We start from the raw sequence: 135,133 nt of genomic DNA on the forward strand, positions 1-135,133 counted from the left end.
TCAGTAACACCAACAAATCTCGCGACTTTGCGGAATTAAAGACCAATTTTTGAGCTTTAATTTTTGAGCAGCTGTATATCATTAAAAACTTTATCGCCCAGAAATGAGCTGCGCACTTTAAAAGATTGGTCATCAAAGATCCACATCACAGTTCCTATTTCCCGCAAATATAAACTCGGGGTCACATGTCCTCTACTCATGAAGCCAATGAAAGATGCGTTTAATTTTTAGAGCACGCTGGAACAATGAAAAAAGCAACACACATAAAAATGATCAATTAACCAGAATCATTAGATATTGTTTGCCAGTCTCACTTCTTGCGGTACAGGGAAGTCTCTTACAGAGCTTCATTAAACATTACTATCACTTGTTGGAGCAGCCGTATAAAGAATTTGCCGCGGAGGCTCTATTTATAGCAGTTGCCTTTAACCTTTTGAGCAGGGAGAAATCTTACAGCGCTTCATTAAATATTCCTGTCACTTGTTTAAACAGCTGTATAAAGAATATGCTGCAGAAACTATTTATACCAGTTACATTTAGCCTTTTGAACAGGGACTCTTAAACCGCGCCCCCTTCACAGAAAGTTGAAGTTTGCTGCGGTTCCAGGAATCTGGAATACATTGCGAACAAAGGCTGTTTAACACTTGAACAAGTAATTTACTGCAAATACCTTAATTAAAAGAAACACTTTAAATTTAACACGTGCATAAATCGTAGACTGGGAACGCCATGCTTCGAGCGAATTTGAACTCAGCGCTATGTTGTTCGCTTAAAAGACACGTCGAAAGTTTCTTTGTTGTTTGTAAACATTCGACGCTCTCGAGCGCTTTATAAATAAAGTTAACTTCCTGGACAACCTGCAGATAAACAGCACATTATAAAATTTTTGTGCAGTCAACCAATTTCAGCAAAAGTAATGCGCCACAGTCATGTAACTAAGGAGAAACGTGCACGTTTCGGTGCACCCATTAAAGAGGGGAGAATGCGTGTTTTCATTAATTTCTATCAATGCGCGTGAATCAATCAAAAACTACAATTTATCAATAGAGATCGCCTCCCATTTCACACCAACTCTCACTGAACCCGTTTCATCCGATGTGAATTTGGGACAGAATTCAGTTTTGCCAGGACACTACGCACCATTGCGTGTAAATCCTACAGAATGCTCTGAAGCCTTTAAATGAGTTTTGGCAAAGGCCGTAATTAACTGATAATCCTCATGATTTTCCTGCGCATTAACTAAACGATGCCACTTCTTCACTGCAAACATAAACTCTCGTCACATTTAGTTCTTTCATGGCACCGGGAAATATTTGAGCCCAGTCGTTGAAGCACGCTTTAAGGCCATCAAACGCTCATAAAAGTTTTTTCTACGAAGACTGTCATTAACATGCGTAGCAGTATAAACTTTGATTCGAGTGTAATAATGGCATCACGATTAGTCCTGACAAAACACCGAGCAAGAAAACTGAGTGTCGTATAGCGCCTCAAAAGAGGGACGAAATGAGTATATAATTTTTTTTTCAAGATCCCCAATAATGCTAGGCGCGCTTGGTTCGCATCGTCCATAACATGTCCACATGCTACCTAAACACAACATAGTACGTACAGCATTTTGATCACCAATGACGCTGACAAAGCGTTCTGTGTATTTAAAATGAACGCGCGAAAACTGCGCCTCAACAGGGCAATAGTGAGAGTTCAAAGTTATTCATTTATCAACTCGTCATCCCACCATACATTTCAATATTTGCAGGTCTCCGGTAATGCGTCCTAATACGACGTAAATTTTAACTTTATATGCAGATTCCTTATCCAAGGATTCCGGTTAACACGGATACAACGCTTAGTGGCTGTTTATTCATTTCAATTCAATTGCACAGCACCTCCATTTTAGTTGTTTTAGTCGGTCTGTCAAAGTCGATCGGTAAGAAGCCGCTCGCGAGTGAGGCTGCAGTTTCGTTTTCGATTTCGACACAAAAAAATGGGAAAGAACCGCGCTGAGCATAGCAGAATCGGAATTTTGGCCCGGTAACACTGAAAACGCCAGCAGCGCCGCCCGATAGGAAGCTCCGGTTTGCCGCTCTATGCGTAGATGGCAGCACGCATTCCATGTCGAACAAGAACGACTTTGGGCGGCGTGTTGATGTTCTTTCGCGCGTTTGAATGAAACCAACTGAACGAAAATGTTACGAAGATAACGAACGATATCGCTAGAACGTGTTTCATAACTTGGTATGGCGCTTGCTGACATTGTCCTCACTTACGAGAGACATACGTATGTTTTTAAAGGTGGACGGGCCCTATATGCATAATTTTCGAATTTGTCGACGGTTTTGAAAACCTCGTTAGTGACTTATTCAGGGAATTGTCTTCTTAGCTACGCTGGCAGCCATCTCATGCGTATATACTATTTTCATACTTTGTTTAATACCACAACGATAGCGCTCGCACGCAGCAACAACGTGGTTGCGTGGGTGAGTTTCGCTGAAAATAGCTGAGCGATATTATGACTAGCTGTTTCTGATCCTTTTAGGTGCGGTTATTGTAGGCAGAAGCGTGAACAGATACTTCCAAACCTCATCGATTAGTCATCAGAGGAATATGTATAAATGCTCATATTGTGGCGCGATAATATTTTTGCTTGTCCGAACTTACCGTGTATACGATTAATGACAACAGCAAGGCGGAACATCACCACGCTCGTTAGCACTCCAATTCAACTCTTCTTTATGTTTCTTCGCCTAACGGTCGCGCTTCGCAGAAAGCCTGCACGCACGAACACCTGCGATGCACTGAAGCCTTCATTATTCGCTATCCCCACGTTTCTTAAGTCAAAAGTGTTTTTAAAAAAGGTGTTGGGAGGTAACAACGAGTGTTTTTCATAAGGCATGAAGAGTGCACTCTGAAATACTCGTAGGTGTCATTGTTTGGTATTGGTTTTCAGCATTGTCAAGGACCTGTGGACAGTCAGTTATGTACGTCTTGTGGCTCCTGTGATGCACTTGAACACCTAATTTTAGAGTGTCGCGCATTCGTTATGCCGCGGGCACTGCTCACCAAGGAATATGGACTTATTAAACTTTAAGTGTACGAACCTTGGTGATTGCTTGCTCCCGGGAGGATGTGCTTGTCGGTGTGATCACGCCCATCGAGCCCTACTGACTTTCTTAAACAAAACCGATTTGGCCTCGCGCTTATAGACATTTTTCCATGTGACTACTTATTTGTGTCCCCGTCTGTGTTATTTGTTTTTCTTTCCTCTTTCCACCTATCTTCGTTTCTTTCATGTTTTCCCATTTCCGAAGCAGCAGGCAGGCGTTGTGCCCCTTTAGGTGGCAGTTGTGAGCCTGTTCCCTCCCTATTTCGTCTGTCTTTGTCGTTTTTGTATATCCAAACCTTCAGCTGTAGTGGCAACGACTGTTTTTTTTATGTGTTCATTTGTGTCCAATCAACGCGCACGCGTGGAGATGCCCATATTCTATGGATGTACATTTTTTTTTAAAGAAAAAAGAAGGACAAGTTGCTTGTGATGCGCATAATAATGTGCGTATTTAACCAGTATTCTTGTCATGGTGTTAACTGAAATAGCGCACCGGAAGCTATATCTCGACCATGCGTGTAAATCGCTCAATAATTATTCTCCAAGACTGTGCTCTTTCATATCATTTACCAGTCAAGTAACATTTACTAGCCATTTACCAACTTACATAATTCTGATTCAATTTAAGAAGATATTCAGCAGCAGATAATAAAACGTTAATAAGGACAACTCAGACTTGGATGAAGCATTTGAAAAAAAAAAAAACACAGTTGCAGTGAAAAGCACGGCTTTCTGCCAGAAACTGCTTTACAGGCGAAAGAGTGTTGTATTATGAATAGTGTTAATAGCGATGAATAGGTGGACAGCCTGGCCGGCAATTGCTCACCTGAGCGTCTCTTTCGACGTAGCACATTTCACCATGTGTCACTCAAATTAATCTCTCACCGAAAACTCAGAAGAATTCGAGACACTTCCCTGAGCACTATATCCTTGTTCCTAAAGAGTTCCTTTATCCTTGCTCCTATATCCTTGTTCCTTTCGAACAGCTCGTGGGGAAACCTACTTTTTCACACGCTGGCGCTGTCCAGAAGCATTTCCGAGACTCATTCTTACCATTAGAAAACTTCATCCGGTATGATTGTAACATTGATGTGGGTCAGCAGTCTCACATTAGCACAAGTAATTGTTTTACAGCAATATAATTGAGAAAATACTACGAGAAAATGTTTTATTTCTACCTCAAGTGTCAAACTTATATCTCGTGTAATTTTATACGGTACAAATTAATGCGAGATCCTGCATATATGCAAAAATATATTAGCGGCTATAAGCAGTGCTTGTCATTCAGAAATGGAATATGAGCCATAGTAAATATTACCACAGCGTATTCTCTGGCCTAAATGGCGCATTAATACTCCAACGCTAAGATATCACTTTATGCACACACAACACACATACGGCGTGAGTGCAGTATATTAGCACAGTTTCAGTCAGGATAAAGAGCGTGCAATCTCGCACACTTAGCATTGTACACACGTGTACAAAATGTTTCATATATTTAATGCTGTCTTAACAGAAATAGATAAACAGAAATAGATTGTCCTAGCTATGCTGAACGACAAGCAGAATATTAGGACTTGTTCAAGTGTTTTACTGTAGACTAATTACATTCAGTGGCAATGCCAGCATAAAGGAAATTGTGCTCAAAGGGAGATGTATGGTCTAAATTTCTTCATCGGGCAACGTGATCTGCAAATTGTGTATTAGTCTTAACGAGCAATGACTTTCGGAGCTTTCTTCGAGTCATCCCCTCAGAATGTCATTTGCCTGCACTTGCCCATAAGAATTCGCCCAAGCGAATATGAGGGTAATAATGACTTTACGCGATGGCACCAGATGCAAAATGAAAATATTACGATAGAAAATCTTTCTGAGCTTGAGCCCAGATGATGAACACGATAGTTAAGCGTGCTTCGTAAGCCTTGAAGGAGTCAAACACAGCCACAAGATTTACTTTCTCATGCGATAGAGCTTCGTGCATTCTTGTACATACTAAAATCGCTGTTACAGTAATATCCTTAACACATTAATGTGAAATGAAGCACAGTTCTGATTTGCAGTGTTCAGTAAAATAAAGTATCAAGTTAGCGTGACAACCGTTTCACATAAAAGGGACGTATTCTGTGTGACCAAAGATCAATATATGTTAGCAGGGTCCTGGAGTAGCCGTTTGTATATATTTATCGTATTCTATATAATAACAGCATTTAAATATGTTACTGTTGAATTGTTTTGTGGCCACAATGATAATCCAATCTTTGCAGAGGATATTCCAACATACCACGTTCAAATATTTTGTGAACAACAAGTGCCAGTGGCTTCTGAGTAGTATTGCGGCCTAGTTTTCTTTTTCAAGTTGAAAATAATAAAAAATATAAAGATATGGCGACTTCATCAAAAGTAGAAAATGACATTTCTGGGGCTTTCTAAAGCGACAAATGCGTTCGAATTATGGCCAAAATGTTTCAGCTTTTATAAAATTATGTTATTTAATTTTACTGCCTAAACTGTTAATAAAAGAGAAAAATACACGAGCTTCTGCAGATAGTGTCAACATACACTCGGTTTTTATATCGTCCCAATAGGAGGCGCCGCCTGCTTTACAAATTATTACGTGTTATGTTGAACATCTGCTGCATATTTAAAGGATTCAAAAAAGCTTTTCGATTTGCTCATGGTCCATACAAGCAGCTAAAACTAAGAATATGCTGAAAGTATTTTCTTTGTCCTTTTCCCCTAGTGCAAGCTATATGTGTATAGCGTAGCTAAATAAAGCATACTGGACAACGAGGTGATTACTGAGTTTTGCTTCTGTACCTAACTCATAAAGGGTGCCGTTTGTCGCAGTAAGCCTCGCAAGACACGAGTTGAAAAATAAGTTGGTTTCCAGAATCTTACACAGCTGCATTTCAAGCTTCTGCAAAAATTGAGATATGCGCATCTACCAAGAAATGCAACGTCACACGAATACCACTACATGTCAAGCTGCACCAGACAAATGTAACGCGAGCGGCTTCGTTATCACACTTTCGGGCAACCACCAAAGTCACCACAGTACGTTAGTACAAACTAGTGCATGTTATTTGTTAATGGGCTACAAAGAGAGACAAAGGCGAACCGGTGTCACCTTCAGCCCTTCCCCCAACCCCAGAAAAAAAAAACAGTGTGGACAGTATTGGGAGCACATTTACTGCACAAATTCGCCTACGCAAAAGTGGAGTTGGCATTAGTTTCTCAGCAGGTGGTAGGCAAAGCGGAAATATAAACAATGTTATGCCATATTTTTAGACACGAGAGTGCCTTGTTGAACTCAAAGGTTCTGATCAATGTATGAAGTATTTGCGTATAGTCACGGTCGCATTGTGGCTAATTCCAGGTGTGTGATAGGTGATAGCCCATTAAGACCTTTAAGGGATAGCTTGCAGTTCTCCTATAATAGAGCACCGAGTACCCTAAATAATAACAATATTTGGGGTTTTACGTCTGAAAATTACGATATGACTATGAGAAACGCCTTAGTGGAGGGCTCCGGAAGTTTCGACCACCTGGGGTTCCTTGACATGCACCTAAATCTAAGTATACGGGACTCTAGCATTTCTCCTCTATCGAAATGCGGCCGCCGTGACCGAGATTCGATCCTGCGACCTTCGGGTAAGAAGTGAAACAACATATATTACTCTAAATCGTCAAAAAAACATATTTCTTCTACGCACAGCATTTTGCAGATTAATGTGTCATTTATTTTCTAATTATTATATCAATCAAATGTAAACCTGGTGTAACGAATCTTTGATGTCCTTAAACGTGAACAAAGCATCGCTGCTGCCATTTCATTGCTGGCAGTGCTACTCTAGGCCGAAATATCTAGCTTCCAACTCCGACATTTTATCTATAAGTGCAAACAAATACCTAAGTGTTAATTTGCTGTGGAGAGAAAGAGAGATCGCTGTTTCTGAAGTACAGAGAGTTATGTCATCGTATGGAAGCGCTTACATGCTACTCGGCATAAGGTATATTGAATGGGAAGAGAAGGCGCTAGGAGCAAGAGAGTGGGAAAGGCAAAAAATAAAGATATAAGGTCGTGGCATTTACAAGTTAGACAAATGCAATATTTGTGATGTAATTCGGCTTAGAGTTTATCAAATATGTTAATGACTTCGAACGGCATCAAAAAAATTTTAGAGGGAGAGATAATACAACGAGAGAAAGGCAGGGAGGTCAACCAGGATTGTAGCATCCGGTTTGCTACCCTACACTAAGGGGAGGGGGAAAGAAAGATGGAAAGGAAAGCGGACACGTTGCTTTTGTTTATATTTAAAAAAGAATTTTAACTTCACGTTGCTGTCATGGAGAACACATATAGGACCAAGTATTTTCCCAAAATCTAGTGGCACTTGGAAGTCAGCTAATTCTACTGTTGAAGAAAGTTCTTCTTTGTAGCCTGGAAATTCCAACAAAATATTTTGCGCTGTTTCCAACTCACCACAGTTATCATAACATGGTTTAGTGGTCAAACCGAGGCGCAGCAGGATTTGTGAATACGGCGTTCAGACGAAGAAGGTAGTAGAGGTTTTGAAGGCGACGAGGAAGTTGATGGGGAAGCCATGATTTTAAGTTGCGGTTAATTGAAGTGTCAGCGTAGTGCCTTCACACAGCGCACGTTTCAAATGAAACTAACCGCGTTCTTGGTTGCCGACGTCGCAACCCCTATCAAACATCGGTGGTAGTCAGGAGACAATAACACATCTACGACTGTCTTCGCTACAATGTGTAGAGACGATCACTAGCACTCGCTCTGGCTCGCCTGGACCACAGACCGATGTCAGCAGCAACCATCTTAGAGTGTCGTCCTGAGAAGTCATTACGGATGAAGGCGACAGAGGCACTCTTCAAATTCTGCGTAGTCTTGCGGTGCCCGGACTAAGGACACTGACCATCAGGGGTCACCAACATCGGCCCCCGAAACCTCTCTCCTTATTAAATAAAGTTTGTTCTAGAAGACAACATACTTAGACAGGAAGAGAAAAGGCAAAACAGAAAGGCGAGCTAGTTGGTGCTGATTCAGTCTTGTATAACAGAAACGCAAAAAAGGACAAGGACAAGAAAGTGCACAACACGAGCGCTCGTGTTGTGCACTTTCTTGTCCTTGTCCTTTTTGCGCTTCTGTTATACAAGAATTACACAGAAGGTTATAGACGAGGATTGCGACTGTGTTTGTGCCTGTACTCCCCCTCTTTCTTTTCCTATATCTATTTCTGTATACCTCTTTCAATCTCCCCCATTCCTTTATATAGTGCAGGGTATAGCATACCAGTTATTCTTTACTGGTTATTATCCCCGCCCTTTCCCTCCCTCCTGTTCCTTCCTTCATTTTCCGCCAGACTACACACATACCAGACATTCATCAGATTTAAGCTTAAATACGCACTCTCTCCTTGGGACCTTCACCAATCAAACTTTAATAAAAACGAATAATTCGGGCAAGAGCATGCAACACAATTAATTTTACAGAATACTCATACGAGTAAAATATAAGTAAACTAACGCCCTTCACGAGCCAACGCACAACGTCTATAGTTGTGCCTGTTCTTCAGATTGTGTGAAGCCAACGCCTCCTCTAGAAACATGCCTGCGGCGTCGCTGGCTATCCCAGTGTAGCCGTCCTGCCTTGAGTTGTGGTCGCTTGTCGAGAGATGGCGCCACGTTCTCCCCTATTGTTTTCAATGGGGCTGACGTAGTGTGACGTCGAGGGGGGTAATGTGCGCATGCGCAAATGTGTGTTGCAAGCGGCCACCGCAAGGATCGCCAGCTACTGCCCTCATTAGAAACGGTGAAGGAGGGAAAGGGTAGGGGAGGAGGTTTTCGGCTCACGCGGCAGGCATCTCTCTAGAGGAGGCGTTGGTGAAGCATATATATCCCCTTGTTCTCCGTGGCTATCAGGCCAACCCGTTGTGATTCCGATCGCACCAATCATAAAAAAGCTGTATACACTTCCTTTCCTCGAATTACGGTGCGTCTTTCCTTATTTTTTCTCAGGACATCACAAATCTGAAGTGGCCTTCACTTGACGTTACCATTCTCTCCACAATCGGTGTCTTCAGTGAAACGATCGAGAAATTGTGCAACATTTAACTGTGCTCTGCTAGACGTCCCATGAAGAAAAACCCAGGCGTTGCATGAATAATAATAAATAAATAAATGAATAAATAAATTTGAACCCTTTGGCGATCGCTGCAGCATTCCCAAATTACCTACTAATCTTCCATACCATGTTTCACCAACCCACGATTGTGAAAGGTTGCGAATGAAATGCTACTTTTATATGGAGACAGCTAAAAGCGTTGTACTGTACGCGCCTTTCTTGTTCGTATATGTGCGCGCGCAAAGGCAGTCGTGTAAAACGCTAGAATATCGAAGGAAATAAAAGTAAACATTATACTCGTTGCTTATATACCTACGCGCTACAATCTGCACGTGTTCCCTGCAAGCACCTCGGCCTCGTTCATGGTGTCTAGGTGTAATTTATAAATAACTATCTAAATAAAACATATTTGGCACAGAAAAGACGTATATTTTCTCGTAATGTTGATTTTGCTCTTGTTACCCCTAGTCCTAACAACAAGAACAACAGGCAACCACAACAAAACAACAACCCCAGGTAACACCGCACGAGACTAAAAAGCCACCAAAACATCGCACAATGTTAGCGGTGTAAGCACATTTCATGGTGGCTACCCTGTGTCACCGAGCAAACCTAGCGTCTTCGTGTACCCAGAAATTCCCTAGGGAAGTCGTCAAGTGAGGTGAAATTTGAGGCATTCGAGAGCGTGCGTTGCGTTAAAATGTTTGTGTATGTCCTGCTTTATGTTACCTCGCGAGTGTTCGCTTGAATTGATACAGATTGTTAAGACTACAGCAGCGCTAAGAAATCCATCATCTGCGCATTTATTATTTGACCTGAAATGTAGCAGCTGGCGTTTGAAGTAGACATACGTAGCGGCTCGTCGCAATTGTGCAGCAAGTTCCCTGTGCGATTGCGCTCCAGGCCACCTGATTCATTGGTATCTTGTAATAATCTCTGTTGGCATAATTAAGTTTCTCCATGACACTATTCCAAGAAGTGGCTTGGTCTGTTCTCTAATGAATAGGGTTGCTGCTAATTCGTTTGCGGGGCAGGTAGAAGAATTGAAGAAACCTTTGCTATGCACTTGCGCATTTATTAGACGTTTGGGTGCTCGTACGGTGACTGGAAACTGCGTGGGCGCCTATTTTGTAATTAAAGAAGACAAAGCATCAGGTAACGTATGTGGCAGTCACGATTTGCCCTGCTGGTGGGCTTCGCTGCACAACGAATCGTTGATACCATAGTGCACAGTGCATGCTTTGTGGCATAACACAACTGCAATGCCATAAAGCTAACTATAGTGAATCTGTCATCTTGTAGCACGTATATATAATGTCAATATATAGTGCATTGAATCCAAGGGGCAGTGCAAGCATGGCGCAAACAAGCAGGGTACGAGTCGAAATATGGGCGGCGTGTGCAGCACAGATTTCTTTGCGCTCCTCAATGAAGGAATTGCTTTGTAAGTTTTGCCGCTAAACAGGGGTGTAATGCGACGAAAACTAAACGCCACGCTGTGAAGCTTGCTACCTGTGGTTGCAATTAGTTGCCGGAAAGAGTATCGCCAGGTTGCTTCAGTGGCGCAAAAGTGTTGTCTGCTCCGATACTTGCACGTTTCACACGAGCAGGTTGATGAAAAATAAGCAATGGGAAAACTTTAACGGCTTCAAAGCAGCTTTAGAACGAACAATTGTCTCGATGGACAGTCCGAGACGCATGAATATTTATTGATACGTACTGAGTATGTGCAGCACAATGAAACGAAGACAAGAGAAGACACATAAACGACATAGACTGCCTATGTCGTTTATGTGTCTTCTCTTGTCTTCGTTTCATTGCGCTGCACATGCTCAGTATTGATATAGACATGTACCAACTAGCCCATCAACGGATCCTTCCAGAATGAATAAGCTTCAGACAGCCACTTTATGCGTTTTTAATTACGGGTATATCGAACTATATTTAGCGATGCCCTTTGATTCCGATGTATGTGAGTTTTACTGTATATATATTTAGCCGACAGTGTGCATTCGTAACATATTGGTTGGTTCAACGAAGCATTATGTGGTGAGGAGCATTGATTTTCCTGGCGTAAACAAATACTTTTTTATTATATGATATTTAGGAGATGTTGGTGCTTCTGTATAGCACCGGCTACTCCTTTTCACTTATGATAGGATATGTGAAAAGCAGAGCAATGAAAAAAAATATTTCATAAAGAACAGCTAGGCAGAGTTCATATAAGTCCGTATACAACAGAAAAAGTTATTCACAATGGTGTTTCATATATCTGCTTGATACCGCACGCATATGCGATGGGAGCCATGCGTGCATATGCAACATATATCGGTTGAGGATGGCCTAATCCATCACCACGATGTGTCCGGTAGGCACCGGGAACTCCACTGATCTGATGAGAAAATAAGCAATCTGCATCACTGCCCTCCTAGTACACACATTCTGTGCTCCAAACAGGGAGGCCGGCTTCGGCGTGACGCTCGTTCGCGTGGTGGCTCGATCGCTACAAGCATTTGTTTAAAACAAGCAATAATATTGATTATTCGGTGACTATCACGGAATATTGGAGGTAAACGTTTTTCCAAGGCACCTTTTGGGAAAAGCTGGCTTTTCTGGAACCACAAAACAAAGCCCAACAGCAGCTCATATGAATATATAGAGTGCTAGCTGTTCCGATCATGTCTCAAACTTCGTCGTCCAAAAAGAACCAGCTTCGTAAGCTAATGCGCTTGATACGCCAGCAAGGTTAACACAAAAATGAAACCTAATGCACTGTGCGGCTATGCCTGCACTCGCAGAGTGATCTCGTTGAGCTGAAACAAAACTGATCCCCCCCACCCCTTGCGAACTGCGTGCCCCTTATTCAAAAAGGGGCCCTTCCCAATGAAATCAGCAAGTATGCACCTTTATTCGTGCGTCCATTAAATCAAGCCACCTGCATTTCTATGGTTAAATCGCATGATCAACGTCTCGCTCGCACCTAGAGCCACGGGACTAGGCTAGGTACATCTCACTTGGAATTTCCTAGGGACAGCACCAAAAAGTGGTCTGGCAACGCGAGCATGTTTTTGTGGCTTTTTAGTCGCTCCCGGTAACACCCTTGTGGTCATAACCACAAGGGTGTTAACTTTGTTCAAACGTAATATTATAGCTATTTCCTTTAAGTACGAAAAGTCCACTTCCTTTAACATTACCACGTTCAAGGTAAGTATACAGGGTGTTTCAGCTAGCCTGCAGCAAGTATTTTTTTTAAGGCAAGAAAAAATATAAACAGTGTAGTTAGCATAGATGAAATAGTCTGACGTTTGTGAACAACCGCTACAAATATTGTACTGAAGATTTTTTGCTTGTATTACTATTTTAAAAGTTAAATAGGCAATCTTTGTTAATTGCCCAGTTTGACGGATAGGACAAAAAAAATATCACGACGTGCTTCATACGGATCAGAAAAACACTGGGCCAATTCGACACCCTTAGCGCATATGTTTTATTTTTAAATACTTGGCGCAAGATAGCTGCAACACATTGATTTAAGAATTTGTTGAATGTACGTGAATAGAGTGCTTGAAAGTACAAAGCCACCGAAAAACGACAGGGTCCATGATTCCGAGTTACGGAGGTAGAAATTCTCACCGGTCGTATGAACCGGCACCGTCCCTGCGCGCATCGAAATTATGGGTAGCGATCACAATTAGGAATTCCGGGCGAGTACTATTCGGCAGACATGCAGCGGAACGAAAGGGCAGTGAATTCGGCCTTTCTTCTCACCTCATGATACTTCGGTGCAGAGAGGGGAACAACCATTCAGGACACCATTCTCTTAGTAAAACATAATATACCACAACCTTCTTGCCTAGTGGGGCAGTATTTCATGCCACATGAGTGTACTGTTGACACGCTTGTGCCTTCTAGGAAGCGATTAAGAAATCATGCAAGCTCTCTATAGAGGCTGGAGTGAGCATTCAAATGAAGCGACTTGAAACGAGTGGGTACGCACGACATTTTTTGGTATCGATAATGTCGTCAGTTTTGCTAAGGCAAACAAAGGAACAACTGCCAAAAGATGAAAGAAGGCCACCTTTCATCACAATGCCCATACGATGGCACAGCGGATGAAGAAGGTTGCAGCAAGGTACGGTGTGAGGACGGTCTTCACTGCGCCGAAAAAGCTAATAGTAGGATTGTGCGCAAAAGTTAACGGTGACCGCGACAGGAACGACGGCGGAATGTGCTCGACCAGACATGCAAAAAGATATGTTGTATGCATGAAGAACATCGTGCACAGGATCCAACTTTCCCGCGGAGCTCATTACATTGTACAGACGGGAAGGCGCGTCATCGAGAGGCTGCGGGAGCACAGATACAACATGTGGCCTCCTGTAAGCTCTTGGGCATCTGGCGACACACTGCAGCAGGTACTGGGGTGGTCCTGTGCTTGAAGAAACCGAAATTCTGCACAGGTCGAGCAAGCAGACGAAAAGGGAGGTCGTCGAAGCCTACACTATAAAAACGGCAGCAGGGGGCGCGTGTATAAGCGCTCCCTCGGATAGCACTCAGCCAAAAGGAAATTGAGCTGATCAACGAGGCTAGATGGCGTCGGTAGCTAGGGCAGCTCTGCGCATGCGTGTGGTCACTGTATATATATATCATGTTCACCTACGTATTAAACAGTTAATAGTTTGCGCTGATGTGTTTTGTACGTCTTTCTTTGCTGTGTTCAGTTCCTTTGTAAGTTTGCGCAAGAAAAGTTATCAAGAACGAAGCGCTCGGAACAACGAATTGTCTCCACTAAACTCATTACATATGCTTAAATTTTCATGTAGTTTTTGAAAAGGCAAGCCCAAGATATGTGACAACTATTTTTAATGGGAGTGCATTCTCACGGTAAAATGATAACCGTGTAATGCTGTAGCACGTTATCGAGTGTATACTGTAATGTATCTAGTCGAACTCGAGCTAACAAAAGCAAAACGAAGTCGTCGCACGCGAAATTATCGGATTGAAATCAGTGATAATTTGCTTTTGTTAGCTCGAGTTCGACTAGATCTGAGGACGCATGCGCGAACATTTCTAATGACTATGTCAAGTTCGCACTGCCCTGTCGTATGAACGTTCAGCCGTATATACGACCTAAGGCCCGTGTATGCGGTCGTTTACCCCTTCCTAATCATGGAAATGTATATTCTGGCAAAGTCGCAAAGGTTAATTCTCAGCAAAGGACACATCACAACACTGATCTGACACATCTTCCATTACTATAACACATGCCAACTGCTAAACGGCTTCACAGATGACGCACAGGTCGAGTACAGAACATCAAAAATAAATTAAGGGCAGGACCAAAAGTACTTGTCGGAGGCGGAATTAACACACAAAGTGAACGATGGCAGAGTTTTTTACTGCGCATGTTAGGCATGTCACGATATTATTTCTGTCCGTTGTAAATTAAAATCCACCTTCAAAATTACAAAGAATGTTTGAGCTTATTTAGAACCAAGAACATGTTGGCTGCTACTCATGAAGTTTGGGACGCGCAACATTTCATGCATTTAAGTGCAGTGATTCAAAGTATTTCAATGAACACAACGTTAGATATTACACACGCTTGACAGTAAGTGTCGTTGTTCATTCAGACACAGCGAAGAGAAATATTTTAAAATACCGCACTCCGACACACCGCGGAGATAATAAACTTGGGAAATTTCTGTTCTATCAAGTACATATGGTAGTTCTGCGCGTATGAAGTTTCCTCAACTTAAATCAACGAATGCAGATGGACTTGCTGTTTGTTAACGTCGAGGGATTGCGACGAGACACAGACAACACTTTAGAATGAGAAGGCGAGGCGATGCATGCAACTTACATTCGTGGTTGGAACCCTTTGCCGGCTTGGGACGCGGTTTCCTTCAGAATGGAGTTATACCACTTAACACTCTGTGCTTCGATCGAGATGTGCCGTATCATTGCGCTTGCTAGGCCTTGGTCTTCGAGTACAGCGGTGCTGTCAGTCAACGTTGGATTCTCTCACGTTGTACTGGTAGCTTAAATGCTCAACCTCATTGATTGATCACTGAACACAAAAAGGGACCGTGCAGTCGAAGACGCCTGCATGTTGATTTCTTCGAGCCAATACTTCAAAAAAAGTCGCGTGTTTTGCGTGAGGCATAGCACGGCTGCGAGCGGCCGTGGGCGGACACAGCAGGGTATTGTTTTTAGCACAGCACACAACGCGACATCTACGTCGCGTATTCAAATCCTAGACCAATGGTCACTAATATATCTGAAAACCTGAGCGAAAGTGGAATGGCACTGTAGAGGTAAGAAAAAGAAAATGCTTTCATTTACGAAACGGGCGTTTCCTGTACTATGCGCGTCGCAGATAAAGCACACTCGTACCTGCTCATGGTTTTGTTCATGAGATATATTACGTCAGCGCCACTTAACTTATCTCATGTTCTGTTAGGGGTGCGTGTCCATGCAGCTAAAGAAACGACAAATCGGTTACAGGTCATCGGTGCGGTGCTGCCTCATGTCTTTACCCAATGCCATTATTTGCATGCCATTACGGTGAATCGATAACTTCTTGCGTTTATTAACCGACCGTACTACAGCGTTTTGTCTATATGCTTAACTTCTGCGCAGCCTGCGCAACAAAATGGAAGCAAGCGCTCACACTAAGCGCTGGTTTAAATACGTTACTACTTGCTAATAAGACACATATCTGCTGCAGTGCATTGTACTTCTGAACCTAATACAAAAATATTAGGGTTTGACGTCCGAAAACCACGATAATATTATGAGAGACGCGGTAGCGGAGGTCCCCGGAAATTTCGACCACCTGGCGTTCTTCAACGTGCAGCTAAATGTAAGCACACGGGCATCTAGCATGTCGCCTCCACCATTCTTCTGGACTGTCACTCGCAAGACAGTAGAAGTAGCTAATAGAGTCCCAAGGCGTCAGGAGATGTTTCCTATTAATTGGAGGGGATGTGTTCAATTACGAAACGTCAGGTGTGTCATAAAATTGCTTAACTGATTAAAATAAAAGAAAGCGCGAAAGTGGTGTTGGAGAGGTAATTCTTTTTGCGATACGTGAACTCGCGCTAGCATATATAAATTTTTTTGCAATAATCCTTGATCACTAATAAACTCTGCAACTGTTACAGTAATCGCTTTGGGGCAGTCGTTGCGATGCATCATTAAAAATGGTCTGTGTTCAAATCAGGGCTACTTATAGTTGGAAAGTGCACCCCAATATCTGTAGTTACCAAATATTCGTAACCACAAATATCTTGGATGTAGTGTTCATTTTTTTTTTCATTTGTTGTTCAGGCGAACACAACAGCCGCTATTTACGTTTCTGTGCTGAAATATAAACCGTGTTCCCGAGACAGTTTCGTTCTGAATTGCACTGCGGTGTAGCTTCCTGCAGAGCCATATAGACTCTCTTAACTTCAGCATATAAATGCGTTGATTTTCAGTGTCTCTCGTATACTATTTTAGCCGCAGTTCACAATTCTTCTCAAAGAATATGATAGGTGTAAAATGCCTCCATAAATATTGCTTCATGCCTCTGTCAGGTCCCCACCTCCCACCTCACCCACACCCCATTTTCTGCAAAAGGTGGGCAGACTATACCGAAAACGCTCTAGCTCAAGTGAATTTCCCAGTTGTATATGACAAGGTAACCCAATGCGCGCCTCGTCACATGTGGTGAATGTCCTTTCAAGGAACTTAATGTCACCATTCCATTTAATAGGTCGAGGTCTGATCCAGAACGCCGAATACAGTTGGTTATTTGTCTTCTGCATGGATAAAACTGTAGATGAGTCCGGACACCTCTTATACAGAAAATTAATGACGAATGCTATTAAGCATACAGGCCATAAATTATTTCGTTACATCACGAGCTTCCGTTGTGATACACACCCTCAAGTTTCAAATCGCGGCATGGCTTTCCTAAACGCCTGTGGGCATGGGTGTATAAAATATGCAGATGTACACGATGAAAAGCTTACTGAATAGCTATTGTTAATTCTGTTAGAAGTGGTATAACACCTGCTACAGAAAACTTCGGTTTTCAAAACTAGACCTCAACAAATATTCAACTCGTTTGTCCTCAGACAAAATTATGACCTCAATCACAAAGTTGTATAAGCTGTCGCCAACTTGAACACGCTCCATGAGGCTCAGGCTAAGTAAGATAAGGAGCACGCTTTGTTATGAATATAAGAATCATGTAAGGTTTCCCACATGGTTATTTGGCTGCTATTAAGTGCCTAATCTTGGAACTCCTTTGTCCCATAATTTACAGCACCCTCATGATTCATAGTCTATGGTTAATCTCATGATTCGTGACACCCGAGCAAGCTTTAGTTAGGCAGTGATAGAACGTAAAGAGAAGCAACACATAAATATAATGGACGAATATTTCGTGCACATAAGGTCACTGAGGGATTACCGAATAACTTCTGTGGTTAGTAATTGCGGGTTGATACAAAAAACTACTGTAACTTTTTTACAGCCGCTATGCAGGTTGTGTTTATTTTGTTCCTTATGGTAATCCATAGTATTTTTAAAATAAAATTTCACTGAAGCACCTGCCGTCTTCGCACACAAACTCTACGTTGCGGCGAAAGTATACTTCGCCGCTGCTAAAGTTAGTTTGAAAAGAAACCTTAATGTAGGCTGGTTAATTAACTTTTTTATGTCAACTTGAGCGCAGTTGTCTATATAGGAAAGTTGTGGGGCGTCACGACCCGCCACGGTGGTCTAATGGTTATGGTGCTCGACTACTGACCCGAATGCCGTGAGATCGAATCCCAGCCGCCGCGGCCGCATTTTCGATGGAGGCGAAAATACTTTATGCCCGTGTACTTAGATTTAGGTACACACTAAAAAAACCCAGGTGTCGATATTTCCGTAACCCTCCACAACGGCGTCCCTCATAATCATATCGCGGTTTTGGGACGTTAAACCCCAACAATTACTATTAATTGCAATATACGAGTAGGCCGCTTGTACTCCGCGTGTGGTATGTGGTGCTGATCTGTTTCTTTCATAAAAACTATAAAATGGCGCTGAACATTCTTTCATCTGTCGTACTCTCTGCAAGAAGAAGTGCCGCAGTGGCTGCCCCTGAGTTTTGCGCTATACAACAAAAGAAAAGGTGAAAATCGCGGTCTTCTTGCGTGCAGCGCTAAAGAAACGGATAAGCACTAAACATCACATGCAAAGCTAAGGCGATCCGCTGGTGTAAGGGAGATGACATGCCGCTTTCCACAACACGATGCTGCCTCGAGGCGCCTGCATTCAACTTCACCACACGTAAACTTCGCCACTCGTGAAGTTGCGCCTGGGGCGCTTGGTTTGCATATATCGTATATATATTTCGATGTCCCTTAATTTTGATGACGAATATGTCAAATTACGTGCGGTCCTTTGGACAGTGAAACACACAGCGCGCAACTACGACGGGGACCAGGCACGTAGCCAGGATTTTTTTTCGGGGGGGGGGGGGGGGGGGGGGCCCAAGGCCTAATTATTCGAAAGAAAGTCTTTTCATGGTAAAAAGAAAAAAAATTTCCCGGGAATATAAAAGGCTGGACGAATTTTAGCGCCCCCCCCCCCTTGCTTACGTGCCTGACGGGGACACAATTTATCTTCTCCATGGATAAAACTGTACATCAGTCCGGAGACCTCTTATACAAAAAATTGATGACGAAAGCTATTAGGCATACAGCCCATACAGCCCATAGTACCACAAAAATTCCACTTTTTGTCGTCATTCTTGGTAAGCATAGTTGCGCACTGTGTGTTTCACTATGCTACACCAGATGCCCAAGTCCGCTCTAATGGATCCTTTGGATTTGTAAAAAAAAAAATAAAAAAAAGGTGTGACGCCTTGCGAATTTTCCATATAATCAACCGCCTTCAAGTTGGTAATTAAAGCTTAGTAAACAAGTTTTTGTGAATAACTCATTCCTATTTCACTCCAGCAGCGGCCAAGCATATCTGCCCCGACGTAGCGTTTTTCTGTGAAGACGACAGCTGCTTATTATAGCATTTTTATTATTTTTTTAATTTTCAGTAAAAAATACCACAGAATTGAATAGCGTGTTCGGTAAAAGACCTAGCTGTCTATATCACACTCTTCGACACCGGCCAAATAAATATTTGATTGGTGTCAAACTAGGCTGTCTCCTTTCTAGTCCCCAACCAGACAGTCACAGAATGTTCACCTTTGAGTGCCGCACAATGTTTTTGAACGTAGGAACCTTGTGCTTCCGGTTCCTCGGTACCGGTTAAGTTGCCTTCATGCCAGCGTAGGCAGATCTTTAGCCATATTGGGTGGATTCATTCATACGTTGCTAACTAACTTTCTTCCTTGCCTTTCTTCCTTGCTCCCGACATCGTTATCAGAAGTAAATTATACGCATGCACGTTGCATATTACTACAACGCGATAACACGGTGTTAGTAAACGGGGAGATGGTTCCTACGTGAGTGTCACATTTATTAAGGCGGAAGCCTTAGATGCCTCATCAAACGCGAGAATTGACCGGCGTCCCCCGTCGGCGGCGTCAACACGAGGGATGCAACAAATAATCACGTGATGAGTCATCATATGCCGTCATTGTGACGTCACAGATCACCAAAGTTTGGGACGCCATCTTGACCTCGCAGGGACGTCACAATGACGTAACGTGACATGATTACGTCCTCACGTGACACCGTAGCTTGGTGAAAGGTGGGCCGATCCTGGACACTTTCGGCACCACGTTATTGTGTCGAAAGCTTTCGGAGGGTGGCGGGGGAGGATCAGTACATCGACTGAGAAGTCAAAGAAGATGATGGCTTTCGCCTTCCGGTCGTCTTAGGCGAGTGCATAAGAGACCCTGTGATTTTTGTTATCATTATTTTACGGAGCATATCTTGAGTTTTTGTTTCTTGGTGTTAGACCAGAGATTGCATCATGTATAGAAACCTACGATAGCTTTCTCTATGAAAATGGCTGATTTTATAATAATTATAACTGTTGGGCTTTAACGTCCCAAAACCACGATATGATTATCTTAATTTTTTTTAGATATCTGGGGTTTAACGTCCCAAAACCACGATATGATTATGAGAGATGCCAAAGTGTAGGGCTCCGTAAATTTCGACTACCTGGGGTTCATAACATGCACCTAAATGTGAGCACACGGGCCTGCAGCATTTTCGCCTCTATCGAAAATGGGCTGATTTTGGAAGCGCACAATGGTTGGCAGGCTAAACGGGATGCTAAACCACTGACTTCGGAACCCGATCATTCACTTGCGAGAAAATGTAGCTTTTTGTCGTAATTCTTCGCAAACGTTTGTAGTCGGGTGCATGACACGCACAGGCACGCAATGCATAGGTGTCCACGTACATATAGACTTGAATTATTCAGCGCTTCTCGTACAAGAGATGCCTCAGGCTTTAATAAAAGTTTCACCAGGGGGACTTGTATTCGTGAGTGCATTAACGGTATAGGTATCCTTGACGGAACGTTAACTGCGGCGTGATACTACCGTTTGTCCACCATTGACCTGCTGTCAAAGTTTGAGTCAATCAATCAATCAATCAATCAATCAATCAATCAATCAATCAATCAATGAAATGTGCACTGTAAAAGGACAAAACGGAAAGAGAGTACTAGATGTCTGTTTATTTCTTTTTTCTTGTAACGGAAAGATATAAGGTCGGGAAACCAGTCGCACATTTAATCGACATTTAAAAAAAACTCTACCAATACGTTTCTTCTGTCCTCTAAGCACCGGAATGTGACGCAATATGATGCAATAGCTTCATCTTCGTTGTTCAGAAGCATAGTAAGACTGCACTCTGGCGACAAAAGCGATTGGTCAACCGAGGTCCGAGTGCTAATACACTTCGTGTCATCTTGTTGCAATATTGCCTGTATGCTGCGTTGGCGAAGCTCCTCCGCAGTGCAACAGTAGCTATACTTCGCGAAGGATGAAACTGGGCCATAGTACAATAAAAAAAAAACGTGGACGTGTCTTCGCTCTAAGTCAATCCCTGACGTATACCCCTTTCTTTGGGGTGGCCACACAAAACGCGCAACCGGATCGCGACCGAGGGGAGAACCTCGCGCAGGGGGAAAGAGAAATGAGAACGACCTCTTCAGCGGCCGATACAAGTCCTTTCACCAGCTTTATCAAATTATTGACTTCGCCAAGCTCCTTTTCGGTACAACTCCGCGAATAAAACGCGCGCGCGCGCGCCGAGCAAGGAAAAAAGGGGGATACGAGAGTATAAATGAAAGCTAAGAAAAAGATGACGCGCCTAATCGAAGAGACCCCGTGCTCGCGTTCCGACTACAGGAGCTGTCGCTTTCGGTTTTTTTTTTTTTTACTCTTTACGTATACGCACCGAAACTAAAGAACGGAGCAGCAAAACCAAAAAAAAAAGAGGTTCGCCATCTCCCGCAGGGCACGGCGAGTTGGAATATCGAAAAGCAAAAATTGCCAAATATGAAGGGGAAAAGGGGAAAATAAAACAAGTGGGAAGGATGGGAGGGAGGAGGTAAGAAAGGGAGCGCCCGAGGCAGCGAAGCGCGTTCTCGTATAAGAAATTCAGAGCGACAGGGCCGCGACGGAGCATCGATCAAGCACCACTGCCGCGCTCGGTTGGGGAGCGATTCAAAAACAATAAACGGCGCAATCTCTTGCGCTCGTGAGCTCCGGGCGACGTTGAGGCGGGACTCTGTCGCCGGGACCGCGAGCTGGATGGTCCGGGGGGGGGGGGAGGCGATCGAAGCCGATCATCATCCGCCGCCGATCGGCCGCGGCAGCAACGACAACGCCGCTCCGTTGTTGCTTCTTCCTCGTCGATGGCCGCCTGCTGCTGCCAACGCAACTCGATCATCTGGCTGGAGCTATAGTTTCGGCTCAGCACGAACGACGAGAAAGAACAGAATGCGTATAACCTGCGTCGGTGATGGGCGCAAAAAGAAGAGAAAGGTAGATCGAGGAGCGACAGGTCGAGACAAGCAAACACCGGCGGCGCACCGACCATGGGTTCAACTTGTCGTGGCACCTTATACAAATCGCGCTACAAATTGAGCCAAATCAAACCGAAGTTTATAGCCCCAGGTGAGCAGGGGAAAGTGATTCTTTGGGGATGTTGGTAGCAGATGTTAAATTAACCTGTACCGACATACGGTGATACAGAGATATTGCCCCCTTCACAAAACAGCTGGCTGAGCTAACAAATAAAGAAGAGAATAGATAGGACAGGTTAAACAAAAAGAAATGAACGAATACTGATGGACGGCGGAAAATAGAGAATAATATGCGTGCTCGAACAAGCAGTGGCTGCGATACGTAATGAGCGTGTATGACAATGCAATTCTGAGAAGCGCAGCACGACTTACACTAGGGAAAAATGCCCGACTGGGGCCAACATGATTTCAATGTCTAAATATTTTATGTAGTAAAATGGGTGATACAACGCATTGACCCAGACAAGAAGTATGACAGGTAGTCTACAGGCATTCCTGCCATGCCTGGAATTGCAGTAAAACTGATAGCTGGTCGAGTTGGTAGGTATTCATTTTGAAATATGTAGCGTGCGCAGTTGTCAGGGACAGAAAGAAGAGAGACAAACGAGCGCTCGCTTGACTCTATTCTTTGAGTCCCTGTCACTTATACGCACGCTGCAAATTTCACCATGAATAACTGCCATGCCTCCTCTGTAACCTGTGGCAAAATGCTTATTGCGATTGCCATATAAAAAAGAAGAAGGTGGACTGTCCCTACTTCAGACTCACTTAAATAAACAAAACATGTTACCACCGGCCAGCACAAATTGCCCAGAAGCAGCAATACCTTTTGTCACCAACCTTCTGAACGTACAGAGAATGAATGACAAAATTTTTAAGGGCGGAAAATTTTCATATGTCAATATTCACGTATCTTTAGTAAGCTGTATACGGTTAGGCCAGCACATTCTGCTTTGCAGGCGTCGTTGAACTCACTACGCTAAAGGGGCACAAAGTGCGTCTGGGTTTGAAGCAAGACCTCCGAGAGACCACGTCGTGCGATCTGTTGTTCTCAATGCATCAGCGGTGTACCACGCAACCAACTCGACCGATAGAGAATTGAAAGAGCAACACTTGGACCCGTCAATAAAAGACAAGGAGACAATAAAAGAAAGCGCGAATGGCGAAGGCATAGCCAGGTCGCGGACAAAAAGGAAGCTTCGGTTCCCGCCAACAGGAGGCCGCGGCCAGCCCACAGGAAGAGTATGGCGTGCGCCCGTCTAGGCCCGAACAATGGTAGGGCCGAGAGAGAGGAAAGACCGCATTGCAAACGATCGAAGGCGATCGAAACGGGGATCTATATATACAGGGGTAAGAGGTGGGTGGAGGGGGGGGGGGGTCGTTGGGCGACTCGCCCCTACCGAGCCTTTGTGTGTCACCTCCTTGCGTTGGGGCATTATTAAAAGTTGGCATCGATCTTTTGAGGACATCATTAGCCAAGTTCTCGGGAAGAGCGCGCCAGCCAACCAACCCCAGCGGATGCACCGCGCTGCCGCACGTACGTGTGTATGTCTGTGTTGTACCAAACCGTGCGTCGAAGTTCGCGTGCACGCCTTTACAGGAGCTCGGCCCCGCTCTGTGCGTTGACAGCCGGTAACGAAGATGCAGATTCATCGACGCAGACTGGTGACGACTGCTGTGGACCAAGGTGTCTCCTCGTCTGCGACGTCGCGGGACTGCGTACACCAATCGGCTGCTTTGCGGGGAACTCTTACTGACGCAATATGTACGCGGTCGCGCCGTCGCCGACTCCGTTTTGCATGCCGCGGCATGCGCGTGCCGAAATTCGCGGAGGCAACAGTGCGTCTCAACACAGGTCACAACCCGCCACAGTGGTCTAGAGGTTATGGTGCTCGACTGCTGACCTGAAGGTCGGGGGATAGCATCTCGGTCGCGGCGGCTGCATTTCGACGGAGTGGAAATCCTAGAAGCCCGTGTAGTACTTAAATTTAGATGCACGTGTAAGAACACCAGAATGTCAAAATTTGCGGAGCACTCGGCTACGGCACCCGTCATAATCATATCATGGTTTTGGGATGTGAAACCCCAACAATTATCATATTATGTAACCCCGACCAAGAGAAAAAAACTTGGGGGTGGGGGGGAGATCAAAGGCCCTGTTAGAGATTTTCATAGTTTCTTTTTTCCTTTCTTATTTTATTTTTCTTAGTCTGGTCATTCATGCAGCTGTCACAGCTATGGACCAATAGACTATTTTACGGATGGGTCTTGCATCTTTTGCATCTTTAACAAATGAACGAACAGCGCTACGGATGACGTATACACATGATAACGGTTGGATTGGTGCATTCGATGTTTTTTTTTTTTTTCTTAACTTATCGATTCACGTCGAGAAATACAAAAATAAGAACATATTCGTTTGACAGCCCAAGGCAGCGGCGCCCACATGTCTTACGTAAGATAGTCTATACTAACTCACCCAATTTCTTATTTGTGTGAGGTAATTTCATCGCGATTGCTGCTTTTGCGGGCTCAGTATAAGGAGGAATACACAATGGCAATTGTACCTTTCAGCGTGGTTTCAACATAAACGCTACGTCACGTGTCTAAACGAACGTGTGTGACTTTTTTCAGTGAGTGGAACACCGCGACGTGCAGCCATTTTCAAATATATTATGCCAATGAGTGTTTGTGCCTTTAATTGGCCCCAGCCGCGGTTTATTTTTATATAGAAATGCAAGATAGTGAAGGCCATAGACATAAAAATTTACATAGTACCACACTCAACCTAAAGAGCCCACTGAAGTTATTTGTCAGACACGCGCAAAAAACACAAAGAAGCATGCAGTTTAGGCACGCACATTACCTAAAGTCAGTTCAAATTCCAGTAAGATAACTAAAGCCAGGACATATACAAGAAACACAAACAGGACATATAAGAAACAGCGGTGCATCTAGCCAGGGACGAACTGGGACAAAATCGGTTTAAAGGGACACTAAAGGGCAAAACGATTTTTCTCGCATTAGTAAAGTAGGCTTCCACGATACCAAAAACACCACGCTTGCGGCGAGAAGACGCTTAACAAGCGAGAAAACGCGCAAAAAGAAAATACAGGTGGCGACGCCACCTTGGAATTCCCGCACCATTTGCCATGACGTCACATATTTTTGACGGCGCCTGCTTGGGCCTACGTAGTTCCTAATCGGTTAAATCGAAGTACATTGTCCTCTGAGGGGGGCAGAGACTTGACATAACGAGTTTGTGGAAATTTCGTCGAGCCATTGGCGCCAAAATACGTTAAATGCTCTTTGAAATCTTTTACGTCACGAATGACAAAGCTCGGCGCGAAATTTAAAAATGAAACTTTGAGCTTGGTTTTCTCCTCTAATAATAAACCTATGGTGGTGAAATAAACTACACAAGAGTTCTCGGAGCACACTTTATGAATGTAAACCAATTCATTGTTTCTCTTTAGTGTCCCTTTAAATTAAGCACACAGATTAAGCTTGCAAGAGATTGTGAAGGTTTAAAAGGACACCATCAAGCAGGGGTGAATCTCTTCAGGTTGATACAGTTGTCTTTCTGAACGCAATTTCCTTTATTTTGTTCGAAAAACGCAGTAATGTAAATACAACAATAGCGTTCTCCTTCTACTTTGGCTGAACATATCCTCGCTGCTAGGACGAGGGGCTCGTCCAGGTAGACTTGATGCCTTCAGGTAGCATACAAGGGCTTATTGTTTAGCTGCCAGTTCGTAAGATCACGTTCTACGTGACGCCAGATGGCAAAAAGGGTGTTCCACACTCACCGCCATAGCTATACGAGTGGCGCTGGTTCCCAGGATTACACGAACATAAATGCCAAGCAAAAGTAGATGGTAAATCGACTGCCACTGTAGCTCAACAAGGTAGAGCATCAGGCGCGTTATTCGAAAGTTGTAGGTTCGATCCCTACCAGCGGAAAGTTGGTTCTTTCAGCCACTTGAATTCATTTCCATGTAGTACGTCGTATTTACTATACTACCGCCAAAAACCGCAAATCATGTTCCCTATGCCTCCCTTCACTTCATTGTATGTTGGTTTGATTAGGTTGTGTTGCGCTGCTATCGTGGGATATTTGACAGAATCAGCCTTTCTTTCGTATTCTGGCGATTTCATATAGGCAATACAGGTATAGGGAAAATACAGGACCTTCATGTTTTTTCTGCCTGTACTCGTCATTCAGCGCTGTACAGTTGATGAACGATGTCGTACAAACTTGCCCATGCTTCCGTGCTTTTGCTTTCTATACATAACAGTTACAGCTCATGACAAACATGAGAAAGAAAAATGAACTAAGAAGAAATGAGGACTCAATGCAAATTACTGCAATGAGGCTTCCTGCCAATGTTAGGCGTTTATAGAAACAACTACGGAGCCGCAGAGCAATCAAAGCAATAAAATACCAATACTAGAGTGAAAATAAAGGTGAAAGAAAAGAAAAAAAAACTCAGTCCGAATATACACAAAAATTAAATAAATTCCGTAAACAGCACACTGAGGAAAAACAAAAAAACAAACTAGAGATATACGAGTATACTTAGCGACACATTAAGCGCGAGCTCCACATACAGAATAATGTATGCATACTGCAGCACAATGTTATTTCAAATGCTAAATAACTGAACAATATATGTGAAAAAAATGCGAGGTTACTGCACTATCTTTCCAAGCGAGGAAACGCTATTGTAAACTAAAGTACAATGACAGCATAGACAAAGTCTTTAAAGCACGCCAGTACGCTGTAAGCAATTATAGAAACAAGAAAACTAAAAGCTGCAGCAAATGTAAAGAATAAGTAAGAACATTTAAGGAATATTGCAGCATCTATATGTTGTCCCCCCCCCCTTTTTTTTGTAAATAATGGCAAGTATCCACAAGTAAACGAAAGAGAAATAAATACTATGACGATTCCTTCATTAGACGTAGGTATAATACATCTCGTCATGTTAGTGTTCACTCATTGTGCTTCCGAACTTGGATTAACTGCGAGCTGATTATGAATTACCTATAGGCGCAAGATCACAAAATAAAGCTAAATACATCTAAGATATGATAAACCTGCCATTGGATCTGAGTGGTACATTTTGCATTTGCGTTTCCTGAGTATTTTTGGTAGTCTTAATATTTACGAAGTTGAGTTGCTGTCCCTAGGTGATGTGTGCATTGCTTGTGTCTCCCAACACAAACCCCAGAGGAATCTCTGGTGGAAGAAAACATGGACATGAGGCGGCGCTGTCAATTGGTAACCAACTACTGGAATGGGTTTGTGAAGATGAAATGTTGTATAAAGGTTGCTTAATTTTTCTTTAGCTCATTGGACGTTTCGCGTGCTTCTAAGGACCGATCCAGGCAGGAACAAACTGCATTATTAGACCAAAAAGCCCATTTCTATGGAGGGCTGTTAAGACTACATAGAAAACGAAAGCGTACAGCAGGTGGAGTCCGTCCCAAATTCACAACTGCGTGTCTGAGTTTTTATTTGCCACGTCCTTTCGACGGCCGTGATCGCTTTAGCTTTTCAAACAATGTACAAGTTTGCAGCGAAATTTAGAATTTTACCATTAGTGGTCGGCTGCACTTGAAAACATTCTGCAACATCGACATGGCTGGTGTGTTTCCGATTCTTCATCCGTGGCATTTTCCAAACCGCCTTTGCCTGGGAAACCGTAATTATTTAGTCGTGTGTTGATCCTGTGCACCACCCCGAAGTTTGTGCGCAGTATATACTCCTAGGGCCTCTCGATTCATGATATATTAAGATTTAGGCGACATAACGAACTTTCGTCCTGCAGTGGATTAAAGAAAAACAGAGAAAGTTAACCGGAATAGCGCAGGTCTAGCGAACACGTATTCGCGCACGGAACTCCCACGGGCTCTGCTCTCGTCGCCGACCAAACACCGTGCAGTACAAAACACCGGAGCGAGTCAACCAGTGTCCGAGCACGCAGCACACAAACAGCACGGCCCAATCGGACCAAGCACGTATAGGCACAGCTCTCCACAGCGTATGGGCAGGCGGCGCCGCCTTCCAGTTCCGCACGACGTGATCAAACCTTCCCGCGGTCACTCATAACGAGATGCGAGTTGAGTTGGCGAGTACTCCAGTGTTGAACTTCTACTGTTTTTGAGCCACAGGCACAGTGTACCGTGCCACCAGACTGAGCGTGCGCTGTCGCCTTTGGTCGCGAAGCTCGCTTCGTCAAGGCTTGGGCCACAAAAAAAAAAAAAAAAAAAAAAAACTAAGAGCCACAGGCAGACACGCTGGCAGCAAAAGAGACAGTGGGGCTGGTACAAGACGTGACGACGACAGGCCAGGCTGAGCACGTGGGACGTGATTCCTGGCCAGATGGATGTGCTACCAATCCGGGCTGACAGCGGCGTTCTTCGTTGACCGGCGTGCTTTCTGTTGGCCCGATTTCGGCAACGCTGACTCATTAGCCAAAGTGCGTGGCTTCCAGCAGCTGAAAACCCCGAACTGAACTGCTGCGCGCTTTACACTTTGTTGCTGACCTCGACAACATGGCTCCCTGTCTGGCTTCGCCTGGCGCAAAGTTTTGGCTGGCACAAGGAGGGCATGGGAGAGGCATGATAGCTGATTAGTGTGCATGGATCGGAAAGATAGCGGCAAGGTTGGAGAACGTTTTGCCTAATTAAAGTACTAGTAGAGTGGAGTGGTTCGCGAGTGACGGGATACTGAGCTGCGAACCCGTGTCCGCTTGTACGCGCTACACGCCACGTCTGGAATGAGCAAGTGTAATTATGTTGTTCGTTTATTCTGGAGGAGTTAAACATATCTTCTATCAGTCGCAGCCGCAAGTGTTGTGTGAGGCTTGGCCTTTTTGTAGCTTATTGTAGCACCGAGACAAGGTGAAGACAGCTAAGCCAACTTTGTTGCAGCAGACGACTGGCATCGCGAAGTATGAGACCAGTGGTCACCTGTCTCGCTCCTTAGTCAGGTATGAATGATTGTGAGTTGTGCAGCGAGAACACGTGATTAAAACTCAATTGTCATACGTAAATGTAGTTTACGGTAACATTTTATTTTCATCAAATCTTTACAGTTGACCGACAGCTTTGACAGAGTGTTAGCTGTTTCAACTTATGAGCACAACGCAGCATTTACAGTTAACGCATTAAAGCTTTCCCTGGTTGACTCATGTTTAAACACGTTGTTGTCTAATGCGGTATGTGCTTTTTGCGATAGCTCCGCTGTCATGGATTCTCTCTGGAGCACCGTCCTTGGTTGCAGAAGGCGCTGCTGTACGTTCATCAAATGAATATGGGTGTAAGTATTCCCCGACCGTAATTTCTGAGTGCTGTATGGCTTCTGTACGAACCCCGCCGCACATGCTCGTGCAGTATACATCCTCAAAGCTCGCGCCATGACTTTCTGAGCACGAATAATGTACGAAAAACTTACGTAAAAGGGACATCGACAGCCTACGTTCACATCCATGTAGGTTTCCCATTTCTTGAATTCATTTCAACGTTGCAGATTTACATTAAAGTCGAAGGGGTATATTTTAGCGCATGCTACGAAAGAAAGACACGAGAAAGAAGTAAAAGGAAGCATATAGGTCGCGCACTAAACCTATGTGCTTCCTTCTATCTATATATCTACACCCGACCTACCTGCTTCCTTCTACTTCGTTCTCGTGTCTTTCTTTCACAGTTTGCGCTCAAGTGTACCCCTTCGATGTCACCCAACTCGCCAAGCAACAAGTCTTACATTAAACTCGCACGGAATGTATGTATTGATTATGCAGTCAGACGGAGCGCCAAAAGTTTATAAAAGGAGCTGTTTAAGCTTGCCGTAATCTATCCAACTCGAACAAAAAATTTCGCGCCGTAATGACATCACCGCGCTTTGCCTAGCAACCGGTTGCACAGCTATGCGCCTGCTTCCCTAGCCCATACAGTGAGTGCTCCGCCACCGGCCCGCCTGCCTGGACACTGCGCGCAACCGCTGGGTCACGCCAGACGTGACGTATCGGCCAACTGCGCATGCGCTCGGCGGTGAGCGCGCCAGACGCAGACATGGGGACACCGAAGAAGGTTCGCACAGCCGACTGGAAAGCCGCCGACCGGGAATCACGGCGTGCTGCCAAGCGAAACTGCTGGACTCCATTTGTTTAAAGGAGTCCACGACGTAGTATGGAAACGGCGAGCGGCGACTGTGCTGGACTCGACTGGAATTTGGCATCACTTGGCATTACATCAGATGATATACGAATGCCGTGGTGATGCATGGTAGGAACGCAAAAATGTTTCTATTGCACTAGCAGACATTTTGTATAATTAAGCATGACGCATGGCGTAAAAGAGGACAAAGTGTTCCCGAAAAACATCTTTAATCCGCTTTAACTCTCCTGCTACGTACGTACAGATGTATATGTGCAGCCTGCCGTCTGTACTGCTTGTGATGATTTATGGACGCCAAATGAAAAATAATTTTCTGTTTACGCGATGTTGCTTGTTTCTTATAATGGGTGCATGTTCCAGTCTTGTCAGGCCCGAGGGGATAAACACAGAAGCAACGAAATCTAATATATAAATGTGATTGTAGTAATTTTAAAATAAGGGTAACCGTTGAGCAGTATTCGGTAATCGTGATATTTAATTACTAATAGATTCAAGTAAGCTAAAATATTTTTATTTGAGAACAGCATGCACACTCATAAAAGAAAATATAACAATGTAGAATATAAACTGACATTGATTTACGAGCTCAACAGAAAAATAATCTGATATTTTAAGTTATTTCGTAATGAATCGTATGTAGGGAGGATAGTTTGATATAAATTCTATATCATTTATCTGGTAACGGTCAATGAACAAAAGAAGCTATCTTTCTATAATTGAAAGATATCCTTGAAAAAATTCAAATGAAAGAACGTTACTTACAGATGTTCAGTGTCTCGTTCAATAGCCGCAATTAAACCAAGTCTGCTTAATTTTCTTAATTTCGCTGCATCGTTACGCCATGTGGCACCCCATGCGAGATGATTTGCAAGCGCGACTGATAATCTTCCTGGGAGCGCTCAGGAGGATTATCAACAGACTAGAGCAGCAGGAACGTCTGTGTCTTTGCGCAGTCGCAATACGCCAACATTTGTGAATTTCGCGTATTGCGTTTGGCTTGATTTTGCTCTCATATGTCGTATTGTACTCCACCATGCGTGCAGAACTACACCAAGTATAAGTGAACAGTTAACGAGTACTTTATAACCCTACACGAGGCATCAATTATAGCCTGAAAATGCAGTTGCAGTGATATGTCAGTTGATAGCCTGCGCTGTGTATGTTACCACTTCACTTTGTCCGTGTTATTTTGCGCTAAGTTTAATAATGCAGTAATATTACTCTCGATTTACGACTGCGGAGGGCCTATACACTGTTCCGACTTTCTCTTAAAAAGAAAGAAAGAAAGAAAGAAAGAAAGAAAGAAAGAAAGAAAGAAAGAAAGAAAGAAAGAAAGAAAGAAAGAAAGAAAGAAAGAAAGAAAGAAAGAAAGAAAGAAAGAAAGAAAACATCGTGCCGAGGGGCAATGATTTGGTTGTACCCGGATTGACTGTGTGTATCTGTATGTTTATGCCGATATAATTATAGTAGCTACAGACTAATGACCTCTGCTTTTAAGTCACAGACACTCACTGTTTTGTGGGCATACCTGCCGTGGGAGCCGTCTTCAGCGCATTCGTACGTAAATGCGCACATTTGCAAATGCAGAGATGGTGTGCACTGTGAACACCGTTTGTGAATTCAAAAAAAAAAATTTTTTTTTTTTGCGTATTAACTTACCACATTGGCACTAGCTGTAATATCGCAGTAAAATAACAATGTAGTCGTTTCTTAAAGGTCACAAACGTTGGCAAACTATACGCAAATGAAAAATGACGCGGTCAGACGCGTTCTCGACCAAGTCGCAGCTAAAAGGAAAGAGCACCCACGGATGGCTCAAAAGTTTGAAACGAACGGTGGCCTCGCATGTCACCCGTATTGATCAATGGCCCCGTAACCATGGCGACGTCGCGGGCACGCTGCACGTCTAACTTATGGCTCTTAACGATAGATGGCGACATCGGCACGCTGAGTGCAGGAGCCATAAATCTGCTCCCTAAAGCGCTTTTAATCCCTACTTAATATACCTGTCCACTCGTCCACCACGGTCGATTGCGCGCGCGTGCTTACGACCGCTGCATGGGCGATTAAGCTTTAAGATCCAGAGTTGAAGTGAAAAACTCCTTTGGATTATTGCTGACACCAGATCAAATGGTTGTTTAAGTAATCGTTCCTTAAAGCCCTAACAGAATACAGAGTTTGCTTTCCTTCGGGGAAGGTTAATTGTATATGCTCAATGTGTTAACCTCTCTGCCTTTCCCCTTCGCCTTTTTCTCTCTCTGAGTATGCTCGAATGGTGGCCGATAAACATCACCACAAGGCACACCTACTGTAGCAAGCACGTTATCTTTAAATAAAACACAAAACTTCGTGGGAATATCCCTGCATGTTGATCAAATAGACCTGCAGTGATAGTCTTAAATCTGGGCTTGTGGTTGGGATATCTCCAACTTCACTAACGTGAATGAGTGCTGCAAAGAAAAATAACAGGGAACTCACAGTGTATGTACATGAAACGTATAAGGGATTTGCTTAAGGCTGAGGCACAATACAAAACATTCTCGCACAAATGAGCGCAGTAAACAATAGGTTGAGACAAGGAAACATACAGGAACGCTGAAAACTGCTTTATATAACCTGACTATTACTTTTGTTTTGTAACTGTTTTTATTCTTTCTCGTTTTACATTATTTGTGATTGCACAAAACGACTCAAGCTCTCTACTATAACTAATTCCGATGACAGTCGGTATATAAATAAACTAGAGAATTGAAGAATGAAAACAGCATGTTTGCAGAAATTGAGTTATATGTATTGAAAATCGATACTGGTCCTTTGTCCTGCTTTAACATTTTTCTGAATCGGTGTGTGCACGAAAGTCAGCTGCACACAGCCCATGGTTTAATTTCGCTATCGTTATAAAGCTTGGTCAATGAATAAATATAATTATGAGTCCTACAGTGAATGTTGCAATTGGGTCGTTTGGCCAATGAGTAGCATAAAATGTGGCAAGTTAAAAGTGTAGAATAACTTTTAAATCTGATACCGGAAATAAGTAATCTGTTTATTTTAACGTCGCATTGCAACAATTAGGCTAAGCGACATACCACTGCTGTAGATCTCTGATTAATTCAGACCAACCGATTATCTTTAAAACGTTGGGCAAATCTTGAGGGCCGGAGGGGGCGTAAGGGTTATATGGACAAAAGGTTTTAAGAGCGCCGCGTTACGGGCTTCGCAAGAAATACGCAAAGCTCGCAAGCGTGATACCGCTGTTTACTGCGTAGATGAATGCTCATAGCGTTATGCAGACTGTTTCCCGGCGGCCTGGGTACACTAAAGAAGGCACTTACAATATCCATTAGGGATAAATGATGGAGGAGGTGTTGGAGTCATGTTGTGGGTTTTTTTTCAGCCAAAGTTCTGATGTTTACACATTATCCACGGACTATGAAAATGTTTACTGAACACTCAATTCTCTCTCTGGTTTCATGCGTAATATTAAATGTGAGGAAAGCTTTTCCCAGCGTTTTGGTTGAACTGAACGTAGTGCTCTATAAGAACGCAGCTTATCTTCCACAGAAATAGCGCTATTGTTGTGAGCGATATGGCTACCGGAAAATAATATATGCATGGGTTAGTGATCCCCTTCGTTTCTAATTGGTGATGTGTGTATTCGAGAACAGTCTATGAAAGGGCGTTTACGAAAGGTGTTTACGCAGGCATGTTCACGAAACAGTTCAGTGTGTTTTACAAATCGCGGACAATATCGGCCATCAGTCTCTAAAGTCATGGGGCTCTCGATGTAGGGGTCTCAGTCCATTCCCCAATATTGACAAGGTACGGTTGTGTGTTTGCAAAATGTAAATTCTAAATGCAACACCCATGTTCACAATGGGCCGATGTTACATAAGCCTGTACATGCAAATAAGCGCGCACTTTGTTCACCTCCACTAGATGTGGGGGGCTTCCTGGCCCATGTGTCTCGCGCTTCTGAGAATGGCACTGGGATTACCTGCGAGGCAATCCTGAATGTGCGTCCTCGCACCTGAATCATCGAGTGCAAGTCTCCGTTATATCAGGCCGTCTAGACTCTTCAGAAACGCTACAGTTGTCCTTGATGTCACGATTGATATATATAGAGTAGTCGTTTCGTGAATAATATTACATACGTTAGAAGTGCCGACGCTTCGTTTCAGTGTGAGCTATTTTATGTCAGATATCGCCGAGTAACATCGCAGAGCATGGTGATCAACCAGTGAGGCACGTTTCTTTTTTTACATATAAACAATTTTATGTCGTCTAAAATTTGTACCAAACTGTACAAGCCTAATCATGTTCAATGACTTTGTATATTCTGTTTAAGAGCAACCCGAGGCATGGGGCATTAGTCTGAACGCTACCAAAATTATAGCATTTTATTAATTGGAGAAAAACGCCCATGTTAGTTTACGAACGAATTACGCAATAATCTAGTAACCAGAACTCCGCATATGAATTTTGTCTGGGTAACTATCTCAGATAACTTAACAAAATGTGCTGATGGGCTAGTTGATTCATTCTAGAGTCGGTTGCAACATAAGAATAAACTCCACCGTCAACCGCCGTGCACCTGTCCTTAGAGTCGTACCAGCTGATCCTCGCTCGAAGCGCAAGTACATTTTTTTTTTTTTTTTGCTCCTCCAAATAGTAAGGCTATTAGAAAGCAAAACATAATCATTTCTGAATGTTGTAGAAAACTGAAAGACCGTCACTTCTTAATAAAATATTGCTTTTGACTGAGTACTTATGCCAGAATCTCTGGTAAAATTTGTCGGGACTTTTAAGTTGCCTGCCGCAAACCGGAGACACAAGGGTATATCTGCCTGATCAAATTCTACTATCTAAGCGCACGTGAGTAGTGGCCGTCACGAAAGTGTGCGAAACTTTGCTGATGACTGTCAACGTCGGATAATGTATAATTGGGGACGGCTTAGCGTCCTCTCAGTCGAGTAATTGCACAGCCCTTTAAATCGTTTACCATTTGTTCTAAACACACATGCACTATATAGATGTCGGCGCAGTGGGACGGCTTACCGATCTCCCATAGTAGTATAGCCCATGGTGCCCCAAGTGGTCTTCACTTTTTTTTAAAACAAGCAGCAGTGGCAGGCTAAGCACCTCCACCAGTTGCGTCGCTGATTGTTCAGAAAGAAAGCGTGAACACGATAACGGTGTTGCACAGGGAGCCCTTTGGACGTTTCAGCACGGAAATGACACGACGACGAAGAGGCGAATGGATGCGATTGTGTAGGTGGTGGAACATCTTTACTTAGTGGCTGCTCAAGTGGGGTCTGGCAGAAGCCCGGACCTTACAATGGCTCCACTCTGGAAGCCGCACTCTTAGCCCAGGTGGCGATGGCTAACTGCTTGTTCTTGTTGGGAGTGTTCAGCTGCTTATCGGCTGATTGCGAGGTAGCTGGCAGGAGCGACTTGGGGGGGAGGCAGGGGCGCAGCCAGGGGGCGGGTGTTGGGGGGTTCAAACCCCCAGAAAATTTTCAATTTTGCTTGCGTATACACACGCGCACACATACAAACGCACACACGAACATACATGAAGTATGGTTGAAACCACTCCTTCCCTACCCGAAAAAAAGTTCTGGCTACGCTCCTGGGGGGAGGTAGTCCGTCGCAACACCATAAGATGCGGTTTTGCGTGGCCAATTCCTCTGTATCACAAGTTAGACACGTTGGATTTATCAGCAAATGCGCGGCCTGGGACGGGGTCATCGAGCGGCATCGGCACTGCGTCTTTCCTCTTTTTTTATAGCGTTCGTGAGCATCTCGCTGTGGTTCCCCGTTCTGCAGCCTCCTTGAACTCTTGCCGACACAATGAGAAACTGGAGGCTGACACAGTTTACATTTTACTTGGCGAATAAAAGCCTCAACTAAAGGCACATCCCGCGAACACCGAAGCGCATCGGCTCTGTGTCGTGTTGGGCATTAAATTTTCGCGAAGTCAGAATTTTTGTCTTGCGTAGAACGCTTTATGTCGGTTTCACATGTTGTCTATAGAGAGGCCTTTTGGTCCATTATCACGAAAGCCTTCAACAAAGCCTTCGTAAAAGTCTTCTTTTACATTTCTATTGTAGCGCCGGTGCGACGCATTAACGTGGTTCAAATGTATTCCCTCTCTGCAAATGTTGGTATTAAGGCGTAAAGCCTTAGATGCCTCATGAAAACGAAAAGTGACCATCTGTGCCAACACGAACGGTACAAAAGGTATCACCTGATCACAAATGACGTCATCTGTGACGTAACCATGACGTTACGGATTCATTCGTTGTATTGGTTGTATCAGTGCTAATATAAAACGAACTTTTTGTGTGACACACAAAAAGTTCGCGATGCTTGCAATAAGCCGCGCAAGGCTTGAAACAGTTAAACTAGACAATTCTGAACACTCATTTGGTTGTTTCTAGGTGGTTTCTAGACCTTAGCTAGGTGATGCAGGTTATTTCTAGGTTGCTTCTAGGTCGTTGCTAGGCTTTAGCTAGGTGATGCTAGGTTGTGTCTACCTTGGTTCTCAGCGCAGAGAGGTTCGAGTTAAACCGAGTTAAATAACACACAGCCACAGACCATACACGGGTGTCCAAACTAGACAGAAACTCGCGCTTAAGCCAAGCGTACGCACCTCTCATAGATTCACGGGCACGTCGTCGTTGTCGTAGGCCTTAATTCCATCGCTTAGGGTCTCCTCGCAGCCGCCATTGCCTTTCTCGTTCCCTAGTATTCTCTCCTTGTACGTACTCGGGGTCTTCGGCTCGCCGCCGTCGCTTCGCAGCCATTTGTTGCTGGGATAACTGTTGCCTTATACGAATTATATATTTTACTGCTGATTCCGTGCAATCACTGTCACATGATAGCGTTGTATTACTATGTAACAAAAAAAGTGGTATTTCTCCCGTTTTGTTCTTTTGCACATTATGTACGCATTTTGCTGTTTAATAGACATATCTTGCCTAATAAAGGTTTGATAAATGTTGATACTCCTTATTTTCTTGTACATGTCACTGTACCTTTTCAACTTATCTGTACGTAGCCTCTGCCTTGTTCTTTGGGACTCCAATACATGTTAGTTATAGGTTCTTTTAATTACTTACTATTGATTAGACAAATCAACAATGACACTTTCTGTGCATTGCAAATCTTACAACTGCTGTTTCTTTTCTTTCTATTCCATGCTGCGTTACACTCTAAGCCGCAAAGGACGAAAAAGGGTCTGTGGTTCGTCCTTTTGGGGGGTAACTGCACTGCCACAACCATTACTCCCTAAAGGATGAACGATTCGTCCTTTAGGGAGTAACTGCCAGGGGACGAACTGTTAGTCCTCAGTTGTTTTGAGGGACGAAATGTCGGGGTGTAAAAGTTACCCCTTTAGGGAGTAACTGATTTATTGCATAGTAGCTGCGTAGGGACGAACTGTTACCCCTGATGGGACTAACAGTTGCTCCTTCTGGATAAAAAAAAATCAATTTATTACAGTTTCTGGTTGAATTACCGAGAATTTGGAGGTTGATACACGCATTTGACGACATACACAATTAATATACAGAAATAAATTCAGAAGTAAACTACAGAAAATTCACAACAAACACACAGGATTCGAACTCGTGACCATTGAATCAGCAGTCGCGTACGCTAACCACTATACCACATGCCAGTACGCAGCAGAGTGAATATTACCGGGGCTATATATGTACAGGCACCGTCTGGAAGCTGCGCGTTCTGCCATGTTAGTCAAAGTAGCAAGATTCCTTATATTAGACTTCAGCCTTCAGTGTTTCGCAAGCAACCATTCGGTGATCACGTTCATGAAATTGTAAAATGCGTTGGATTGGTTTTTCTGCGCGCGTGTTTCGAGCGAATTTGGGCGCTTGATGAATGTATGTATATATAAACGGTCTCATGTATGCTCCCGACGACGTGCCAAGTTTGCTCGCTTCTCACTGTACAGAACACGGTTGGTTATATCGTTCAGTGAAAATGTCTGTTTAATGACAAAAAAACGAGAACGTCTAAAGAAACAGCCAAGTTTATTCAACGACTCGTGTCAATTGTGCAGGATCGTGTGTACACATAAATTGAACAACTTTGTTGAATGCAGAAGATAGGATGGCTTCTCTGCATTATAGAAGAGACAATGAAAAGTGCAATGTTTTATCCGAATGGATGCTGTCCAGCCGACGTCAGGAAGTGCAACAGCACCATCGACAGCTGCTGAGAGCGTGTTCATAGCAGCAAGATGTTGAAGACGTTTCTCAGGAGGCGCAACGCTCTCATTCATCGATTTCCTGAAAAAGTAATTGCAGAAGCATTAATATTTCCGGCAGAACTGTTCGTGCACTTGCACTTATGTCACAAGGCGTCTGTTAGAAATGCTGCATGCGTAAAAATTAGACGAAAACTGCTCTTTCACAAAACCTGTCATATAGTGCAATGGAACAGTTCAGAATGTGTTATGAAGTTCGAAAAACCCGTCCTCGAGCTTAACGTTTCACGCTTTCACAGCGACACGCTAGGGGGCCCACTTATTTATCAATGAAGCTTGCTCTTCATTTGAGAGATATAAAAATAAATGATTCCTAGCATCGCTACAAACGAGCGAAATCGCCGATGCCGTCGCCGACTGCCCGTGTTAGCGGTGCTAAGCCTTTAGCTAGACATACTACTTTAACAGCCTATCTTCCCAAATGACTTGTTTACATTGCTATAGAAGATATTGTGCGGAGTTTACGTGAATTTTCTTTTAAAAAGTCGCGAATATTTCTGATAAACAACGCTTATTTGGGCAGCACTGAAAACAAAGCTATTTTTGAACAGCTGTACTTGCTACAGCTAATGTTGAGCCTTCACCGAGGTTACCATGTTTCGATGGCCCAACCATCATGCTTGTAATTCTATAGCAGTCGGGGCGCACTCGCGACGCTGTATCGCGTGAGCTGATCAATCATGCGTGTTTTGTTCGCGCAGAACGTGAATGTTAAACAAGCGGTGATCGTTACATCTGCACACAGGCATCATGCGGAGTGATGGCAGTCTTGTTTACACTCACCTCTCAGGCAATGTCCCAGTCGGCGCGTAGCATTTCGATAGGGTAGCACTTCATTCCAGTAGCAGATCACGTTTACCACAACGCGAAGATGATTCAGTGCACCACAAGCGACAGCAATCGCAACCACGAAACGAGAACACATCCACAACACACCGCAAAACCGCCGAGTCCTAGCTTGCCGTGCATACGACGAGAACACCACGCCGCGCATTGATACAGCTTGGGCGCGAGCACATTTTGTGTGTGTGTGTGTGTGTGTGTGTGTGTGTGTGTGTGTGTGTGTGTGTGTGTGTGTGTGTGTGTGTGTGTGTGTGTGTGTGTGTGTGTGTGTGTGTGTGTGTGTGTGTGTGTGTGTGTGTGTGTGTGTGTGTGTGTGTGTGTGTGTGTGTGTGTGTGTGTGTGTGTGTGTGTGTGTGTGTGTGTGTGTGTGTGTGTGTGTGTGTGTGTGTGTGTGTGTGTGTGTGTGTGTGTGTGTGTGTGTGTGTGTGTGTGTGTGTGTGTGTGTGTGTGTGTGTGTGTGTGTGTGAAAGCTTTTTCACATTTGTTTATTATTATGCCATATGAACGATATTACTTTACTTCTGCCGCAGTTGCCGTAGTTGACAAGACATTTTACACTTAAATAAACTGTTAACAGTTCATTTCTTTAGCGGACTCTTTGAATACGCGCATGCTGACCATTCGTTCGAGGTCGCCACTGCGCCGGAAAGTTCCATGGGAGTAAACGTTGCTCCCTGTGGTCTAACAGTTCCTCCCTCACTTTGCACACGGCACCCTCGTCTTGCAGTTAATCCTTGCGGGGACGAACTACCGGTTGCGGGGACGAAATGCAGCACTTACTCCCATTTCGCACCTTTGCGGCTTAGAGTGTAGGATTTCCTATCTATTCTTTTTTATCGGATCTACAACTAGCCTTTGGCTACAGGTCCGATAAGTGTTTGTTATCAGTATGTACAATATGAAATAAACAAAATTATGAAATTGTCAAAATTCTCTTCTTCATTTTTAGCGGACCAGAAGTGAGTAATGAGACTTGCCCAATTTGTATGGCACATGCCAGTTTGTGAATCGAGATACGCCATACAACTTACAGTTAAGCAGCTTTGCTGTTAAAAAACAGGCTCAGCTACGTAGGAGAGTTTGTGGATATTCTACGAAAGTCATATTAGCAAAAACAGGATAATACGCAGCTTTGTCCGCTTTAAGTCAACAGTTGTACTTCTTTTAACGACATGTCATTTTATTGTTGCATTGTATAATTGTTTTATTTAATTTTTGTATAAATATTTTTATTTATTTCCCGGTTGTTTCCTTAAAAAATAAAACACACCACTTACAAAATACACTACCCCCTTTCCATCTAGAAAATAATATCTTCAGTGCAATATATATTTTTTGTTTAGTGCATTGTGCGATTGCCTAAGGACAACACATAAGTAATTATGGTGTATTTTAAAGATCAGGTTAAGGTGCTTGGCCATTACTATTGTTATTAAAATGAGTGACGGCGCTGTCTCATGAAACTTACATCGCGTGCATCAAAATCGCCTACCATTTTTATGGCTTGTCAATGCGTACCGCACTCAGGGTCGCTCTTAACCAGGCCACTTCGTTTGAATATTAGCATCAGAAGGCAGTAAGGCTGCTATAGTGCTACTCAAAAATCAGAGGGCCGAAATAACTTCGTCAAAGCCATTTAGGTGGTATATCTGGTAGAAAAATATCTGCAGGGCAACATATATAATTTGGCACGTTAAAACGGCGAATGGCCAATCAGGAACAGCCCTTGCGCAAGGTAATTAATTAAATTACAAAATCGCCCACTCTTCTCAAGACTGCTAAATGCATTCAGAGAGATGTTATGATTTGTCGCTAGCATGTCCGGCATCCCTGTTGACTTGCACTTACTCCTAATATTCCAAGGTATTTAAGGTATCTAAATGTATCTATTGTAAGAACTTTTGGTTTACACGAGCTTACACTCGTAAAGACTGCTTAGCTCAACCGCTGTTAGCTTTTGCAAGTTACCTTCGCAGCTCATATCTTGCCCCGACGGAAGCCTAAATGTCTACAGACAGCCCACGACAAATATAAGAGCGAGAAGAAAATAGAGCCACATAAACTCCCTAAGCGGTGTGTCCGGGAGCGAGACACGCAACTGAAAGCCGGTTTGTGTAGCACCTCGGGCACGGCCATCCGGCCGTTGATACCTAAACATATGTTTACGGCTAAGCTGTCCAAAGGGATTGGCTGCGACTGTGCGTCGTGCCGGGGACAGGTATGACGGAGTAGGTATTAACCGCTGGGCGCGGCGCCGTGCTGTCCAGTCACGTTGTTGCCGACGATGATGGAAGGCTGCCGGTGCGGTCGAATGACGGCCTGCTCCACGCACACCTCTGCTCCTCCTCCTCCTCTTCCGAGAACGTCGCACTTCCTTTCACACGCGAACCTGGTGTGTCGACTGCAAGAGCCACGCGACGCAACATCACGGCTTCCTCTGAAGCGAACTTTTGTCGATTACTGAGCTGGTTCCATGGTTATGGAGTAATACTGCAAAACAGAATAAAAAAGGAAAGGAAAATAGCATGAATGCACGTATTCTTTTTTTAACGACGCGAAGACAATCACCGCGCAGGGAACACGCGAGTAAAAGCTGCACTAACCAAGTGTTAAATTAAAAGGAGGCGTCAAAACAGTTCAGTGTTCTAGTATCTCATGTTCAATAAGCAGATGGAGTTACTTGGAGCTGGTGTGTGTGTGACGTGTTCTCTGCACGATGGTTTGTTGGCATGCACCAACGTGTGCCCCGATCCCGAAGGTTTTGTGGTGTTATCTGTGCAATGTCTGTTGTCTAGTTGTACCAAGATGAATGCACGGCAAACAGCACTAAATGACGAGGCATACTTATAACTGATTGGAAAAAACAATATTCTAATTTGCGTGCGGAGGATTGAAGGCACACTACACTGCTCTGCACGCAAGTGTACTGACAAATGGAAATTGACAATTGGGAGTTAAGCTATCTTGTCTAAAACAGATATATTACATGTGATGTGCTGACTGTTTCATTCATGACTATTTGGTCATTTTCGGGCTGGTTAATTAGTACCATTCATATATTTATTCCTTTGTTTTGAATACTATTGTGTACCTCAGAGTTTTATTTTACTCTGATGTGGTGTACATGGGTGTTTCCTTTGGTGTTGCCGCTTTCCACTGCCTGTAATTTCATTGTTTTGTTATTTTCCAGGCGAAGGAACCAGTCAAGCTGCGAAATACAGCTTTTTCCCCTTCATACCTAAACACGTCTACATGCCCTCTTATGTACCTGCCATGTGGCTGAATACGCTCCAGTCAACTCAGCTGTACACAGGGCGTTTTATTTTATCGCTAAAAGAAATTTAGAAAGTACCCTGTATCATGTATATACTACAGTTCTACTTTCTGAGCAAGAATACTCTCAGAAACGCAAGATAATACACAATAAGTTAAGTTAATATTTGAATACCGAACGAAGTGTCGCTTCCTTTCTACCACTGACTTTACGGCACATTCTACAATATATGGAATACAGCAGGCGACTTCGAAAGTGTCATCCACTTGAAACAAATCTTGAGGATGAGATTACTTTTCTAGTGGTCCCAACGAAACGCAATGTTGTACCAGTTACTTCTGAGTTCAAGCGCAGAAAAAGACGTTTTGTTATTAAAGACGTAATTTTAACAACACAGATTTTTTTTGCCGTCACAACCCATTTTTCAAGACTGGTAATTGTATCAAAGGTAATTTTAAGCGGGTGTGCCTAAATTTGTTCATTTAGGGATGCCCCAGGCAATATGGTCCACGCAAGAGGGATCACACAAGTAGACTGCCAGAAAAGAAACGATTAATCAACGAATAAACAAAATTACCAGAACACTTCAAAACGGTCTAATTAGGCGTCTCCCGAAATAACACTGCAATTCACAAGCAAAACTGTTCCCTTGAAATACACTGCCACGTTGTCTGTTCAGCTCAGATACAATTCTGGTGGAAAGCTGTGCATAAATACGGCTGAGATAAAAAATCTTTGTGAGTGATCTGTCAATAATGTGCCCAGTTTTATTGTTCTGGTGAGTATTTGCACATTCCATCCAGTACCGCACCTCACTCTTACCGTTCGCGCCAACAAAGTGGAGCGTGTAGCGATGGCTGCTACAATGTTCTTCTCTTCCCTGACCTGCTGAGGGAGCAGATTACATTCAGGTGCTAATTATGCACGGTGATATAAGATGTACTGTCACATCTTTTCAATTTTATAAACCTATAGAAGCGTATCTATGGAGAAATATTTTCGATTTTTCATTAATGTTGGTCACATTTACAAGAGCATGCGGCAATTCAGGAACATACTATGTAACATCGACTCATTCATGAATAGATGTTAACTTTCATTTAACTGCTTCATTAAAGAAGTCCGAATATACTTGGTGTCACATATTGCAATAAAGAATGGAATAATCAAACCAACTGCAAAATGACAGTCTGACACCTAAACATCCAGAAGTACACATGCAAATACCTTTTGTTAAAACATTTTCAACATAACATTGAACGTAGGCGAGAGATGATATTGAAGATAACAGGTAACACTGAAGTTTACAGTAAATGTCTAGCTAGAAGTCTTTCAACTTACATGTACCGGACGTGTCTTAAGCAGGATATTTTGATCAGTGCGTTTAATTTTTTATGCTTTTTTAGTGCGTAAATTTCACGGCACATGGCCTGATGGGCATGGGCGTCCGGAGGGGGGTGCAAGGGGGGGGGGCGGCTTCCCCCCCTTGGAATTTCGGATAATATTTTTCTCAGTAGCAATAAGCTACACAGCTTGATTAGCACACTCAGACCCTGGCCTTCAGGACTGCCATTCAATTTCGCAAGTTACAAACCATCGACTAATTTGCCTATCATGTCATGGCAGTGAAAGGTGAAAAAAAGGCTACCAGTGCTGGATGCCCCCCACCCCACCCCCCTCCTTGCGGATGCATTCCCCTGCAAAAAGTTCTGCGGACGCCCTTGCTGATGGGCATATATGCGCATCTGCGTTTGTCGCTTTCGCGCCAACAAACCAAACATAACTGACGGACATATACACATTTATGTAATAATAATTTTCAGGGTATTACATGACAATACAACGACATGATTATGAGGTCTTGTATGCGTATTTATGTATGGGAAGGCCATTTAACCTGCTATAGAAAGTCACTGCCGGTCAAAAGGCAGCTGATTGCAAATGTTCCTGAGATTGCTGCGAGAGGGATAGGAGGTGGTGTCCTGTTCTCTTGTTTTCCCCATAGAGCTCTCATCCAACTCCATTAGATAATACGCCTTTTTTTTTTTTTTCGTTGGAAGGCAACGTCGTCGTCGGGCCGTCAGCTTGGCAATCTAGAAAGAGGAGATAGAATGAAGATGGCAGGTCACTGATTTTCTGCAATAAGCAACTTGTATAGAGTAGAAAACACTGCACTCGGCATGAACTGTATTGAGGCGATATTTGCTGCTAAAGGCATGCTAATATAAAACGCGCCAATTACAGAATGCTCTGTTTGGCAGGCAGACTATTCTGCCTGTTGTAGAATAAAACCTAAATGATGAGCATGCAAGTTTTAAGCGAACTGATAGGCTGACTAACGAGAGTTGAAATTGAAATAACAAAAAATGCAAATGCAAGAAACATTATTGAAAGTTCATAAATTTATCACGAGTTCCCAAACGCTGACATATTTTTTTTTTTCGGTCCCGGCCAGTCGCTTCTAAGTTAGGATCGTGACGGATTCCCATCATCACAATGCTGGCGTGGTTATGGCTGCCGGCTTTACTCTGGACAGCCATGGTCGATTGCTTTGATAATTAAACTAGGAACAAGCCTTGGCGTGCCATAAGTAAGCTTGATTGCATCTATTAATGCACAGATTCAACGCGCATTCCTACAGAGTCTTTTTCTGTAAACCCTGAGGCACACCATCAGCACACGTGCATTGTTGGCAGACCTCGTGCGGGGTGCACGCGTATCCTGGAAATATGTTTGGTGGCGACAGCACGCCAAATATTATTCATCATATTACCAGTTTCTTGGTCCCGATTCCACCTCACTCACTTGAGACTTATTTGGGATGTATATATGTATTTTAATGCGAATGGCACTGAAATCGCCTACAAGCCTCCTTGAATGATATTTTAGCATGAGCTAGGAGTATTCATTGGGCTTCTAGGAATTCTGTATTTCGTACTCTTCAAAATGCAAAGTCAAATATACTACGGCTTGCCACACAGCATGTTGAATAAGAAGAACTCTTTCCCCGGCAAAACGCTTGCCGGGAAGACAAAATCCTGAACTCAGAACGACTTTAATACAAGTGTATTAGAATAAATCTCCGTATATCGGCGTTTTGAAACGTTATAAACGCGAAGGGCAGCCCATAGCCCCGCCTTCGGCTGTATCCTCAGGTCATATGCAACCATAGCATAGCACGCCTGCAACATATAATTCGTGCAAGACCGATGAGTAAGTTCAACGACCTTTATGTTGCGCATCTAATGTTGCACGTAGAATGAAATACAACTTCAGGAAAGTCGACATCAGATAGCTCTCGCAGTGCAACGGAAAGCGAGCGGCCGAACGGGGACTACGCCTCTTTGCGACACCGAAGGATTTGGGCATGCATGACGAGCAGGCACGAGTGACACGCCGTCGGGCGAGTTTCCGCTCCGTTCGAGACGTTTGATCGAAAGAGAACATCCACCCACATCCTGTGTCGGCGGGCACTGAATTAATGCGACATCTTCCGGAGACGTAGCGGTCCAGGCCGCGGCGGGGTCATTACTCAAGCGCCATATTTGGTGAGGATATACGAGACGAAACACGAAGCTGCGATGCACACTGTGTAAAATAATCAGAATTGTTGCGCAGGGGCGACATTCTCGTGTGATTGCTTTCGAGTATAAATGAACAGTTTTTTCCGTATTTCGCGTGGCTCACGTGAACAGAAGCATCGGCGTTACTAGGCCGACAACATTTCTGGCGTCTATACCAAAGCTCGCTTATTTCGCCCAGTGCCGCCGACGCCTACTGACCATGTTATTAAGGCGAAAGCCTTATAAGTCTCATGAGTCATAGTATTTGCGAGATTTGGCCAGACGACACTTCGCGACACTTCAGGAATGGTGAAAAGAAAAGCTAATTAATAGTAGTAGTTCAAAAGTCACGCGATAGTGAAGTGAACGTAATGTCCCATGACCTCAGTGTCTCATGACGTCATCAATTACGTCACAAATCGACCACATTAGACGTCATCACGTGACATCGTTGCTTGGAGAATGGTGAGCCGACCTCGGAGGCAGTTCAAAACCACCTGAGTGAAGAGAGTTTCGGAAGAAGAAGGAGCTACAATCGACTGTGAAGAAAAAGAAGCAAAAAAACAAGAAAGAAAACAAGAAGATGGCTTTCGCCTTCTAGTCGTCTTAGCCGAATGCATGCAAAAGTGACCCTGTGAATTTTCCGACGCGTCCGTTACTGGTCCCGCGATATGTCGCGAAACTGAATGCATCACCGAATACAATCACTTAAGCAAATTGCCCGTTGTCTTAAAACCAGCCTTGTCTGTACAACTGCAAGGAATTCAAACATCGTAACAATTACAGACAACTTAGAACCATTGCATGAGCGTTCAGTGCTGTTCTTGAATACGTGTACCTAGTATTTCGCAAAGTTACCATCTCAAAATTCAAATTCTTCGGTTAAACGTGGTCGGTGTATATACCATAATCGCGATAAAAATGTTGTGTGCTTTATACGTGCGGTCAAAATCAGGCATAAAATGCCAGTATTCCTCTCTCTCTCTCTCTCTCTCTCTATATATATATATATATATATATATATATATATATATATATATTATATATATATATATATATATATATATATATATATGGCATGGTCCCTTCTTATGCCCTTGCCTAAAGCGACTCGAAGGCGAAAGCCATTTTCGTTTGCCTCTTCTCCTTCTCAGTCAGTCAGACTCGTCATGAAGAATATCATCGGAAAAATTTTGCGCTTGTAGAGATCACAAAACGGAAGCCCGCACTGTTGTGCCATGGCCGCTCAATGAAGATTTGTTTACGCGTGCTCATTAGTAACGTTTATCGAAGAACCTGAGCTATGTTAAGGTTGCTCAACCTTGCTATCGCACCCTTCATGTCCGTAAAACGATTTTTTTTTCCGTAAAAATCCCGCTTATTTCATGTGTTTGTTGTCGTGTGCATTGTAGTGTTCATTGTACTTAGAACATAACACTGATGGGAGACCTAATTGCAATCTCCTCAGGAACATTCATACTTAATAAACTGTCCAAGAACATACGCGTATGGATATTTGTCTCTACGTGTGCGCGATTTCCAAAGCTGATGTCACTGTGATTATGTGATTATGATGCGATCACCATTCATATGGAACTTTTACGTACTTTTCGGTATGACGTCCACTCTAACATGTTCCATTCCAGATTGGTCAAGTGGGTGTATTGAACTGGATACCTGCCACAGGATCACTGGGTATGTGCCTGTGTTGAGTGAAGGAAGAGCGGAAGAGGATATCGGCCACTCCACGAGCCTCTTCAGACAAGGCGCTTGCACAATCCAACAACCTCCCTGTCCTGTTACATCTGTTATTGTAAGGATCACGATAATCATCCTAACACATAAGGCATATAATCGACCAGAAAAACTTGGAGGACGCGTGAGCTTCGCCTTCAAGAGTAGAACGTGATAGCTTAATCAGGCCCCGTGTGCGTCGCCTTCTCAATTGCTAGCCTATAGCTTCGGTTCTTGGTGCAAGCCTCAACCGTTCCGTGAGGAAACGAACAGCCGTGCGCGTAACATTGGCCGTTTCAAAGTATCCTGGAATGCCTACAACAAGTACAGTTTTTAAGTACCCACTATGCTATAATTATTCCGTTTGCGAATCAGCGAAGAGCCCACTACGCGTCCGTAAGGAAACACGCGATCCTACACAGCTGTTAATTTTGTTGATGCTTTTGCTGATGGTGATTAAATATATCTGAGCGCCTTGTAATGGGTGGACCTTTGAAACACCCACTTGTTGCGCAATTTACATGTTTTGACGCCTGGCGCGATTCTACGCTTCTGCTATGATATATTATATGCGTTAATGAGACTTATTCCACTACATGACATGTTCATATAGATTTTTTTTTTGTTTTCTTTCTAAGCAGTTAGAAGAAATAGCGTGGATCTGTGTTTGAACACCTGCTTGCCACGCAGAAGGCCTGGGTTCGATTCTCTCTCGAACCCGAAAGTTCTTATTATTTATTTGAATCTCTCTCGATTTTTCGCTCACGGACAAGATGATTTTTCGCTCCCAACCAACGACACCGTCACCGACGCCGACGCCGGAATTTCTGCGAAACGAGCTCTTTAACGCTCTCGCATTAAATTCGCAGGAAATATTGTCAGTTGTATTACGCCCCCTATCATTTTCAGGGGCTCAGCGCGCTGCCATTTTTTGTGTCTGTTTGCTGCCAAGATTTGCACCATATTCAGCATCGTGTCGCCAAGCTTCCGAGTTGAACTTACGCAGTTGTAACGGTTACCGCATGAGCATGTGAGGTGCCAGTTTATTAAAGTGAAAGCCTTATATGTGTCAGGCCAACGTGATCTCGAGCTAAAAGCCGGCGTCGACTAGTCATACAAAAGGTCACGCACCTTGTGGATTGAGGTGCGCGAGCTGATCGCTCACTTCGTCTTTGCGGCGTTCGTGGGATTTTAAAAAAAATGATAAAAGCGGCGTTCTCGTGATAAAAAGTGCATGGTAAAATGGCCACACCGGTTGACTTTCGCCTTCGAGTCGTCTTAAACGAATGCTTAAGGGACCCTGTGAGATTTTACTGATAACAGTCTATCACCAACTAACCCCTAGCAGTGTCACGACACGGCAACACTTTGGTCATTCAAAGCTTCACGCGCCACTGGCCTCAGTCTGCCACCATGGTAAATCTTCACTCAAAAACAACGAAGAAGTCATCAAGATTGTATTTCGGGATTGGTCATTAGCCTAATCCTACACACACAGATACATACAAACAATCTAAATCTCACAAAGTACCGCCTACAGTTATTTGGCGTCATTCATCAAAACTCACATACGACCTATGCAGTCGTGAACGCGCAGAAAAAAAAAAAGAAATGCCAAGAAGTGTGCCTCTAAGGCTGCTGCGGCAGCCGTGGGGATCACTGTCATCGGCCGGGGCCGCCTATTTATCACTGGGAGGCAGGCCCGATGAGCAGAGACCCAGGCACATCCTACGGCGGACATCTTCCGGGCGACACGCGACGACACCGGCAGCTCCGGAAAGCGTACGGAGCGCGGGAAGCTCGCGAACGAAAGATAGGGCTTATCCTGTATGCGGATCATCCCCTCCTGTGCAAATCAGACAAGCCCGGGTCCAAGCGGGCTGCGCTGCCACTCACGCTCACGCACTCGCCTTCCCCCCTGTGTTATCCTTTTCGCAAGCACCTCCTATCTCCAGTCTGCATCGAGACCCCCGTGCCGTCAGTTGGCCTGCGTTTCCCGATGCGTGGAAGGCTCCACATACAACCTGCGAACAGGGAGCTTCTCGTCCCTTGCGGTCTAACGAGTGATAGAAAACTTGAAGTCCTGTGAATGTTCTGTGCAAGTATTATATGTCCGTATGACTAATCAATCAGTAGTTTTCTTCATGCTCATCGAAAAACTAACTAAAAAAAAAGTCAGAGATATGTCAGGATATAAACCGCGGGGTCCTAACACTGTTTTGTGTAGCGCTATTTCGTTGACGTTCGGATGCACCATCCAAACTAAGTCATCATACTGAAGGTTATATTTGCAGGAAGCAAGGACGTGCTTATAAATGCCCCGAATGATAGGGAGGCACACTATTTCAAGTCGATATAAATATTTCTCTATAGTATATTCGAATTTACATGTTAATCCCGTTAATAGTAGTAACAATAAATAACATGGCAGAAAGAAGGAGGCCAACGCAAATGTCTAAGTTCACCTTGGCACGTTTCTGCATGCAGGCTGGAAGGTATACTCGCATACACTGCAGTTGCTCAAAGACAGCTGCAAATCAAATTGTCCGTATGGTACTTCAAATCACACAGAATTCACTGCAGAACTGCGGCGTCACAAGACGTTATTTTTTGGCCTTCAGATCATTCAAGGGTCTGGTAATTTGTGGCATATAACGGAGACGATCAATTTTTATATCGACAAACATCAGTTATCTACTTGATACGGACACCCTGCTCCTCGCGTTTGGAAACTGCAGCAAAAATTACGCGACCACGTATTGCAGCACAGTCCTGAAATATGGTAGGGCTAAGAGAATTTTAGGCCCAGAAAACACCTAAAAGTCACCCTTTAGGAACGTAGCAATGCCTTTGCATTCGCTGTCTACGCAATTCCAGCTGTATAGTTCATGAGTGATCCTTATGCGAAACCACGATGTGCATAACACCCCCTCCAGGCCACCCGACCCAGGCAAAAACTCCTCCGCTGATCAGCGGAGCCGTGTCGACTCCGCTGATCTCATAGGCAACACGGCTGTCACGTCACCCCTAATCATGGCTCAGTACATTCATCGACGTTTCTCTGCGGCGGAATAGCGCTTAATAATCAGTGGTAGACAGCATAATTAAAATTTTTGTAACTGCTGCAAATTAATTAGCAGTGGATGTGAATACGCGCGTAACAATAAAGACATTCTGTCGACAAAAATTCGTGCACATAGCACTTCAACATAACTTTTGAATCTCTTCGACACCTGCATTGCAAAGGAATATGTCGACGCGAACATGTTTTTAAAGTGATTTAGCAAATTCTTTCCTTCCTGTAACGAGATCTCCGCACCCTATAGCAGTATTTAGGATATTGCAAAAAAAAGAAACATGATGGTATACAAAATATTTTTTTTGTCAGACTGTGCATATCTTGGATCATTAGCGTTATAGTAACCGACAAGCACCCACGCGCACCATGCATTCGTGCATTGAGTGTGCTATAACATAACCCATGTTAAATTGCGCACATAACTTCGTGAGATGTATTGTTTCATCCTTTACATTCTGATTTCTGTAGCTCCTAAAAACACTCACATGCAACATATGTCAGTAAATATATTTTTTAGCCTATTTGTGTAGCCGCAAGGGTTGCGTTAGGTTGTGCTATTCGGACTGGTATACTATAGTCTTAAAGGGGCCATGACACCCAACATTCAATCATGATCTGTGTTATGAAGGTGAATGCTTGTGCGTTCACAAACAAGGTGGCGAAAGTTTAGCGCATTTGGTCGAGCACTTAATTTAATATTGAATATTTTTTTAAAGACGCGAGCGGCCTGAGAGTCCGGCAACACTGGCGCACTTGCGAGTCGTGACGCAACAAGCTGTTTGCTGTGCAAGCGTCTGCATCCTGGCGAACGATTTTGTTCCTTGGTCAGCTTGCGTGCAATCGAGGCATTTTAGCTCTCTTCAGCTTGGTATTAAAATTGAACGATTTGCAGCGGCTGAAACCATAGTAGAAGACGACGGCTATGCTCATGCAGCACATGACGTCATATACATCATGGCAAAATGGCGCCCGCCGTTGGTGGGCGGGGTCTCTCGCCGGTGATTTCTACATCTTATATTGTAGAGAAATATTCTTGTACAGTGCATTTTTCATGCATATATAGGTACAATAGATCCTCTACTTCCATTTTTCGCTGAAAACCGCAAATTGCTGGGTGACAGTGCCATGGCCCCTTTAATAAAGCACTATATTCTCAAACACTATAGCGTCCACGATAATAGTATTCATAAGTATATTAATTCCCTCTAGTATGCACTTTGCTGCATCACTCATGGTCAAAATTATGGGTGTGCGAATATCAAACTTTTCACTTCCAATCAGATTATTAGAAGGAAATGGGAATTGAATAGAATAGCTTTCGAATACTTTCGAATGCAAATAGCGCAACTACCCACTTGTGCAAAAAAAAAAATTGTTTCACCAACCAGGCAAGAGAAAAATAAGTTTGTTGTACAGCAAATAATATACAGGAAATTTATGCATTGTACAACACTATTGCTTGAAAGTGCCACATATCCAGTTATTTAAAGTTGTCATGAAGGATTCATAGCTGCTTGGTATGTTCGGCAAGCAGCGACACCGTTGTGCATGTCACTACTCCTACAGACAACGAAAACAGCCGCTGATGTGTTAATCCTGTCGTCATAGTTTAATCCTCTAAGCACGCTTTCTCAATTTGTAGGAGCAATGACAACAGATTGAGACGATGCTGACAGCAGGTGCTTTATTTTAGAATGACTCAGAATTATGCTGGATTTGCTTATCTTTGACATTTGTTCTTAACTTTGCAATAGCTTCCCATTTGTTTCGGGGGTTTGTTCGGCATAACTTTGGCACTCCACTGCAACAACGCACTCGGCCTCATGCGTAATGCCATCCTCTGGCTACTTCACTTTAATAGTGACAACATTTCGGAGGTGGAGGGGGAGGCGGGGGGAGGAGTGATGTGGCAACTTAGACTAATTTGTCTATATGTGCATCAAATTTTGCGAAATTTAGAACACGTATGTAATTATTTAGGCTGATTTCAATACTTGCTATGAAGTTTCTTGGTGTTCGAATATTTCGAATAGTAAGAGTGTCTTGCGAATGAAGTCGAATCAAATGGAATACCGAACTATTCTGCCGAGTATTCGCACACACCGAGTCCCTTACTACGGAGTGACCCCATTATATCGAGGTTTGGGCACATAAACCCCGAGAAGTGATATATAGTTTTTGTGCAGTTCCCGAATTTGAAACAGAATGTGTTTGTCGATTTCGAAAAAGTAGAAGGAATGGGCGCACTTGATTAAGGACACAACATTTGGGGTAGAGGGCGGGGGGCGGGTGGCAAATGACACTGATTTGTCTAAATGTGCATCAAATTTGGCGAAATTTAGCACAGGTGTGTAATTTTTTGTGCTGATTTCAATGCTTGTTAAGACATCTTGTGTTGTTTGAATATTTCGAACAGTACGAGCGTCTTGCGAATCCAATCAAATCGAATACCGAACTATCTGTATCGAATATTCGCACACACCTATCAAAATAAATCCGGAGTCCCTTACTATACGGCGTGCCTCCGGTAGATCGTAGTCTGGACACATAAAACTCAAGAAGTAATATGTAGCTTTCGTGCAGTCCCACGAATTTGAGACCGAGTGCACATGTGTTTGTTTCCTTCGATAGAGCAGAAGGAATGGATAATTAGGCAAGCATTTTTTTCTCTCCCAAATGGATTATCATTTATGTGTGGCAGCGTAGAACGAGCAATCACGCATGTAATACGAAATAGAAATTACCGTTTCCTCGACATCGTTAACGCTACTCATTACGTCTCATGCACGTTTCCCAACCCGTCAGCTCCGGTCTTATGAAAACAGAAAAGAAATAAAATAATAAAACGCACTTTTTAGTTTTCGCAACGTATACTGTAGAAGATATATAATGAATGAACACACGTGTAACAATCGCAATTTCTAAATATGCATGGTATAATGATAACAGTCACAATAACTCGCAAGGAGAATCTGGTGAAACGTTTCAATCAAAAATATGTACTAATGCAATAGGTAACCAGGAGATATCGTCACACAGTGATTCTGCACTTCGCCTAGCTTGCACTGACAAGCCACGAGGTTGTCACGCATCCTTCGGCGAAATCAATCAACGGCGTTGCTCATCTCCTCGGCTGATCGTTAACCCACATCCCATTTCGTGTGGTCGTCATCCTCAAGCCCTTTATTTGTGTGCGTGTGTCTTTCACCATACCGTAATGAGAACAGACGGTAGATTTATGGTCATCCGTTCGGCAGAGACAGGACTATATGACAGGCTCTATATTTAGGGTGGCCGTCGTTATTGCTGCGCACGGAGACCCGTCGCCGAGGAAAGGACAATTTGGGCGAGCTGAGACGGGGAACAAAAAAAGCAAACAAAAAGCTAGTTCCGTGGAACTAATTTGTCGAAATTAGTTCCTCGAAATTAGACCTGCAGCCCTTTTCTGCTAACTGTTTGCCCATGGAATAATACCGTACTGGTATCTAGTGGAGACATAGTTTGTTTTCATCGATCACGCTAGAGCTCCAGCCCGAGTGATATAACTACGTGGATTAAACAAAGCGAGTGTACCTCGCCTGTCGGCTCTTCTTCACATATCTGCAGCAGCCGCGCACTCTGTTTTGCATGTCTTTCGTGTTGTGTACCTGTTTTATCTGAACTTGAGCTTCTGTGAGTTGTTTGCAGAAGAGTTATTGTTATTATTATTATTATTGACTTTTTTCATAGTCCACAATCACTGTTTTTATCCGAGCTTTGCACTGTTTTGACATAGTATGGCACAATGTACAAAGTCTTCCCTTCTCCGTCCTTCCGCATAGTTGTATATATGCAATCTAATTTTTTATTCCCCTTCAATATTTCTCATGTTGTCTTATTTTACTCCTCCCCTTTTGTGTTCATTTCTATTTGTCTACGTGTTTTTGCTCTTTTTATTTCTGAAGACTGTCTGTATTATATTGTTTATTTTTATTGTATTTTTTGCGTGCGCCTGCACAAAGACCTCACGGTTGTTCCTGGGCACGTTAAATAAATGATTGATTGATTGATTGATTGATTGCTTGATTATTATTATTATTATTATTATTATTATTATTATTATTATTATTATTATTATTATTATTATTATTATTATTATTATTATTATTTTACAGCTGTATTGAGCCCTCCTTGTGTCATGTGACACACACTTCCTGTGTACCAATTTTGTGGAGCTCGTGGCATCACCAAACAATTTTCATGAAAAAAAATTATAATGGCTGTGGTTTTACTTGCCAAAAACAACGATATAATTAGGATTCACGCTGAAGTGGGTACTCCGCATTATTTTCGACCACCTGGGCTTCTTTAACATGCAGCGAAATTTGAGCACAGAAGAGTTCTTTCCCTTTCACGCCCCATCGCAATGAGGCCGCCGTGGCTGAAAACAAGAGCGATGTCCCTACGTTGCAGTTCCTGTCCTTAGCCGAAAACAGGCCAAGTCTTGCTGTGTTTACTTTTTTTATTTACTTATAATGTCCTTCAAAAAATTTCTGAGTTACTGTGTAGTAACTAACACGTTGCTCTCAATGTGGGGCATGTTTTATTCACACACGTTGAACTAAACACACGATAGCGTAGAAGTCATTAAGAAAAGGATAATACATAACAGCAAGCGCTAAGCCATGCGTAATAAAACGGCCACTCGATCATCGTCGCTACCATCATCATCCCCGCGGGTAACAAACAGCAGTAGCCAGTTTCGTATGTCCGCCGCCAAAAAAAAATATCCCACACCCCTCTCTACAGAAGAATGCTGAATTCGGCTGGTGGTATAGGCAGAAGTTAGACACAGGACATTGGAGCATCTAAAAAGTGTGTGGGGAGGAGCGGGGGGGGGGGGGGGTCAAACTCATACAAACACATCTTTGAACATGCATAAAGGGTAGTTGAACCTCCCCGTACTGTGAGCCAGGACTTGATATGAAGTGAAGGACAAGATGAAATGGGAAATGATGAAGAGAAATAAAAAGCATTATTTATATGTTCGTCTTGCCCCACGCGATGTTGGATTGGTTACCTTTTTCATTCCCCCAATAATTTTCCATTGTTTTCCTATTAACCTTCTTTTGTGCTAGTTTACCTATATTTCCCTGCCGTCCTCACCTGCGCTTGCTCTTTCTCGGCACCCATTATATACCTCGTACAGATGTTACGTTATGTCGCAGTCGTGTTACGTTACGTCAACGTATACATTTATTCCTGCTAATCTCCTCTAGAATAACATCTGCATAATCGTAAGATAGAAAACTTGTCCGTATGCAAAGAGCGTTTGGAGCTTGTCCCCTAAGAAACAGATTATTGCTCAAAGCTCTGCGAGAGTGTCTCCTCGACAGTAACAGTACGTTCTTTGCGCTCGGAATTGTTGTTACTTGCTTCGTTGCAAGGTTTCTTCTCGCCTACGTCTCTTATCTCATTCGAAATAATGCGTGGCTATCCTGGGATAAGATCTCACACAGCAAGAAAACTGCATCAGTGTATTAAGGTACGCGTATAAGTTACGCACTCGCTATTAAGCAAAAGTAACCAGGAAGCGCAGAAGGTGGAGACGACGTCTCTTTCCCGAGACATTGTTGCCGAAATAAAAACTACCTTGATCCTTGCGCTTGTCCTTGTGTTTAGTTTTGTCGTAGCCGTTGTCGGGGCTGTGCGATAAAGACGCAGCAACTAGAAGAGAAGAATAAAACACAATTTCAGGTTTGAAATACGGATTACAGAGAACTAACTAAGGGAAGAAGAACACTCCCTCAATAAGCAAGGACCTGGAATCTACAATCAAATTTTGAATCACTCGACAGATGTTCCTGCAACTGATCAAAATGGGTCATTCGTGGTGTTGAACCAATGGCACAACAATCAAGATACAAGTCGTAGCTGAAACATCCCAACCAACTTCGAATTTTCTGCCACCTGACTCAATCACTCCGTGTAGATGGCTAACCAGCGATGGTGAAACGTGTGGCTTCGGCGTTTATCGCTGGATTAACACCGACGATTCATTAATATCTTCCCCAATTTTTTGGTTAGCCTGTCCAGAAATCTTAATTGGTATTTGCCGCCCGTGCTCTCCCTTCTTCATTTTTAGTGGATAACTGGTGGACAGTGGAAATTGCCCAATTTATATGGCGCATACGTTATTGCCCGCGGACGACGTCATCTCTAGAGGAGCAGTGGTGACTAGTGGGGCTTGCCCAATTTCGGTGTCATATACGCGCTATGAGTTTTTGCGTACTTATGACGGACGAATTTTGCTTTAAGTTCTTAAAGAATGGGAAAACACATGATGACACAGACTCGCACAAGAGGCGAGCAACCATAGATCGTTGTCAGGTGCTTTTAGACACATTCGATGACGTAAAATACATCACTTGGCGAGGACACCGTAAATGCGGAAAGTTCTTCGCGAGGAATGTCCGCAAGTAGTACGATTACAACATTTGGAAACGCCGGACAGCCTTAAGCAACGTCGTTTTGTCTTTTCCTAAAGCCTCAACACGCGGTGTTCAGAAATGAGGGAATTGGCGAAACTGCAGGCAACTGAAATTATATCTTAAAAAAGAAATAGGAAGAAAATACAATGAAGATGGATACATAAATAAAGGTACGAACAACAAAGAATAAACGGAAAAAACTGCCATGAGAAAGAATACATTGCACAACTTAAGCACACTGCAACTTTTATAGGAAATGCTTCTAAAAAAAAACTCGGGAAAACAAAAGCAAGATTAAGTAAGTACTCTGTAGTTGGTACCCCCAGGAGCCTAAGGTATCCGGACGTTTCAGTGAAATGATTGCGAGCAACTTTCCTCATCAGCTAAACTCACGTGTAGTCGCCAGAGTCTTTGCTTTCTTCTCAGTATTTATTTCTTTGTGCTGGTAATTGCCACGGTTGTGTAATAATAAACGGTTGGAAGCGCAGCTCGACACTAAACTTTATACAACAGAAGAAGGCGTATTGTTCGCAAGGCGTAATGCGCACAAAAATAGGAAAACTACGTTCCGTGCCGTTAACTTAGACTTATTACTTGCGTTGGGGCATTAGCCAGAAACACTACCATGTAGTTTAAAACAGTCTCCCTGCCAGGCTTGCTTCATTTGTTTATTCCTGGCAGCTCCCGAGGCATGTAGAATATGTGCCAGCCTGGAAGCATACTTGGGTAGGACAGGAACTTAACTGACAACGTCTGCATGTAGTGGCTATAGCAATGAAAAAAATTCTGTCAGCGTGTTCCCTCTGCAAAGGTAATCGGTTTACGGACTTCCAGATTTATGTTAGGAAAGCCACGCAAGTACAGTGTCCTTACGCTTTCTCTGAAGCATCTTAAATGTAACATAGCGTTCAAAATGTCGAACGGTCGCTTATCCATTCGCCTAAGACGACTCGAAGGCGAAAACCATATTTTTCTTCTCATTTTATTGTACTGGCCCTCCTCCCCTCCTCTCCCCATGAAGTGTTCTGCACATCACGTTGTGTTTTATTGCCTCTGAGATCGGCCCCCCTCTGACCATGCGCACATGTCATGTGACGTTCTGTTATTTGACGCCATAATAACGTCATTATGGCGTCACAAAATTTGGGGATCGGTGACGACATGCTAACGTCTCTATGATCACGTGACTTATGATCACGTGGGCATATCGCGTTGATATGCCCACGGTCACTTCTCGCGTTCTTGCATTTAATGAGGCATATATATAAGGCCTCTTGATAATGTTGTCCCCACAAGGTTGTCCTGTTAATATATTCATTCAAACTGGAACGGTAACAAACCACCAGCACCACAGAACTCTTACCGCTTATTCTCTTATTCTCTTCCTTGAAATACATTACTCCTAGATTATGGCCCTCCTGGATGGCATCGGTAACATAATAATATTCTTGCTTTCGTAGTAACAAGCCGAAGTTGAAACTGCTTACTCTCGTAAATTATGTCGCCGAACATAGCAGCATACTCGGAATGTCTACGCTTCTCAACGCCTGCAAGCTGCCGGATGATTTAGACTGCATTACAAAGAGCTGCCAAACCTGCGAGAAGCTGTGCATACTCGTACATTGTAAATATTTGAAACGCTGGACTACTGAATGCAAGCTGCAAAAGTAGTTGTCGAAGTGTCATCATAGAAAAAAAAGAACAGACGTTGCGAAGACTGAACAAGAAAAACAAAACGACACCGCTGCGTACAACAACAACAACAACAACAACAACAACAACAACAACAACAACAACAACAACAATAATAATGATAATGATAATAATAATAATAAATAATAATAATAATAATAATAATAATAATAATTGTTGGGGTTTGACTTCCCGAAACTACGATATGATTATGAGAGACAACGGAGTGGCGGGCACCGGAAATTTCGACCACCTGGGCTTCTTTAACGTGCACCTAAATTTAGGTACACGTTGCCGTTGCTCAAGCATTTTCGCCTCCATCGAAAATGCGCCCGCGATTCGATCCCGCGATCTGCGGGTCAGCAGTCGAGCACCTTAAAACTAGACCACCGTGGCGGGTACCGCTGCGTCCACGTCTATCTTTCTTGTTTCATTATGACCCTGTTTCTTTATAATCTTTCCAAGTATTGCTACGGCTTTTCTCAAAACCAGGCGTGGACAGCAGCTTTAAAAAAGCAAAAAAACAGAAGTGAACGTGCCGTCAAAGTGCATATATTCGCGGTGAGCTAACGTTTCCTCTGACCGCGCGTGTGCAGCTCCCACTTTATACGCTTCGGCACTCGTGTGCATGGCCGTTGGCGGCTAATGGCGGTGAAGACGTTGGATTCGGCCGCAAAAATGCGCAAGAAGCCAAACAAAGCGTGGCCATCGCGGCGCACAGCGGTTTCTTTCGTAGCGTGGCTAGTTTGTCCAGTCGCCTAGAAAAAAAAAATAACGAAGAAAAGGACGAGAAAAAGGAAAGAAAGGCCGAAAAGAAAAGGGGACAGTTTTTCCAACGCTTCTCGGCCAGAACGGCGCGCAGCGCCGTTTCTTTACGTTTCTTCTCTATCTAGCTTGTATATATATTTTTTTCTTTTCTCCAACTTCTCTCGGATCCAGACGGCGCGTAGGCGCAATCAGGGAAGCGCATCGGGGAGAGCCTCTCGCCAGGTCTGAATACATGCATACCAATATTTCCGGCGACACCATCCTGCCTGAGCGGCCCGCGCTGAGATAAATTACGCATAAGCGCACGTATAGTCTGTGCATGCCTTTCGCTCAGAGAGCGCGGTGCTCGCCCTCTGCCTGTTTCCGAGCCCGTCGTGGCTCTTGGCGAACAGAGAGCGCAGCCGATGCCGTCACACCACCGTGCAAACGAAATGCCGCAGTTCCACCAAATTTCTTGATAACCTGATGCAGCCGCAGCATTTCTTGGTTGTTTTATTTCGTGTATTTCTTTTTTTTTCCCGCTTCCCCTTGTACATATTCGCTCACGCTGCGCGTTCTAGTTCCATTCTGCGTTCCTAGATTTAATACATGGCAGGCAGCCCTTCATACTACCCCCTGCACGTCCCCTCGCCTACACACTCACTCAGCCATCCACCTTTCGCTTCTCGGTCCAGTGGAGACGAGCGCGCCGGCGACGACGGCAAATGCGGGACAACACAAACAAAACAAAAAGAACAACACCTAAACTACACACGCGGTTACACGCGCGCACACACGTACTGCGGGAAGAGATAAGAAAACTCAACAGCTTATAACTTTCGTTATATCGTCGCCATTTTTTTTATTGTTTTCTCCTTAATTTTTCTTTTATTGTTTCTTCAGCAGGGGGCGCGCTCGCGCTCTCTTCGGTTCCTTCGTGCATGCTGTCTCCACGGTTTCTGCAAGTAATTCACGTCCGGTGTGGCCACGTTTTCGCTTATACTTTTCTTCTTGTCATAATGTCGCATCTCGTTTGTATCTTTATCCATCTCTTCTTTTTCCGTTTTCTTCCTGCAGCTTCTCCTCCGTCTCCTCTTCCTCCCCCCCCCCCCCTCCTTCCACTCCCCTCCACCCCCTTCTTCACGTTCCAGCGCATCACTAAATACCCAGCCCTCTTTCTAACAGAACAAATATTTATTTCCTTCCCGTCAGCGAGCGCCCGCACGCTCTCCTTCGCCGTCGCCCGCCGAAAGGCACCGCGGCACTCCTTCGGTATTTCACCCTCGGAGACACTGCGCGCACGGAGTTGGCGAGCGACGTACGTTCCTCGAGACGAGACGAGCCGCTCATTCGTCGTCGCAGCACCGCGATTGGAGCCGGCCGGACGCGACCCGACCTCAACGTCTTCGAGGTCATTGTTATGCAGTCAACGCCGAGTCGAAGCCTACGCTGCTGTACCCAAGACGCCGCGAGCCCCTGTACAACGTCCCCCCGAGAACACTGTCCAGCCGTGAGGTCAGTTGCTTTGTCTCGTTTTTTTTACATACTAAGCAAGCAAAAAACAAAAGCATATGTACTATTTTCGGTTAGCCCTGACGTGCCACGTATGTGACTCCCATAACAGAGACAACCGAATGAATCGAACAGACAGTTAGACCGGGGGAAGCAAAGCGGACGTTAATTGTTATCTTTAACTGCTGTGTACTAATCGAAGGTCGTGGGTTCAGATACCACCGACGGAAAGGGTGATTTTTCGTGAACTTCAATTCATCTCTATTTACGTCACAATTAGTACACTACAGTTAAAGACAACAGTTAACGACCTCTCTGCTTTCCCTGGTCTAATTGTTTTTCTGTTCGATTCATTCGGTAGTACCTAACATATAAATGAGCCCCCGAAAAAATTTCCCTTCTGTCATTAAAGAGATGCGTTAACATTGTTTTGGGCCCCACGACTCCACGCGTCTCTTTAAAGAGAGTCATACACGGGGCGAGTTAGGACTCCCCCAAAAAAGAGTCAAAGGACTTTTTTTTATTCTTTGGTGTACAAATACCATTCTTTTAGTTTGCTTCCCCCCCCCCCCCCCTCTTTCAGGCGTCAGGTGTTGAAGTTGGCACGTGCTTCTACGCGGAAGGTCGCGTAGTCTCTTTGCATTCTTGCTTATTCGATGGAACGTTCCGGCATCTCTATTTGTACTTTAATAGTGACGCCTTCGCCAGTGGCGCGAACGAGCTGATCGTTTGATCGGAATGCTTCCGGCAAGGTCGCGGCAATCGAGGCAGTCCCAACCCAATCGAACTTGTGTCTCTCCCCGGGGCAGTGTGCCAACATCACTAGTACACCCCATATACGTGTTTTCTCGGTATTCGCCTTCTTATATAGCACTCGAGGGCGCATCGATAAAAACGAAACGGCGATTTATAGCTTCGCAACCACTTATAACGTGCAATAAACGTGACGATCGGTGGTCATAACGTGAACGAAACAATTCGCTGAGCCCAATGCACTCGTGCCGTTCAATGCCCGTTAATAAAGCCCTAAGAAGACTATTAACGTGCGACTGATATCTAGGCGAAGGAAGAGAAAGCGTTTGATTTGGTATAGAATAAATGAGTTAACGGAATCTTGTTGCTTTATTAATTTTTCTTATGCTACATGAATGTATATTACTTTCCTTTTCTCAAAGTGGGACAGGAGGGAATGGCAAGGAGATTATAGCTTGTATAAACACCGGGCCGCTATCGATAAAGAAAATTGCAGGGGATGGAACGACAGCATATAAAGAAAGAGGTAGAGAGAGCTACGAAATTGCACGTAACGTAATGCAAAGTGCTACAGATATGTGAGTAGGTTACACAGTCCGCATGTCCTCCAGTCAACTGGTCCGGCGCGAAGCAGGCAGGATCGATATAGAAGCACACGCACACACGCACGCACAGTGTTGTGCGCCCGTCTGCACCTATCTGGCCTGTCAGCTTAGCGTCGTACCAGTTGTCACGAATCGCCATCAAGCGCGAATCACAAACAACCTTTTATAGGAACTTCATTGCAGGGGCAACGCGCCCAAAGTAGTCACAGTTGTACTCGGTCAGGGCCAATGTCCTATAGTACTCTGATCTTCAGAGGCGTTGTCAGTGTCAGCACACCCTCCGAAATTTTCTGAATGCTGCATACCCCACTCTCAACCTCCTTTCGGCCTTTCTTTTTTTTTTTCGTCCATGCTTTTGAAACACCGCATCGATATATTGAAATGACCATGGTGTTACACACACACACACAAATGACCAGGCACGTAGGCAAGGGGGGGGGGCGCCCCCCCCCCGAAATTCGTCCAGCCTTTTATGTTCCCGGACAATTTTTTTTTCTTTTTGCCATGAAAAGACTTTCTTTCGAATAATTAGGCATTGCCCCCCCCCCCCCCCCCGAAAAAAAATCCTGGCTACGTGCCTGCAAATGACTAAGATATTGCTTGTGCGCAGGCTCTTTCTTCTTATTTTTGTTTTACCGGGCGCGCATAACATCCCGAGAAAAGTATGTCTGGCTACTCCACTGGTCCGTTTCAGGAGACGATTACTGAGTTCAAATGAAATCAGGATTCTTCTCGATTATCAATTTACAGAAAGTCAAAGAGGTTCGGTTTAAGCTAGCTTTTAATTATTATTTATTCGCTCCTGCTGCTCTGCCACATATGTATTGGTCCAACCGCGATGGATCACTTCTAATTTAGTGTAGCCTGTCCAGTTAAGAAAAGACATGAGGGACGGTTCGCTAAGCATAGATTGTTTGATTGGCTACAGTGTAATTGAGCAGAGGAGAATCGGTATGAAAGATTAGATAGATAGATAGATAGATAGATAGATAGATAGATAGATAGATAGATAGATAGATAGATAGATAGATAGATAGATAGATAGATAGATAGATAGATAGATAGATAGATAGATAGATAGATAGATAGATAGATAGATAGATAGATAGATAGATAGATAGATAGATAGATAGATAGATAGATAGATAGATAGATAGATAGATAGATAGATAGATAGATAGATAGAGAGTTGAAACCCGCAATAACGAAATCGGCGGTGAAAGCACAAAATTTCGCTGTTGCGGGAATTTCGTTGGCGCGAGAATGCGGCAGAAAAGACATGGAATTTGCAAAAAATACATTTTAGTTTCAAAAGTCAGTAAATTTGCTTTGGCGGGCCTTACCATGCAGCAATTTCATGCCTCTCGGTCGGGAATCTCGTTTGCCACGGCACAAAGTTCGCCTCATGCACTGGTCAGTGACGGCGGCACTGCGCTGTCACCAGTACCGTCATCAAGTGCGCCTGCAGGCAAACCTTCTTCCGGCTCCGCTGGATCAGCGCGAATCGGCGCAGAATCGTACACAGCGAGCTGCACGCAACGCCGAATTCTTCGCCGATGTCCATTTTTTTTCCTGCCATTTTCCACCTAACTGATGATTGCAGGCTTATTTTCCACCGTGATGAACTTCCGCTTTTTCGTTGGAGGCGGCATCTTCGCAGGCAGCGAAGTCGGACGAAGCAATCGCAACACACAGTTCACGTCGCACCACTGAGCCAAGCCAACGAAAGAAACTCTATGAGGAGTGTGGATTTGGCTACGTAGGGCGCGATAACGAACAGGTGTTTCGGCAAGCCATCGTCATCATCATTGTCGCCAGCTTTGTTTTTTTTTTTTTTGTAAACAATGATGACGGCTGCTTCTAAAGTGCGCTGTAGCGATAGTTTTGCACAATTTAAGTGTAGCATGAATGCGTTTCAGCAGTTTTCGAATGTGGTTAATGTTGCGAGAGCAGATTATTTGCGCACTCGTGTTTCAAAAATTTCGTTAATGAGGGACTGCGGTATGAATATCTTTCGTAGTCGCGAGTTACGAAATGCATTGTCTCCTATGGGCGTTCGCCGATGCTCCGAAAATATTTCGTTGCGGTGAGAATTTCGTTCCCTCGGGATTTTGTTATCGCGGGTTTCGACTGTAGATAGATAGATAGATAGATAGATAGATAGATAGATAGATAGATAGATAGATAGATAGATAGATAGATAGATAGATAGATAGATAGATAGATAGATAGATAGATAGATAGATAGATAGATAGATAGATAGATAGATAGATAGATAGATAGATAGAAAGAAAGAAAGAAAGAAAGAAAGAAAGAAAGAAAGAAAGAAAGAAAGAAAGAAAGAAAGAAAGAAAGAAAGAAAGAAAGAAAGAAAGAAAGAAAGAAAGAAAGAAAACCATGAAGGGTATGAAGGCAACTGCGCATTATGGGCTAGAGCTGTCCTTGTAATTACTCAGCATGCTTTGTGTAAGGTGAAGGACCTCCAAACGAAGTATGCTAACAGTTATCCGCAAACCTGGTGTCCAATCAAAAAGACCAACCCCTGACGAGAATTGCCGTTCTCGATATAGTCCCGTATGTTTGCGGTGGTTGCAATGTGGGCTTCTCGGCCACTTACCTTTTTGAATTTTTGAAGGTGTATTTTATTTAGACAGGCATTGCCCGAGATGAAGGGGCTAAAGGCAGATGCAACTGCCTGACAAAGACTCCCCTTGTTTCCTGGGCTCGTCCCAAAGGGAAAGCACAATCTGCATCCAAATGACGGAGCCATTCAATTCACGAACAAATAAACATGGCATGAGCTCACGCTAGCCCCGACAGTGCACGCTTAGTGTTCATAAATGGCTTAAATTGACGTCAGGGAAAAATGCGAAGAAAATGCGATGACACTTCACCAAGCCGATGATGAAGTTCGCTTACGTTTCTTCACCAGTGGATGAACCTCGCATTTCTGGGACATCCTGCAAACACTTCTTCCCTCGCTCTCTGCATGGAGGCAACAAAGGTCGTTTGGGAAGAGTGATCGGATATTCGATCATCCTATGTGAGAAAACTGTCGATAAAAAAGCATAAATGAGGCGCTAGAAAGACAGGACGAGGGATTGACATTCAAGCGTTCTACCCAATACTGCAGAACAACAACCACAAAAAAAAAAAAAAAACAGTTAGAAAATGTTAGGAGGGAAGACGTGCACTTGTGAGTGAAAACTGGGCTGCGTGGAGGTAACAGATTATCAGGAAACGAAATGTGCCTAGTAAAGGTTAAGGCGCAACTAAACTGCTACACAAGGGGAAAGATCAAGAGCAAGGCAATGATAAACTGTTGAAGACAAAAAAAAGAAAGAAAGAAGGTAAAATGGCAGGCCGGCATCCCAGCGTCTCACGAAGGAGGCGCGCATCGTGAGATGCTGGAGGCTCGTCCGAGATGGCGATGCCGCATACGACGGGGCCCAGGAACGTGCCACGGGGGCCCCCACCGGCATTCACGAGAGGAGCGTCTCCCGTTCGAGCCGTGTACTACGACAGCGGCAGATGGACGGGCCCTCCGTCTAAGAAGGCCTCGGGCAGCAAGTTGGAAGGGAGGGAAGCCGTGCCTTCTCGGACACGGTGTACTGCTGGAGTGGCCCCTCTCCTCCTCCTCGATGTTGTTCGGTGGCCGCCCTGCCTTCTTTCACCCTCCTCACCACCATCAGAATGCAACGCACGTCCAGTGGCCGGCCGTGCTCCGTGGTCAAGGTAGAGAGGGGTGGAAAGCGGCAGGAATCCTTCCGTAGCCGCAGGTGACCCTCGGTGCATTGCTGCTGGGGCTCGTGTTGGCTGGGCGGGTGGTGGCTGCATCGTTCGGTGCATCTTTGCTCTGCCGCGCGCCTCGTTCATGTTTTTGCCCCGCGTCCTGCCGCTTCGCTCCGTCTTCCTTGCTGGCAGCGAAAACCTGCACAACAACGACGACAAGCATCAGTGGCGACGCGTAATGTGCAAAAGCAAGATGGATCGGATGGGCAGCACGCGACTGCTAATGTTTTTGCCGGAGCCGGCCGTGATGCATACAGCGATGGTTCCGTTGCCTTTTCGCTTTGCATGGCTTGTGCTGTAGTGTAGGTCGTGAAATAGAAGACGTTGCGAATGGTTTCGCGGTGCACAGTTGCTTGGCTGTCTACTATAGCCGGGACTAGAACTGTTTGTAGATATTCATGATAGCAACGGACGGGATAACGTAAACAGCGAAAAGAAAAGAAACAAGGCAGTGCGCGCGCCGTCCATTTTATTTTCTGTGTGTGCGCTTTTCTGTGCGCTGTTAGAAAAATTCCAACTCTCCAGATTCGTCATATTTGTTTACAAAGTGAGGCAGATATGTTGCACCAGGGAGTAAACAACTCGCCGCAAAAAGGGACCGTTGTTTCTACAGACTCCCATTGATGTGACAGTCACAAATGTGACCTGCATCAGCGAAGCCAATGACGTCGCAAAATGTGAGTGCAAGAATAGACAAATAATGGGCTGGATTTTCTTTGCAAATCTTCGGTCATAAATTCTATGTTTGCAAAGAGGAATTTAAAGGTGTTGCGCAAGGTCATTAGTTAGCGGAATTAAAACATGCACAGCTTCACCTCCTGGGAGCAGAGTCTATACCCACAGAGGTTTGGCGCACACTAAGTGCACTAACAAACCATGATTTTTTTTTTCCCTGCTATAGCGATACGCGTGGATGCACATGCGTTGGCGGCAGTGGTCGTATGGGAAAATTGGCCCAGGCGCAACTAATATAACAACAATGAAACGCCTATTGTCCTTTATTTTAAACAGTATTTTTTTATTTTGTCACCTCTTTCTTCCCATTGCCTCTGGGCTTTGGCTATTTACTCCGAAGATATACGTCTTTTCGGGATGTAACGATACTTTTCGCTATATAACAGAGCGTTTGTGCCACCAACAAACGTTCAGCGTACTGTACGTGGCTTGCAGAAGCGACATATGTCCTGTTGCAGAGGCCTCGGTTCGCGGGGCACGTGCCAGGATGTATAGTGTTCGTTCAAAACTAAACTGCAGGTGGGAGTGGTAGACAAAGATATAGTCATGCAATAATGCGTTCCCCTGACACGTATGTATTTCTAACAAACCAGGCAATTATCTAATGACTCTTATTCTACAGCTAATTATATACACACCTTTTAAGAGCATTCCATATGTAACATTTACAATGGCAAACAATTTTAGCAGCATCTGTTCTTTCGCCGTGGTGCGGCAATTAATAACATGTGTACTGCGTCAGGATCGTTGAGTATTACTTGTATTTACATAATAGGGCACATTTGATAACCATTCCGGAAGAATTGTGTGACCATCCATCAAACTTTTTTGTTGCATGGTTAGCAGCAAATGCATCTGCTGAAGATCCAATCAAATGATGAAGATGTACTCGTACATTGGCAGTCTGGTGGCAATTTCTCGATACGCAATACTAGCGGAATCAAACCTATTACTTAGTACTTATTAAGAACATATTAAAACATCGCAGACCGGCTACGAGTGCTACATCGGCATTCATCCTGGCTGCTGCGCTCTGTGAGCGCCCAGGCAGTATCAGAGTCGTTGTGCTGCATGTCATGGTGGCAGTGATTGCCAAGCGTTGTGGAAGTATCACTTTGTGATAACTGTCATATAACCATGTATCGATATCACTATATCAACGACGGCTAGGCTAAGATACATTACATTCTGCAAATATGTTGGCAAAAATGACAATTCTCATTGCTGTTGTATGACTATTATTATTGGCAGATTATCTAAGCCCGTTCTGCTAAATGTTCAAAAGTAATATATATTGACAAAAGCAGAATCTCCTGACGCACGCACGCACAGGAAATCACTTTCATCTTCAATTCTCCAATAATTAAGAAGTGCTCAACTGACACGGACAGATATATGAGTTGCAGGACGGACTTTTACATGTAATTTGACGAATAACCGCACTTATTCTGTTCGTTCAAGATATATCTTCACATTTGTCAGCTGCGACACGAAATTCACGAGTGTGATCAGAAATCTCAAAACATGAGTGCAACTGCTAATAAATTCTGGGTCACTTGAGACCATGCCTCAAATTCTGACTAAACCTTACACTTCTAGCTAATTTTGTGTTGAAACATATGTTATGCTAAAATGTCATGGTATGAGTACATTTCCAAAGATGCAGAATAAGACTAGGTCTATACCCCAAAAGTAGCTTTTGTGTTTACCTGTTAATTTTGCTCTTGAATTATAGTGTTGTGGGCATCAGTGCATTCTCATTCAACTACTGCAGCTTTTACTTATGTCCTACAGTTGATTACGAACAATGCTAATATAAAGAGCAAACATAATGGGCTAGTGTGGAGAGGGTCTGTCACCACCGACTTCCGCTTTGTGTCACAGAAGTTACTATGATCTTGCGAGCTTAATAGTATTTTAGTAGAAGCAACATAAAAAAACCGTGTATTAGGACAAGACCGGTGCCGGAGACGTTTATATAATACTACATGAAATATAGGAAAACAATAACCATGCAGTGCCCCTAACGGCCTTTCCATTAAGACACGTTTGATGCTTCCTCCCACTCTCTGCCTAGAGGTGGTTTTCCTTCAGAGCTCCTTTGTCGTGTCATTCCATGTTCGTACGCCAAGGGACTGCCAAGTGCAATTACACGCTGGCATAGTCATTACAGAACTCAGGAAGCCGCAAATTGGCACCCGTTGGCCTTGTGGCGCCTTGTTGGAGAAGTCACGTGCGTTGCCTATGGCATCGGTTCACTCCAAATACGGCATTCCACAGACCTACCGCACGGCTGCGCATCTTCTGTGGGCAAGAGTTCTTAGACAGAAACAATTGTGCAAATACTCAACTATATTACTAAAAATTGTGAGTTTCAGAAATGTGCAGTGTGCAGCAGTTCTTTATTTAAGCGAACTGTACGCAAGAAGTTTAGCCTCTCGGGTTAAGGAGTGGAAACAGTGTCTTCATTTTTATTGCAGCCGTAAACAATTCGATAATTAGTGCCATCGTATCAGTTCCCATTATTTTTAATAGTGCATACAGGGTGTTTTTTTTTTTATAATTCGCAACATTCTGCCTAGTATAACAGTGTGCTATATTGTGTACTGTTAATTCAAAGAAACACCGTCTCAATACCCACTCCCCCTTAACACGTTATTCTAAAGCCAGGAGGAACGTTGTAAATGAAACAAGTAATAATTAAATCTTGACAGTGTTACTGTTTGGCTACATTTTGTGTACTCATGTGAAACCTTTTGAAAATCGGCAATTATGCCATAGGAAATGCCTACTATTTAGGAAATTCTGGCGCCTTTTGTGCAGCACCAGCTACTTTTTTTTTTCCCAGAAGGCAAATTTTGTAATTATGATGAAATAACCTGCCCACACTGAACAGTACAGAGTAAGCACGAACGAAGTAGCCATACAGTTGATGTCGTAAATGCAGCAAATTGGTAAAAAACGACATTCACTAAAACACATTCTAACACAAGTCACGTAAGAGAAAATAACATAAACTAGGGCACGGATAAGACTATCAACCGCGATAAATAATATCCAATACGAGCATGTCTAATACGAGTTCATCAAGCATATGTGATTTATGAACAGACTTAACGCCAAAGTCAGGCAAATTCATTACAACAAAATTTGCGATCAGTCCATAATGCATGAATGTTTAGAAAGGCTTGTTGTTTCGCTATTCCTGATAATCAGAGCGGAGATTAAGGATTAATTAAGCCCTCACTATTGGATTTTCTCATCAAGGTAAGGATTCTATTGGGTGGGAGGGTGATATCGATCCCCGTTTAGGTATGTGTGGGCGTTTGTTTTTAATGTTTTCGTGTAAATATCCACATACCAAAGTAAAATCTTCGGGGGCAACGGATATGGACGCACCATGCACCCACTCTACGCCAATGTAAAGGACTTCGTACTTTGTCAACTGTATGAATCTTTCGCGCTTATATGACAGATGATTTTGTTGGAATCAATACGAACGTCGGCAAGCCTTTTTTTTTTTTTTCCACAGCGGCTCTCAATCTCGATGTGGCCAATGTGCCAGGTTTTTGTTGCATGAATGAATGAGTCACAGAATCATCTCGCCTTCTTCGTGCTCTTTTTTCTTGGTGGCGTCCGAATTTCCGCGAATTTCTCTGACTTTTAACATCTCTAAGGCCTGTCAGTGACAGACTACGCGCTTTCTCGGAATGCTGCCTTACTCGCACGGTTCATATCATTCACAACTTGGCGCATTCGCGGCTCTCTTTCGAGAGACGTCCCCTGTTTGGCGCCGCGTCCCTTATCGAAGTATTTTACTTTTCCTTTCTCGCGTCCGCTGAAAAAAAAAATTCTAAAGACGTGACAGCAGAGCTCAGGCTGCGAGCGACAAGCATTCCCCCCACGGACCACTTATTCACGACCAAGGCGCTTCAAACAGTTTTCTTCCGCTTTTTATGCGTTCATTGCCGCGTCAAGCGCCGCCAAAACGCAGTCCTGGCGGCGGTGGCGCCCTGAAAGGGACTTTTCCGATCCCCCTCGGCTCTCTCGCGGCAGCGCATCGCCCTTTTTCTCTTTCTCTCCTCCAGGTTCTCTCAAAGTTGCCGGAACCTCCTCTCCACCAAACCAACTCCCCTTCCTTCGTCCTCCCCGCCCTCTGGCGACGCGGGGCTACGCTGGTCCACCCCGGATTCTGCGTGAAACGGGGAGGCGATGGTGGCGCCGCTGCGAGCTCTGACGACGCGCAAGATGGCTGCGCTGCCAAGGTAAGGCTGCGACGGGCACGTCGCTTTTCTCCTATCCGCCGCTCCTCTACGGCCCGCATCCGTGACCGCCCGTGTCGCGAAGTGACAACTCTCGCTTTTCCGATAGCTTCCACCCCGAGCCCGAACTCACAGTTACCGGCAGACACTCCCCGTTAGGCCCGGAAGTCCGAACGCCTCCGTTGGATATCGCCAGCGCTCGGAGTCTCCGAACGACTCTCTGCTCGCGACGCGTAGTGGGCCCGAGTCCCCGTCAGCCCCGCATCCGCGCTCTCGTAGTCGCGTCAACCTGAACCCATCGAACGGCTCCTACGATCACACCGACGCCCGAGCTCTCTTCCGTAATCGCGGCTTTCGATATCCGCGAGCTGCGCTTAAGCCTACGCGCTTGCCGGCGTCTGCTACAAAATGTTTCTTTCGCCCTCGGACCTCCTCGCTTCCTCCGCCTACCCTTCCCCCGTCGAACCCTCCTCGCTCTCCCACGGTTATAAGCCAGTTCCGCGGATATAAACAGTGGCCAAGGGCTCGATACAAGCGGTCCTTGCGAAACGCTCAATGAATCGAATCCTCTCGTGTCCGGCCACATATTTTTTGTGACCCGCCAGGATGCCTCGGCTCGCTGGCGTTGGCCACGGCGTGGAGCTGACACTAACCGCTCAATTGTCAGGGGACGAGTGATGATGGCCTCGATCGCCATTTTTTATTGCTGCGACGGTACCTCGTTGTCGTCGTTGTCGTTGCGCGGCGACAGTTTGAAAGCAATCATCGGCCATTTTGATGTCATCGTGGATCGCATTTCTCTCAGTAACTTCTTTTCAATCGCGCGCTGTTAAGCTTCGTTTGGGAAAAGGACGTGGCGTGCACAGTGAAATTACTCGGTCTCCCTAAACGCACGCGCTGCAGTGGCACATTGATCGGATGGGCACCTCCGGGACGGTAACTCGTTGAGAGAGGAGGATAACGGAAAAAAATGAACAGGGAGTATTGTTTTGCGCACAATGTTTCAAATTGTTCCGAAGGGTCAAAAGTGTACGGTGCTTTAAGATCGTAGGAACGTAACAATAATAAATAGAAAAGGAAACGAACAGCCTCATTATTAAGCGTGCTGTTCTGTGTAAGTGTTCATTACAGAAACGCCGTCTTGTAATCGATTATGTCATCACCTGCTTTAATCCCCTGTTATGACTCGTGTCTGATGTCCTGGCTATTCGTATACATATTTAAATTCGTATTTTGCAGTCAACTGTAACAGCGCAGCATGCAGTCTTCTCAGAGGACAAACATTTTTGTGGGAGCGAAACTCTTGAGCACTTTCGAAGACATCCGGTGCACATGCGCGCCAACATTCCTACGTCTTCTAATGCAATAACGGCGACAGACGTGAAGCCATTGTAACGAACGTATAAAAAAAGAACAAAAAAACGCGGACGTATCTACTAAGGTTCTGCGCAGTTATTGGAGCGTAGCACTGTTGTGTGGAATATGCCATGTAAATAACAGTATTCAGATCTACCCCGGGCAGATTGTGCTGCTGGTAAGCCTTGTGCGTATAGGGACTATATATGCAGCACTGTTTTGCATACATATTGCAGCTACGTGTCCTCTCCTCTCATTTCCAGGATTATGTCTGTGGTGGAATATGCTGTAGGGATTCTGTTGGTCATATGGTTTTTTTTTTCTCATTTGCTCATGTAGCATTCCCTGTGTACTCTCAGCGCATTCTTCAGACGATTTCGTGCTCATTAGATTTATTAGAAAGCACAGGCAAGGCTGAATGAATTAAACACATCCAGGACCACTACTCACATTTCATGTTTTACAGGCACAATCATTTTTTTGTTGTTGCTATAGTTTTTATTGCTTTTCTTGTCGCTTATATCGCATAAATGTACCCACAACTCGCACTATAAGAATTAAAACGGGTTGCAACTTTTTGTGCATTAACGCCGGGGAAACATTGCTGATGCAGAATAACGTAAGCAAGTGCATTCATTGTTTTCTTGTGATCTCCGAAAGAGCTGTTTGATTGCGTCTGGTATGTTTTGTATGGATGTGGTACATAATTATTTGGCAATATTGTCCTAGAGAAGCCGGCGTAATATTAATGTGATGGTACGGCAAAGATCTAGCCCGTTATTTAAATATATTCACTCAGCGAAAATCTCGACATAGTTCATCGTTCAGACCTCTTCTTTCTTGTTTGTTTTGGATTTACGACTTGAGACGATGGAAACTGCGATTTATTCGTACACGTATATTTAGTCGAGTGAGTAAAGTACAAGGCGTGCATGATTTTCCTTGTCTAAACCGCATATTATCAGCTGACACAAAAGCGAAGCAAAAAAATAAAAATAATGTTGCTTTTTGTACGTTACAAGGTAAGCTAATCCTTCATATCTTTTACAAATTTTAACGAAATCTGTAGGGCTCAGTGCATGAAGTGCTTGGAGGTGGATATGTTCTGTTACTACAGGTTTTGTTTGCTCGCCATGTTTTGTATACAGTAGTGAACTCAAGGCATATTTTTTATTCTGCTACATGGAAATTTATTGACAAATACAATTGATTTTATGAACATTTTATTTTTATTAGTTTCTGGTCACCTTTTACAAATCTGTCGTCCACTGAGCTGGAGTGTGGTATGTTGTAAATGGATGTCATTTGTTCACTTCAATGAGAGGAAGGTAACCAACATTGTTTTTTTTGCACACGCTGTCATGGTAGTTTTGAAACCAGCTATTTATAGCAGCAAGGAAATAATTTTTGTAAACTGTACTGTTCATTATGAATAATTAACTGGGGATGAGGTACGTACGTTTGTTTCATTGGACGTGATATTTATTGGTTGTTTTTAGGATAAATACAACCTTTATTTTTTGTATATCAACTAGAGATATCAACCAAGCTTGCGTTCCCGTTTGCGCAGTGAAAATTGCTGAAGTTAAAAATGTCGCACATCTACTAACAAAATTCTCCATCACTCATATTTTGTTGAAGAAGCTCGCTGACTGATTTGCTACATTTTCTTGCGCAGAGGTTATTTTTAGGCCTCTGCAGATGGTGTAACCTTTGAATTAACACGGACACTATGTATGTCGAATTTACATATGAACTCATGTGTAAATATTTCGCAGCTAGAAAGCAGAGTTGCTTTGAGGTTTGCATAAAAAGAGCACGAGAGACGAACCCTCGAACGATTCTTCCGCTATGCGTGGAGGTATGAATACATCAGAATAAATAAGAAGGACTTCGGACTTTATTCGCGCTTCTTTTTTGAAAGGAGCAAACACTGCTTTCTGATATCAATTCTCATTCCTTTGACTCAAATGACCACTGATTAAATGAGTAAAATTTGTATTCCGTCAGATGTGGTATATAAATTATTTATTCACAAGTACCTGTGAAGCTGCCATGCTGATGGCGAAAACAAATAGGGGAAACAAATGGGGGAAACAATAATTGGGGAGAAACAAATGAAACGTTTGATATAAATCGCAAAATAAAAACGAAAGTATGTGTTCTGACAATACGCATGGCATACTGCTCACATTGGTATTATTCCTCTGTTTACAGAATATTTGCCCCCCGATCACGATAGAAGCACGGCGCATAGAATTTGAGCACTTCAGAGGAGATGTTTATGTTTACCGGAAAAAAAAACGCACAAGTCAACAAGGAGCGATGTTTTGGTGCAATCAACGAAAACGGAGTTTAGGGGTTGGGAGGAGTGTGGCGGTTTCTTTTTGTTTTAGATATGTTTACGATGCCCGTCTCTCTAAGCATTGCGAAACGTGGTTTAATGGCTCTATTTACAGCTCATTGCCAAATGAAAAATGGTATTCTATAAACATGCTCTTCCGGTGGAACTCTCCATCCTTCTGTTTGAAACCTTCACGGTCTTGCTCCGCTGTTGAAAATAACAATGCCTCAAGCAATGAGGCGAAGTAAAGCCTGCGAACATTCCCATCAATGTACGGTTCATTTTTACAGCGTTGTAAAACGTCGATTTCACTTTAAGTGTTTCCAGGAGCTGGTGCGCACAGTGTCTAGCACGGTTATCGAAATACATCACTGAGGAAGCAGCGAAGGGTATTCGCTATTAAACTTGTTCACTTAGAATGGCATTCAGGGTGCTTAGTACCACATCAATATTAAGATTGCGCTGGTTAGGGTCACGTTAGGCCGCGAATAAATGAAATGAAATGTAAAAGACCTGCTGAAGACCACGCAGCGATGTAATGCCGCAATGACAGCATCAGCATTACAGAGATAGTTAGAACGCCGCTTCAATATGCAAATGCTTAAGCATACTTTTGGGCATAGGTAGCTCATCGCATTTAATCACAATTATTTCTTGCGGATACTTACCTCCCAACATCCCCTTCCAGTCTTCCTGGTTTGCAGGAAGCAAGTCAGGCGCACTACTTCCTTGTCGACCCCTTCTGTATCGTCATATGAAACAAACAAAAAATCAAATACAAACAAATTTTAAAGGCTTGCAGCTCAAGAAAAGCACTGACAAAAGAACATTGATGACAACACACAAAGCACTGTAAGGCTATAACATGAATCACCTACTCGCCCAAAGATTTGCCCTCCCAAACAAACAAACAAACAAACAAACAAACAAACAAACAAACAAACAAACAAACAAACAAACAAACAAACACAAACAAACAAACAGCTTCTTTTCTGCTTGCCAGGTAGTTCCCTCTGCATTGTTCTTTTTTTTTCGCTTTGACTATCCAAGGCATGTCTACCACAGAGTTCTTTATGTTATTATTACACTAATTGCCCCGCCACGGTGGTCTAGTGGTTATGCGGCTTGACTGCTGACCCAAAGGTCGCAGGATCAAATGCCGGCCGCGGCCGCTGCATTTTGGATGGAGGCGAAAATGTTTGACGCCCGTGTACTTCGATTCAGGTGCACGTTAAAGAACCCCAGGTGGGTGGTTGAAATTTCCGGAGCTCTCCACTACGGCGTCTCTCATAATCTCTCATACTCATATCGTGGTGTTGGGACGTTAACCTCAGATATTATTATTATTATTATTATTATTATTATTATTATTATTATTATTATTATTATTACACTAATAGGAATATCGTTTTAAAACAATGGCCCGACTCTTCCTTTATCAGGGGCATTGTCTGAATTATTTTCTATGTGGCTACTCTCAGTATGCAAGATAGATAGATAGGCTGAAGCTGTGCCCGTATCAACAGCTAGCCGTTGTCAGAGGACTTTAACCCCTTAGCGTTACTGTGTACCTAGTTTTCAAACCATCCATGCTTTACTTGATTATCTTTGGGAAATACGGTCCCTGACCTGCAGATTGTAAGCATACCAGTCAGCTATGCATTTTAACCCTTCCCTCTCTCGTCGTCGTGACTTATTTCCTTGCTCCTCCTCTCCCTCTTTCCTTTTTATCAGCGTGCAGTAGATGGCTACGGGAATATGCCTCAGGCTGACACCTCTGGCTGCAGTATACTTCAAACTTTCTTCCAATTTCTTAGCAAAAAAAGGCTGCCACGTTATCCTGATAGCGTGTATCTGATATTACCGTTTTTTTTTCCAGTTAGCAACTCCATGCCCTGTAATACGTTCCCAACTGCATGGAAGAGTGATGATGAAGACGAAAACATGCGGCGCTTTATTGTTGCCAATTAGGCGGTATCCTAGGCGTTCATATGTGTAGGCCGGGTAATGTCCATTATTGCCAAGCGCCGCTGGCTTGTTCTCAGCTTTGCACGGACGCGCGCACAGTAGGATGGATAACTTTTGACTCCGGCGCCCAGTTTTCGGAGACAGGTGTTCTTAAAATAAGAAACTTCCTTGAGTTTTCAAGCTATAGTCACCACCATCTTCGCTATGTATTTTGATTTTTTTTTCCCCGTATTTTGCCACTTGTAACCCTCAAGATGGAATAACTTTCCTTGCAACTACGTCACTTGTGCACGCTTCGCGAGCACACTGAATGTTTTTACGCGGCCGTTTCCGGTGCTAACTCGGGAGTTTAATTGCCGGACCACAGGTGGTACGGCGAGAGCAGTAACACCGGCAGAATGACAACGAACAAACGCCGCGACAATAACGACAACTACATATCCTTTTATTATTTTTTTGTTCATATTGTTTCACTTTGCATTGCTGCGGGCATGTGTTCGCGCCATTGCTGTGTACCGGCTTTGGCTTGACTCGGCTTCAGTGAAGCAGTGCATCACGTGACCGGCAGATCCTTATCGGCTCGCAGCCGTGTTCCGTTAATTGTTGCTGCGTGCGGTCTTAATTGGCCGCAACGCCGTGAGGAGAATTTAATCACCGGCGCCGGCGCGGCGCGGACCGAGTGCGCGCCCCCTGCCGGCCAGCGTGCGGCGATGCGCGAAAAATGACCCGCGCCGACGCTGCGGATTCCAGCGATGGTGCGTTCGTGATGTGCCTCTTTTAGCTTGCACGTGACTGCATTTTCCAGTCCAGTATCTTGGAGTTCGAGTAAATCGTTCCTTGCAGGCTGAAAGTGTTCAGAAGCATGAGTGTCAAGAAAACGTTTCAGACATGTAATCCCTGCAGTTAGCATTGCTGTTTTACTGGTGTAGAGAAGTAGCTTTGCACGCACGCACACGCATGCAAAGCAGTTGCGTCGATTTGCAGCGTAGTTTCCCGGCTTCTAATTTGCGTGAAGCGGTCGTTTGGTTGTCATCACTGCTTAAATTTTGCCACGTTCGTGCATGGGTTTCTAAATCAGCGCGAAACACACTCACAACTACCTAAACCTTTATTGCTCTGCACAGTGCCAACGCATCAAATGCATTACAAAGTCATCTAAGGAATGCGATATACAGAAATGTATGTATACTTCTTAGGAATAACCTGTCAGTTTAGAAATCCAGAATAGCACTGTGTGTTATTTGATAAAAAAAAAATATCTGTGTAAGCAGCCTTCGGGTGTATATGTGTGAGCATGAAATGCTCATATAGACTTGTTGCTATGCGTATACACCAATGGTTAAGCCGCATGCCTTAATTTTAAAGCGTGCATTATGCGAGTATGCCGCCTCATACTGCGGCGGGTTTCACGACGATAGATTTTGGTGATGGACATTATTGTGTAAATGAGTCGCAATCAGCAGATTCCGAAAGTCACGCACACGCAGATTTCGTGCTACTCCCTCTCGTTGTGCAGAACAGACAGGCCCGTAGCCAGGAATTTCTTTCGTGGGGGGAAGGGGAGGGGCACTTGCTGAAAACCTTGACTATTTGAGAAAAACACCTATTTTCATTATTTATTTTTGAGAAAAACACCTACTTCACCAAAATTTTGGGGGCGGGGAGGTGGCTGGACCCCTGGGTCCCTAGCCCCCCCCCCCCCCCCCCGGGCTACGGGCCTGAGCTTTATGCTCAGGTGCTTCGGCAGCATTAGCATGAACACCACACCATCCTGTGCCAGATGTTGCTCACGCCAACGAGTATACAGAACATTGAACAGTGATGCATAAGGCAGCACACAGTATGAAATCCCAAGGAAAAGCAATGAGAGAACAGACAACGAAAGCATGAGAAATATTGTTCTAGTCATTGCTTCGCCTATTTTATATGCTTTAACTACGAGATTTGAGCGAAACACAGGTCGCAGATACTTAGCGAAGCCGCATACACTTAGATGAAAATAGGTTAGCGGAAACTTTGTACATAAATGTAGAACGTATATAATATAGTTATTTCACAGCAGCGTGTCTTTTCCTTGATCTAAATTGTACATTTCGGGGGCCTTTTTAACAGGTGAGACTCAGAGGCCTCCTTTATTGTTGCGGTTTACGATTGTTCACGGAATTTCGTAAATTGCTATGTCAGTGACATTAAAACTACTCTTCTGGCCACATTTACAACCAATGTTTATGTAAAGTATTAGCATAAGCTATTCAAACAAGTTCAGGGTTAGGCGAAAGTTTGAAATTATGAGGAATCATTGAATAAGAAATGTCGCTGGATCCATCACTTCGACAAGGAGAGTTTTTTTAGACAAGTCCCCTGGACGAGACGTTGCCTCCAGAGCCATTTGCTTTGTTCGACGATTTCCCATCAGCATAAGCTATGTAACTTTGCTACGTGAACACCACACCAGCCCGCGCCAGTCGTTGTTTACACAAACGAGTATTTGTCTGCGGTGATTGACGGCGGCAGCCAATATGATAATCCCCATTTTGTTTCTCGCGAGAAAGCTTTCTTCGGACGTTCCATAAGTTGTGGCTCAAACATGAGCCAAGCGTTCACATAGAATAGCGGCGGTTAATTTAATATAACATCAAATAAGGAAGAACCCTACTACAACAACAGCAGTGTGCATAAATTATCAACGTGCTACGAGAAAAATTATCACAACAGGAAATAGCCCAATTACATAAGAAAAGCTATAACAAAAATGACAGCGAAGACTGAAGCAGCATGCGAGGTTACTAATGGTGGGGGATGCAAATTGCATGTAGCGCAGGGCCTGATCGAACCTAAGCAAATGCAGTTAAGCCGAGACCAACAAATATTGATTGGGGTAGATTTTTTCCATTCGGCAGCTGTATGAACGCTTAAGCGGTAAATGGTGCTTAAAAATTTGTTGTTTCGTGTAGTGTTTGTGGACTTTGGTAAATAAGACAAGGAGGTGTAGGACACGGAAGCAAGAAAAAGGCATCGAAAGTGTGCGGCAATTTGTCATATAGTTATAAAGTTAAGGCAATAGAGGTTTCATGTAGAAATGACACAATGATGAAACCTAGCTTTTTCGGAAGTGAATGTCAAGTATATAAAGTCTGGCTGTAGAAAAGGGGCCGGCTATTCCAAAGTCATGGCTACAAACCACTGAAGTACAGAACGCAGTAAGGAAAAAAACACTAGCAAAGCAAACCGTCGAAATAAAGTAAAATATACAATTTACACGACTTCAAGACTAGCACAAGGATAAAGTTGTCATAAGAACACAGGTTACATTAAAAATGCTTTAAACTGCTGTTCAGTGGGAACTTGTCAAGTCGTTGATAGAACATTTCGTGGAGCCTAGAAAGTTAATTTCTGTTTGTTGAAACGCGACGATAAAGATTGCATGTCCCTGATGCTGAGGTTAATTGTATTTTAAAGTACGTAATCAAACAGACCGCATCAAGTAAACCTCGTTCATAACCTTGAGGCATCAAGAACACGGAATCTTTATATGTGAGAACGCTTTGAAAGCTTGTAATTGCAAAATTTAAAAGAATTTGTAGCGAGCTACTATTGAAGTCAAGTGACTTGGATGTGATAGCAGCAAGGTAGGTCATGCCATTAGTAAACTTGCTGGATGTCCTTAAATTGCCTGAATAGGGATATTTATAGCTTACTAGAAAGTTCCTTAGGTTGAGAGATAAAAAAGTTTATGATGTGATTCCCACGAACACAGATCTCTAACTTAATGTAGGCTTTCTACTGCGTCAACTCGTCATCGCAAGTGTTAATATGTCGATAAGTAAAGCTTTCACTTGTGAAGATCAGGATCCATGAAGAAATGTTGGTATTGAACGCAATTGTTTAAAGGTTGGCGGCACAAATCAACAGAGGAGCAAGCCTCCAGCTACGCCAGGAATGACGTCGAATGTTTCTAATGATATGCTTACAATTTCAGTCATCTACAACAATGTAGCAATTAATACTCGATAAAGGAGCGAAACTTGACGCACCCCTTCAGTCAGACAAAAACTATGATTTTTAGATTATCGTTTCAACTACTTACCCCACTGAAGATGACTAATTTATCATACTGTTTTTATCGGAATGTAAATTCTGATATGGTGAAGAACTAAGGTCAATTCCCTTTATTCTAAACATGACGCTTTTGCCTCTTGTAAAAGTCCATTAAGAGCTTCCTCTTGCATTTTTTTCTTTCTTTCGAGCATGGCCTGCCGACATAAAGTTCGTGCATGGTAAATCAAGCAGGGTATGAAACGTTGATTGCTTAAAAATATCCGAATTGATTATTGATCATCGTCTAATTCCGCTTGTTCCGGAAAATGTAGGGCCTATATTGGATAGCCAGCCATAGGACGAAGATTTGTGAAATTAACCTTGATTAAAACATCGAAACGATGGCGTATCTGATAATATCGATGACATTTCTTTTTGGTACTCCCATTTTAATTTCTGTATTCTATATTTCATATTAAGTCACCTTAATATCTGTGTCACAAGGCGATACAGATACAGTCGGCCGTATAATGGAACATGTATATATAAACAAATGCAACGATATACGGGGCCTGGCGTATAAAATTAGGAGTCATACTCCCTTAAGCTTGACTCGCGGTGACACATCGTTTTATGTTTGGCAATATTTAGTTTCGGTGACTCTGTCTTCTGCAGTCACTTTTTGGCCACAAGCGGTGGCGAGCATCCTGATAACGAAGCAGAAAATCATAAGTGAGCAGAGGAATCAAATTGAACTTTATATATGTCAAAGGTTTCAAAACAACTCTGCAAGCTATTGTGTCTCAGCGACGCCTGGGCTACATCTAGGAGAGTCAAACTTGTGGCAGGGTACTTTGAGCGGTACGGAATGCTTCACTCTTTGAAAAGCATTACACATACCCATGAAAGACTTCAGAAGGAGCCACAACTTTAGCCATGAACTAAATCAGTCATGAAGCTGAAGCGATCGTATTATATTACAAATGTCCGTATCTACGACAGCTTATCATTTGAACGGCTGCATAAATTATATGTAAATGACATGCAATATTTCATTGGAGTTAGCTAAATCAAGAGTGAGAGAACGATTTCAAAGGGAACAGAAATAAAAGAATATGAATATGAAAAACGAAAGCAAATCATAAGCATTGCCGAATTGCACTTATTAATCACAGGCAAGCTTTTGAAGTCCCTAGACAGCGTGTACTCATAGATCCAAGAGACATGAGGGGTGCTCCTCTGAGTCCGCCGAGAAAGATGACGTAGAGATAGGGAGTCGTCGTCTCTCTGCATGATCGACCAATCGCTCGGTCATCTCAAGCCGGCCCCCAAGATGCGGCCACTTCGTACACATACACAGTCGCCGTCCGGTTGCAGGAAGGAGACGAGACTGCAAGATCGCCCAGATCCGCGTCTGATGCCAGTTGCCACCGCGCGACCCGCTGCGTCTTCCCCCTTTCAACGCACCAATGGCCGTCCACCCATCGATCAAAATTGCCGACGCGCTCCGCCAACCGTGCGCTTCTCGTGATGCATGCATTAAGCGTGAGCGCATGCAGCCCTGCTTGCACTCAGTGGCGCGCCGGACGCGCGCATAAACGTGTTTACGGGGGCGCAAAACGCACTCGTCCCGAATCCTCTCGTTTCTTCTTCCTCTTCTTTTCTGCTTGCATTGTCTTATAGCTCTTCTTAATGTCTTTGTAATGACGTTTCGTCTGGTGCGTCTCCTCGGTTCGGATGTGAGTGCCGCCGAGTTATCACTCGGTTGAGGTATTCACGCTGGTTGTTTTCTCTTATTCTGCTTCACGGAAGAAAAAGCACGGGCATATTCGGTAGCTCGGAGACTGCAGGCGGCATGCAGGAGGTCAATGACAGCTGCATCCTTGTAAGTTTACGCACCGTGCATCCATACACAGCCAGAATTGCGGCAGTGGCCTATGACCCTTCTTCTTCCGTCCCTTTCCACTCTTACCTTCGTGCTCTCGGAGATGAAGGCAAGGTTCAACTCATAAACGAAAAAGAAATGGTGACCGTCTGCAATGTGGCGCTGTTTGATCGTGAAGCGGCGTGTCATTTTACGTGGTGGCTTGTATCATTACACGCTTTGGCGCCCTTCAAGTGTACGAGAACACCGGCTTCCGAGCTGTAAAATCATCGCCAGCGAGGAGTGGCAACGTTAATTAGGACTGCGTGGCCAACGCCAGCTCGGTTTCGTTTTCTGCAATTTGTAAATTGTGGTGGTGATGGCACTGCGAGCTGCATGTGCTGCACACGGCTTGAAGGGTCGACGCTTGGCTTTTGCGACATACGCATATGTTAATGAAGATACATAGCCTTGTCGCATTATAGAGTTTTTGCTATTTAGGTTCTTACAATGACATCTACAATGATTAAGTGCTCGTCATGAAAGCAGACAGTGCGCTTTGCCCCCTATATGATTATATCACAAAAACATCGTTTGGCCTTGTAAGATATACTGGTGTTTTCGGAGGTAGGATTCATGATTTCGAGTATGAATCATCGTGGGCTCGAGCCATCATGCGCGAGCAATACGTAGGAAACGAAGCGACCAATGCGTTCTTTATTTGTTCTGGCAAGCGGGTTTTGCCTATTTAGATGGAAAAATGGGACGCAATATCTAATGATATATTGGTGACCAAGGAGTTTGGGGCTCAAGCTGCAGGGTAGACGTTTAGATCGCCTACGAAAGATAAAGACAGCAGCCGAGCGAATTACACAGAACCAGAGAGCAGCTGGTTGACCACTGTAATTTTCGAAATTGGTGGAAGCATGGTCATGTTTCACTTTTAGGTATACTAAAAAAAATTGGGAACGGCTCTCAAAGCAACACAAGCGTAGAGTTGCAGTCTACAAAATGGCGAATTAGGAGGAAAAGCGAAGCATGGGAGGAGAACAGAAAAAAAAACATTTACGAAAAAGTCGAGGAGAAAACAGCTTCAAAGTGATCGACTAAGGCGATGGTTGCGCATATTAGCTTATATTTGAAAACGGATGTATCCTTATCGCATTACTAGCGTTATATAATTTGAAAGCAACACAATCGTTTGAACACTGAAGAGCGAATCAGCCTTCGGCAATGGAGAGAGATGGGACGGATATTCATGACGAATTTCCTCCCTAGACGCATCGTGCACACATATGCGGAAATATTGGGCATAAAGATTCTTACGAAATGGAAAAAGATTCTTATTAAATGGAACATTACTTTTCAGTGCACCTACTATTAGTAACAATAAACGAACGTTTTCGATGGTTTACAGTTTCAACGTGTAAACTAAACGATCAGCGGAAGGTCGACTGCTGCACGCGTTGTTTAGCTAAGAATCGACATACTGAACATGGCGAGCATTCACAGAAAGCTCTTGGTTGGAACTGTCCGTAAAACAATATGCGACCCAATCCTCGGGCTGGTCACAGATTTAGCGACCAGTCAACGGGAAACCATGCTTACGAAAGGAAAAACGTGGGGATTCGGCCCCAGTGCATCATGCATATTCCCAAAAATTTAGCTATACTGGACATATATTAGACAACAGAGGCCTCTCAGTCATGATGACCTACGTAATATTAGGGACAGTGGTCTGCTAGTGGCAAATCGACACATACCTAAGCCAAGTGATATGCATTTGTCTCCATACTTGTTGGATTCGCAGGGATTTACTGAATTTTCGTTTCATTCTTCGCAGTAAATTACGAGTGAAGCTTTGTCAGTGCAGCAGATCATTATTACTCACTGTAACTGGCAAAGCTTCCTGCAAGTGGTGTTTTTCTCTCTCAGAGAAAACAAGGTAACTGCGAAAGAAAATATTTTATTCAGCCGGGAGGGTTCTAATTCTCAGTGTCGTCAAATCATATTCATAATCATCCTTGTTGGAATGTGAATGTCTTTCAGTGCTTATTATAACCTGTTTTACACTTTGTTCAGTTCTTTCACTGTTTTTTTTTTTTGCGCCTCCTGCTTGGTCTTCGGACTGCAGTATGTACTAAATAAAACAAATAGAGAAATAAGGTACATAGAAATCGACCCAAACAGAGCTAGCAAGTAGCTAAATTAAATTACTGAAGCTCAAGTAAAAACATTTTGCAGCCCACAGAACGTTATTCCATGTAATATATACACTACCTAAGGGTTTCTTATGGATCCGAACGTTTTCTTCCATTCAGTGTGAATCAAAATAAGACACTTCCGAAAAACAATACCCATTTGTGCGATAAAGAACTGGGAATGTCTAGGCCGTTAAATGAAGCTGAAAGCGATGTACATAAAAATGTTGGGGTGTCATCTTCTTTAGTCACGCCGTTCAGATACAATGGCGAAAGAAAATATATAGTACTGTGGATCCTCTTGAAAATTTGTTACCAAAGTTTCAAAGCCATTGTTGCGTTTCCACGATTATATGAGATATCAGGAGGGTGCACACGCTGCTGCAGCCACAAAGACTGAGACTGATGACCTGGGTTTCGCGCGGTGCCATATATAAAACCAGGGGCGTAGCCAGAAATTTTTTTCGGGGGGGGTTCAACCATACTTTATGTATGTTCGTGCGTGCGTTTGTATGTGTGCGTGCCTATATACGCAAGCAAAACTGAAAAATTTCGGGGGGGGGGGGGTTTGAACCCCCCCTTGGCTACGCCCCTGTATAAAACGTTACTGTCAGCTTTCTTCGCTTCGTGCGGCTAACTGTTATCTATGAATGACCAGTTTTGTGTGCAAGCAGTAGTATGTGCGTAGGTTTTATCGTGGTTCTTTTATCCCTTGTGATATTAGTCGCATGCAATAGCCTTCGCTCGGCAGACTTGCGCGGACGTATATTCGCGTGCTGGATAATTCATGCGGTTTACTTAAATTAAAAACTGAATTTTCTTTTTTATAACGATATCTCGCACGCCATCGTGCATGGCTGCAGAGCAACGTTTACCCTTGGAGAGTTTTTTTTTTTTTTTTTTTCAATCCACTGGGCTAAGCCCGTTCGTGCTGCTATCACAGCATCACGTCATCACTGACGTTCTGTCATCTGGAGACTCGGCAGGGCGCCTTGGGTATCGGTTGTATAACATAAACGATTATTCACTGAGCGTTCTAAATGGTGGCTCCTGCGTGTGATTATTTCGACAAATTCGACACATTTGGCAGCCAACTCTGCTGTTAGCTTCAGTTTCGCTTTCTCAACGGACTTTTTTAGCCTAGTCGTGGCGGTGAGGTATATTGTAACACGGACCTTCTCCTTAGGAGAGATCGCAAAAGCGATTTCAAAAGCAGCCACATACGAGCACTTGCGATATCCCGTGCAACGCACAGGGCGTATACCTGGTTGGCGCGTCGCAGCAGCAATACGGCGCGCGTGTTTGGTGCGGCGTTCGTGCGGTTGCTTCAGTGCTTGAAATTTATGCTGGAATCCGTTTCATGCACTTATTTTCGTTCCGGTAGACGTATTTGACCTTGACTTGTGACGTTGATGAAATACATCATTTCGAGAGGTAAAAGTCTCGAAGAACTCGTAGCTGTTCGGATTCAGGGACGCTATACGTGGTTTTGTTTGACCTGTTCGCTTGAATTTGTAAAAGTACACGTGTTCAGGTGAGGTGTCGGGGGCCATACACCTGCGATTACCTTGGCAGAGCACTTCTAGGGCGCCTATATTTCGCTTTGCTCTGCAATTTGCACGCTTTGAGGTTTCACGTTCCCGTGTGGATTAGCTTGCATGCCATGTTTTTTTTTCTTTCTTTCCTTTCTGTTTGTTTAAGCCTGACATCGGAATTTCCTCCCAAGCAAGGTATGCATCACGAACAAGAAAACATCGCCACGGAGCGGCCTGCGCTGCACTCGATTTGGTGACGTAAGCAGTATAATTTCGGAACGTTGCTTCTTTCTATAGTGGCAATACGTGCATAAAGTAATAGAAGTGTGGGCAGGAATGATGAATATCAAGCTACGCTATCATCGTCACCGTCATTATCATTCATATGCAGACTCGAAGTTTGCTAGGAATGATAAACGTTTCAACTTTTGCATGAGGTGCATTCTTTCACCAATGTCAAGACTGACAGGTATCACATACAGCGTGCCAACATATATTTCGTTTGATTGGAAAGTCTACATACGTACTGCAGAAACTTATGTGCTTAATCTCAGAGTATTGACCCAATAGGCGTGGCGAGTTAACAATACCAGACGAAAGCCCTTGTCGCCTCTCCCTACGTGGGCCCTGAGTCACCATACGAAATTAATGCGCAGTGCTGGCCCACAGTCTAAATGTCGCTGTTTAGGCAACGTCCTCCTTTTGATTATGACACCATTCCGAAATTCTACAAGTTTTGTAATATCTCCTTTCATTATATTATAGATGAATTTTCTGGGCACCATGATCCACTCACGTTTACACGCTCGCTGTCATTTCTTCACTGGCAATACCGCGAGCAGCAATATTTGCTATATATATTTTTTTCTTGGCTCTGTTGCCCTTTCAGATGGCTTATTCTTTTCCCAGTCTCCCCATGGTGCATGTTCAACCTCTTATTAGCCTGTCTTGCTGTTTCTTTCGCCCAAATATAGTCATTTTAATACAATTATAAATGCTTGGATGCCAGCTGAAAACAACCCTAATTACTCTCTAACCACTCCAGGTGACAAAATGACAGAAAGGTAGGCGAGTTGGTTAGAGTTCATGGTCGATTTGGACGATGATTTGGACGATGCGGGGTATATAAGTGGCGTTTTTTCCAATAAAACTTTATTTGTGAGTACAGCGCACGTCCTGTCTTTTCTCGTCCTTGTATTCGATATAGCCCTGCCTCATACACTTCACTATGACTCCAGGTGACGTTTGTAGACTATATTTTAGTTAATGGAAACGGGGCTTCTAACACGAAACAGTGTCGTTGTGTTTGTATGTTTTCTCACTAACCAAACTCGGACATGGCAAGTGGACTGATTCGCTCATTTATGGCACTCTGCGAAACATTCCAAATTAAAAGAGATCACAATTGATGCACCTGAACGTATGTAGCCTCACGGGTTTTTTGAAACATTTGCCTCCCTTAAAGCTCCATGCGCAATGAATGAATGAATGAATGAATGAATGAATGAATGAATGAATGAATGAATGAATGAATGAATGAATGAATGAATGACAACTTCATTTTTTTAAAGAAAAAGGTCGGGCGAGTTATTGGGGGATTTTGGCGAATATCCCCGCCTAGGCGTCGGCAACGAGCGCTTGAGCTCTGGCGGCTTTCTCGGCTCGCTGAACTGCCCACAGTTGGTGCTTGAGGGCGAGGATAGTTTTTTTTTATCTCCTAAATCAGCAATGGTAACCCGCTGACAGATTATAACACAAATAGCAACACATGACGTCCAGATGAAGATTTCTTTCTCCTGAACATCCCGTTTGGATTCCTGACTCATGAGCTGATATTCGGTATGTCGGGAAATGCCAAGAGGCTAGAATACGTTACGTTTCTGCGTTGTGTTTGTTTCAATTTCACTTTCTTTCTATTTCTCTCTCTTCACACTTGGCAACCGAATAGGTTTGAACATTCATGTTTCCACTCGAAGTTATTATGTCATTAACGTTAATATTAACAATATTATTATTGTTGTTATCATTATTATTATTACTTTGCCGACGCAGTGCTGTCGTTAAAGCCGTAGTTGTTAACTGAGTATCGTGTTATTGAACGCCTGTTTACTTAAACAGGAACAACTTTCCGGCCACACAGACATAGTGTCAGAGATGGGTCGCAGTATTACAACCGTGTCAACACAAAGTCTGCGAAAAGAGGCTTCGGCATGTTTTGTTTTTTGTTTATGTATTTCAGCTTTCATGTTCAAGAGCAGCCAACAAGGCGTGACTCTGGCTAATCAACTTCCCTGCATTTCTCTGCTCTCCCTCTCCAGCAGCGTAGCTCCCTCCAAAAAAATTTCTCGCTCCAACCCTGCCCCTCTCGCTTTTCCTTCTATATATAAAGGTAATCTTTCCAGTCCACAGCAGAAGATGTAACGAAAGGGAAGACAGCAGTCGACAAAGAACAATGTTCCATTGTTTAGGTGGACGACGCACTTGCACCGTTTTTCACGTTACGGTTGACGGGTCCTTCCTGTGTACGCTGTTTCGAGCACGCGTCCACAGTTGTTACAAACGAACTCGCCTCCGTTCACAGAATCAAGCGCATCGCTGACCTGAAGTAAGGCTGGAACAAGTTGTTAAGGTATACCTTAACAACTTGTTCCAGCCTTACTTTTTTTCGGACGCCAAGTAATTATCTTCATTAAAAATTTCGTTTCGCTACTTTTACTACACGCTCAAAAAAAAAAAAAAAAAACGTCAACTGAAGCGCACAGCGTACGTACAACTGATTAAAATTTTCTATTATACTGTAAGCTTTTTTTTGTGGAATTCATACGAGAACAGAGTTTCAGATATGGCAATTTATGTATACATAACCTATTGTATGCCTGACATCACTGCATATTGTGTTTGTTCAGGTACTTAAAAAGTATGCCTAACCTAGCGTATGAAAAACAAAAATACAAAACAACAAAAGTACTCTACATGACGCACGGAATCTGACAGAAATACATCTGGTCATTTTACCTCCTTATCATTCCTTCGCTGCAAAGTTTCAAAAGTACGCTTGACCAAAACGTGGGCGAAAGTGAGATGTAAACCACTCATTGAAGAAAATTCAGCAAACAATAATAGAGTACGCTGTTATGGTAACAGAGATCAACGTTAACAATGCGCTGCTTCTTGCTGAACGCTTGAGTTAGCAATATTTATTTCGTATTTGTCTGTTGCATTACACAATGCTGAAAAATTATGCCGGCTCGCTAGCGAAAATTATTTAAGGAGTCTTATAAATTGCAGAAAGATTGATAGGCGGGCTAGTTGGTATAGATTCATTGTGAAATTTTGGCAGCGCAAACAAACGGGACACGGAAAGAGCGGGACAGCTGCGCTGACCCTCGTCAGTTCTATGTGTGCTGTGTCTACTTTTTGCGCTGAGCAGTTTAATATAGAATAGCAACTAGCCCGATCCCACACTTTAATTCAGTAACGCAAACAACCGCTTGTTTGTGTCACGCTCTTTCTGTGTTTTGTTTGTTTGCGATGCCAAAATTTCACAATTAAGGAGTCTCAGTCGGGCGACGGTAGTCTCTGTAGAAGCATGCGGTTAACCATAATCGTAAGGTCTAGAACGCCAGTGTCTTTAATTTTTTTGTTTCACCATATATGGTGTTCGACATGAACCACCTTTTCGAATCATACTTAGTTCATTTTCGATGGTGCGAATCAGCATTCTTCTTTCGAGGAGGAACAAGAAAAAAATGCAAGTATCAGTTGTGCTCTTTTGCGGAAGCAGCACCGCACCCCCTATGGTGATGAAGTAGAAAGTACTTCAAAGAAAGTGCAAAAAACGACAGGACATAGAGAAGAAGACGCACACAGTAGTTTGTGCGTCTTCTCTATGTCCTGTCATTTGTTTGCGCTGTTCCTTGAAGCAAGTACAACCAACAAGCCCAACTCTCCTCACTTCTGGAATGAAGTAGATAAAGTCAGTGCTTCTTCCTCTTCGTATTCATTGAGACTTAGCCATTGGTTTCAATCAAAACTACCTTATAGATTTCTTTCCTAACTGCCGAATTTGTTCTGCTTTTTAAATCTATATTTGGTGTACTCGGATAATCATTGCCGATCTTCGCATCTTCAACCGTCAACTTAAATGCTAGCACTCGTTATAAAGCAGAGGTTGCCACTGAACAGTATGCGTGGAGTATTTTGGTCACGTCATGCGGGCTGTTAGTTCAGTGGAGAGCTAAAATTACTGCTAGCCAAAATGATGGGTCAAAGAAACTGGGCTTGCTAATGCGCAAGATGTTTAGATGGTATTCTGCAGGCCAGGTTAGCCCCGGTGAGATTGAAGAAACTACGTTAAACATCAAACAAGGCGTTCGCGTACTCATGACGTCAATACTCGACGGTATATGACTGGCGTTCTTCATGAATGCTAGTGCGGGCCTTAGATTACTGTAATGAAGGGAAGTGTCCATCCAATTACGCCTTTGGCACCAAAGATCTGGGGCGCAATTAGCGAAGCCTTACGTCCCTAAGTGCTGTTTCCCATTGGTCAACCGCCTCCTCTAATAATATGTCTATCATCGCCATTGGCCAACACCAGTACCTACGAGAAGTTCTAGCGTAAGTTTCGCAAAAATGTCGGCTGATCGCTTTGCTTTTGTTTGGAGAAGACATTTGGAGCTTGACTTAACAAGATAAGTGCATCGTGAAGTTCTGTCACTTCTTCTTGAGCTTTTTTGTAGTATGGTAAGCCCCACGCTAACGAACACTTGAATCTCTTTATACACTCAACTGTTCTGTGCAGTGCAGTCAAATCTTCCAAGACTGTCGCCGATGGCCTGACTACTCATTTTTCATCCGTTTATAAACCTCAGGTTCCAGCACACTTGTCAGTCAGCATCCCAAGACAGTTCCTAGATAAGGTCCTGTGTCGAGATGAAACGCTCATCCGCAAATGCGTTAAGCGCTTGAAGCTGTCCTTTTCATGAGGCCCAGATAGCATTTGTTCCGTCATTCTAAAAGGCTTATGACATTATATTTGCCCAAGTTGTGACAACGACATTTAATAACTGTCTGAATACTTCCACTTTCCCTGAGATATGAAAATTTACTCATGTATTTTTTTCTCTATTTAAGCCTGGATGTAAAACTGATGGTCGCCCGATTTCTCTTCTCTGTGCCGTATGAAATATTTTTGAGCTTCCTCTTCACAACATGTCTTTTTATGAGAAAAACTCGTTGATTCCGAATCAACATGGATTCCTCACTGGTCGTTCAACTATCACAAATTTCGCTGGTTTCATGACGCAGATCTCCACGCCTGTACTTCAGGGAGTGCAGGTTTACACCATATACCGTGACACCATATACTGAGGCTTTTGACGTAGTGAGCCACTTGCTGCTTGAGGTTAAATTTAGGCACTTTGATGTCGACTCTTCAGTGTGAATCTCTACTATTTTCTAAATATTTTCTTAATATATAGTGTTATGTAGCAGTAAATGACCAAACGTCTTCTCTGCAAGACAACTAGTGAGGGCTCTAAAGGGTCACTATTAGGCCCACTACTCATTTTAATGTTGGTAACCGCATTTCTTCCGCCATTCGGATTTATTACTTTCTTCTTTAAGCGTATACGATATCAAAATAAACATTTAAGGATGTTCATTCTGTTAACGACTGTCGCATGGTGCAATCAGATTTGTTTTCTTTTTCTAAATGGTGCAAGGGCAATGACATTTGCCTGAATACTCTAGACCAAGGCCAGGAGTTTCGCTCGCAAAAGTTCAAGCGCATAATTTTTGTACTCTGTTAATTCCGTATCGTTAAGTTAAAGTTTGTGGGGTGAATGAAGTCGTATTGTTTTTGATAAAAGCTTAAAGGGACACTAAAGGCTAATATGAAGCCCGCCTTTACTGCGCGGCCGCCGACACTAGTAGCAGCAGAGCGAAATAGCGGGACCCACAGCAGCAACAACGGCCATCGAAGCCATCGAAGCTTGCCGCAATCGCCGCAATGGATGTGGACGGAGAACTTGACAATGAGACATTGGCTCGCGACGCTGGGCTTCAATTCAGCGACTAGAGCCCCGATGAACGCGGTATGCTGCTGAGGGCTCGTAGTGCCGGCGTCGTTGCATGCGGCATTTTCTCGCAGAACGACTTTCACGAGCGCACAAAACACACGCGGCAGCACGCGATCCCGAAACTACCACTGAGACGCGACCGCGTGAGCGAAGCAGGGCGCCGGGCGAAGCGCAGTTCGGCGAAAACGGAACCTTTGAACCACGCGCGCCGTTCCCCATGGCAACGCCACAGAGGTTCTTTTTTCCGTGAATCAAACGGAAACGAACAAACAGCATTTTATTACGTCTTTTGATGCACGGAAGATTCATTTTTATTGCTTCTAGTTTGATTACTAGTGATTTATTGTGGCTGACTCTCATACGTCATCGGTATCACTTCGAAAATGTCCCACTCGTGGCGCTCATCGTGTGATACATTTAGCTTAATTTCTCCGTAAGTAGGGCACTGCTGTTGATAATATTGCCGTTTTAGAAGTTGTCATACATTGAGCTTTCACTCTGACATAAATTGTTATTTGCCTTTAGTGTCCCTTTAAACTTTTCCGCTCACACTAACTGCGTTGCTATGCTGGGTCTTCGCTCTCTCGGCTCTGTTTGCAGAACATCGAGAAAATTCAGCTCTCCAATACATTTCCGCAAACTCTACACAACAGTAGTCTTCCCTAACTTGAATATGCGTGTGTCATCTGGATTGCCATTTCCAAATCAGGGAGTAACACAAGTGAGCGGGTCCGCAAGAAATTCCTAGGGATAAGTGAGCATCGCCTCTCTAGAAATGATTCTGGATCTTGTTCTGGCTCTGTTAGATCATTGTCATTGCCATGACTTCAGCGCCGACGAAATTGCAATGATCTGCTATTTCTTTTCAAGCTTATTCATGGTATTATGACCTGCCCTGAATATCTCAGTTGTATTGTTTTTATAATTCCACGTAAAAAGCCAGACGGCACAGATTGTTTCATGTGCCTGCCTTCCTCTACCAACACTCATCCGTCCATAGTATATGTGCAAAGTCTTTTTCATTCATATTTTCTTGATCTCAATATTTTTCATAGCTTGCATTCATTGTTTGCTTTCGAGCTTCGCGCTTTTTAACGGTGTCGCGCATCGCACTAATCAATTCCTCCTTTTTCTTTAAGCCTATGTTGTGATTTGTTGTACGTGAACTGTACTTACCATTGTCCTTTTGTATTTCTTCTGTTGTGTGACAATATTTTCTCCCTGTTGCCCGGAATTTTAACATTTTCTCTCTTTTTGTGTTATTGCGATAGCGATTATATGGACAGTCTCGGCTGATTTTTTCCGTCGCCGTCGCCGCCGTCATGCATCGTATATGTATATGTCTCTCTCTCTCTCTCTCTCTCTATATATATATATATATATATATATATATATATATATATATATATATATATATATATATATATATGTGTATATATAAGCCACAAAGCAAAATAATTCAGAAATAAATGCCCTCACCTCCCCGAAGGGAATCGTGAGGAAATGATTTCTTGCGCCGAGAGAGGGTACCGTTGCCTTCAGACATTCGCCTTCATCGACTTCTGCCATCGCCTTGAGAGCGCCCAGCCAGCGAACGGTCGAGAGTGAGGCGCGAGCGGACGCGACAGTGGGGCGCAGGGAGGAGAGAGAGCGAACGGCGAGAGAAGGAGCGGCGAAGCACTGCACCTACCCTTTCCTATACTCTCTCGCACCACATGCTCCGGTTGCTAGGGCGAGGATAAGCGCGCGCGCCCGCAGCTGTTGCTATGGGAGAGGGCGCCGCGGACAACGCCGGATGCCTGACATAGCCCGACTAAGAAATGCATTCGCATTTAAAACATCCCGACGCGCGGAATCGAACGGGCGACCTCCCGCTTTCCAGCGCGCGGCGTTAGACGGTTAGGCCACGAACAGCACCGTCTTTCAGCCTGCTAACGGCGAGCTATTTATATACACCACTTACATCAGCATGCTTTCTGAGTTACCGCATAGATGGCGCGATGTCCACGCGTGGCGCGCTTTAAGGTCGTCGCCCCGTTCCTGCGAACGCCGTTGCTCTTCGCCCTACAGGGCGTGGTCGCCTTCGGGCGCTTATCTCGAGGAAAGAAGGGGGCGTCTGGCGGGGGGGGGGGGGAGCGGGGGGTTGTATGTCGTGCTTTCTCCGCGATGTCTGCGCTGAAGTCACAGAGCGTACGAAGGTCGCTTCGGCGCTGCAGCGGCCGCGTCTGCGAAAGGGGCGCGCTGTTCAAACAGAAATAAGTAACGACTGGGACAGTTAGTTCGCACTCGTCCTGTGTGTACCTGTTCGTTCGTCTCGTGCGTCCTGCTTTATGTTTGAGCAGTGCGCTTCCAGTGTCGAGCTGTGACGCATGATAGTTCGTGCTCGTACTGTGTGCGTCCTTTGGGCTCGAGCGACGCGCTGGCAATTTGGAGCTGCTTTCCGTTCTTCATGTTACATTCCAATTTATTGCTATCGCATTCATTGCTTTGCCGTTGCGGCGAAACTGTGATTTTTTTGTCCTGTAAACTGACTTTATTTTATTGTTGATTATTAGTCCACTTTTTGCGTGTGCCAGCACAAAGACCCTTGTTACTACTACTACTACTACTACTACTACTACTACTACTACTACTACTACTACTACTACTACTACTACTACCACTACTACTACTAATTATTGTTATTATTATTATTATTATTATTATTATTATTATTATTATTATTATTATTATTATTATTATTAATAATATTAAATGTGTGTGATCGAATGGTTACGTAGAAGTTGCCCATTGAGAGCGTAGCAATGTTTTTGTTATTGATGCTATTTTTTGACAGTTTTACATTGCTTACTTGTCCATACTCGCATTGTTAGCTCTTAATCTCCGTATCTTTCGTCACTTTAAAATGTGTGTGAGCATGATAAAATTGAATGGCACAGTAAACTCACACTATTTAAAAGTACCAGATTACCGTTGTTACAGGAATAGCTGTTTAGGAGGGCAAATGCTTTCTGTGCGCTTTCCAGTGACCTCTATAGGATAAATACTGTAATAACTATAATTTAACCTATCTATTGAATCCAGTAATTCAGTATGAATTGAGTCTACTATTTGTCCCTAGTGTGTGCGTGGCTTCCTGTAGAAAAGAGGAATGAATTAGGGCTTGTATGTTGTTTTGTTCTAATGTCTCTAAGAATGTGCGTTGGACGTGCGCAGCCTGCGAATGTTGTCCAGTTGAGCCGTTTACTTGTTTCATCGCGTGTTATTCATTTTCCACTCTATTGCACTGTGTACCATTACACTGTATTGCACCGTATTGCACCGTTTTTCACTGTGACGTGATAAACGGCGAAAGCAGCTGTAGCGATATGGATTATATGGCCAAGTAGTCTGACTGACATTCATACCATCGTAAGCCACCACCCCCCTCTCTCTCTTGTGCCTCAAGATGTCCGTATTTACGAGCGTGATGACCTTGAAGTTCACACAGCTACGGGCGCTCCCTGTGCAGTGTATCACCGAGTGCTGCTGCTCCTCGTTTCGTTCAGCAACCGAGTATCTCGAGGTATCGCAGATCGAACGATAAGGAGCAGCTCGGCATCCGGAAAGATATACTGAAAGCCATACCTTAGTTTTAGTTACCTTTTTTTTTTTTGTCGCTCGGTTTGTATCACTTGTCGTAAGTTATAGAAGCGCAGTAGCTGTGATGGAAGCATTTAACGGCTTTTATTTGATTCAAAGCACGTATCCGGCAGACGTATGAACTGTTTTTCATTCGGCAGCATTTCTGTCATGATCTAGACATACTACTAAACTGCCCTAACAAACGGCCTTACTCGTAAAATATATCGCAAGGGAGGAGGGGAGGAGTGGGGGCTTGGAGCTTTCGTGTCAAATGTAGCAGCTCGCGGTCGATTAGGCGGCGTAAAAGAACACTGCACAGGAGTATTAACTTCTGCTGTGTTTGTAAATTACGCTTCTGCGAAAGAAATAACACCGTATTTAGCGTGAGAGGTTTCGTAATCCAGTAAATGGCGTAGGAGGGGGGCTAAATGAAGTGCTACTGGGAATGAAGCCCGAAATGTTCATTCCAAAAGGAATTTTAATAAAGTCAGCATGAATTTGACTGTTTATTAGCAAATGAGGAATTCACTGCGTTTTATACAGTATGTAGTGATACATTTCGCCCAGAAAGTTCCAATAACCTTTCTTGATAGACGTGATGGACGGTGGTCAAACGAAGCATGTTTTTAGAGCCGTTTGATGCGCTTTTAACTACCCTGTGCAACTGTCGGCGTTACTCTGCTCAATATATTTGCGTAGGTGATCTTACTAGTCCTTTTACTTCTTCCTGCAGGTGACACCTCCAGCACCTGCTGTTAACTCATGCGAGTGGATGATTGGGCCGCGGAGTCGCAGTTATCGGGAGGCTGTGGTGCTGTTGCAAGCGCTGAATTGTTCCATCGCACTGGCTCAGAAGCAAGTGTCATGTCGTGCTGCTGTACTTGAAGCCACAGCGTATTGCCAAGGTAGGTTTTCCCCACTTTTCTGGTACAACACTGTCATTTAGGCTACATAAGCACCGAGCACTCCAGCATTTCGTTCTTCAAACCCTAAATGTTTCGTATATTATATTCCTGAGGCTGGTAGTTTCGAAAATCAGAGTTTGTAATCCAATTGTTAAACAGAGCGATATTAATCATCTATGTTATTTGCAACTGAATGTCTCATGCTTCAGCGAAAACTAAACAGTGAAATTTGGTCTGTTCAAATGAAGACACCGAAGAAAACAACACACTTCTTGCACCAAAGGCGTTCTCCTATCCCATTACCGCACATACTGAGCAATTCTTGCTAGGAAAGCTTTAGTGCGCAGTGTCCTCATACCACACTGGATAAAATTTTCATCCAACAGGGGTTTAAGCCCTTTTCACATAAATCACTAAGCTCTAAGTTCGCTCGTATTGACGGAGCTTCTATTTCAATTTGTCACAGTCTTCTTCCCCTGTTTTATGACATATGCATTTGAAGTATTTGAGGCAAGCAATCAGTTTTCTTCGCTTACGTAAGTTTGCTTTTATTCACTCTGCGAAGCTCAGAACTACTAAAGTGGCGTACACTCATGCTTTGTCCACCCGTCATTGAAATAATAACACGCACATGGTTTATTGTATTGATTTTATACAGTTCGCGCTCTTTTAAATTGCCAAATTCAAATTATGGCCCATACCTGTCGAGGTGGTTTCAAACACTAGTTAATGATACCTTCAAACAAAACGCAATCGTTTTAGAATGTCTGCAAAGTTTTACACGTGATAAAGGGTTCATTAACGGCAGTACGAGCCCATTATGATCGTGCTCCACTGTAAGAGAAAGCTACTCGCGCTGTTGGCGTTCTAAAGTAAAGATATTGTTACGATATTATATCTTTGACGGTATCGAGAAATTTTAACAACACTTGCAGGCTCGCAATAACATTGCGAAACAATTATTCTGCAGTGCTTATGTAGGAGTTTAATCATATTGAAACGATTTACACAACCCCAGTAAACATTTAACACCAACGCTGTTTATGGTTGAATATTACCTGAAAAACGGAACACTTATGGCTTCGTGGTTCTCTCTGGCACATTTACATTTATGATGTTGCTCACATCAGTAGCCATAACTATGTGGCTTTTTATATTTACAGTAGAAAAAGCAGTATTCCGGTAGGATTACACTGTGTACTTGTTAGGTCTAAAAGAAATCTGCATCTAAATATTTGCTTTAAAACCGGTTATATTGTGATCGTCAACAGAAAAATACACATGCTGCCACCTGCAGCCAGGGCCAGCAGACACAATATGTAAATTCACAGAAGGTCAAAGGCTCCTGCTCTTCATGCTCATAGTATTACTTACCATTCATTTCCTCGCTCATTTTGCCGTCTTTCGCTTATAGTGTTCGTTCTTCAGACCAACAGGTCAGCACCTGCGAAGTAAAATAACTTTCCTTGTATTTATTTTGTTTTGAAGATGGTGTTAATCTGCTTGTTTCTTTTCTCACTTTCGTAGCGCATCCGTTTCAGGTATTTCCAAGCTGTTCCTATTTTCATTCAGACTTCTCTTTTTTCTCCATGAGTATTTACTTCGCCAACATAAGTGCAGGGCTTCACTTCTTTCTGTGGCAATGCTACTGAATTGCAAACCCTGAATGTCCAGCCTTATTGCATTAAAATGTATATTCGAAAACATAACGTCGGACATTGTTTTACCAGGTACTCAATGACATTACTCGTTTGTCAACGAATAATTTCTTTTAAAAGCACAACGCACTCAGACTGCCAGAATATGACATAGATTATGCACCACAACATTGTCAATGCAGCACTTCGGTAGTCGTTAATGCAACGGGCATATTTGACCTATTGATATTCTACTGGCTGTGAGCAAGAGCAGATAAAGTGCGGCGCTGATTGGCACACCTAATCATTATTATATTTTACTCACTCCACAAAGCAGTATTTTACAAATGCTGGTTCTTCGTCTGTGTTCTTACGTCTGTTAGCAGTACATAAGAGAATAACAAAATTTGCATTGATAGCCCACTCATGCCCATTAAAAGATAGCTGTTAAAGAAGTTGAGATATAAGGCCGTTAGTTTGCCTGCGATGTTGTACAACAATTTCCAATAGATCAGGACACGACTTCGATCACTTCTGAAAGAAGGCTGGATTAGGAAGGGATGTTCAGCAATTATTCGCGTGCATTTCATTAATAACGCGATTGATACATCTATGGAATACAGCCAGCCTCATTATAAGAACTCTTAGACAGCTACGAAAAAGAAATTCAGTGCAAACAACAGCATATCCTGAAAACATCGTGAAAATAATGTCTTAGCAGGCATCTAAAAATAATGCACGTTTACCTTAACCATTCACAACGAAAAAAATTCCGATCATGAAAGGGACTTGTCAAGGAGACACAATCTATATGTGCCATTCACGGTAGGTTTAGAAGTATTCGAGCTTTATAGTGGCAAAGATTGGGATCAGCAGTGAGGCTATGACATTATATCCTATTGAGCACCTTAGGCAACTAAGTGCTATGCTGCCTATGCAGCAAGGGTAATGTGAGGTAATGCCCGGCAACAGTACACGAATTCATGGTTAAAGTGATACTTCTAGAATCGCTACAAGAGCAAGTTTATCTAAGCCACTTATCACAGGAACATCCACTGTAAGAAAGAAATTTACTGTTCAGAAGAATAAAGATGGATTGGAGATGCATATGATGGGTATCAGCACGTAATGACCCGCAGCTTATGACAATATTTGAAACGTACACTACCATGGCACGTTTGTTAGTAAATGGGTTTTGCGCTGGCTGATACCGTGGAGTGACATATGTAGCTCCCAAGCGCTTGTTGTGCCATGTTTTGTTTTCTTTTGTGTGTGTATAGGCTTACACTTATGCATTATGGACCCAATGTGACACATGTAACAAATGTGGCAGCAGCTTGGAAGGATGACAAAGAGACCTCACAAGAAGTTGACAACAAGCAATGTTAACGAAAAAATGTTATCTGTATCGTTAAGACACTGGAAGGGAGTGAGTGGTGCGTATTAAAGGCAAACTGGGGTACCCTATTTTCTAGTAACATACCCACTGCAGGAAGAAATGGAATCGGACAGACCATGTAATGAGATGAGCAGAAAACATATATGGTCTAGTGAAGTTGCACAATTGGTGCCTAGGGAAGGTAAGTGCACAAAGAGGACTGTAAATTAGAAAATGTGCAGGGCCCATAATACAGAAGTGCAAGCCTATACACACACAAAAGAAAACAAAACATGGCACAACAAGCGCTTGGGGGCTACATGCCACTCCATGGTATCAGCCAGCGCGAAACCCACTTAACCGGAGAACACTGGTAGAGAGGCCACCATGCTATAGTGGATTAGAATAGGCTAGCGATAATGATAAGCGTTGGCAACAATAAATCGACCCAAACTCTACTGTTCAGCAAAACTAGAGTAAATCGAGTGCTCATTGGCACAGTCGCATTTGTCAGGTTGAAATATACACTCCTAGCAAAACGGTTAGTAAATGTTTAGTAAATGCTTGCATTTACTAGTTTCGAGCGTATTTTACTACCTTCGCGAAATCTGTTTACTAGCCAGCAGTTAGTAAAGGTTGTAAAGTGCTGCCTTCACTAACCAGAAAGTTTACTTGGTGTTTTTAACTAAGTAACTACTAGCCACCCATGTTGTCAGATCTTTCGTAGATGCGCAGTATACTTTGCCGTAATCGTGACGGTCTTTAGCAAAATTTAAACTTTAATTTTATTGATTACTTTGGAATTAAGGTTTCGTGCTGCGTGATGGCACGCATATAAGCAAGTATAAGGGCACACGATAATATGTAGGAAACATCAATTATTCTTCTAAATTCTATGGTTGCTAACCAGTACACGGTGTGCTATCCCAAAGTAGGCGCATAAATAGTCTTCAAGCCGCTCCTAGAGTAGATATCGGCTACGTAAAAGTCTTGCTATCCTGTGTGTGCGCTTGCGTGTGTGTACTCATTCGTGATCAATTCATACCTCTATGTATGTTGCTGTGATGTGTGCTTACCATGGTAATTACATGAAGTAATTAGCGGCCATTAGTTAATGTACGAGGACAATTCCACTTCGTTTTTTTTTAATCCTTTAGGTACTTTTGTAATAGAATCATCTTAATATGGCAATGCATACGCCTATATAAAAAAGTGGGCGTAAACCTCTAATTGGCTAAATGTAGTAGAGTTAATACGGTTAGCAAGTTGGTAGCGTGGTTACTAACAACTTAGTAATAGACTAGCCATTCGAGCTAGTACTTTATTATTATTATGTTTTATTGGCGCAAGGGCATCTAAGGCCAAAGAGCGCCAGTACAAGTGTCATAGTTTCAGTTTAGTTATTTAAAATCACTGGTTATTATAATTGCTGTACAAGGGCATATCTACAAAACATATATAACTACGGTGTCCTAAAATGAATATCTATTCCATTACCAGGCCTTGATATCGTTGGCTGCAGGTTCTCACGGTAAATGAGTCAGCAAGGTCCAAGTACCTCACTGCCGAATTCTTGCCTGCGCAAGAACTGCGAGGGCTCGGACGTATTTCGACACGCACGGCAACAGGCTGTACCTCACATGTGAGGCCCAGCCTGGTGACTAGGATGGAGTGATACCGTTTCTAAAAACTTGATTTTCTCTAGGTATTTAAGAAGTCGCTTATGGTTAAACATTGGGTCGAGTGATAAGAATAGCGCGGGATGAGGTGGAATATGATAGCGGTAAAGTTCCCTAAAATGGGTCAGTCGCTCTTGGTGAAGCGCGGGACATTCAATTAGGACATGCAGAATGGTTAGATTCTCTGCACAGTGTATGCAAGTCGATGGATCACTGCCTGTCAGAAGGTGTTTATGTGTGGCATAGGTGTGGCCTATCCTGAGCCGTGCTAGGGTGACTTCGGTGAATCTGTTCAGTTTTTGTGGGATAGGTTTTGTTATTTGCGGTTTTACTAGATGGAGCTTGTTGTCGACTTGTTTGTCCCATTCAGCTTGCCAGTGTCTACGTAGCGCTCTCCGTACAACAGGTTTTAGGTCCACACCAGGAACAGAATTTACATCTATAGTGTGCCGACTAGCTGCTTCTCGGGCATTCTTGTCCACTATTTCATTGCCTGCGATCCCAGAGTGACCTGGCACCCAGCATAGAACTATAGAAAGGTTTAAGTTATAGGCTGCATTGATAGTATTAAGAAGCTTGTTGAAAACAGTGTTTTTGCTGTACTTGCCACAGGACAAGGCTGTAACTACGCTTAAGGAATCTGTGTACACTATAGACCTTTGTATCTTGTGTTGTATAATGTGCTCAATAATTAGCAGTATTCCAAACGCTTCAGCCGTAAAAATGCTGGTATGTGTATGTAAGGTCTTGGTGCTGGAGAAGTTTTGGCCATAGGCTGCACAGGATACAGATGTTGAAGACTTTGATCCATCAGAGAAGAAGGCGGTTGAACGATATTTGTGCTCAAGGGCCAAAAAATGTTGCTCTATTAGCGCATTTGGACAAGTTTTCTTTTTAAGTCTTTAAAGGACCAGTCACAAGTGACCGGACGCTGCTTCCAAGGGGCAACGACTTCAGCATGGTCAATTTTCTGCAAATCCGCGAAATTAATTTCAAGTTTTTCTGCAACAGGTTTTATTGCGAAAGGAAACGGCGGGGCGATTGAGGGCCGGTTTACATATAGCTGTTTTGTAGACACATCATTTATAAGCGCTTTGCATGGGTGCTGCTTCAGGGACATGATTCGGATTGCATAGGTGACACCTAGATATGTGCGCTGATAGTCCAGAGGCCACTGATCCGACTCTGCATAAAGGCTTTGTACAGGGCTGGTACGGAAGTCACCAAAGGCCAGGCGGATGCCTAAGTGGTATACAGGGTCCAATAGCTTGAGTGCGGTCTTTGATGCTGACTGGTATACTATGCATCCATAATCTATGCGCGACACAACCAGGCTTCTAAACAGAGCTATGAGACAATATCTGTCTGTCCCCCACGATTGATGGGATAAAATCTTTAAAAGGTTCATAGTCTTAAGGCATTTTAGTTTCAGTTGTTTTATATGCTGAATGAAGGTGAGCTTAGCATCGAAGATTACACCGAGGAATTTTTGTTCTTTAGCAATGTTTAGGCTTTGTCCATTCATTATTATGCTAGGGTCAGGATGTATCCCTCTTCGCCTGGAGAACAATACAGCGGTAGTCTTACCGGTGTTAAACTTAAACCCATTTTCATCAGCCTATTTCGAAAGTCTGTTAACACCTAGCTGTATCTGGCGCTCGCATATGGTCAAGTTGCAGGATTTGAAACTGATTTGAATGTCGTCCACATAGACTGAATATGATATCGCAGACGGAATTACATGACGAAGAGAGTTCATTTTGACTATAAAAAGTGTGCAGCTCAGTACTCCTCCTTGCGGTACTCCATTTTCTTGAAGAAATGTGCGCGATAATACACATCCTATTCTTACACGAAACTTCCGTTCAGATAGGTAGTCTCTTAGGATGTTAATCAACCTACCACATATTCCGAAGGACGATAAGTCTTGCAGGATTCCGTATCGCCAGGCAGTGTCATACGCCTTCTCGAGATCAAAGAAAACAGAAAGGCAGTATTGGTTGTGTACAAAGGCATCACGTACATATGACTCAAGCAGGACAAGATTATCAGTTGTGGACCTAGCTCTTCGGAAGCCAGATTGGCAAGGATCCAATATACCGTTATATTCCAGATAATGGATTAAACGGCGGTTGATCATTTTTTCAAATACTTTGAGTAGGCAGCTTGTCAGTGCAATAGGCCTGTAACTATTCACAGAGGAAGGATCTTTACCGTGCTTTAGGATTGGAAGGACAATTGCCTCTTTCCAAGCAGAGGGTATGTTGCCAGTATCGAAAATTTTGTTGTAAAGGCCTAAAAGGCAGTTTAGGGTTTCGTTGGGGAGATTTTCGATCATTTCATAGGTAATTGTGTCAGAACCAGGCGCTGAACTTCCACAAGAATCTAGAGCGAGCTTGAGTTCATGGAGTGTTAGTGGTTGGTTATATCCATCTGATAGAGGCCTGTTCGGACGCAGAGGTACACTTTCAGCTATGCGTTTATGGTGCATGAACTTCTCGGTATAATTTTCTGAGCTTGATACTTTCTCAAAGTGTTCGCCAAGAGTGTTTGCTTGTTCTTCTATTGTGTTACCGGAGTCATTGACCATAGGGAAGGGATTTGGGTGTTGTCCTTTGAGTTTATGGACCCTATTATACACCTTGCGGGCATCTGTGTAAGAGTTTATTGAAGAGATATAGCGTGTCCAGCTTTCCCTTTTGGCTATACGGCGGATGCGCCTGCCGTTAGCTTTGCAGCTTTTGAAGTTTATCAAGTTTTCTACTGTTGGGTACCGAGAGAAAATGCTCCATGCTTTGTTCTGGCATTTCTTTGCATTTTCACAGTCCTCATTCCACCATGGTTTTGCATTATTTTTATTTGCGCTAGACTGAGGTATGCACTTGTTAGCAGAGTTGAGGATGTATTCGGTGATATAGCTAGCCAGCTCTTCTACACTTAGGTGGTCCACCTCTTCGAGGCGCAGTGTACATAGCTCTCTAAATTTCACCCAGTTTGCACCGCGCAAGTTCCATTTTTTGGGGTAAGCTGGTCTCTCATGCCATTGTCTAGTTTCTAGAAGAGTAGGAAAATGGTCACTCCCATATGGGTTATTAATAACTTTCCATTCTAGGTAAGGTAAAAGTGACGGTGATCCAATAGCTAAATCTATGCATGAATATGTATTGTGAGTGGTGCTGTAGTACGTTGGTTCTGCCTTGTTGAACTGACAGGCTCCAGATAAAAGCAGAAAATTTTCTATTGCGCGACCTCTCGCATCGCATCTCGAATCACCCCATAACGTACTATGAGCATTAAAATCTCCTATTATCACATAAGGTTCCGGTAGCTGATCAACCACCTTTTCAAACTCTATTTTGTCGAACCTTTCGTCGGGGGATATATACATAGAGCAAACAGTTACCAGGTGATCGAATAAAATAGCTCGAACAGCCACAACCTCGAATGAGCTTTGTAGCGCAATGTGCTGGCATGCAACTGACTTTTGCACAATGATTGCCACGCCTCCTGACGAGGAATTGCCACTATTCCGATCTTTCCGAAAAACCACGTATTGATTTAGGAAGTTCTGGTGGCTCGACTTTAAGTGTGTTTCTTGAACACAGAACACTCTTGGCTGATAATCATTTAGTAAGTCTTTGACATAATCTAGGTTATGAAAAAGGCCTCTGGCATTCCATTGCATTATTTGTGTGGACATATTGAGGAAAATGTAGGTTGCATTATTTGTGTGGACATATTGAGGAAAATGCACTAGGGAAGTGTAGGGTGTTGATGTGAGATAATTTGCTTCAAGAAGCAGGACCGTCGACAGGCCCCGTTATTTGCTTTTTTGTTTTCTTGGCGCGGTCGAGAGACCTGCGCCGGTCTTTCGGTACCAGAGGTACCGATGTGGTTTCCATTGCCTCCTGGGAGGCACTGGATGCCCGCACTTGCGAGCTGTTGGTTCGAGTTTCGGACCTCGCCTGGTGAGGTGAGGCCCTCAGACCCGACGACCCTGGAGTCGCGGGGCTCTCTACGCTAGTTGGCGGAGTAGGTTGAACTACTGCCGCCTTGGGGGCAGGCGCCACAGCCTGCGGCTCGCTCTGCGCGGGCCCGGCAAGTGGCGGAGGCCGGTGCGACGCTGCCCCCTGACGCGCCACATCGGCATAGGTTGTACATGAAATGGTGAACATCTCCTCCTGGCTTCCCTGAAGGAGATATTCTCTCTTACTTTCAATGAGATGATATCTTTTTCTTTTTTCCACGCAGCACAAGCTCGTGAGTACGCTGGGTGGTCACCACCGCAGTTGGCACAATGACATGGAGAATTACAGTTATCAGAAGTGTGGTCTTTCGAGGCACATTTCGCACATGTGGATTGCCCTTTACACACAAGGGATCCATGGCCGTACTTTTGACATTTAAAACACCTTCGCGGGTTCGGTACGTACGGCCGAACTCGTAGTTTAGTGTAGCCTGTTTCTATGTGCTCTGGCAGTTCGCTTGATCCAAATGTGAGTATAATGTGCTTTGTCGGTTTTTCTGTGTTGTCCCTTCTTATCTTTATTCGTTGCACGTTTACTACGTTTTGGTCTTTCCATCCGTCGAGAAGCTCAGCGTCACTTAGGTTCAGCAGGTCATCGTCAGAGACGACGCCGCGAGTGGTATTCATAGATCTATGTGGGGTGACTTTGACAGGGATGTTTCCAAAAGATGTCAGGTTTGGGAGCATTTCATACTGCTTCTTGTCTCTCAGTTCTAGTAATAGGTCGCCACTAGCCATTTTCGAGGCCTTGTAGCCTGGTCCCAGTTGCTCTGTTAGGTTTCTTGCTACCAAGAATGGCGAGATTGTTCTGGCTTTTCCATCCGACTGTTCACTGTGTATTACATGGTATTTGGGGAAATGTTCATTGGCATTTGGGGAAAAAATGATGGTTGCTTCGGTGCGTAACCTTTTCAGGTTACGATCAGGTTTGGAGGAGTGTGCATTTAACATAACAGTTATCTTAATTTCGGCAGCGGTGCGGGCCGCCCACCACCGAGCCCAACAAGGGGACGTGGCAGGAGATGCTGGGCAAATCCTGCCATCGCCAGCCGTACAACGCTGCTATAACAGAATATGGAGCAACCAAGACTGGGTACCCACACAAGGTTAACCCTTGCCGCCTAGAAATTGGAAGTAAATGGAAAAGAGGAGAGGACAGGACAGATTTAAAGTGAAAGAGAAAGACGAAGATGAGGGGAGAGAGAGACAGGAAGAGGCGACTGCCGATTTCCCCTGGGTGGGTCAGCCCAGGGGTGCCGTCTGCGTGAAGCCGGGGCCAAAGGGGTGTGTTGCCTCTGCCGGGGGCCCTTAACGGTCCAAACACCCGGCGTCGGCTCAACCCCCAGGATCCCCTTTTCCCCGGACACGGCAAAGCCACGCACGGCGAGGCGTGGGAGGGGGTCCAAACCCCCCCCCCGTTAGCTCGGGTCCGTGGTGTCGCTACACACCAAACGCCTGCTTGCGCAGACGCCCCTGCGGGGATTCGAGGACTCGAGCTAGTACTATTCACTCACTAACTAGGTAGCAAGTTCCACTAACCTGCATTTTACTACCTTCACTTGCTAAGAGGCTAGTGTAATAATAATATGTGGGGTTAGTGTATTTTGTGACAAGTAAACAGTCAGTATTTAGTTAGTGAATATGCCGACCTTTTTTTTTTTCTAAGAGTGTAGGCATGACTGGTAATCACTGATTTAGAGCAAGCTCGCGCACCTTCTTAAGAGGATCGGCGATCTCGCATAGCATTATCTTTACCTATGCCTTGCCTGCACCATGCACACATGGCAGCTGCTTCTACGCAGTTGATTGTTTTGTAACAATCTCTTGAAGGGAGGACTTCTGTAGCTTATTTGCTTCGACGGTATGAAATATCCATTGCTTGAATGATAACACAAACGTGGTCTATTTTTGAACGCACTACCTCAAAAATCAGCCTGCTCTGTATGACTGTTTAAATGTGATGATTTGTATAACATGCTTTAATATTTTGTGAAAGTACTGCGCAATACAGGCATGAAGCTAATGGACACAGTTTTAATATTGCAAAGGCACCCTTGTTTTGTTATAGTATTGCTATTTTGAGGCCTGGAAACAGCTTAGGGACAACCAATCTTTAAGGCGGTCTTAAAAACTGGTGTGTTTCAAACGCGAAAAAAGAACATTTCGCTGAAATCCCATTGTTGGAGGCTCAATGCAAGATCACCATCTACTCATATAATGTGATGATTGACACCGATTTTGTTTGCATAATAGGTCTGAAGGTTTCACATCACTTTGTGGTGGTCATGTTCATGCTTCGGAGTTTCATACCTTCTTGCGGTATTAGAAAGACACCTCACGTTTGATTTTCCTTGTCAGATTACTACACAGCAGTCAAAACCGAATCGGTGCAACCCTTCTAGACAATAACGGCGTGAGTACGACGAATCTGCTTTCGTGCAGGTCCACACGCATTTGTCTTAATATGCGTGATAACTATATTACGTAATTGCTACGGAGCAGTTTTAGAACCATTGAAGAGAATGCGAAGTATAATGTTCAGGTAGTCTCGAGAGGTTCATGTAAGACTTTACATTTGCCTGTCTAATCATGAACAATTAAAAGGATGTAGTGAAACTTAGAATATTGTATTGTTGAACATCCGTGTCATGTTTTATATACTTGGCATATTTTTCCTCCTTAACTGCAGCTTTCCATTTGAATGTTCACTGTAGTGCTCGTCACTAGGTCATATCGGCGTCTTCCATTTGCTAGGCATAAATGCTGTTATTCACACACCATCCTTCAGTAAATTGTTCTACTACAAGAAAAGTAATAACAAATCGTAAATAAGGTGTTTGTGTCCATTATCAAGTAGGTCTGGTTTCTACCAAGATCTAATTCACTTGCACGTTAGAACCTGACACATGCTTGCATTTTTCTCATACTTTTGTAGAATTAATCATAGGATTTGAATGATCATTTATACACGTGCCACACGGGCACAAAAAATGGCATTAACTTCTGAATGCCTTAAGATTTCATGTCACTGGCGCGGTGCCACAATGGGGAATAATATGACATTTGCCTTAATGCCATTCGTCACCTAATGCCTTCGCTAGAACGCAATAGACTGAGTAATGCGTGCACTTGACGGCGAATCGTGCGCAGTGAAGTATGCATGCAACATTTGCAATAGATTCTATAGTGAAAAAAAATATTTTATACACGACTGTTAACAAAACTTATATTATCCCCTAGTTGCATGTTATAGCAAAATTAAATTAAAAATTCCAACGGCTTCGACATGACAGGCGCCATGTTGCTTCTGGGCTTCATATTCAACATGCAATGGCCGAAGATTCTATGGTCGGTTGCAACGTTGTAAAAGACAGCAACAAACTCAAGCTAACCGCACTGTAGTACACTTACTTCTACATTTAACTGGCCTTGAACACAGATCAGATTTGTTAAGATGCGTGCGTGCGTGCGTGTGTGTGTGTGTGTGTGTGTGTGTGTGTGTGTGTGTGTGTGTGTGTGTGTGAGAGCGTGTGTGTGCGTGCGTGTGTGTGTGTGTGTGTGTGTGTGTGTGTGTGGTTGTGCGTGCGTGTGTGTGTGTGTGCGTGCGTGCGTGCGTGCGTGCGTGTGTGTGTGTGTGTGTGTGTGTGTGTGTGTGTGTGTGTGTGTGTGTGTGTGTGTGATGACAAGCGAAACAGAGCACGATGAGGATGGGGCCGGATATTGCTATCGTGTTCAACTCTTAAAAGCGAAGCTTAAGCGTCCCCCAATTTTTTTCATTACCTTAAAATTGCTCAATTTAGAAGTCACTGTTATCGACATCATCAGGATGTGTGGTAGCTCCGCCGAAAAAAAAATGTCCTTTAGGAACTTAAAGCCTTAACTACTGAATGTTATTTCTGGTGCCTACGTCGTACGGGTATTATAATCATGCAACAATTTTATCAGTCGTTCCATCTCTACTCTATCTGTCGAGATTCCAGGTCTTATGTCTTTGGTTTTTCACTCTCCGAGGTGGTTTTGCGTTTTCTCTTTAGTTATCATTCGGTCTCTCGTACTTCAAGTGGTTCACATTCATTACACCGTATTCCCAGGATTTGGGAATATTTGTGCGTGGCGCCATCTCTTGGTGGTAGCAACGGCGTCCTGCCATAACTGAATGGGAAATGGGCGAAAAAAAAAATCATCTCTCTTGAAAAAAAGCAAGCTATCAAAAACGACTCGGGGTTCTGTACAGTAGAGACCTACTGTAACGTTTTGGTAAAATTGCAGTATTGCACTACAAAGCGTGTGGTTTAACAGGACAATTGAACACAGCCCATTAGAAACACATGGGGCCCCATTGTAAAATTTTAAACACCCCGAGAAGCAACGCGGTTTGTGGTGCGACACAGTAATTTTAACAGAATGTTCAAATAAGTCTTACTGTTTAGAAACTGGAATCGTTTTTCACAACTAACTTTTTTCGTTAAATAGACCTTTTTTTTTTCGCCTATTTCCTATTCAGTTATGGCAGGCCACCTCAGACACCGACGAGAGATGGCGGTACATGCATATGTCCCGAAATCCTGGTCATATTGAGTTATTACGAGAAATAGCACTGTGTTGCTGCTAATGCTGTCAGATTTACGTGTCTCTGGCAACTTTTCCTTCTTCCTTTTTCATATCAAGAACAATCTTGGAGCCCACTGGCATGTCGTCAGAACTATAACACTGTTAATTTATGTGCCTTTCGCAGTGATGTAGTCTAGGAAATTGATTTTTTTTTTGTCAGTCCTCGTTACTGTTTCATATTTCTAGATCTAGTTCTATTTATCTTTCTTTATCCAATGCTGGAGAAAGTATTCAAGGGCTCAAAGTCATGTCAACACGTTTAAAGGGCTCACTAGTCCTCCCCCCCCCTCCTCCAGCACAAAAATCATTATTGCCTTTTTGGACTCCCGTCGTAACATTCACACTGAAATGTCACACCAGCTATGGTGCTCTGAAGTAAACGTACCGCCACTTGCCTTCACAGCTTTCAGCTTGTACCATACAATTGAGTTGCATGGCAGTGGCTGCCATCTTCGTTAATACCTACGCACTCTTCAATGTACACCGTTTGCATATGGCAATCAAGAATTTCTCCTCCTCCACAACAATCTCGCACGTTAAAGTTTCTCTTCAAGCGACTGTGTGCACGAAGGAAAAGAAAGAAAGCATGGGAGGGCGGAGCGGGGGGTAGGGGGAGGGGGCAGGGAGGTCCAGGCAGTTTGAATGTGAGGGGATTTACTTAGAAAGGTTGCAGCGCACACAGACTGCGAGAGAGTGAAGAAGAATGAAGACACAGCGTTTCACTCTGTCGTGGTCTGCGTGCGCTGTAACCTTTCTAAGATTCAATGCCATTTAGCCCACCAAGCCATCCTCGTGGGGATTTACTTAGTTTCGCCTCACGCAGGATTAGACACAATTGCACAAACCAAATTATACACGACAATCGATTGCAAACTGAGCGTTTAAACTAACAATGATTGCGCTCTCGATCTTCAATGTGAAGACTACGTGGCGATGTCTATGTACTCTTCAGAACCCTTCCTCCTTTTCTTTGTTTTCCATTCGTTTCCTTTTTTTTTTTTCCATAAACAGGTGCATATTCGTCTGACCTACCCTACTGATTCTAGTTCCAGTTATGTAAATGCCACGCAATTACGCAATCTTTCACGCAATCTTGATGAATTTGTTGCATCTTTAATAATTATTAGTAGTGCTAACCATCACCATCACTCCTCTTTTCTAGGCATGTTATGGGGCGTCTTCCTGTCCTTGTCTCTTCCGTGTAAGTCCATTTCCAATATTTATCTATATGTGTGTGTGCCTAATGGCGCAATCCTTCCGAAAAAAAAGAAAGTAAGAAAGCAGGCAAATTAGCATTGATAGGACGTTCGACATAATGAGGTGTTCACAAAGGGCCTGTTGCTCGTAGAAACAGCAAATCGAGACCAACTAAACGAAACTGCGAAGTGGCACGAAGACGTACTGAAGTTCGTTAACACCACGGCTATAAAGTGAGTGACTTCCGCGAGCTGCACAAATCTTGCTTCTAGGCAGAGCCGATAAGCTCATCTTATTTCGTTTTTTTTTTAGATTACATATTGGTTATATTTAATTTACATGTTACCGTTGTTTGGAGACGTCCACGAAAAGGAAATGCCTTCATACATGTACCTCCATTCTTTCAGATTGAGCTCTCTGAGGTGTAACCATTCGACATATCATATATCAGTATAACCGACGACACCTACTTTCTCTCTACAAACAATCGTTCTAACTCCCGCTGAACGTCCTGACTCCTCTATTTTGTATTCTTTTACTCCCTTCCTCACTTCTTTATGGGCTGCAGAAGACGGCGGCCCCTTTATTTTTCGAGCACTAACCACTGCCCCCCACCTCCCGCATTCATTACTATTCCTTGTTCCTCTTTCGTTCTTTTCTTTTTACGGCTCTAGCTTCGGCTAAACGTGTAGTTAACTGCCTCTTGCCCATAAATAACACCACCCGCTAGCTATAAAGTATCTTTCGTTTTCCCCACCGTTATCGCCTCATTATGCCATGCGAAAAAAAGAACAAGAAAGAAAGGGGAAAGATTATATACAATTTATTGCGTTACACGCGTGCATTTAGCTTCTCTGCAGTAATTGCAGTTACGTTTGTGCCAAGCGTGCCTCCTCAAAAAGTAAAGGGTTCGTGCGGGCCTTGCGCGTGCGTATGGAGAAAAGCAATGTCCTTACCCTTTCCTGCCCCATTCACACTTCCGCCTAGGTGGACGTATTTGACATCTCAGCGAAGCATGAACGAGAGATTTGCTACTTTCTGCACCCGGCACTTAACACGCTAAATCACACTAGCTTTGAGAGATAGCGCGAGTGCAGAACCACTCTTCCGAACCCGTCACGCCTTTGCACAAAGCACATTTACGAATTGTTATGCCAAGTAACAAGACAAGAGCGCACACATAAAATGACCGCATTGTTGGGAATCGCCACTCGAGATTGTAATTGCGTCTTTCCAGTACAGTAAGGTTTATCCGCCATATGAACAACAAAAAAAAAATTCTGCTTTGTGCGTAACGGAGGATGGAAGTTAAGTTTTGTTGCTGTCTTTGTACAATAATTAAAAGATATATGTGGTCTCTATAGCGTATTAATTTACGTGAATTATACACCTCCCATGTAGGAGCCAGAGTGCAGTCAGAAAACTCCTTTCTAATTAACACAACAGGCACTAGTTACGACTGTTGTTTCTTTACAAATTACACATTTCCGTTTAGAACGACAAGGCAGTGTATCAGTTTATTTATTTATTTATTCATTTATTTATTTATCAGTACCTTACAGGACCCTCGTTGGCATTGTGTAAGGGGGTAAATACATAGAAAGTACATAACTGATATAAATATACAGGAACACCTTAACAAGGTAATACATCAATTATTGCAGAAGATTCAACTGAACTCATGAACGGAAATATGTACTAAAAAATAAAAGTATAATGTGTGAAGGCATTACACGAAAGATAATATAACAGGTCCACAACAGAAAGATATCGTTCGCAATCCAAATTGAATTGGCTTCCTGAAGTTTAGTACACTTCAGGAAGCGTCAGTAAACTTTACTGACGTCTTCCACGCAACATCCTGTTCGTATTTCCTACTACGCGACAACATCAGCGCGATATAATTCCGTAATTCTCGTTGCCCACTTCTACCTTTAACACGACACCCTGAGGAACCGTTCTGGTAAGCTCAGAGAGTTCGCTTCGCGCGTTATATCTTGTCCTTTAGGGCGCGCAAACGTATATGTTTCACCGCAAATGTCCAAGCAAATTGAGTTACAACTTCTCTAAGACCTTGTCTCGTTTTTGTTTGTGTGCGTGTGACCAGCTGGTTCGTTTGGAAACAGTGTGTCACATTATAAAGCCGCCTGACAGGGTGGCTCTTTGACGCCGCCTCACGTTGCAAGCTTGCGTTCGTGTGTGGGAGTGGGGAGTCCGTTGCGTCACAGACGAGGAAAACCCGCCCGCCCGCCTGCCAACTTTTGTGGAGCTGGTTGGACGAAGACTAGACGAGCGAAAAAGAGCTAGCAACCGGCTTTTGTCAATCGCGACTGCACGAAAAGAGGCCGTGCAGAGGGGAGGACAAGAACAATGCCACGGCGCGAGTAGAGAACAATGACACGCCGCCGCATCCAGCCACCCAGACGCCCGTGCGTGCGTGCACATAACGCGCGCGTCGGACGGAGTGGAGGGAGGGAGTCGGTCTATCGCCAGCGGCGGTGGCGGCGCCGCGTTGCTCGGCGCCGACGCCGCATCGTGCACGCAAGAGAGCGCGCTCGAAGCCGCCCGCCAGTGCTGTCCGCAGCGGCGCCGTTCCGAACGAGCCGGCTACAGGGGGAGGGGGTAGCCGCTAAGGAAAGAAGGGGGATAGAGTGGACTTCCCAGCTAGCGGCATTGGATTGCAGGGTTCCGAGCCAGCGCCCCCCCTTCCCCCTCCTGAAATTTTCCTTCGTACCCTTGGCTCGACTGCCGGGCTTCAGGCGCGGCCCGGCCTGTCCTGGTCTAGCAGGCTTTTACCGCGCCGCACTGCCTGGCCGATGCTGGCCCTGTCGGAGATGTATTTGATTATATGGTAGAGAACTCGACCCCCACCCACCCCCCTGCTTGGCGGCTCCTCTTCGAGGCGGCTGTATTGAAACTTCGCTCGTCTCTGTTTTTTTTTTTTTTTACCCTGTTCTTTCCCTCCAATGCTAGTCGCTTCGTTCATATTCCTCAGTGCTTTTCTATTTGTTATTATGTTTTTCGTCCGTGCTGTTTGGTGGCCAGCGGGGTACGTTTCATTGCATGCGACCTCTTTTGTTGCCCGCACCGTGCACCCCTCCTCTAGAGGAAAGGGGAGGGGGATGGGAGCGTTTGGGAAGTTTTCGGTCGGTGCAGCACGAGGACGAGTGGGAACGGAGAGAGAGTGAAAGGAGGGACAGAAGCGAGCATCAGAGAGGGCGTTGCTGTTCGTGAGCGCGCGCGAGCGCGCTTTTTTGGCCCCCTAGCGGCCTTCATTGTGCTCCGGTCGGAAACCACTCCAGCGTGCACGAAGATTATGTAATTATAGACGTCGCGTACTCTCTGGCCTTTCCGTTGCCTTATCTGTACTGGTCGCCACCAGTCCCTTGAGAGACGGTGGCTACAGGCAGCGCGGCGCGATTCGTTTCTGGACCGCTGACACAAAAGCAAACCGAGCCGAGCGACTGTGGAATCTTGAGGGACGTCCATTCGAAGAAGGGGGGCCCCTCGGAAATTTGGAGGTCTGTACTGGTCTTTATGATTGCTCCGCCGTCCGTGGGGGCGGTTTTCGCGCGGCTCTATTGTGCGCTCATTCAAGTCTATAAAGGCGCACAACAGCGTCTCCTCGTGGACGACATTGTGCCAAACTGGTCTTCTTCGGTTTTCTCGAGAGCGCTCGTTTACGAAATTTATGCACAAATGATGGCAAAATTAAGCTCGGAGGAGTCTCTCGCTCATTTGGCAGAATTGTCTTGTATAGTAAATCCTTAACTACTCCGCTGTTGCCACTGCTTGTGAGAGAATACTCTGCCATGTTCATGTGAGTCGCGCGGTGTAAATGGTTCCGGCCATTGCATCAAACACGAACGCATCCGGGACTGCAGGTTCGCTCTCCTGTCAGTCACTATTGCTCGCGTTACAGTTTTTCACGTGAGCTCTTCGAAGATGCACAACGGAGGTCGTATTAACCATTGATACACATCACTTTCGCTAAGTCACCGTCGTGAAGCACCTTACGCAAGACCACCTGCGTCATAATGTGACGTCGAAAGGTTAATTACTCTTTAGTGGAGTGCGATGCCCGCCTTCATAAATCGAACCCGCGACCAAGAGCTTCGGAGAGACTTTTGTTATTTATCATTCAGACACTGCAGCAAGTGTTTCTTGTCAGGAAAGGCATATAGTTACGTATTCGCTCTGATAAAGTGACAATGCACCCACTAGAAAGAATTCTTTTTCGTTCTTGTCAGCGTATAGTAGGCACTATGCCGCTCAGATATGTCATTATAAACTGCCATGTATGTACAAAAACGGTTCATTCATATACGTATCTATAAAGCTATATAGAGAGACAGGCTGTGTTTCAGCCAACGCAAACTTCATCTAATGAAACAGATGAATGCGCACTTCGGCGAGTTACTTTATAGTAAAGTACATTCGGCTTTCAACTAAACTCGGGGAAAATTATAGAGAAGCACGGGCGCACCAAAGGTCTCCCATTAACTTTCCGTGCTTTCGTGAGGTGTTCGTGGGAAGGATACGTCAGTCCTTGAAATACGCCCGGCGACTTCATTCCTAGTTCAAGGGTTGTGATAGGCATAATGATTATTTCGTTGAACATTATATGTCATATATCCACCAGTGCCGATCTGCTGTCAAAAATTGTAGGGCCGAGAAAACAGTATATTTCGGGCGCGTCAGTTGTTTTTATAATTGCAGTAGTTTTACTAGTATACTTTCTTTTATAGGTAATCGGGTAGTGTATGGATAATATGCATAATCAGCGCAGAAACGGTTTCGCCCTTTATTTGCTGTTTGTTATTTCTGTGCTATTTACCTTTCACAGATTTTGCATCTTATTGACAGCGTTTCCAGTCTGGTCCACAAAAAGTGCACCATGGCTGCTATAATTTGTCATATAATAGCAAAACAGGACTCAATGCTAGCTTTAAAAAAGCGGAATGGGAATTGGGTGTCGTTCGAATCATCTTGACCTTGCTGCCAAAAAACCTGTATTTGGTGAAGGGTGTTGTACTTTTTTCTTCAGTTTCGTTTTAATAAGCCAAGTGATGTTGCAAACTTGTGGTGGACTTCCAATTTAATTGTGTGCAAACTTCCTTGCGCAATCGTCAGCATTGTTCTTCCTATTCATCTGTCTTCTGCCTTTAAACCTCTACTGTTAATGGATGGCTAGTATGTTGATATGTATGTGCCAACCTTTTAACCGTTTCTCCAAATACGTACACAGCCTTTTCTATGTCGCTGTGTAACACATTACTACATATAATTAGGCAATGACACACTGTGCACGGGAATGTCAAAAATGACCTTTTGCTATATGCGCTCGCATTTTCACATTTTATTGCTTTTTTAACAGCGAAGATGTTTAGGAAATCGTCCCTTGTTCACCTCGTATCAAAAGCCATCATCATCATAAATGGGTATGCGCCACAGATATAGTGAACTAGAACATGTATTCTAGTGGTGCGAACGGAGGAGCCTGACAATGCAGCGGCTGAAACCGAACGCGTCTCCTCGCCGCAAGGATCGCGGCTGCACTTTTTTCTAGCGCCCCGATGCGTTCGCCTATAGTGGACTTACTATGCGTTGCTCTTTTTTGTTGCCACCCCGCAGTTATTATTATTTTTTTTTACAAGCGTCCAGTGCCGACAGCACTGCTCGGCGCCGCCGTCGAAGAACGGTGAGACGCCGTGAGCTGGTGCACGGCCGCTAAATAAAAAAGATTGAGCGGCCGTGTCTGGTGTATCACTGGCGTCTGAAATATGCTCGGCACCGCTACAACGACGCGGAACGCGGAGAAATGCACACAAGAAACGCGCGCAAGCGCCTACAGCAGAGGGGGCGGTGCGACTATAAAAAGTTGCACTGGCGCCACCTGGACTTTTCTTCGCCAAGAGGAACGCCTGAACCCTCCCGTTCGCGCCACTAGAAAGCTGGTTCTATAGTTCACTATAGCCACAGACATTGGGTAAATTCCACTTCTCACCACTGGTACACTAAAAATGAAGAAAACCATCGTCATCAAACGGGTATATGCCACTGTGCGGCCTATAAGAAAAGCATCATCATCATAAACGACTCGACTATGTGCCACAGAAACTGGGTAAATACCGCTACACAAAACTTCCACTAAAAAGGAAGAAGGCAACAATTAGCCCAACAAATGGCTGCGAAGCGACGGTCGCGAGCCGAAGACCGCGAATACGTACAAGGAGACAATAGAGTCTTTTAGCAAGTTACGGAAATACGGTAAGGCAGTACGTACGGTACCGCTCCTCCTTTCCCGGTCGTTGAGCGGCCAAAGCACAACCAGCGGGAAAGGAGGAACGCTACCGTACGTCCTTACCGTATTTGCGTACCGTACTTCCGTAAGTTGCTAAAACTCTCCAATACTAGGGAACGGGAAAGGCAACGGCGGCTGCGAGAAGACCCCGAAGCGATGGAAGGCCTGCGCCAACGATGACCTGCCCGGAGATCTATGAGAGATGCGAACGCTTGGTTTCAGCGCGAGGTTCTGTCTCTGGAATTTGGACATCCATGTCGTGCCTGTGACTGTGTGATTCAACTCGAACCTCTCTGCGCTGAGAATCAACGTATAAACAACCTGCATCACCAAGCTAAGGCCTATAGAAACAATCTAGATGCAACCAGATTAGTCTTCAGAATCGTCCAGTTTCGCTCTTCAAGCCTTGCGCGGCTTAGTGCAAGCGTCCTCTGATGTGGAATTTACAGAAATATAGGCCAAGTGCGTGTAATATGCAACGTTGATTCCATCTGAGAAGCTTAATCTCGCCGCTTAGATCAATCGCTCGATTGGTCAACTACAGTGTTCAATGGAGCTCTCTAGATAAATAGATCTGCCTTGTATTATTAATACTAGTTGTTTTTATTGTTGTTGACATTTGAACACCAGCATGGCATTGCCACTTTTAACGCCAACATATGCACTCGTGTCACCCACATAACACTTTACTTTAATAAGGTTATGCGATACACGTTTGCAGTATGTTTCTCATAGTTGGTAAGGCTGTGGCAAAAATCTCGCTACAGAGCAGCTCAAATACGTTCAGGTGTCGATAGATTCCTTTCAGTGCTGCTTCAGAGTCGTGCGTCATCACAGCCTTGATCGTCGGCGTTTTATAGTCAATGATCCTCGGATTCTGAGTGAGAAACTGAACTCTAATGAGGTATATGACAAATTGCATCAGCAATTAATTACTCGGTGTTGCTAAAGAATTAATTATAAAAGAATACGAATAAAGTCAGCAACCATGGCTTCGATATATTAAAACTAGTCGATGAGATAACCTATAATAACGTAAAGACGTCCGTATTACGTCAAAAATCGCGTGTGTGAGGCTTAGCATGTTTTTCTGCACATCGGTCTCGAAGACACAAGTGTAACAAACCCTTTGGATTGCCAAATCCAGAAGCTGTGATCGCAGATAGCTACGTAACCGATGTTGTAAATGCGAATCATGGCAAGCCCGCACAACCAATTCAATCAGTATAGCTACAGAAAACATTTATCCTGCACTGTTATCGTTTGAATTGGAAACAGCTTTGATAGTGTGCCGGTGTTCTGTGTATATCTATCAGGCCCGTAGCCAGGAATTTTTTTCGGGGGGGGGGGGGGGGGGCGCTTTCGGAAGGCCTCGACTACTTGAGAAAATGACCTATTTTCATTATTTATTTTCATTAAAATACCCCCTCGATCAAAATTTCGGTGGTGGCCCTAGGGCACACCCCCTGGCTACGGACCTGGTGTCTATGCATTTCTTTTTATCTCCTATTCACTCGAAGCTAACCTATAACTTATACTGTGGGATAGCAAACGGAATTTTTTCATTCTTGTTAACCTCCCTGCCTTCCTTTTCTCTATCGTCTCTACTATGTAGTGGAATGAAGGAGTGGTGCCTTCCAATCAATTTAGTGAATTTTGCAGATATATATATATATATATATATATATATATATATATATATATATATATATACGCGCTCGTTCATTGTACTTGTCATTATTTTGCCATTCATACGCGAGATATAGGCAGCACTGTGTTCATTGCATTCACTTCACCGCATGAATAAGTTTCGCAAGCTATTAGATTAAGTCAAATGTATAGCAGATAAATAGGTATGCGCCAAAATGCCCGGGCGGATGAGATGAGAATCCCTTCAGTGAGCTAAAACAAAAGTTGTCTGCGTATCTGTTAAAAAGAAAGGATGTAGCGGGCCTTTGTGTATGGTTTGACGATGGCGTAATACAGTTAGTCGACACTGTTTTTTGTGAATATTTGGTGTGGTTTTCCGCTACCATTTGACATAGGCTAAACATATCGACTATATTCATTCGAAGCATTGCTCTGCCTCAATAGTGTAGCCATGGACACAAGGACGTGTACTCTCCCAAAAAAGTTAAAATCTTGCTTTACAACGCGCTGATTGCTTCACACGTACAGTATTATAGCACTGTCGGCAGTATACACTGTTAATCAGTTCCTGCATAATTAAAGTGCAAGCTGTAGCCAGCCTATTCGGTGTATATCTTTCTACCGGACCCGACAGAGTGCACATGTGCGACTGGAATAGCGAATATGACAGTCTCACTTGCTGCGAAAGAAAATTGTTCGGTACATTGCCTACATATCTTCGTACCATTCAACCAAAGACGCATATAAGAAATTTTAAATGTAAGAAACGTGCTTTATTACAGAACAAATAATTATGACAGAATTACCTTTGCATAATGTGAAACGATGACGTAACTATGCATTTGTTACAGTTACATCACAATGCTTCCGAGCAACAGTCACATTGTATAAGAAATGTGTACGGTTACCGCTACCGGAGCGTGTTACGATTCCCGGCGTGAAACGAGGCGAACACCACTAACAGCGCACACATAATTTTGATAGGCCACATTAATTTGAAGATCGTTTTCCCTCGCTATGTTTATTTCTTATCTTTATTCCTGATTATATAATCATGTGTTCTATGTAATCGGATTCACAAAAGGGAAAATTTTAGGCTATTTCGGGCCGCAACCACGATATCATTATTAGGCACGTCGTAATTTAAATTTCTAGATTAATTTTTACCACCTTTGGTTATTTAACGTTCACCTTCATATAAGTGCACGGGTGTCCTTGCATTTTGCCCCCATTGAAATGGCGCCACCGTAACCGGGAATGGAATCCTCTTCCTGAAGCTAGGCAGCGCGACACCTTACCTGTTAAACTACTACTAACGCGCATATATATATATATATATATATATATATATATATAGAGAGAGAGAGAGAGAGAGAGAGAAACGTATGTGTAATTATTCAAATATTTATTTTACCCATTCCTAACATTCAAAGCCTCCAAGCTTGCAATTTTCGAATATTTAGTAAGAAGTGACAACTTATGAATTAACGTCTTATACCTGTGTTATCATTTTGTAGGCTTTTTTTCAGCTTCTTCATTTGTCTCTATAGTTGAACGTTTCGCATTGTCATAAGGTTAAATACAGACCACATAAGCACATCCACAGAATGACCCATTAAATATGACTGCCGGACAGTTCTGTCGACTTGTTCGTGGATGCCGAACGGAATGAAGATGGGAAGCAGTAGTCTCAGAAAGCAGTAACATCTTGTAGATAAAAGAACTCTAATATGTAAGTATTATTACCCGTGTACTTTCCCAACCTTGAGTGTCCAGGCATTTATTTTAACAGTATAATTTGTAACCGTTTCAGTGTGACTTAATCTTCATATTCAGGTACGCCATTTCACGGTATAGAAATATGTGCATGTCCTGTCAATACAGTTGGCTTCAGATTATGCTACTTCCAAAAATTACATACGGCGCTTTCCAATGCTGTACTGCGGTCAGTGCCCTCAAAATTCTCGAAATGTTATCCATCTTGAAAATGTGGAGATGCTAACGACTGTTTTGTGTAATTTAATTTATCAAATTGTTCAGCTGCAATAGTGCTCGTCCATCCTTATTGGAGCTTTCATCTTCGCCAGGAAATGTTTTCTTAGTCAAAACAATCTGTACTTTCTGCAGTTACACCGAGTTCATGCTGAGTTGTATAGTGATTACACGGCATACCTTCGTGCTCTTCCATCTGCAACTAATGTTATTACATTGTCTGTGGGATAGAGAACATGTAGTATCGCATGAGAGATTCGCTGAAACATGCGCTTATATTTTGGTTGTACCCTTAAGAGTGAAAAGGAAAGTGAGCGAGGAGTCCAGTCCCCATGGCAACAAAAATAAATGCACTCACACGAACTTTATATTGATTTTTTTTCCTGCTTTCACGTCCTCGTCGCTGTACCACCTACTTTCCGCTGAGCCGACTCGTAAGCAAGGTTAACAGTAGATCCGTGTTCTCAGCCTTGTTCGACGTTAGAGACAGCCTCGCGAGGAGGCGATAGGAACTAGAAAAAAAGACCAGAAAAGGAAAGAGAAAAACCGCGGACGCCGAGGGGCCGAAGGAGATGGATTGCAGGGGGCCGTCTATGCGGCGACATTGATGGATACGCTTCCGATTGGCCCGCGTCAAGCGATCGCTATGTGGCCTCCGCGCGCAGGCTCCGCCTCCGATGCGAACGCCCCCTCTCTGCCTGGTGGCGGCCGCTCAAACTACAGCTTCGAGGAGTACCCGCTAGATGGCGCCAGCAGTTCAAGGCGGCGCGTTTCCGCGAATTGCGACCGCGGGAGCACGAGCGCATCGAGCAACGCCTGGCGATTTTGCTTAGTTTCACTTTAATTGTCTTCGTAATGCGCAGAGTAGCTTCTAATATTCCATCCCAATGTGTTATGTTTACAAGAATGATTGTTCGCCACAGTTTGTGCCACCGTATTCAATATGAGAAAGAGCAGCGGATTCGTATTACTCATAGTTCGTGCATTCGAGTACGTGGTGTCAGTAATATACGAGTTCTGCTTACTTTAAGTTTTAGTGTCGTTGTGTACATTTATATGGGGCAAGGATCATTTACCTCTAAGGCTTCGCGAAAATTAATTTGGGCCTCACCATTTTTCTTTAGCTCGAAGGGCTTACTTCACCTTTCTACGCACGACCTTGCATAAAAGCTGTTATACGCTGACAAGTACTCAAAGTGGACCTAATAATACTGTTCCTTACCGCTGCACAATAATTATTCTTTCTTGTGACTCGAGCGCAGCTGCCCGATTTCTTGTAGTTTATTTACTGTGCTTCGGTAGGAATAAGTCCTGCAGCAGGGGCGTAGCCAGAAATTTTTTCGGGGGGGGGGGGGTTCAACCATACTTTATGTATGTTCGTGCGTGCGTTTGTATGTGTGCGTGCCTATATACGCAAGCCAAATTGAAAAATTTCGGGGGGGTTTGAACCCCCCCCAACCCCCCCTTGGCTACGCCCCTGTCCTGCAGCCTCAAGAATATTTTTTACTGTGCTACTTGGTGTATGACTTTGCTGGTACAACTGCTTACGCTTATCTGTGTTGAATTTGCAATTTTTTATGCCTTGATCATACTCCTTGAATGTCTGCACGGCCACAGCGGGTATTGAAATAAATCGGTCTTATGAAACCTTCGCGTACTTGAGGCTTCCTGAGCAATTATGTTCCGCCATAATGTACTCGGTAATTAGGACGTGATCCGCGCCGTTGAACCGCTTGCGCATAAAAATGAGGGGCCACTTTCACGTAACTTTTCCTTCGTTGGTGGCATTTTTCTTCCTTTTTTGTCATTGGCCGGCCGTCTTTGTTAATGATATGTCCAGTGTTAAGATTGGTTGAGCTTTCTTCATCAAATCATTCTAACGGAAGTGCTCTTTGTTAATGTGGGGGGTACGGTATGTTTTCACTCGTGTAAGCATTCTGTTTTGACCTGCAGACGACGTGAAACAATAACATTTTCACCTGTAATTCCAGAAACGTTATGCTGTAAGTTCTTACGCCTTATATGTCAAGTCTAGCGTCTCGAATTTGTTTCTCTGTGCATTGTTTCATATTCTTGTATTTCCTACATTACGCGCTGGGTATAACATTGACCAATTAATGCTTATTTACTTTCGGGCTGCGAAGGCGATGTATTACGGTGGCGTTATACTTGGACAAGCGAATTTCCGCCGCAAACGCTGAGGACCTTGTTTCTTTGAAAACCGCATATATAAGCCTCGGTGTATTCCTTACGATGCCGAAGGTACAGATTCACGAGAGATAATCACGTATGTCGCGACCGCAGTTTCACGATACACGTCAAAACATTAATAACAAGATACAATAACAACACGGTTAAACAGGCCACACCTGGGCCTTGCTTCTTGGACATGCCTCCATTTATTGAGTTACGCGCACCTCTTTCTGTATAAATAATACTTGCATAATAAATGCAAGGACGTGCTTGCGAAACAAGGAGCGACATGCATGCAGCTTGATTCGCTCGACTTTGAAATATATATGAGATATAGGATTCACCTTACTCTAGTATACCTACACAGTTATTATTCGGACTGGTATATATGTGTGTTAAATTATGTTAAATAAAAGACACACAACGCCCATATCCGAGAATGTGCCTGCAAGCCATATTTCATGACGTTCGCGTTACTCAAAAGGTTCTATAAATAATACACTCAAGCCAGCCCTTCCATCTGCACGAGACGTTTGCTTTGAGTGAAACTTACGCATTTGACTAATAACCTGTTTCTGCTTCGTACGCATCGCCCTGTGAGTTTTTCGGGATTACGCTGAAGCGTCTATCACGCGTTTTGAAGGAATACTGGCATAGACGAACAGTAAGATTGCGATATGTCGGAAGCAACGCGCTTCCTGCCATGAAGAATAGAAGATTGGATATGCAGCGTTGCGCTCTGCCTGCTTCCACTTTGCATTGCGCTGTGGCTTCAGAACGAGCAGTTTACCAACCGTCCGCCCCCCCCCCCCCCCCAAAAAAAAAAAGAGAGCTCCTGTCACTTCATTCTCAGTTTCTAGTGGAAGAAACAAAGCGCAATCGGGTGGTAACGAGGAGTTGTAGATGCTACAGTTTACTTAATAGCTGAAAGCATTCATGTACACGCTGAGATGAGGGCAGCGCACGGTCCTTCATACGTCAGCGTTTTGGTTTACGGGACCTTTGCGCATGCTCAGTAAATGCCATTTGTCTTGCACGCGGCGCCCATTGTTAGGCTTATGTTCTACCGATGATATACGTGTTGTAGATTCGTTTATTTATTTATTTTTGTGACTATAATCGTCGCGACTCTGCAGTGCACGGCGCCAGTTAACCTGCACTATATATACGCACGTGGAGAAATGAACGACCACTGTCATCACCGGTGTTATTAATGGCAAATATATATAACCGCGCGCGACACCTGTTATTTGTTTCATTTCAACGAGACAAGATAAAACAGACAAACGATACTCTGTCGCATAGAGCTTCCGAAGAAACCAGGTGCGCTTATCCCAACGCTGGAGAATTTGTGCTTAGAGCTGTCGTCAACATGTTTACTCAACCTGCGCCGCACGTGTGCAACGAAAACGTGCAAGCGTAGCTGTAAAAACCAGTAGCCGAATTAAAAGAGCTTCTGTATTGCTCGGAAGTTAATTTTGCCATTGGTCCGTTCTAATGATCTATTATCACGATTGATTGATGTGTGCTTTTACTTTTGGTTACAACGTTCTTTTTTATGTTGAGATTACGTTGGTATGACCAAACCTCAGGCGACAGTGCTGCCAGTTACTATTTGCCCACTTTCTTTCTTTTTCTTTTTTTTCACACCCCTCAGTGTGTACGCACGCAGCCAGCTCCAGTTCCACCCGCCTCGCGCAAAGTGGGTTAGATCAACTCAGAACGTTGCCACGCCATCGTTCGCCGGCGCTGCCTCGATGGCAGCCGCTTCAGACTCGGCAGCACAGGCGGGCGGTGGTTGGGAGGTTCGTGACACTTCTGCAGCTGCAGCCGAACCCCTGATCACACACACACGCACACACGCACGCACGGAGTGGAGCAGGAAGTTCGCGCTCGCACCGTGCTCATGTACACACACACACACACACACACACACACACACACACACACACACACACACACACACACACACACACACACACACACACACACACACACACACACACACACACACACACACACACACACAAACTGTCCGAGCGCTCGCTCTCTTCACGAGCCGCGGGAAAGCGAGCGCCTTCTGTTTCCAAGTGCGTGACAACAGAAGCGAGACGAACTAAAAGAAAATAAAATAACGGGGCGTAGTTTGCGCAGAGGGCCAGGTGTTGTTCGCGGGGCGCGCGCGGGATGTAAGAAATTAATACAAAGGAAGCTGCCGCCAGCGCGGGCCCTGCATGCAGCGAAGGCATGGCGCGCTCCTATATACTGCTGACGTCTCTTCCTGCTGTGCAGCGCGAGATGCCGCCGCCGCCGCCACACCGAGGCCTCGCCTCCCCTTCTCCCGCCTCGCCAATTCCGAACCTTCCTCGCAACTTCCCCGCACTCCTAACCTCTCCCGCCTCTTCTCGACGTCGCAAGACCGCGCGCGCGCGTCTATGTCGAGGAGGACCGCATCAAGCGCCGCGCTCGCTGTGCCAGCTCGTCTAATTCCACCCCTCGTGCGCCAGCGGGCGGCTAGAGTCGGCTACACACAAGCACCGGCGGCGCCTGTGTGTGAAGCGGGGAGGACTCCACCCTATGCATCCCTCCCTCACACCCCCGACCCACACAACACTAAGCCCTCTTGCGCGAGATGTTTGTTCCGCGGTGTCTGCTGACGTAGTAGCCCTGGCGGCGTGGCACATGCAGCCATGCGCCAGCTTCGTTGGCTTCCACCCCCGGTTACAGGCGGCGTGCGTAAGCCACTGTGGCATGGCAGGCCGCTCCGCATAGGTACCGAGTGCCCTGCCAGGGCCGCTGTAAATAAACCCCGGAACGCGTAAGGTCGCGCCGAGGCATCCGTGGCCTCCGAGGGTCTCGACCTTTGAAGAGCTCTGGGCTGGTATTTCATAAAAAAAACGCCTTCTTCCGCTAAATAAAGTTCGTAAATGTCTCAGCCAATCCTGATACAGGACATATCATTAGAGATAACCGGCCGGCCAATAGCAACGGATGACACGGTTTCTGAGCTCGGTCCCTGATCCTGAATGCCACCTCGATCCTTGTGCATATATCAAGATGCACTTGGGTCGCACTAAAAGATGTAGTGTACTTAACAAGTGTATATAAATAAGAGTACTATTTAAATACTATTTTCCTTAATTTCACAGCAAAATGCCCTTCCTCATAAATAATAAAAAGCGTGCTGGATTTATTTATCATAGATTTCTCATGGCGATCGCACGTCTGCTGTCTAGGCCAGTGCGAATGCAGGAATTCACAGGTAATTTCTTGTATTTCGGCTGAGGTGCAGCGGGAAATAGTTTTCATAACATGATATTTTAAATGTTTGTCGTTCTTTTCTTCAGAATGAACATCGTCGACAGTTTTGAGTGAAGAATGTCCGGTTAGACGTCCGTTAATGCCCATTCACGTTTCTATCCCTCTAAAGTTCTTGGCAGTTCGCCGGTCGTTTCACACATTTACGACATCGTATACATATTTATGGAGAGCCCGACTAAATCGGCATCAGTTTCTGCTCCCGGCGGAGGTTGAGAGGCATGTATGATTGTCGGAAATGCCAGCATTCTTGGCAATCCTGCCTACATAAGTTTCGTTCGTTTAGATTTTTACATCTCGATAATTAAGGACCAGTAAGAGTAACCATAATCCGTACTTCATGGTCGACGTTCACCCGTTTTCTCTATAAAATGTGATTTTATTAATGACACACGGGCTGTGCACAAAATGGATTCTTTGTTTACAAAATATGCGCAATCTTCCTTTTCTTTTTACTAGGAAGTGCTTTTAACCATTTTAATGACTGCGTGCGTGTGCACGCGTGTTTGTGTGAGCGTGCGCACTTGTAACGCGCATGCGGGAAACAAACAGTGCGCCCCAAGCGTTGCTGTTCAATCTCGCATTGCACCGTCGCAACCCGCAATGCTGTGGTGCATAAGGGCGAAGCTACACGTCCCGATAGGACTGAGCAAGTCTCGGGGATAGGGAGAAAGAGAGAGAGAGAGAAAAAAAGCAAACACAATTGCTCACGTAACTTTTATAACGCTCGTGTCCCCGGCACTTATCACGTTCGTTATCTGACGGCCCGAGCATTCATCACGGTTTCCACGGGGCAAAGAGTTCATCATTTCTCATTTTATCAATGCGAGAGCGCGGCGGGCTGCCGTTGCGCGCAAACGCGTTCGCGGAGGGGGGAAGGATTGTTATCTCTCTAATGAACAAATCGCGCTGGTTTGGTGGACAAGCACATACATTTTCATGTCCAGAGGCAATTTTCACTTAGCGCGCATTTCCTTTCCCGACACCCCGACTGTCGGTGCCGCTTTATTTTTTATTCCTTGTTTCTGCGCTTCGCACCTCCTGCCAGCACCCACTTACGATGCCGAGCACAACGCGTGAGTGTCTCGATGCAGATAGCCCATTTGCATTCTGCGCCCGAACGCGTCTGCCTTATGAGTTTTTGATTGCCTAACCATGAAATATGCATCATAAATAGTAGCGTCTCTATAGAAAAAGAAGCGGGGGAGGGGGGTGCGGGAGAAAGCGTAGACACGAGGATCGTCTTATGCAAAGCAATCATTCTGCACTCACAGTAATGGAAAGAAGGAAACAGTAGACACGTTTTGGATTCAAGCGCCGCATAGGCGCCGATGATTTGTATCTTCCGCTTGAAGTATATGCAGTGGGTCCCTGATAAAAGATATAGAAGGGCGTTCAGTTTCCGACGCATAGTTAGTTGAATGGCGGACTTGATGGAACATCAATAGTTACTTATAGGTAAAGGGGTTACCGGACCGCAAACTGTGAACACCCATACGCCCACATTTGCATTCTGTCACTGTACTGTTTATGCAAAAGAATGAAAGGGGAGAGACGTGTAGCAGGAGGATGGGAACACAAGTGTGCTCGGTGGCGACGCGTCTGAGAAGCACGCGCGTAAAGAAAGGCAGCACGGATCACGCCGCCGACGTGGCCCGGCCCACCGCTGTTCGCCCATCGCTATGGCAGCAGCAAGGTGGTAAGCAAAGCAAGCACGCATGCACGCACGCAATGCATGCATGCATGCATGCATGCGAGCAAGGCAAGCCGTGCCCCGCACGAAGAATGCGCTCAGAGACGCCCCTGGCGGGAAAGCAAAGCAAAAAAAAAAGGAAAAGAAGAGAAATCCAGCAGCAGCACCATAGAAAAGGTTGGAGGCGCTTGGTTCTTGCTTGGGCGCTCGGTTTTCTGCCAGCGAAGCCTTTGTGAGAGCTGAGCTATCCAAGCAAGCCCTGCGGGCCACGCCGCCGTTCGGTGGGCCGGTGCGAACGCTCTCTCGCGCGCGAACGGGCGAGTGAGCAAGATGGCCGCCGCATGAGTGACGCGGGCACGCCATTTATCACGCGGCCCTCCCCGAGCAAGAAACATCGGTCCCTCACCGCGCGCGCGGGTCCTATGCTGCCGCTTGGCGCGCATTTCGCGGCGCCCGAACACTTTCTTGCGCGCGCTCGCACGGCTTGCGAACCTTTGAGCAGCGGTGGCGTCCTTCGATACCAAACATTGCGAGAATGTGTGGCCTAGCCGCACGCTCACGGGACCCCGTAAAACGCGACAGCCCCGGCCTGCGGCTGATATCGTTGCCGCTTACCATTTCCCCCTCGTTGAGAAGACGAAAGTTTAGAAGGAAGGAAAACGCGAGCACAAGAGCGGATCATTGTGAGGACACTTTTCGGCACCCCCTTCTTGGCAGCGCCCCGTTCGCTAGAAACGCGTGCGTCGCACTACAAAACCGCCTCTTTGTTCTTTCACGTTCTTGTCTCGTTCCTATACGTGTCTGCAAAGGTATTCGAGTTTAAGGGAAGCAGGAAGACTTTCAAGGTCGCGGCAGGTATCTTCAAGAGCACTGGATTCAAACCGAAGACTCTTCGGCAGATATGGCGCATTTTTCGCATTTTTAAAACACTTTGGCACTCGATAGCGGAAGAAGCCTAATAATAATAATACCTGGCGTTTAATGTTCCAAAATCACGATATGATTATGAGGGACGCTGTAGTGGAGGGCTCCGGAAAGTTCGACCATCTGTTGTTCTTTAACGTGCACTGACATTGCACAGTATACACGGGCCTCTAGCATTCCGCCTGCATCGAAATGCGACCGCCGCGGCCTGGATCGAACCCACGACCTTTGGGTAAGCAGCCGAGCACCGTAACCGCTACAACACCTTTTTTTTTTCTTTATTGCCGTAACCGATACACCACCGCGGCGGACAGGAATAAGCCTAATGTTTACCTTGCAGGAAGATGTAAGCAATAAGACTTGGTATTGTTCTATAACATTTAACATTTCAATATTGTTCAACATTCAACGATGTTGAACGAGACCACAATGTTTCCCTTCTATTTTCTGTATCTCAGCTTTCTTTTCCCTTGCCCAATATCCTAGTGCAGGTCAGTCAATTTCCAGATGCCATTCTGGTTATTCTCCCTGCCTGTTTCCTTCCTCCCTTGCGCTGACGACAGCTGCATTCACGCGTGTTTCATTTTAGGATATTTGTCCGTGACACCTTCGCTTCGCATTATGCATTACTGAGACGATGCCATCAATACTGCTGCACTGAATAACTTATCGTTACGTCAGGACCGTGGCGCGTTTCTAAACGCAAGTCAACCCTTCCCGGGCAGCACGCGCTGCGTGATATATTACGCGCACGCGTTCCCTGGCGATATAGTTACGGCCAAACCACATTAACTTTGACAACACGCGCGCGCTGGCTTGGCGGTGTGGCACTCTTCGCAGGAATCAATCAAAGATCCATGCCTGCATAGAAAGCACGTACAGCTCCCCACGCTCTCCCTCTCCATTCTCTCCCTCGTTTGTTCCGTTCCTCCCGGACACGGAGTGAGACAAGTTGTCTCGTTGAAAAGTCTAGCAGAGAGAACGAACGGCGTGCGATCGTTTTTCACGTTTCCAACCGTGACAAGTTGCGAGCCATTCTTGGCACGATGACTGTGCACATGCATGCACACGAAAACAGAACGCGCACCCGAGATTTTATTATTGTTACTTTTTTAATGTACGTAGCGCGAACGGTTCTCGGAATCACGGAAACAAGTGTAGGAGATTTCCAGGTTAGGGAAGAGGGAGAGAAGAACCTTAATTCAGCCCCTGTACATTTCCTTACCCCCTTTTTTTGTGTACTCTAGGTGTGCCTCGCGCACTTTGGTTTGCAGTAGTGACGCGGCGGTATACCACAAGGGACAGGAGTCGCAGCAGCAACACGGCGCTTCTAATCTGGTCGCACTCATGCATTTTTGAGGTTCCGGCACCAGCCGACGGCTCAGGATTTACCGCTGGTCGCGCTTGGGAGCTCCTCGCCGGCGATATATTTTGGTCGGTTGAGGAGGGGACTCGAAAACACGGGGAAGTGCTGGCAGGAGCTCCGAGTCCTCCACCGTGGCTCCGAGTATGCACTGTAAAACGTGTCAGCCCCCCCCCCAAGACCCTCCGTCACGGCAGGTTCATTCTGCGCCCACCGTCTTAACTTGTCAAAGAGTCCTAGTCTTCGCTCGTGAGGGATGGTGCGACGAGCAGCAACCTTAACTTGACTCGTCAGTTATTTAGCCGTTTAGGCCGCCCACGAGTACGCGATATCAGTATCATCGAAAGTACTATTGGAAGTATTCACGTGACGTCATCCGCAAGGGGCGCTAGCGCGGCAATCGCCATACCCGTGGTCGCAGTGCGCGGTCGTCATCGCAAGAATACAACCAAGGTGCTCGGCCGCGCGGGTTGTTTTGATATCTTTTCACACTGACATCATACTGCCATATGCGGGATCACTCAACAGCCACAGCTATGGTGACCGGGTGTAGGCACTCGCTGGCGCCGCCTGATGGGCCGAGCTCAGTGAATACCCCCTATACGCTTGTATAGCGCAGTGATTACCTACTATAATTAAGCCGGATTTACTGTGCCTTCAGTGAGGCACACGAACAACACCCACCGTGTTTCCACCCTGTCCACTACAATATCCGCCATTATGATGGAAAACATTCAATCAATGGTGGATTATTGTAATGGAAGATGGAGCAAATTTCAATAGGGTAGTGCACTTTAACCTGCGAAACTGAAACTTGGATTATAACAAAGAAGATTAAGAATGATGTAGGAACATTCCGACATGTCATTGACTAGTAAATTGTAGGTTTAATGTTAAGAGGCGCGCGGTAGATCGAAACTGGCTTAGGTTCGGGTTCTGTATAACTGACGCTGCATATGAGACAGCGAAGGACAGTTTAGCTAGGGCCGTTGCTGGCAAACAATTTATATGGCGTTCTTTATATTGCAATGGAATGAGTATGAACGGACATGGAAACATGTATACAGTCGAGGATGGAAGATGATTATATGGTATTGAGAGAACTGGAAATCTACAGACGTATGATGGCATCAGTTTACACGAGGCAGGCGATCTGAGGGATCATTAAATAAGAAAGATTTACCAGCGCAAAAAGACGAAACACTTAAGAAGGAACACACACACACACTGCGCGTGTGTTCCTTCTTTAGTGTTTCTTCTTTTTGCGCTGGTAAATCGTCCTTAATCATGAACCAACTCGCCCAAGCAGCAGTTTTAGCAAAGTCACTGAACAGGCGGGCGATGATTACGCCGGGACTGAAGTTTTAATACTGCTCTATTCATTATAATCGTTTATAAAATTACGGCCATTCTTAAGTCGCTGTTATACTTTTCACTACTCACCGTCCAGGAACACCTGTTCGGTGGCGATCTGCAAAAGAACACGACGTTCCTTTCTTAATTATTCGCATATGTGTGACTTTGGCTTAGCTACTTTGTTTATCAATAAAAATCAAAATTCAACGTTTAAACTAGGGGAATTTTGCTACACCCATAAACAGGTCCCGACAGTGCTACGTATAGTCAGGAAACCGGACATTTTTCATCTGGTTTCCGGGCTATCGCCACCATTTAACCAGGACCTGGTTAAGGGTGTACTGACATGGCAAAGTTCTTGCGGTAATTTTTCGCAAGACTACGCTAAATTTTATGTGTTAGTGCACTTATTATACTCTGTAGGAAAGAAGAGAGCTTCATTCGCGGCACAGCCGAGCACAGGAAAGGTATACAGCAGCCGTAACACGATAACCGTTCCTGGGTGTGTACGCTCAGGATCATCATTCATTGTTTGCGGTGCGTCCTCACGCGGGAGCCCTAATTTTTGTTCCCACGTCGGTGCACACGGACTACCGGTAATGAGCGACGGCCCTACAACGAGGTTCGCGTGCATCCCGTCAATCTGTTCGTTTCGTTTCGATCCCTGCCATGTGGCTTCGTGTCGGGTCTACCCCTATACGCGAATCCAAAGACCCGAAAAGCGTTCATGCTCAGCTCGAAGCCCTGCATCTTGCCTCGGGACAGAGATCTATCTCCTCGGGCAGCCGTTGCTACCGCCACTCTGCCATGACATAGCGCAGCGTTAGGCAAAAGGAAGTAGACTACACCCCCCCCTCCTCTCCCCTCTCGGCTCTCTGAGTCGCGCAGCGATTGTCGGCAGCTCTCACGCTTCGCGAGACGGCATCGAAGGGGCTCGCGCGCCGGCTCGCTCGGTCCACGCAGGTCGATTTAAAACGCATTAAAGTCTCCCCCCCCTCCCTCTCTTTCTAAGAAGGATACGGGGAGGGGACGATCCGGCGAGCGCGCCAGTGAAACAAAGCAAGAGTATGGGACGCAGCGGCGTCTCTCAGCCGGGAGAAGAAAAATGGCGACAGGTGCCGCCGCCGCCGCCGCCGCCGCCGCTGGCGCTTTTTGCTCCAGGGGCTTTCGGGTCTCCGCTCTTGCTCTTGACGAGTCGCGCGAAGGGAACAACCTCTCGCGGATGTGTGAAGGGCATGACGTAGAGCGCGCTATGTAGTTTTCAGTCGGCCGGCAATGCATTATGAGGATAATTGGTGAGGTCCCACTCAGTGACGAGCTTTGCTATCTTGCCATGCGAAGTCTTCGACGACTTGGTCGGTTTTATCTTGCCCCTCTGTCCGGTGGTTGCATTTCCGGAACCCTTTCCGCTCCGGTTCTTAGCTTCAATAATAAGCGTGCGATGCTGTGAAGTTACCAGCGCATATTGTCTTGCTACCATCAGTGGTGTTCGCAAATATTTCCTTCTTAGTTGCTCGCTTCTTGTCGCGAATAAAAAGCCCGTGAATTTGCTTGTTGCGGCATCAGCACGATGTCGCGTGCAGTTAGGTTCGTCAGGTACGGGCTTTGGGCATACAGATGCACAATGCCCGCATCAAAGGTGTCAGCGGAGACCAAATGATGGATTCGAGGCAAGGTTCGATTTCAAGAAGAAAACTATTCAACTGAAGTTACAAGCAAATCGGCGGAGTTACATGTGAAAGAAAACGGGATTCGGTGCTGGAGCTCGTTCAGTTGCGTCCGACGCCGCTCGTGTCTCGGCTCTCTCCTTCTTCGGCGATGCGTTGCTACGCGTTCCCGGCTCGCAATATTACTTTTGTTCTTCGACCCAAGCCTCACGCAACATGTCCGTCGATCCAAGCCTCATGGCAACAGCGCCGGGCGGATGTGCTCAAGGCTCGAAGTTCGCGTTTACGTAGTGTGGTGTTTCTTGTGCGGGGACCGAGATGCTGCCGGTGAATTCGAGCGGCAGCCAGCACTTCCCAAACCTTAGCCCATCCCCTTTGTTTTGGCGCCAAGCACGCAT

At 44.3% G+C, this 135,133-nt stretch overlaps 1 protein-coding gene across 1 annotated transcript; it reads left to right on the forward strand.

Moving 5' to 3' along the window:
- Nucleotides 1-71,520: 71,520 nt before the first annotated feature.
- On the forward strand, nt 71,521-112,687 carry LOC119394286 (uncharacterized). The gene is made up of 4 exons (XM_049416053.1): nt 71,521-71,831; nt 97,575-97,746; nt 112,241-112,279; nt 112,683-112,687. The coding sequence occupies exons 1-4, from the start codon at nt 71,523-71,525 to the stop codon at nt 112,685-112,687; spliced, it is 525 nt and encodes a 174-aa protein (XP_049272010.1). The 5' UTR covers nt 71,521-71,522.
- The last annotated feature ends 22,446 nt before the right edge of the window (nt 112,688-135,133 follow it).

This window comes from Rhipicephalus sanguineus, chromosome 5 (genome assembly GCF_013339695.2).
Source record: "Rhipicephalus sanguineus isolate Rsan-2018 chromosome 5, BIME_Rsan_1.4, whole genome shotgun sequence".
NCBI classification, from domain to species: domain Eukaryota; kingdom Metazoa; phylum Arthropoda; class Arachnida; order Ixodida; family Ixodidae; genus Rhipicephalus; species Rhipicephalus sanguineus.

What these genes read in the sequence shown, in the direction of transcription:
- LOC119394286 (XM_049416053.1), top strand. Translation starts at nt 71,523, where the DNA reads ATGCGTTCATTGCCGCGTCAAGCGCCGCCAAAACGCAGTCCTGGCGGC. An exon ending in AAGATGGCTGCGCTGCCAAG is followed by an intron (nt 71,832 to 97,574) that starts GTAAGGCTGCGA and finishes TTCTTCCTGCAG; the next exon opens with GTGACACCTCCAGCACCTGC. An exon ending in AGCCACAGCGTATTGCCAAG is followed by an intron (nt 97,747 to 112,240) that starts GTAGGTTTTCCC and finishes CCTCTTTTCTAG; the next exon opens with GCATGTTATGGGGCGTCTTC.